This window comes from Rhinoraja longicauda, chromosome 12 (genome assembly GCF_053455715.1).
Source record: "Rhinoraja longicauda isolate Sanriku21f chromosome 12, sRhiLon1.1, whole genome shotgun sequence".
In the NCBI taxonomy this organism is placed as follows: Eukaryota; Metazoa; Chordata; class Chondrichthyes; order Rajiformes; family Arhynchobatidae; genus Rhinoraja; species Rhinoraja longicauda.
Genome location: NC_135964.1, coordinates 22,802,522 through 22,914,757, shown reverse-complemented (window position 1 = coordinate 22,914,757; position 112,236 = coordinate 22,802,522). Strand labels below are relative to the sequence as shown.

The window sequence follows — 112,236 nt, the reverse complement described above, 5'->3', positions numbered from 1 at the left end:
TAATAGACTTCAGATGTTGGAAATAGCATAAAAAGAGGAAACCATAAAGATATTTATGCAAGCAGAGGTAATGTCTAAAGAAGGGTCTCGACCCGAAACGTCACCCATTCCTTCTCTCCAGAGATGCTGTGTGTCTCGCTGAGTTACTCCAGCATTTTGTGTCCATCTTCGGTTTAAACCAGCATTTTATCTCTGTGTAGGAAGGAACTGAAGATGCTGGTTTTAACTGAAGATGGACACAAAATGCTGGAGTAACTCAGCGAGACACATATGTTTGTCCCGTATTTTTGTTGTGCGGCTTTCATCCAGAAAAAAATGGTACACGATAGCGCGACAATTTTAGGTCCACCCTACTCACCATTCCCCCGCCGACTGACTACATTGAATTTTGTTACTTTTTAAAAACAATTTACTTCATAAACTTTAAAAAATGTGCTCACCCCCCCCCCCCCCCCGGCAGGATCAGCGGGAGGACTGGTACCTGTCCTGGCATGCCCCGCGCCTGACCTTCCTCCCATGGTGCAGTGCGGAGGCAGAGGGTCCAACAAGATGGCCGTCGCCACCATTCGCCGCCGCTACCCGACGCTCAATCACAGTGCGCTAGACGCACGGGGCCGAGCTCAGTGGCTTTTCCCTGTCCCCCCTCGTTCGCCCACGGCCCTGGAGGACAATCCCTGCCTGGCAACGGGTTCACGGGTTCCCGGGCCCACAGGATCGTCAGTTGCGGGACAGTTGCCCGGCCTGCAGGAGAGGCCCGCAGGAGAAACAGATCCGAGGTCAGTGCCTTTTCCCTGTCCCCCCTTGCCCGCCCACGGCCCTGGGGGATGCTCCCCGGACCCGTTGGGCCCAACACCCTCCCCCACTCTCCCCTCCCTCTCCGCACACCCCCCCTTCTCCCCCTACTCACCCACTCCATCCTCCTCAACCCCCCTTATCTCCCCCTCCCCCAACTCACCCACTCGATCCCCCCCTCAAACACCTCTTCCCACTCCATCCCTCCTCAACCCCCTTTATCTCCTCCTCCCCTCACCCCCCCCCCCCTCCACCCTCAGCCACGCCCACAGGACCGTCCGCAGCAGAGATTTCCACCCAAAGGGAATAAATTCAATGACAATGTTAAAAAAATTCAGCAATACTGGTGTGCTGTTGTCCTCTTTGATTCATTGGACTGGCTATTGATGAGTCAAAATTAAATTATGGCAATCATTCTGACATTGAGCATTGGGTAAAATACGACATGACGATTTATTTCTCATATCTAAATGTGCCGATGATTCAGCTTTGCCCATTGTACAATAACACACAAGGTCACATTGACTACCATGTTCCTAATTAAATTAAGCAATCATAAAGGGAAGTGTTGGATGGATTAGTGTGTTGGGCTAACACCCTGAATTTGGCTTTCACGTGGGGACCAGTTACCCTTGTAATTGCAGCTCAGATCAGGTCAGTACATGGAGAAAGCCTCACACAGCAGTGGTGAGTTTGTCGAACAAGTCTGTTTATTCAGGCCCTGCACTGGGGATGCACTTCGCGTGCGGGTTCAAAGTTACTTCACTGACTTCCTGCAATTACGGGGTGGCACAGTGGTGCAGCAGTAGAGTTGCTGCCTTACAGCGCCAGAGGCCAGAGTTCGATCCTGACTACGGGTTCTGTCTGTGCGGAGTTTGTACGTTCTCCCCGTGACCGCATGGGTTTTGTCCGGATGCTCCGGTTTCCTCCCACACGCCAAAGATGTACAGATTTGTCGGTTAATTCGCTTCAGTAAAGATTGTAAATTGAACCTAGTGTCTAGGATGGTGCTAGTGTACGGGGATCGATCACAGAGTGCCACAGTTTCGGTGAGCCAAAGGACCTGTTTCCGTGCTGTATCTCTTAACTAAACTAAACTAAACTAAATTAATAGTATTTGTGTTGCAATGGTTAAATACAGATTTTACACATTCACAATTATTTAGTAACCCACTTAGTAACCCACTTTTTCTTGTAGAATTCCATGCTTGTCCATCTCCACAGAAGTTGCCTCTCTCTGCTTGACAGCTGACTCGTATTAGTCTGCCTAATAGCCATTTAGTTAGTTAGTTAAGTTAGTTTATTATCATGTGTACCGAGGTACAATGAAAAGCTTTGTTGTTCTGTGCTACCCAGTACATGATTACCATCAAGCCATCTACAGTGAACAGATACAGGATAAAGGGAAGATCGTATAGTGCAAGAAAAGTCCAGTATAATCTGATTAAAGATAGACTGAGGGTCTCCATTAAGGTAGATGGGCCGCTCTCTAGTTGGCGATAGGATGGTTCAGTTGCCTGAGAACAGCTGGGAAGGAACTGTCCCTGAATCTGTAGATGTGCATTTTCACACTTCTGTACCTCTTGCCTGATGGGAGAGGGAAGAAGAAGGAATGGCTGGGGTGAGACCCATTCTTGTTTGTGCTGGCGACTTGCAATATTGGTTGAAGATAAAACTCGGAGACTGGAGAAAGCCCACACGGTCACAGGGAGAACGTAAAAACTCCACATAGACAGCACCCGAGGTCTCTCATGCTGCGAGGCAGCAGATCGATGATCTACTCCACTGTGCCATCTCTGAAGATGCAGGTGGATTTCTGGAGCCTCTTGAGTGTCGAATGTTTGAAAGTGATAGGTCCTAGTCTTAGCCATGGAACTTGTGGAGTGTTACAGAACCCGTCTGGTCCACTGAAATCTATCACGATAGAAAACGTTAGTCCATTTTGGATGCAACCTACCCTGGGTGTTTCAAAGTGGTCAATCCTTTACCACCTCTACAATACGAGCAGCTGAAGATGGGCAATATCCTCTGAATAAAAACATCCTGAGAAAGTGGATCTCCTGAGATTTTTCTGAGTTCCGCTCTGTTACCTGCACCATAAATGCTCTTAAAAAACCCGAACACTTGAGAATATTTGAGAACATTGTGGGTGTGAATGAGTTTACACTGCCACAGTGTGGAGGGATAGTGACTTGCATCGGTATGCTCCACTCTAGTGATGCAATCTTAGCACAGCTAGAACACAAGCAGACATAAAACAGAAAATACTACAAACGCACAGTAAAACCAGGCAGTATCTGTGAAGAAAGATGCAGTTAATATTTACCTTTCATAAGAGGCAGGTTTAACTACTGAATGTTTTATGGAATAAAGATTCTCACACATTCGGATTAGTTGATTGTTCTATTTAGTTTAGAGATACAGCATGAAAACAGGCCCCTCGGCCCACTAAGTCCACACCGACCAAGCATCACCCTATCCTTACCCACCAGGGGAAATTTACAGAAGCCAATGAACCTACAAACCTGCACGTCTTTGAAATGTGGGAGGAAACCGGAGCACCTGGAGAAACCCCACGTGTTCACAGGGAGAACATACAGACTCCGTACAGACAGCACCCATATTCAGGATTAAACCCGGTGTCTCTGGCACTGTAAGGTAGCAGCTCTACCACTGTGTCACTGTGCTGCTACACCACTACACCAGAGAGCGATGAAACTCTTGTTCGCATGAAGCTCACTGACTAAACAGTATACGATGATGATAGATACAACAATAAATACACGTGCAAAACAGCACAATGGTGTACATTTTGTAGTGGAAATATTCAAACTTCCAAGCTCCTGTATCTTCTCCCAGAAGGCAGAAGTGACAAAGTGGAATGGCCAGGGTGGCAGGCTACCTTGACGATACTGAAAAAAGTGCTAGAGTAACTCACTAGGCAGTATTTCTGGTGAACATGGATAGCTGAAGTTTTGGGTCAGAACCTTTCTTCAGCCTCGTGCCTACCTTGACGGTACTCCCAGCCTTCCTGATGCAATGCATCGTAAAGATGGACTGGATGGAAGGAAGTGACGAGCCTGTGATGGACTGGGCTGCGTTCACCACTCTCTGCAGATTCAGGTCAAGAGCAGAACAGTTTCCGTACCAGATTGAGATACATCCCATTAGAAGTTCGAGAGAATCCTTGTGGACGTGACGAATCTTCTCAGAAATTGCAGAAAATTAATACACTGGTGTGCTTTCTCAATCACCGCCTCAGTGTGAAGGGATCAGATTAGATTGCTGGTGATATGGATGCCAAGGAACATGAAGCTGTCGACCATCTCTACAGTAGCTCTGTTGTTGAGAATATGCCTTTACTTCATGAAAGGATTATTGCAAGGCTCAATAGCGCTGGATTAATTTACAATTTTCACATTTTTTCTTTAGAATCTTCAAATATACAAGGATGCGAAGTTGCAGATTGCTACATATAGGTTAGTTTCTGATTTGACCCAAATGAGACAGAGTGGAGCAGTCGTAGAGTTGCTGCTTTGCAGTGTCAGAGACTCAGGTTCTATCCTGACTATGGGTGCTGTCTGTACAGAGTTTGTACGTTCTGTGACCGCGTGGATTTTCTCTGGGTACCCCATTTTATTCCGACACCCCAAAGATGCACAGGTTTGCAGGTTAATTGGTTTTGGTAAAATTGTAAATTGTCCTTAGTGTGTAGGATAGTGCCAGTGCACAGGGTGATCACTGGTCAGCGGAGACGTGTTGGGCAGAGGAGCCTGTTTGTGCTGTATCTCTAAAATCTCAAGGTACATTGAGACAGATGGGAAATAACTAACATTATCAAAATGAAGTGGAGCAGAAAAGCAGTTCACGATCTCAGCAGCACGGTGGTACAGCAGTAGAGTTGCTGCCTCACAGCACCAGAGACCCGAGTTTGATCCTGACCTTGGGTGCTGTCTGTGTGGAGTTTGCATGTTCTCCCTGTGACCGCATGGGTTTCCTCCGGGTGCTCCAGTTTCCTCCCACATCCCAAAGACATGCGGGTTTCTCGGGTGATTAGCCTCTGTAAAAAAAAGAGATTGCTCCTTTTGTGTAGGGAATGGATGCAAAAGTGGGTTAATATAGAATTAGAATGAACAGGTTGTATCGCTGGTTGGCGTGAACTCGGTAGGCTGAAGGGCCTGTTTCCGTGCTGTATCTCTAAACTAAATTAACCCCAACCAGGGATAGAATTGCTTAAAATAGAAATGCAGTTTACGCTGAGACCATAATCAGGGAAGGGGGTGTGGTCAGCGTTAATGGAATTGATGGTGCAGCCTCTAGAGGTCGTGGAATCACATTTGCGGCAGACAGATGTGATAGATCGCAGCAACCATTCATGTTGATAATTATAGAATTAGTTCATTCCGCCGCTCAATCATGGCTGATCTATCTTTCCCTCTCGACTCCATTCTCTTGCCTTCTCCTCATAACCCTTGACACCTGTACTAATCAAGAACCTGTCAATCTCCGCCTTAAAAATATCCATTGACTTGGCCTCCACAGCCATCTGTGGTGATGAATTCCACTGTTGATGCATCAATAATTTAGCTTTGCAATATGATCTCCCAGATCAGCTGCAATAATTTGAGAGTGGAGCAGTGCCTTACAAGATTTGACTGTTGAAGGATGAAGTGCTTGTTCTGCATTTGTTCTTTCTGCAACTGCAAATGGCTCACGCTACGTTGAACCTTGTTGCTGGCTGTAAGGAGAGCAACAGAATTATGATTCCCTGCGAAAGAAGACACAAAGTGTCCTAGGACTTCTTAGGACTTTATTTCTTGGATCCCAGGAGGATAAGGGGTGATCTGAAAGAGGTGCACAGGATCATGAGAATAGAGAGGGTAAATGCAAGAACCAGAGGACATGAGTTTAAGGTGTGGGGGTGGGGGGGGGGGGGGGGAAGTTCTTCAAGGTAGGCATACCTCGAGGAGATTTTGCAGTGGAGCAGTCAAAATGTACAAACATGGAACTGCAGATGCTAGTTTACAAAAGGGGGACACAAAGTTCTGGAGTAACACAGGCTGCATCTCTGGAGAACATGGATAGATGATGTTTTGGGTCAAGATCTTTCTTCAGACTTCTGGACATCATAGATATGTTACGTCTGGAGAAGATGGATAGGTAACAAAGAATCTGAAGAAAGGTCCCAACTCGAAATGTCATCTATCCATGTTCTCCAGACATGCTGCCTGACCTGCTGAGTCACTGCAGCACTTTGTGTCTTCTACAGTTGTGTTTTTTTTAACATTTGAGATCTCATTACAAACAATGTACTCAGTTAATTCGTATTTTTCAGGATGACAAGACTCTTCAAGACTCTTCAAGATTCAGGAATTAACCGCAGCTGAAATTTGAGTGCAAAAGGATCTGACTCATAGAAGCTGAAGAGTGAAGCAGGTGGAATTTTTTTAAGGTGAAGGGGAAAAGATTTAAACGGAATCTGAGGGGGGTAACTTTTTCACACTAAGGGTGGTGGGTGTATGGAATGAGCTGCTAGGGGAGGTAGTTGAGGCAGGGACTATCCCAACATTTAAGAAACAGTTAGAGAGGTACGTAGATAGGACAGGTTTGGAGGGATATGGGCCAAACGCAGGCAGTGGGACTAGTGTAGCTGGGACATGTTGGCCGATGTGGGCATGTTGTGTCAAAGGGCCTGTTTCCACACTGTAAAACTCTATGACTCCATGACTAGTGCATGTTACCATGGGCCTATGGTTTCTATTTTCTCAGTAACTTCTGCAGATGCACTATGGAAAGCAAACTATCGGGTTGCATCACAGTTTGGTTTGAGAACAGCTCTGCCCAAGACTGCAAGAATTCGCAGAGTTGTTGATGTAGCCCATGCCAGCACACAAAGCACCACTGACTCCATCTACACCACGCTGACTCAGGACAGCAGCCAACATTATCAAGGACCTTTCCATCCCAGACATTCTCTCTTCTCCCCGTTCCCATCAGGCAAAAGATACAGAAGATGGAAACCAGTCCCAGGAGAAAGCTTCTTCCCCTCTGTAGGTTGGTTCAAGAGCTTGATGATTGTAGGAAAATAGCTGTTCCTGAACCTGGTAGTGTAGGACTTCAGGCTTCTGTACCTCCTGTCAGATCCTAACAGTGAGAAGAGGGCATGGTCCGTCCGGATGGTGGAGATCCTTGGTGATATATGGGCTTCTGAACGGTCCGACCATAAGCTAGGATACTGACCCTATTTTCCAACCTACCACATTGCGGACATTGGACCTTTTCTCTGGACTGTTATGCTACATTGCTGAAGAAACTACATTCTGCACTCTGAAATTTGTCTCTGTTCTACCAGTCGTACTTGCGCATGGCTTGATTGTATTTATGTATAATATTATCTGATTTAATTGGATTGATCGCAAACAAAAGTTTTTCACTGTATCTTAGCAAACGTGACAATAATAAACCAATACCAATACCAAATTTAATGAAGTCAGCTCTCCTGCTATTTCCACATCATATGAAACTTGAATTTCCAGCCACTGTAGCATCATTGATTGAAGCTCGTTATTGACAGAGGGGGAGAGAGACATGGATGCTGCTGCAGGTATTAAGCATCTAATTTATTCTTACATAAATTACGTACTCAAAAATACCATATATTGTTATGGATCCATTTATTTAACATCATTGTCAAGCACCTGTGACATGGAGCAACTCTTGTAAACACATGAAATAATACTTGAAAAATAAATACAAACTTAAAAAAATCAATATATACAAATATCTTTTAGAATTCATCGTAATTCTTTACATTGCAGATATTTACAAGATTTTTTTGTAGTCTTTGAAATGGTATGTCTTTTCTGTATTTACAGGTGAGTTGGAACCTTAATCTTCATCCACATCTTAAGGTTGAAGTATTTCATAAATTAAGCAGTTGTCCAATAAAGATTTCAGTCACTTAAAATTATTTTATCAGAATACATAATGTAAATAATATGCAAAGATTTACAATCTTTTTTTCTCACAGTACTGATTCTGAGGATTTATTCAATCTTGTTTATATATTCCTAAAAAATATTTTACATCAGTTTTTGTTGTACAAGAGATAGAGTAGCATGTTGTCCACTTATCTGACTTGAGAAACCCATTTCAGTGAACACAGTCTAAAGATATCAGTATGTTCTACCCAAGAACATTTGATGACCTGTTAAAACATGAACTATTAGGATATGAGGTAGGTACCTGCATGCTGTTATTAATGCCCCATACCTGAGGAGGGATATGCTGGCATTGGAGAAGGTCCAGAAGAGGTTTACAAGAATAATTCCAGGGATGATTGGGTTAATGTATGAGGAGTGTTTGATAGATCTGGGCCTGTACTCCCTGGAGTTTAGAAGGATAAGGGGGGATCTCAATGAAATATACCGAATAATGAAAGGCCTAGATAGAGTTGATGTGGAAAGAATGTTTCTAGTAGTGGAAGAGTCTAGGACTAGAAGGTACAGACTCAGAATAAAAGGGCATACCTTTAGAAAGGAGGTAAGGAGGAATTCCTTTAGGCAGAAGGTGGTGAATCTGTGGAATTAATTGCTGCAGACATCGATGGAGACCAAGTCATTGGTTATTTTTAAAGCAGAGATTGATAGGTTCTTGATTAGTAAGGGTGTCAAAGGATGTGGGGAGAAGGCAAGAGAAGGGGGTTGAGAGGGAAAAATAGGTCAGCCATGATCGAATGGTAGAGCAGACTCGATGGGCCGAATGGCCTAATTCTGCTCCTAGGTCTAATGGTTTTACATTAGATGTTTTGCATTTGTATAAGTCATGGAGTCATATAGTCAAATAGCACAGAAACAGGTCCCTTGGGCAATCATGTCCATGATGACACTAAGAATTTATCCCATTTACCAGCGTTTAGTTTTCCATGAACTGGTGATTAGTTTTGGTTTAGATATATTATTGTCACATGTACGGTGAAAAGCTTTGTTTTGCATGCTATCCAAACAGACCTTATCTTGCCATTGGTCTTCCCAAAAGATCCTTATCTTTTGGGAAGGTAGTCTATGACTATCCTCCTCACTGCGAACTACAGAACCTAATAGAACAAATAGTGGTGTGCCTCAGGGTTCGGTGCTGGGCCCATTGCTGTTTGTCATCTACATCAATGATTTGGATGAGAACATACAGGATAAGATTAGCAAGTTTGCCGATGATACAAAAGTGAATGGTTTTGCAGAAAGTGAAGATGATTGTGAAAGATTGCAGCAGGATCTGGATCAATTGGCCAGGTGGGCAAAGGAATGGTTGATAGAATTTAATACAGAGAAGTGTGAGGTGTTGCATTTTGGAACGTCGAACAAGGGCAGGACCTACACAGTAAATGGTAGGCCTCTGGGTAGTGTTGTAGAGCAGAGGGATCTAGGAGCACAGGTGCATGGTTCCTTGAAGGTCGAGAAGCAGGTAGATAAGGCGGTCAAAAAGGCTTTTGGCCTTCATTAGTCAGAGTATTGAGTATAGAAGTTGGGAGGTCATGTTGCAGTTGTAAAAGACTTTGGTGAGACCGCATTTAGAATATTGTGTTCAGTTCTGGGCACCATGTTATAGGAGAGATATTGTCAAGTTTGAAAGGGTTCAGAAAAGATTTACGAGGATGTTGCCAGAACTAGAGGGTATGAGCTATAGGGAGAGGTTGAGTAGACTGGGTCTCTATTCCTTGGAGCGCAGGAGGATGAGGGGTGATCTTATAGAGGTGTACAAAATGCACAGAGTCTATTGCCCAGAGTAGGGGAATCGAGGACCAGAGGACAAAGTTTCAAGGTGAAGGGGAAAAGATTTAATAGGAATCCGAGGGGTAACTTTTTCCACACAAAGGGTGGTGGGTGTATGGAACAAGCTGCCAGAGGAGGTGGTTGAGGCTGGGACTATCCCAGCATTTAAGAAACAGACAGGTACATGGATAGGACAGGTTTGGAGGGATATGGACCAAGCACAGGCAAGTGGGACTAGTGTAGCTGGGACATTGTTGGCCGGTGTGGGCAAGTTGTGCCGAAGGGCCTGTTTCCACCCTGTATCACTATGACTCTATGAAGTGTAAGTGTTGAGTCTAGACATATTTGTCTCTCATAAATTCCCAGGAGTAAATATCACCAACTTATCTTCGACCACCCATATTGAAGCAACGACCAAGAAAATGCACCAGCACCTCTACTTCCTTAGAAGGCTTAAGTTAGGCATGTACCCAACAACTTTCACCAACTTCTACAGATGTGCCGTGGAAAGCATTTTATCGAGATGCATCACAGTTTGGTTAGGGAACAGCTCCATCCAAGACCGCAAGAAATTGCAGCAAATTGTGGACGGCCAGACCATCACACAAACCATCCCCCCTTCCATTGACTCCATTGATACCTCACTCTGCCTCGGCAAGGCCAGCAGCATAATCAAGGACGAGTCGCACCCTGGCCACTCCCTCTTCTCCCCTCTCCCAAAAGGTATAGAAGTGTGAAAATGCACACCTCCAGATCCAGGGACAGTTTCTTCCCAACTGTTATGGCAACTGAACCATCCTACCACAACTAGAGACAACTAGAGAACAGTCCTGTACTACATCTACCTCATTGAAGACCCTCAGACTATCCTTGATCGGACTTAACTGGCTTTTTCTTGCACTAAACGTTGTTCCCTTATCATGTATCTGTACACTGTGAATGGCTTGATTGTAATCATGAATTGTCCTTCCGCTGACTAATTAACATGCAACAAAAGCTTTTCACTGTACTTAGTACACGTGACAATAAACTAAACTAATTAAAAACATATGCAGGCACACCAAACAGTTTAGACATTAAATCTCAAAGTTAAATAGCACATTGAAGAAATGAATTTACTTTTGTAAAATAAAAGTCAGATAATTAATTTACATAATTACTAAAGCTGAGTAATTAATTTACATATTAATGTTTTACTTGAAAGCCCATTCTGAAGTTACAAATGCCCCCTTTATGTTATTTACACTTTGCTTGAATATTCTTAGAACAACATTGGCACGCAGCTCCAATAATTTAATGAGAACACTAAATCTTAGAAACAATGGTCCAGAAATGATTGTGAATAACACTACCAGCTAAAATAAAGGTTCCATTAGAGGCTTCCATTAAAGATAGCAGAAAGTCAGTTCTCGGGTAACATATCAGAGTCATAGAGTCATACAGCACGGAAACAGGCCTTTCGTCCATGCCGACCAAGATGCTCCATCTAAGCCAGTCCCATTTGCCCATGTTTGGCCCATATCCCACTAAACCTTTTCTACCCATGTTCCTGTCCAAGTGCCTTTTAAGTGCTGTTATAATAATAATAATATATTCCTTTATTCGTCCCACACCGGGGAAATATTATAATACCTCCCTCAACTACCTCTGGCAGCTCGTTCCACCAACACCCACTTAGTGAAAAAGTTCTACTGTTTTTGGACAATAAACTACATTGACTTTTTCTTTACTTGTGAAGACAGCACCTAGCGTACATATATTAAAAGTTTACTAAACATCATAGAGGCATAGAATTATGCAGCATATCATTTTAAAGAGAATGAGTTTTCCAAAAACCAAGAAATCTACATTTTATAAATTTATCACAAATACATAATGTATAGGTTAGCATTATCCGTTGTTGAGACAAATCTACTGAAGGTAATGCAAACTATTTACTCTTCAATTACTATTTTGTCAATGGCTCTAATTCTACTCTTTATAAGCACATTCAAGGAGTTTTAGAATGGGAGCTGTCTTCAGTGGATGGATGTGGCATTGTACATATGTTTGGGCTACAGGATAGCAATAGAATAGAAAGTTGGGCAAACAATAAGTTGCTGCCTTACAGAGCCAAAGATTCAGGTTCGACCCTGACTACAGGTGCTGTCTGTATGGGGTTTGCACGTTCTCCCCATGACCGCGTGAGTTTTCCCTGGGTTCTCTGGTTTCCTCCCACACTCCAAAGACATTCAGTTTTGTAGGGTTAATTGGCTTACTAATTTTAAAGGTTGTATCAAATGTGACCGAATGTACCAGATCTCTCCGCTTGCATCTGATTTCATGCTGGAAGCCTGGATTTAGAAACTTTACTTCCACAGCTCACTGAAATGTGCAGCAGTTCAAACATTTTCAAAGCACCCCGCCTCTCACGGGAACTACAAACTGATAATTTACGTCGGAGGCACATTTATTATTCATAGCCATTGCTATGTCCAAACAAAATGGATACGCGCAAATGAAAAGGCCATCCCTGTAATTTTGTTTGCATTCTGAAGCTACTTCTAACCCCGAGATCCACAGTTAGGGTCAAGGCCCTGTTCATGATCATTGGCATTGTTTGGCTCCAAGCCGATCTTCTCTGTGGATTCAGACTTGCAGCATTTGCATTTAACGTAAGTAAAACGAATACAGGCGAGTAATCCTTTGGAAATACTGTGGGTAAAAAGTTTTTTACAGGGGTGGCAGAACTGGTAAAATACAAGCATAAAAAATACGGCAATACAATAGCCTATTAACAACTGCATGACGAGCAGGGGGGCACAGATGTAACTGTACACGTCAGTCTTGTAAACGTACCATAGCAGAATAAGAACGGCATTTTCGATGAATCGAATCATATAGTACACAGCTTGTCTATACCAATTCTGTGACTTATTAATTAAATCAGAATCATTTAACTTGAGTTGGACAGCTGACCAACAGAACATATTAATGCCAGCGTAAAGGAATGTAAGGCAACATAACACAATTGTGGTACCTACTCTGGTAAATGTCTTTTCAATGTTCTCAGGGAAAGGAGATTTGCTGCTCCAGAATAATATCCATGGATAGAAGAAAAAGGCAAAGAAGTTCAAGAGAACCACGGGGAGGATCCAGATCTGCAGCACAGAGCTGAAAAGGACTAAAACGATGACTCTGGTGGCGATCTCAAAGCTCCTCCACAGGAAGATGCAAATGTATGCTGCTGGCTTCACATGCACTTCATACTCATCATACTTGATTTTGATGGCGAGGATATTGCACCGCAAGGCTCCGTACACAATGGTGAACAGTGATATGACCATTAATATTCCTAGAAATGAAACAGGACATGTGCTGTGTACATGCACACTAGAGGGTAGAACATAGAACGTAGAACAGTACAGCAGAGGAACGGGCCCTTCGGCCCACAATGTTTGTACTGAATACCATCCCAAGTTAGGCACAAAGTGCTGGAGTAACTCATTTGGACCAGGGGGCATCTCTGAAGGACATGGATAGGTGGCGTTTCGGGTCGAGACCTTTATTACGACTCAAGCCTCAAGAAGGGTCTTGACCCGAAGCGTCGCCTATCCAAGTTCACCAGACATGCAATCTGACCCGCTGAGTTACTCCCGCATTTTGTCTCTACCTTTGGTATAAACCACCTTCTGCAGTTCTTTCTTATTACATGATGGCAAGTTAAACTGATCCCCTCTGCTTATACGTGGTCGGCATCCCTCTAATCCCTGCACGTCCATGTGCCTATGTAAAAGCAGGAGTTAAACAAATCATGAATTTGCAAAGATCTTGAGAATCAGTTTTCATGTGGCCCATTGTCCAAATCAGATGGACCATTATGGCATGGTGACATAGGGGACAACCTGGTAGAGTTGCTGCCTTACAGCACCAGCGACCCGGGTTCGATCAATACTATGGGTACTGTCTGTACAGAGTTTGTACGTTCTCCCTGTGACTGTGCAGGTTTTCTCCAGGAGCTCCGGTTTCCTCCCACACTCCAAAGATGTGCAAATTTTGTAGGTTAATTGGCTTTGGAAAAAATTGTAAATTGTCCCTCGTGCGTTGGATAGTGCTGGTGTAGGGAGATTGCTGGTCGTTCTCCTGATTGCTGGTTGGAAGGGCCAGTTTCCATGATGCATCTCTAAACTAAACATAAAATTAAACAATGGTATTGAATGGTATTGTATCCTCTCTTGAACCTACCTTCCATGTGAGACAAAGATTTGCTTGCCCTTCCTCACAATGACATCTCCTCCTCACTAGCTAAACCAAATGCTAATAGGGTGACGGATTGAAAACCAGACATCATCGACCTGGGCATTAACTCTGTTCCCCTCTCCATAGACCCACTTGACCCACTGAGTATTTCCACCATTTTCTGATTCTGTTGCAGATGGGTGGGTTTTTAGTTTAGATTATTGTCACGTCTACTGAGGTGCAGTGAAAAGCTTTTTGTTGTGTGTTGTGTGTTGTGTGGAAAGACTGTACATGATTACGATTAAGCTGTCCACAATTTACAGGTACAGGATAAAGTGAATAACGTACACTGCAAGATCCAGTCCAGTAACATCCGATTAAAGATAGTCCAAGAGTCTCCAATGAGGTAGATGGTAGCTCAGGACCACTCTCTAGTTGTTGATAGGATGGTTCAGTTGCCTGATAACAGTGGGGAAGAAACTGTCCCTGAATCTGGGTGTGTTTTCACACTTCAGTACCTCTGGCCTGATGGGAGAGGAGAGAAGAGGGAGTGTCCGTGGTGAGACTCATCCTTGATTATGGTGGTGACCTTGCTGAGGCAGCGTGAAGTGTAGATGGAGTCAATGGAAGTTGGTTGGTGTGATGGTCTGGGCTGAGTAATTCATGCAACTTAGAACGTTTTATCATCCCTAACATTCTCCTGTTTCTGATGAAGTTGCAAACCTGAAAAATGCTCTTTTTGTTCCCTGCAGATGCTACCTTACCAGCTGAATATTTCCAGCATTTTCTGATTTAATTTCAGAATTTCAGCTTGTCAGTTTTTGGCGTGAGCACCAAGGTTACTGGTGCTGCATTCTTTATGGAGTTATTGAGTCGTAAAGCTGTCCATGCCAACCCTGGTGGGCTAGTCCCGTTTGCCTGCATTTAGCCCATAGCACTCAAAACCCTTCATATCCATTTATCACAAAGAAGAGTAAAAGTAACCAATAGCAAAATTGATGTTTAGAGTGTAGGGTTTAGAGATACAGCGCGGAAACAGACCCTTCAGCCCACCGGGTCCGCGCCAACCAGCGAACTGTGCACACTAACACATTAGCCTACAAACCTGTACATATTTGGAGTGTGGCAGATCCTGGAAAAAACGCAAGCAAGTCACGGGGAGAACATACAAACTCCATACAGCCAACACCCGTAGTCAGGATCGAACCCAGGTCTCTGGCACTGTAAGGCAGCAACTCTACCGCTGCGCCACCGAGCCACCCAAGAGATCTGGCAAGGAGATGGGTTTGTATCCCCAGGGAACTGGGGGGGTCCAAGGAAGTGATTTTTCCCAAAAAATATTTATCATGCATTAAAGTTACAATGCATAAACCTATTTGAAGCAATTTGAGTCTGGAACCTGTTCAGACTGGTCCTCTTGAAATAACTTTGATAAGGCCTCACACGCACATTGAGGGCTTGTTTATACACGGTAAAACTCGTATGAAGTCCAATATCCAGCAGTTATGTTTAGTTACGTGCCCAAAATAACCAGTTTGTCCATCTTTGTACACCTCACCTCGTATTCCAAAGATAGACACAAAAAGCTGGAGTAACTCAGCTCACAGGCAGCATCACTGGAGAGAAGGAATGGGTGACATTTTGGGTCGAGACGCTTACCTCATATTCCGTTTAGGGTAGCTTACAACCCACCAGTATGAACATTGAATTCTCCAATTTTGGTAACCTGTAACTAACCCCCCTAAAATGCCCGTCCCCCCACCCTTCTCCCCCACCCCCCCCCTTCTCCCTCCCCCTCCCGACCTTGTGCCCCACCTGGACCTACATCTATTTCTCCCTTTCCCCCTGCCCCCCTTTGCTACTTTCCTCCCTCTGGTTTCACAATCTGCAACCCTTCAATCCAGCTGACACCTTCTGCTCTTATCTCTCGCCTTTGTTCCAACCAGCAGCCTATCAACCCCCCCCTCACCTATTTTCACCTATTACCTGCAATGCTTTGTCCTGTCTCCCCCTCCCCCTCACCTCCCCGCCCCTTTCCAGTTTTCTTCTCCCCCTGAATCAGTCTGAAGAGGGTCCCGACCCCAAATGTCACCAATCCATGTTCGCCAGAGATGCTGCCTGACCCGCTGAGTTACTCAAGCACTTTGTGTCCTTTAAAGTAATCAATCCCTCAGCTGGTCCAAGCTATACCATGAATTTCAAAGGTTGTCAAAGGTTATGACAGGCGAATGGGGTTGAGAGAGAAAGACAGATCAGCCATGATTGAATGGCGGAGTAGACTCGATGGGCTGAATGGCCTCATTCTGCTGCTATGACTTATGCTTATGAAACCATACTTACCTCTCCCAGGAGTTACTACCTGCTGCTTTACGCTGACGTACAACTGAAGGGTAAGTTGAGGCGCGGAGCCTATGAAGGCCTGAATCACTGACGTCCGGTTAAAAGCAGCACGATGTGTGAACATTTTGCCTTCAGCCTGACCTACTTCTTTTTCAATTTCTTCAGAAGAGCCACTTTTTTTCAAGTGTTTCTTTCGGGTAATACTGACGTAGGATTCTTCAACTTTACCGACATTTAGGTAGATGCAAAATGCTTCAAGACATCTGAAAGTATTAAACAGAAAGTACATTAAAGCTTTGTTAAATTGGTTTCATGCCACAAACCTAGTCTGCTCTACTTAGCAGTAGGAATTCAGGAGGTACAACTGCTCACTGATTACTGTGATATCACGATATATACAAAATGCTGGAGTAACTCAGTGGGTCAGGCAGCATCTCTGGAGAAAAGGAATAGGTGATGTTTCGGGTCGAGACGTTTGTTCAGACTCGGGTCAAGACCCTTCTTCAGTCTCAACCCGAAAAGTCACCAATTGCTCTGGTTTACTGCAAATTCTATTCCCCAATTTGAACATGAAAAATAGATTCACAATATAATTAAGGTGAGATGGGCAAAGTCTAAATGATTTGAGTGGGATATTTTTTTACAATTGTTGGGTGCCTGGTACTGCCAGGGTTGATGGTGGAGGCAGTTATATTAGTGGCATTTGAATTTTTTTTTAGATAGGCAGATGGATAAGCAAAGACTGGAGGAATGTGGATTATGTGCAGGCAGAGATTAGTTTAAAGTGGCATCGTGTTCTGTACAGACATTGTCCTGTTCGATGCTCCATGCTTTTATTATGTAAAGCATAATAAATGGTTCAATGGCGTACATTGGGAATAATAAAATATTGGTTAGGATTAATGGCGATTTAACGTTCGGTCGAAATTAAACCAACGCTGAGCGTGATTCAAGGCAGGGGAGAAGGGAACTAACTGCACGTTTACATGCGTTTGTGTGATCTCAGAGCGGTGGCTGCGTACACACAGGCGATTGATTACGGGATAACACACCGCCCGCACAGGATGCTGCGAGAACACAGATATTTCACATTCACTGTCTAAAAACAAAATATTTTGCTTCACAGCGAATTTAACCCGTCCTTTACTGAAACGCTTTCAGTGATCTGTCAAAGGAATAATAATGCTTAAACGTTATAATAAACATCTTCTTAACCGGTGCAAGGTACTCTCTAGTAATATCGACTGGCTTTGATTATGTTTAGCGGTCAGTTGTTCAAATAGGACCAAGACATTGGTGCTCCAAGTCCCTGAAGCGTTATCCCTGCAACACGGGCGGCTCTCTCTAGGCAGAGGGAAGAATAGATTTCATTCCGATTTTTAGCGGTAATGTGAAAAATCAAGGGGAAAGTGGAATGCAACATGTTTCGGTGGGCTGGGACCGACTCATTGTGCAGAATTCGCCCCCTGCGTTGTGCAGAACCGCCCAACCCGCGGTTCACGGTCCATTGCTCTGGTTTCAATGGTGAGAATGAACAATATAAAATTATTTGTATGTGGGAGTTAAGTGCTGCTTTTTGTTGCTTTTTCAAAGTATTATTTGTGTATGATGATTTTCAATGCTATCTTTAAGCAAATTCAATAATCTAGTTGCGAACCTTTTCGTTCTAATCTCCCGAATAGTCTTTGAAATTCAAAGACATTTATTTAATGCTGGGGCGGAAACATCGTGCCCTCGCGATACACAGACACATCTTCACCCCGGACATCACATTCACAATCCACACATCCTATCTATCCTACCCGTGAAATAACTGGCACCTGTCCTGTTATCTGCTAAATTCCCATTCATCGCCCTCCCCAGCAAACATCTTTGTATGTGATATGTGCGTGTACTGGTATGTCAGTGGGTTAGTGATGCAACCTCGGGTTAACGGGCGGTAAGCATCAACCTCGAACCTTTACCCTTCCTCTACTGACATCCTTGGTTGAGGTGAAGCAACGAGGAACTGCAGATGCTGATTTACACAGAAAAGGACACACAGTGTTGGTGTGACTCTCGGCATTCTGACCAGAGAGAGCAATGGAGAGAGGGAGAGAGGGAGAGAAAGAAAGAGAGAGAAATGGAGAGGAAATTGAAAGAGAGCAATAGAGAGAGAGAGGGGGGGAGAGAGAAATAGAGAGAGAGGGAGGGAGAGAAATAGAGAGAGAGAGAGGGACAGAGGGGGGGGGGGGGGAGAAATAGAGATAGATAGATAGAGAGAGAGAGAGAGAGAGAGAGAGAGAGAGAGAGAGAGAGAGAGAGAGAAATAGAGAGAGAGAGAGAGAGAGGGGGGAGAGAAATAGAGATAGATAGATAGAGAGAGAGAGAGAGAGGGGGGGGGAATAGAGATAGAGAGAGGGAGAGAAATAGAGAGAGAGAGAAGGAGAGAGGGGGGGGGGGGGGGGAATACAGACAGACAGATGGGCCAGGCAGCATCTCTGGAGAACATGAGTAGGTTTCGTTTCGGGTCTGGACCCTTCTTCAGACTGTATCCTGGCTCCAAGTCCCTTGCCATCCACTGTCATTAACACTGAAGTCAGTGCTGCACCTGCACCATGTACCATGTACTTCACACATTGCACCTCTGCCCCAGGGACCAGGTCACCGCCACCACTGCCTGCACAGAGCTGCACAGAGCTGGTCTCCCTCCCTCCGGCTGGTGTGCAGAGAGAGAGAGCCCGGCCTTACCTGACGAAAGGTCCCAGCTGCAGGAGATGAAGGAGGAGCACCAGCGGCCTGTCCCTGCTCACGTCCCGGTGGACGAAGGTCAGCGTGAACTGGACCAGGACGGAGGGCACCAGGGCGAAGACCAGGGTGAGAACCAGCCAGATCCTGTCCCCGCCCGACCTGTAGGTGCTGCTCAGGTAGAGGGCGGCCACCATCTCAGCGGCGAAGAGAAACACCGACACGAAGATCCTCCTGGAGGTTTCATCCTCAACGCGGGCGGCCCCGAGAAAAAACACAGAGGGGTCTCAGCAACGTCTCAAGAGCCGCGGGAGAAACGGAATATCCCCATGGCCACCAATGCTCCTTGCAGCCGGTCTGCAGATAAAGATGCACATGCAGCGGTTCAGTGGTGTTCCAGCAGAGGGCGCAGCGGAGCCCTCCGGACAATGTGGTCCCCACTGCGTCTAAACGACGAGGATCCGATGCTTCAATGTAGTCCATTTATGGACTAGACAAGAATAAAGACCAGCGCCACAGGGAGAGGTTGGGCAAGCTGAGAGAGAGAGAGAGAGAGAGAGAGAGAGAGAGGCGAGAGAGAGGCAGAGAGAGAGAGAGAGAGAGAGAGAGAGGGAGGGAGAGAGAGAGAGAGGCGAGAGAGAGGCAGAGAGAGAGGGAGAGAGAGAGAGGGAGAGAGAGAGAAAGAGAGAGAGAGAGAGAGAGAGAGGGGAGGGAGAGAGAGAGAGAGAGAGGGAGGGAGAGAGAGAGAGAGAGAGAGGAGGGAGAGAGAGAGAGAGAGAGAGAGAGAGAGAGAGAGGGAGAGAGAGAGAGAGAGAGAGAGAGGGAGAGAGAGAGAGAGAGAGAGAGAGAGAGAGGGGGAGGGAGAGAGAGAGAGAGAGAGAGAGAGAGAGAGAGAGAGAGGGAGAGAGAGAGGAGAGAGAGAGAGAGAGAGAGAGAGAGAGAGAGAGAGAGAGAGAGAGAGAGAGAGAGATCTGATAGAGGTGTACAAGATGGAGAGGGGAAAAGATTGGAGTGAATGCACAAAGTCTTTTATCCAGGCTAGGGGAATCAAGAACCACAGGACATAGGTTTAATGGTCCAATGTTTCATTGTTGTCACGGATGCACAGCACAGTGAAATTATTTTGCACAACCCACAAATGTACAGTCGCCATATTCAAAGAAAAGTCCAAAGTCTGGTCCACATGCTGGAAATACAGCAAATAAAGCTAACCAGTAGTTATCAAATGCCACACATTGGTGATGAGATCTACAATGCACAGAATGGCACTGATTCAGAATGGCTGCTCTGACGCTGAAAGGAAGGAATGACTATTTGGCATCCCAGTGACAGTCAAATTCCACCCATTGTAATTGTCAGCTGATCTTTAAAGAGGGAGACAGTCCATTTGTAGGTGTTTCAAACTGTTTAAGTATTCTAGTTAATCATAGCTCCATCTTCAAGCAGAGGTTAGTCAATATCGTCGCTCTCAGTTGTGCCACTAACGTGATCAGACAATAACGAGCAGAATCACCTTGCAATGACGCACAGCATGGGTTTAAGGTGAGAAGGGCAAAGTTTAAAGGAGATGCACGGGGCAGTTTTGTTTACGTAGATGGTAGTGAGTGCCTGGACCAGGCTGCCTCTGTCAGTTGCCCTTAGAGTGTAGGGGGTTGTTGCGAAAGTGGGATAACATCGAACTATTGTGAATGATTGATCGATGGTTGGCTGAAGGTCCCGTTTCCATGCTGTATCTTTCAATCATCAATCAATCAATCAATCAATCAATCAGTCAATTAAAAAAATGCAGGTCATTCTTACATTCAATCATATTGCAACTACATCACACAACCAAGTCCTTTTATTTCTTTCTCCGTTTTAAGTCGAGCTTTTCTTAAAAACATCTATTTTATTACCTCAGCTACTTTTTTTGTAGTATATATTCCATATTCTAACCATTTTTTTACAATGAGTAAGTTTCTCTTAAATTTTAATAATCATCTTATATTTATGGCCTCATTCTGATTTCTCTCAAAATGGAAACATCTTCACAAATCCTTTCATAACTTTAATTACCATAGTCAGCATGGACTCATTGGCCAGAAGGACCTGTTTCCATGCTGCATCTTTCAGTTTAATTGAATTACCACAGTACTGTTTGCAAACAGGTATGAAGGCATGTTCTGGTGATGTCTTGCATCTACACAGCAACACCTGCACACACACTCTATAGACAGTATAGGTAGACACAAAATGTTGAAGAAGGGTCTCGACCTGAAATGTCACCCATTCCTTCTCTCCAGAGATGCTGCCTGTCCCGCTGAGTTACTCCAGCATTTTGTGTCTGTCTTTGGTTTAAATCAACATCTGTAGTTCCTTCCTGCAAGTGTTTCTCTCCTTCATTTAGTTTAGAGACAGCATGGAAACAGGCCCTTCGGCCCACCGTGTCTTCACGAACCATCGATCACCCAATCACATTAGTTCAAAGAGGTATCACACTAGTTCCAGCTGTACTGTTTGCAAGCAGGTATGAAGACATGTTCTGGTAATGTCTTGCATCTGCACAGCAACACCTGCACACACACTCTATTTGTTTCAGTTGTAAGTGTTTGAGTCAGGTCCTATTGGAAATAAATTCACTTTGCATTGGTAGAATGTCGCAACCTGAGGCTTGCTGTAACATATCTAATTTGAATGCAAGCAAATTGCTTGCATTCAAATTCAAATCAACCTGCTTAAAGAAGTTGATCACCACCCATACCTGGGAGTGGAACTCACATTTGGCCTAGCCTGGAACAGACACATGAACCAGATTGCCACTAAAGCAAACAGAACTTTGGGCCTTCTCAGGAGAAATTTACCCAGCTGTGACAAACCAACAAAGGAGGTAGCGTACAAAACACTTGTCCCACCCACTGTTGGAATATTGCCAGAGAATATGGGACCCTCACCAGAAAAATAACATTGACACCCTTGACAAGGTTCAGAGGCATGCAGCATGGTTTGTTTGTAACTACTACTCAAGATAGTCAAGCGTCTCTGATATGTTAAATCGCCTTGGCTGGGAGTCACTGGAGTCAAGACGTGCCAAAGCCCACTTATGTACAAAGAGACTCATGGCAGCATCCCCAGTAACATATCTCACTTCATTCAATCCAATACCCAGAAATTTACAAGACAGTCCTCAGGTCACTTCATTTATACTAGAATTAGAGCAAACAAAAATAGCTACCTACAGTCACTATATCCATGGACTATCCCAGAGTGGAACATCCTTCCCGACACCACCAGATGTGCACTAACCTTGTCACTCTTCAAGTCACAACTCGACAGCTTGGACATGGATCATCTTACCAAACTTGCCCACATAAAAATCTAAATAACCTTTTTGCAACCGGTACCCAGGCGAGTGAAACCTGCACGAGATAGCCCAGCTGTTGGCGGCTGTGCAGCAGAAAACAGAAATAGAAACAATATTCTGCACAGAATGTGCAGTTTCAACAATAACTGCAGAGACCTCTTGCAGTCACTCTAAACAGCAGCAGTGTTTTAGATTATTACTCACATATGGGGTTCAAAGGTGTCCAATGAAGTTTAAAGGTCTCCTGTGAATTCTCTCCCACTTCCCTCTGGAAGGCAACTCTGGACAGTCAAAGCAGCCGCAGCCAGACATAAAAGCAGCCTTTTCCCCTGAGTTGTAACATAGAAAATAGGTGGAGGAGGCCATTCGGCCCTTCGTGCCAGCACCGCCATTCGTTGTGATCATGGGTACTGATCCACAATCAGTAACCCGTGCCTGCCTTCTCCCCATATCCCTTGATTCCACTAGCCCCTAGAGCTCTATCTAACTCTCTCTTAAATCCATCCAGTGATTTGGCTTCCACTGCCCTCTGTGGCAGAGAATTCCACAAATTCACAACTCTCTGGGTGAAAATGTTCCTTCTCACCTCAGTTTTAAATGACCTCCCCTTTATTCTAAGACTGTGGCCCCTGGTTCTGGACTCCCCCAACATTGGGAACATTTTCCCTGTATCTCGCTTGTCCAGTCCTTTTATAATTTTATATGTCTCTATGAGATCCCCTCTCATCCTTCTAAACTCCAGTGAATACAAGCCTAGTCTTTTCAATCTTTCCTAATATGACAGTCCCGCCATCCCAGGGATCAATCTCGTGAACCTACGCTGCACTGCCTCAATTACAAGGATGTCCTTCCTCAAATTAGGAGACCAAAACTGTACACCATACTCCAGATGTGGTCTTACCAGGGCAAAATACAACAGCAGAAGAACCTCTTTACTCCTATACTGAAATCCTACTCAAGTATTTACCTACTCTAGTAGCTCTACTCAATAACCAAAAGTCTGTATTCTCTTTTTGCTCTGGTTTATTTCACTCCCACGTTTAAACAGTAATGTTGTATTCTTAATGTTTTAGTGTTTTATGCTTTATTCTTAATTGTTAACTGTATGTTTGTGTTGTTACTTGTGAGCGGAGCACCAAGGCACATTCCTTCATGTGCACATACTTGGCCAATAAACTAATGAATTAATTAATTCATTCATTTGTTTTTCGCTTGAATGCATCGTGCCACCCATTTCCATGCATTGTCTGTTAACTTAGACTCTTTACCCTTGCTGCTCTTGAGGTGGATGATTTTCCTGTGGCTTTGCCTTGACTTGTCATTGCTTTGTGAAATAAAATGGGAGGTTTGAACATACCTATGAAGAAGGGTCTCGACCCGAAACGTCACCCATTCCTTCTCTCCTGAGATGCTGCCTGACCTGCTGAGTTACTCCAGCATTTTGTGAACAAATACCTTCGATTTGTACCAGCATCTGCAGTTATTTTCTTACAATACCTATTACCATGAGATATTCATAGTATTCCCATCCAGCACACCCTGACTCTGCCATGTCCCTGAGATCTGATCTGTGGCATGCAAGGAATGCCAATTAATCTGGCTTTGGCAACTGAAATACCCTGCGGATTGTTTGGTCTCACTGTCACAGGGAGTGTGGGGCAGCACCCTCTGCTGTTGGAGGTGTGCAACTGCCATTCACCATTTTGTTCTCTCCCTTTTTATGTTTTCACATGGACAAAGAATCTGCTCTGCGCAGATTATTTCCACATTAAAGATACTGCAAATTTAGGATTTAGGGAACAGCACAAGAGCACAGCCCACACTGTCTGTGCCGAATAAGATTCCCAGACCGTTATTTATCTATGTGTAGGAAGGAACTGCAGATTCTGGTTTATACCGAAGATAGGCACATTCAGTCTGAAGAAGGGTTCCGACCCGAGACATCACCTATTTTTCTCCAGAGATGCTGCCTGATCTGCTGAATTTTGTGTCTATCTTCCATGACTTTTCTACCTGCACATAACCCAAATCCCTCCATTCCCAGCATATCCGTATGCCTATCTTAAAGTCACAAATGCACATGGTTCATTCACCAACCCCAGCAGCACGTGTTCCAGGCACTCACCACCCACTATGTAAAAAAACTCGCCCCGCACATCTTTAAACTTTGCCTCTCTCACCTTAAAGCTATGCCCTCTTGTATTTGATTTTTCCATCTTGGGAAAAAGATTCTGACTGTGTACCCGATCTATGTGTCTCATCATTATACATATCTCTATGAGGTCACCGTGCAACCTCTGGCGTTACAATGAAAACTATCGAAGTCTGTCCAACCTCTCCCTGTACATAATATCCCCTAATCCAGCCATCATTCCGGGAAATCTCCTATGCACCCTTTGCAAAGTCTCCACATCCTTTCTGTAATGGGGCAACCAGAACTGCACACAATACTCCAAATGATACCTAACCAAAGTCCTACAAAGCGGCATCATGACTTCCTACTCATACTCAATGCCCCGACCTATGAAAGCAAACATATCATAAGCATTTCTTGAAATGTGCATTGTAAATAATCAGGTGTCGACTGTTTTGCAATATTTCTCACTTTAAGAGCCATATTACTGTGGTGACACAACTACAGATGCTGGAATTTTGAGCAAAACATAAAGTGCTGGAGGAACTCAGTGGGTCAGGCAGCATCTGCGGAGGGAATGGATAGGCAATGTTTTGAGTCTGTATGCTTCTTCAGAGTTTACAGTAAGTACGATATGAAGATGGTGGGCATTGACACAAATAACTGAATTAGACATCCTTAGTCAGGGCTCTTAGAGGCTGACAGTTAAGGCAAGTTTTGGAAGAGACAAGAGAAGCAAAAATCTCAGCTGGTTGCGAAGGCTTACAAAAAACTAGAGGGAAGCAAACGTTGTACCTTCTCAGTCCACTGCTTTCATGGGTGAGCCATACCAGGAGCAACACATTCAACAGAAGACACGTTACAACATTTGGTCTCATGCTCTGAGAGCTATTCCTATTGTTCCGCCAATTTCCCCCTTGTTCTCTCTGCTACTGAAAGAGATACTTGGTTTCTCCCTTTACCCTATTCCTGGACATGAAACGTGAATTGTTTCTCTTTCCACAGATGCGGACTGACCTACTAAGACTCTCTTGCACCTTCTGCTTTTATTTCAGATTTCGAGTATCTGAAGTTTTGTGATTAGTTTTGCTTAAAAATAATACAAGAGAAGCTAATGAGATTTTTTTTAAAAGACACAAACAGCTGGAGTAACTCATCAGATCAAGCAGCATCTCTGGAGAACATGAATAGGTGACATTTCAGGTCAGGACCCTTCATCAGTCTGAAGGGCGGCACAATGGCATGGCTGGTAGAGTTACTGCCTCACCGCACCAGAGACCTGGGTTTCATCCTGACCTCGGGTGTTATCTGCATGGAGTTTGTATGTTCTCCCTTTGAATGCGTGGGTTTCCTACAGCTGCGTTGGTTTCCTTCCACATTCCAAAGACGTACAGGTTTGTAGGTGAATTGACCTCTGTAAATTGCCCTGAGCATGTAGGGAGTGGATGTGAAAGTTTGATAACATAAAATTTGTATGAACGGGTGATCAATGGTCAGCGTGGATTTGGTGGGCTGAAGGGTCTGTTTACCATGCTGTATCTTTCAATCAGTCAGTCATTTAGACAGTCACCTATTCACCGAGTAGAAATAAGGAACTGCAGATGCTGGTTTATACCAAAGATGGACACAAAGTGCTGGAGTAACTCAGTGGGTCAGGCATCATCTCTGGAGAAAAAGAATGTGTGACGTTTCAGGTTCGGGACCATTCTTTCGACTACTCTGGAGAAAAAGGATCGGTGACATTTCGGCTCGGGACCCATCTTCAGTCAGCTATTCATGTTCTCCAGAAATGCTGCTTGACCCACTGCTGCTTGACTCAGCACTTTGTGTCTTTTTCATAAACAAGTGTCTGCAGTTCCTTGTGTCTCAATAAGATCGAAGGCTGATTATCTATACTTCCAATGCTTTGAAAGAGTTGGCTATAGAGATTAGGAATGTTCTTGTTATCATATTTTAAAATTCTAAATGTTCTGGAATATAATCTGCAGCTAATGTGTTCCCACTATTTAAGAAAGAAAGGAGAGAAAAAAATGAGGACCCATTGGCCCATTAGCTAAACATGGGTGGTGATAATCTATATTAAAGGTAGTAATAATAGAATGCAGACAAAAGAAAAGGAGGAATGAGCATAGTCAGCATGGATTTATGAAAGGGAAATCACTTATCTGTTGGAATTCCATGAGATACAACCATAGAATAGATCATGTGCAACCAGTGTAGTGTAAATAGATTCTATAAAGGCCTTTGCATTAGATCCACACAAATGATTAGTCAACAAGATTAAAGCACATGGAAAACCACATGCCACAGATGGCTGTGGAGGCTAAGTCACCCGGTATTTTTAAGGCAGGGATTGACAGATTCTTGACTAGTAAGGGTGTCAGGGGTGATGGGGAGAAGGGGAGAAGGCAGGAGAATGGGGCTGAGGGAAAGATAGATCCGCCATGATTGAATGGCGTAGACCCGATGGGCCAAATGCTCTAATTCTGCTTCTATGACTTATGAACTTATGAAAAGGGGTTAAATACTGCATGGATTGATAACTAGCTAATGGACAAACTATAAAGAATGGAAATACATTAATTGTACTTGTACCTCACTGTAGTTGTGCAGATGAGGATAAATTTGACTCAACTCGACTCCGTAATACCACCAGGGGGCGCCGCACGATGGCTGCCTTGCCTACAGTCTGCCTGTCGTTTAACTTTTTTGTTATTTTGGTAAGTTTTAAAAGTTTGTGTAAATGTTCTCTGGTTTGTTTTATGTGGGGGGGTGGGGAGGGGGGAGGGGGAAACTTTTTTAAATCTCTTACCTTGCCGGAGATGCAAATGCTTTCCGGATCGTATCTCCGGTCGCTCTGCGGCCTAACATCGTGGAGCTGGAGGCCTTGCCTTGGACTGGCCTTGAGCCAGGGACTTACCATCAGAGCGTGCGATCCCTTGCCTGGGATCGACGCTCTAACTGCGGCTTGCGGACAACATCGAGTTGAGACCAGTCAGGAGCTCCAAGCTGCTCGAGGTTCGACAAGCCCTGACCCGGGGTAGATTTCCCCGAGCTGAGACCCCCCCCCCCCCCCATGCAGGACTTGATTACACCGACGAGGACGGCCCGCCACCGGCTACGGGAGTCAAGATTTTCCCGTCAAAGGAAGGTTAGAGGCCCCCGACCGCTGATCGGACAAAGAAGAGAAAGATTGAACTTTTTTTCGCCTTCCATCACAGTGAAGAATGTGGAGGAGTCACGGTGGTGGATGTTCATGTTAAAATGTATTTTGTGTGTCCTGTTGCTTTTTTATTGTTATGACTGTATGGCAAATGAAATTCCTCGTATGTTGCAAAACATACTTGGCTAATAAAGTATTATTGTGATAGTGATAGTGATTGTGATTGTGATAATACATGTGCACCTACTTTCCACGTAACATCAGCCGTTGAAATTTGGAGATGCTTGAAGGTCTATTGTTTTCACACACAGTCACTTAAGCGAGTTATTCTGTAAACTCAAAATGGATCCCAGCAGGTCGCAGACTGAGTGATAATCACAACATATGTCAAAATAGGACTCAAAGTACTAGAGTAACTCAGCAGGTCAGGCAGCATCTCTGGAGAACATTGATAGGTGACGTTTCAGGTCGACACTTCTCCAGACGACTCTGGAGAAAAAGGATGGGTGACGTTTCGGCTCGGGACTGTGTGTGTGTGTGTGTGTGTGTGTGTGTGTGTGTGTGTGTGTGTGTGGGGGGGGGGGGGGGGGGTGGAGAAAAAACGCTGGAAGAGGGTAGAGGCAGGCCAAAGCAAGGACAAAGGACAGGTAATAGGTAGACACAGGCAAGCAGGTGTTTTGATAGGGAGATGATTGTAAGAAAGACCAGCGATTAAAGCAGAAGGGTATGAGACAGGGTTGAAGATTTGTGAATCGTGAAGCTAGAGGAAGGAATGTAGCAGGAGGGCAGGAAGGTTGAAAGGGAGAAATAGGTGGGAGTCTAGGTGGGGCACAGAGGAGGGACGGGGAGGGGTGGAATAAAAAGGGGAGGGGAAGGTGTAAGGGGTTTCTGCGCCGAGCTTTCGCCCGACCTAATGTCCCCGTGCCTTGCTCTGGTCCCTCGACCAGGCCGCGCACACTGGTTCCCCGTGAGTGGTTCGACCCACTCACCCCCTACGGTTCTAGACACTGGACTTAGATGCAGGAGCGTTGATAGTGCAGAAAAATTCAACCAGACCAGATTTGAAGACCAGGGTTTAAACGGAAAAAGGCTTTTATTGAGCGCTTGGGACTATGGTACATGAATGCTTTTACACAGTTCTATAAGACATATACTGAATTACATGAATACTTTGACTCTGAATTATAAACGCACAGTTCTATGGGTTTTCTCCGAGATCTTCGGTTTCCTCCCACACTCCAAAGACGTACAGGTATGTAGGTTAATTGGCTGGGTAAAATGTAAAAATTGTCCCTAGTGGGTGTAGGATAGTGTTAATGTGCGGGGATCGCTGGGCGGCACGGACTTGGAGGGCCGAAAAGGCCTGTTTCCGGCTGTATATATATGATATGATATGATATGATAAGACACATACTGAATTACATGAATACTTTGACTCTGAATTATAAACGCACAGTTCTATAAGACATATACTCGACTGTAAGATGGGGAACGTACGACACATCGCAAAATTGGCCAACACATATTTACTTATACACCCACGTTAATTAAGCCACCCTCCCCTCTACACTAAAACTATGTCCAGGATGTGCAGGATCGGGGTACATGCTCACCATGGGGCTATTACTGGGGTTATTGGCTGTTCGTGCTGCTTCTCCGCTGTTTTCCGTGAGGGTCGTGCTTGTTCCGTGGGTTTCTTCCTTCCGTTCTTCTCGGTGAGTCTCCGTTCTCCGTGCCGTTCGTTGCGTTCTCTGACTTCTGCCGTGAGACTTCTTCTTCTTCCTTCTGACTGGCGTCCCCTCCTTGGGTAAGTTCTTCCTCTAACTTTCTTGCGTGCCTGACTTCTGACTTGCATGAGTTTAAAACCCAAAAGTCGTGGCCAGTTATACTAATCCTGACCCGTCCTATCTCCCGCCAGATCTCGGGATCTCTGTTTCAAAGATAGGTTTCGAGATTTCTCTTTGATCTGCGTTATGTCCGGGGGTGCCGGTGATGGCTAGACGGTCTGTTAATCTGTTTCTCGTTGGGAGGTGATGGATTTAACTGGTTTCCCATCACCTGCCAGGTAGGCTTCTATGGGCTATTGTGCCCCCTTAACGGGATTAACTGTGTAAGTCGGCTTGGGGCATTGTGAGTATGCTGATGTCAGCGCCCCAGTGTCTGGACTTCGACCTGGTTTCGGGGGTTTCTGCACGGCCAATACCCATCCATTGTTCTGGCCGTGGCTTTGCAGAAACCCTAGAGACTGGGCTGTGGGGCTTTTGCTTTTGTGGCTGGTCACGAGGTCCCGTGGCCATCTTGGGACCCACGGATTGTGACATCCCTTGTTAACAAACTGACCGCAGCCTTTCTCCGCTATCAGCCCCAGTCCCGTGTAAAATGTCCAAACTGCAGCTCTTTGGTTTTGTGTTGATTGCAGAATGAGGGAAAACTTCTCAAATCTTACAAAGGTGAAAGATTTGCTGGTTGTGAAATTTGCATTTTCAATCATTCGCATTTGGGAAAGGGCAAAGCATATTTTAGTTCAGAGACACAGCATGGAAACAGGACCCTCAGCCAACCCAATCCGTGACGACCAGCGATCACCCATACACTAGTTCGATCTTACACACTGGAGCAGTCGTTCTTAACCTGGGGGTCGTGACCCCCATGGGGGTCGTTTGGGGTTTTACCGGGGGTCATGAAGGGGTCATAAATGAAACAAATCCATTTAAATTCTATATAATTATATGATTAAATATTGGGAGTTGCATTACACAAGGAAAAGAGAAAAATGAAAATAAGTGTCCAGACTCACCTTCTCAACCTTATCGTATCGTGTTGATCGTATCGTTTCATTGATGCCTCTGAGAGACTCGTAGAGGGCACCATATATTTTGACTCTCGAGCGGTTAGCAGTGGCTTGAGGGTTGGCGCGGCGCCGAGCAAGGTTTTCATCATCAAAAGTCAATTCAGAAATTGACTTTACAACTAACGCTTCACCCACTGAGGATACAAGGACCCCCTCTCAGGAAGGATTTGCTGTAAGTGTTGAGTTTCTTATACCAAGATTTTGTGAGAATTCGTGTAGTTGTCATGATGCATTTTACAAATTTTCATACAGTCCCACCTACTTACTTTGTGTACAGTACTAATACGAATGGCATTAGCGTGCCCTCACATTCTCATCACCTTTTTCATGTCTTATCTTGCTTCACAGGTTGTGAACCATGTCTGCCAAGAAGCACACGTATAGTGAAGCATTTCTCAAGTTCGGCTTCACAAGCATTGTTCACAAATCCGTCGTCAAGCCGCAATGTGTTATCTGTCCCAAGGTTTCGAGCCACAAGAGCATGAAGCCCAGCAAACTGGTTTGAAGATCCATTTGGAGTCTTGTCACAGCGACCTGGCGGGGAAGAACGTGGACAATTTCAAATTTTAAAAAGCCGCACTCATGGGTTCCCGCATCGATTCGACGGGTCACTGCGCTCGTCAAAATGAAGCAGCGCTGGAGGCTTCATACTAGATTGCTTATCGAATCGCACAGACTAAGAAACCTCACACCATTGGTGAAGAGCTTATCAAGCCATGCCTTCTCGAAGCATTTGGGAAAGGGCAAAGCATATTTTAGTTCAGAGACACAGCATGGAAACAGGACCCTCAGCCAACCCAATCAGTGACGACCAGCGATCACCCATACACTAGTTCGATCTTACACACTGGAGCAGTGGTTCTTAATCTGGGGGTCGTGACCCCCATGGGGGTCATTTGGGGTTTTTCCAGGGGTCATGAAGGGGTCATAAATGAAACAAATCCATTTAAATTCTATATAATTATATGATTAAATATTGGGAGTTGCATTACACAAGGAAAAGAGAAAAATGAAAATAAGTGTCCATACTCACCTTCTCAACCTTATCGTATCGTATTGATTGTATCGTTTCATTGATGCCTCTGAGAGACTCGTAGAGGGCACCATATATTTTGACTCTCGGGCGGGTCACTGCGCTCGAAGCAGCGAAGAAGGTGCTGGGGGGACTACACAGTCAGACAAGTTCAGGCAGATTTCCCTTTTGAATGACACGGTCAAAAGTCGAATCTCGGATATGAGTAATGATATTCTGCTACAAGTAGTGATCGCTGTGAAGAGCAGTCCAGTGTATTCACTGCAACCGGACGAGTCAAAAGATGTCGCCTCATGTTCCCAACTGCTAGTCTATGTTCGTTACCTCGACGGAGAAGCCATGAAGGAGGAGTATCTGTTCTCGGAGGCATTGGCCACTACCACTCGGGGAGAAGATGTGTTCAGAATGCTGGAAGCCTTCCTCATCAAACATGAGATTGGCTGGGAATGACTTGTTGGGGTTGTGTACAGATGGGGCACCTTCCACGGTCGGATGCAGATCCGGCTTCAAAGCCTTTGTGAAGGATGTCGCTCCCCATGTCTCCCCATGTGACTAGAGATACTTTACAGAAGCCAATTAACCTGCACGTTTTTGGGAAGTGGCAGGAAACCGGAGCACCCAAAGAAAACCCACGCGGTCACAGGGAGAATGTGAAATTTCCACACAGACACCACCCGAAGTCAGGATCTATTCTGGTTCAAAATAGCAATGGTGATTACACCAAGATAAATATAAATAATTTGTGTTTTCATGGTGCATTTTATGACTTCTTATATATTTTTTATTATAAATCCGTATCATTAGCTGATGGACAAGAGATATTACAAATAAACAGCACCCTGTATGAACCCGCTGTCTAATCCTCTCAGGAAAAGCTTTTACTCGTAGACGTATGAATTCTCTGCAGCTGATTATTAGGAAAAAATGACACGTCATCTACAGAACTAATTAATAAAATTATTAATCTCAGGTGGGTACATATGAGGGATTGTTAATGCTTTCAATCCATATTTTAACCATCAGTTACCGAAATAGAAGCAGGAAATGTTATGAGTAATAGGATATTAACTGAGGACACAGAATGGTTGGGTTTCTAGTGGAATCAGATTACGTGCAAGCAGACTCCACGAGTATTACTGTATGGCAACTCAACCAAAATCCACACAAAAGATAGACACAAAGTGCTGGAGTAACTCAGCGGGTCAGGCAGCATCTCTGGAGAACATGGATAGGTGACGTTTTGGGTCGGGACCCTTCTTCAGACTGAGAGTCAGGGGAGAGGAAAACAATCAAGGACTGAGCCTCCAATTTTATTTTATTACAATTTTAGAATGAAATCTACATTAAATGGCTTGGCCCAGGAAACAATTATCACTGATTGAGGCTTTATCAAAATCAATACTATTCAATACTACTCGTTTGCTTTCCAACTAAGTTATTTTGCAAGAGTAGAAATCCTAAAGCAAACAACGATGATCCTGAGCAAAATTGTAAGAGATCTCCAGCTTGCAACTTAATAATGTTAAGTTACTTAAAATAGAAAAGATGCATAGAAAGTTAATAACGACCCCATCCGTTGTTGCAGATGGAGGAGAATAATTTATCATGTTCGGTACAGACATTGTGGACCGAGGGGCCTGTTCCTGTGCTGCAGTTCTTTGCTTCTCTGCAATTATAACTATCATTATCAGGCATTTCCTCATTAACATGAAGGACATAGGGTGGCAAAGTGGCTCAGTGGTAGTTGCCACTCCATCTGCTCCATCTGCAACAACGGATGGGGTCGTTATTAACCTTGATCAGCCTTGATGAAATGGCGGAATAGACTCAATGGGCCCGAATGGCCTAATTCTGCTCCTATGACTTATAACATGTAAACTCCTAAATAGCCACAGAAAGAGACCATTCGGCCCATTAATCCCATTCCACTCTTCCTAACCTGCAAAGCAGAAATTTTATTTTCTCACAGGTTCCCTTTATTCTCTCTGTGATTCTTTAGTCTACCCTGCCTACCCTAGATGTAACTTAGTTAGATGTGCAAGAAGATGCAACCTAGTTACTTCTAGGTTCTGAAGTAGGGTCCTGATCCAAAACGTTACCTATTCGCATGGTGGTGATTCTGTGGATTTCATTGTCACAGACAGCTGTGGAGGCCAAGCCAATAGATATTCTTAAGATTTACAGATTCTTGATTAGTAAGGGTGTCAAGGGTTATGGAGAGAAGGCAGGTGAATGGGTGTTCAGAGGGAAAGATAGATCAGCCATGGTTGAATGGCGGAGTAGACGATGGGCAGAATGGCCTAATTCTGCTCTATAACATGAGCTACCCATGTTTTCCAGAGATCCTGCCTGACCCGCTGAGTTACTCCAGCATTTTATGTCCTTTTGTGTAAATCGACATCTGCATCTGAAGAAGGGTCTTGACCGAAATGTCACATAATTCCTTTTCTCCAGTCTTTAGAAGGGTCTCCACCTGAAACTTTACCTATTCCTTTTCACCAGAGTCTGAAGGAGGGTCTCCACCCTAAATGACACCAATTCCTTTTCTGCAGAGATGCTACCTGACCCGCTGAGTTACTCCAGCATTTTGTGTCTATCTGCAGTTCCTTGTGTCTTGATGTCAGGTAGGTAGGTGACTAAGAATCATTTAACCTACTATCACGTCTTCGGGACTTGGGAGGAGACGGAGCACCTGGGGAAACCCATTGCAGTCACAGGGCGATGGTGTAAACTTCAAACAGACAGGACCCAGTGTCAGGGTCGAACCTGAGTTACTGAGGCTGGGAGGCATCATCTGCCGCATCACTGTTCACTACTTTGCAAAACAATGACAAGGCAGGGAAATAAATCCAATTCCAAAGTGCTTGCGGCCGACCTGACAGTGAAATGCGCCAAATGAAACGCAAGGGCTTCTTTTTCCAATTATACCTTGTAATGCAGATTTATTGTCAGTTTAATGTAAGGCGGCAGCAGGTAGGAATTTCATTGTCCCGGTTCATATGTCAAATAAAAACTCTTGACATATTCTTTTTATTCACAAAATGCTGGAGTAACTCAGCAGGTCAGGCAGAGAAGGAATGGGTGATGTTTCGGGTCGAGACCCTTCTTCAGACTGACATATTCTTGTTTATTTCTTGTTCGTTGTTTCTTTCCTTGCCTACCAGGGAGAAGGCAATTCTGGATTTGGTGTTGTCTAATGAACTGGATTTGATAAGGGAACTCAAGGTAAAGGAGCCATCAGGAGGTAGTGACCATAATGTGATGTTTTAATCTACAATTTGATGGGGGGCAGAGAAAATCGGAAGTGTCAGTATTACAGTTGAGCAAAGGGGACTATGGAGGCATGAGGGAGGAGCTGGCCAAAGTTGACTGGAAAGAGAAATTAGCAGGGATGACAGTGGAACAACAATGGCAGGTATTTCTGGGAATAATACAGAAGGTGCAGGATCAGTTCTATCCAAAGAGGAAGAAAGATTCTGAGGGGAGTAAGAGGTGACAGTGGCTGACAAGGGAAGTCAAGGACAGTATAAAAATAAAAGAGAAGAAGTATAACATAGCAAAGATGAGCAGGAAGCCAGAGGATTGGGAAACTTTTAAAGAGCAACAGAAGATAATTAAAAAGGCAATACGGGGAGAAAAAAAGAGGTACGAAGGTAAGCTGGCCAAGAATATAAAGGAGGACAGTAAAAGCTTCTTTAGGTATGTGAAGAGGAAAAAAATAGTTAAGACAAATGTGGGTCTCTTGAAGACAGAAACAGGTGAATTTATTATGGGGGACAAAGAAATGGCAGACGAGTTGAACAGGTATTTTGGATCTGTCATCACTAAGGAAGACACAAACAATCTCCCAGATGTTCTAGTGGCCAGAGGACCTAGGGTGACGCAGGAACTGAAAGAAATTAACATTAGGCAGGTATGGTGTTGGGTAGACTGATGGGACTGAAGGCTGATAAATCCCCAGGGCCTGATGGTCTGCATCCCAGGGTACTTAAGCAGGTGACTCTAGAAATTGTGGACGCATTGGTGATCATTTTCCAATGTTCTATAGACTCAGGATCAGTTCCTGTGGATTGAAAGGTAGCTAATTTTATCCCACTTTTTAAGAAAGGAGGGAGAGAGAAAACAGGGAATTATAGATCAGTTAGCCTGACATCAGTGGTGGGGAAGATGCTGGAGTCAATTATAAAAGATGAAATAGCGGGACATTTGGATAGCAGTAACAGGATCGGTCAGAGTTAGCATGGATTTACGAAGAGGAAATCATGCTTAACTAATCATCTGGAATGTTTTGAGGATGTAACTAGGAAAATGGACAAGGGAGAGCCAGTGGATGCAGTGTACCTGGACTTTCAGAAAGCCTTTGATAAGGTCCCACGTAGGAGATTAGTGGGCAAAATTAGAGCACATGGTATTGGGGGTCGGGTACTGACATGGATAGAAAATTGGTTGGCAGATAGGAAACAAAGAGTAGGGATTAACGGGTCCCTTTCAGAATGGCAGGCAGTGACTAGTGGGGTACCGCAAGGCTCGATGCTGGGACCGCAGCTATTTACAATCATAATCATAATTATAATCATACTTTATTAGCCAAGTATGTTTTGCAACATACGAGGAATTTGTCTTGCCATATAGTCATACCAATTAAAAGCCCAACGGGTCCACTTGGTCTAGTACCAATTAAAAGCAACAGAACACGCAAAATACATGTTAACATAAACATCCACCACAGTGACTCCTCCACATTCCTCACTGTGATGGAAGGCGAAAATAAAGTTCAATCTCTTCCCTTCTTTGTTCTCCCGCGGTCGGGGGCCTCGAACCTTCCGTTGTCGGGATGATCTTACTCCCGTAGCCGGCGGCATTTGGGCCCTCCGCATCGGGGCGATCAAGCTCCTGCATCGGGGGGGATTCTCAGCTCCCCCAATGCCGGGCGAATTGACCCCGGGTCAGGGCTGGTCGAAACCTCCTGCAGCTGGAGCTTCCCGACATCGGTCTCTACTAGAGACTGCGAGCTCCTCGATGGTAAAATCCACAGGCCGCGGTTAGAGTGTCGATCCCAGGCCAGGGATCGCACGCTCTGATGGTAAGTCCACGGCGCCACGGTGGGGCTCAAAGTCAGTCCCAAGCAAGGCTGCCAGCTCCATGGTGTTAGGCCGCAGAGCGACCGGAGATACGATCCAGAAAACAATCGCATCCCCAGCAAGGTAAGAGATTGAAAAAAGGTTTCCCCCGACCCCCTTCCCCACCCTCCATATAAAACAAACTAGGGGACATTAATACAAACTTTTAAAACACACTAAAAATAACAAAAAGGATGAAAAAACAGACAGACTGTGGGGGAAGCTGGCATCGCAGCTCCACCCGGTGGAATAGATATACATTAATGATTTAGATGGAGGGATTAAAAGTAATATTAGCAAATTTGCAGATGACACAAAGCTGGGTGGCAGTGTGAACTGTGAGGAGGATGCAATGAGGATGCAGGGTGACGTGGAAGGTTGGGTGAGTGGACAGATGTGGCAGATGCAGTTTAATGTGGATAAATGTGAGGTTATCCATTTTGGTGGCAAGAACAGGAAAGCAGATTATTATCTGAATGGTGTCAAGTTAGGAAAAGGGGAAGTACAACGAGATCTGGGTGTCCTAGTGCATCAGTCACTGAAAGGAAGCATGCAGGTACAGCAGGCAGTGAAGAAAGATAATGGCATGTTGGCCTTCATAACAAGAGGATTTGAGTATAGGAGCAAAGAGGTCCTTCTGCAGTTGTACAGGGCCTTGATGAGACCACACCTGGAGTATTGTGTGCAGTTTTGGTCTCCAAATTTGACAGCGGACATTCTTGCTATTGAGGGAGTGCAGCCTAGGTTCACGAGGTTAATTCCCGGGATGGCGGGACTATCATATGTTGAAAGAATGGAGCGACTGTGCTTTTATACACTGGAATTTAGAAGGATGAGAGGGGATCTTATTGAAACATATAAGATTATTAAGGGATTGGACACGCTAGAGGCAGGAAACATGTTCCCGATATTGGGGGAGTCCAGAACCAGAGGCCACAGTTTAAGAATAAGGGGTAGGCCATTTGGAACGGAGATGAGGAAAAACTTTTTCACCAAGAGAGTTGTGAATTTGTGGAATTCTCTGCCTCAGAAGGCATTGGAGGCCGATTCTCTGGATGCTTTCAAGAGAGGGTTAGATAGAGCTGTTAAAGATAGCGGAGTCAAGGGATATGGGGAGAAGGCAGGGACGGGGAACTGATTGTGGATGATCAGCCATGATCACAGTGAATGGCGGTGCTGGTTCGAAGGGCCGAATGGCCTACTCCTGCACCTATTGTCTATTATCTGCAAGTGTGAACATTAAACGTCCATTTCTATACAGTGTTCATACTTTGCGTTAATCAATACAATTCTCACATATCCCCCCACTTCTTTCACAATCGTTTACTTTGTTTATGCGTTTTATGTTTATTTTCTCGCTTGTGTGTAAAGACTTAGCCTCTCTAGGTTCTCACTCTTTGCCTCTTTCGGAGCAGTTTGTGTGGAATATCCCAGTGTTTTTGACAAGTTGTTGCGCACTCGAGCAGGCAATTTCGAGGACAGAAGGGTTTCTGCAGACTTGTCAATGACAACCCACAACTTAATCTGCAAAGAGCGATTTCCCCCCTCACCAAGCGTGCGTGAAAAGCTGTTTATGTTTAATTCTCCTCTCCAAAGGATTGGGAAGATCTGCAGAATTCAATCCGTTTGTCTCAATTCCTCCGTCGCCTGTTGGAATTTTCACCCTGTTCAATATCCCCATGTCACAAGCCAACACCCTCCCAATCATCATAGATTTTCCCAATTCTGAAAATATCAAAATTATTTGGAAAAAAATGGTCCAATTCCGGATTTAACCACGGGGGTTAGTGTTTTTATTGCATTCACTGTACGCAGCACATCGATTACATTTATTAATTTAGTACATGAATTAATTTAGTACACTGATTAATGTACTGAATGAATGTATAGACCAATGTAGATGTTAGCTTATTAAAAGAGAGACAATTTCTATTGCAACATGTTATTTGCATTATTTTCTGATAACATGGCAAGAATAGCTGATAGGATTCAAACAGAATGCTTACTCACGTAAACATAACAAAACTCTTCACAGTGAAGCAGAGTTTTGTTTTAAATGGGGAGAGGGGAAATTCAAAGCTGCATTTGTTGGTTCTACTCAAGTTCACAATATTTCCGTATCCTGATGTTTCCGGGGGAGTAGGAGCGAATGAGCGAGCTTTGCTGGTGATTCCTTTCCAGTTTCATTAGATTTCATTGTCCTTTTGGCACAGTATCTGGATGGTGATGAAGAGGATTAAAGCGAATTAAGGTCATTCCATTCCCCTCATTTTCTGAAATGCATTTTGCGTGCGATCATCTTGGGTCCTGGCGCTGGAGTCGCGTGGATTTAAATATGACATTATCTTCAAACGAACGTAGTAAGCCTGAATCCTAAAAAAAATTAAGGGCGATTCTTGCCAGGCAGCAGGGAGAGGTAATTCTGAAAGCTATTCAATTTATTTTGGCATTTCAAGAAGAATTTTCCTCCCCCGTCCGGACTAAAAGCAGACTCCAGAATTGAGGATCAGAAAGAGAGACGGTGAATTGTGTCTCATCTTCAGACGGGCGGATACTTTTCTCATGGATCTTGTAGGTGATCTGGTCACATTGACATGACGCCTTGAGGTACCTTGGTTGTGTGTGTTGGAGATAGTGTGCATTAAACGCCATGCTGCTGTTTTGGGAGCTGATATTTCTTACCCTGCTACCAGTTGCGATGGAAACTGGAAGTGCCAATCATGCCAAGAGACGGCACCAGCCCTCTGCAGCTCCAGAGGTCAAGCAGGGAAGGTAAGCCCCCCACTCCACCCCACTCGCTCTCTCTCTCACCCCCTCCATCCTTCCCCTGTGCCCCACCTGGACTCCCACCTATTTCTCCCCTCCCCTCCCTTTGCTACTTTCCTCCCTCTGGCTTCATAATCCATAACTTGGGCAGCACAGTGGCACAGCAGTGGAGCTGCTGCCTTCCAGTGCCAGAGACCTAGGTTCGATCCTGAGCTCAGGTGTTGTCTGTACAGAGTTTGTTTCTATGTTTCTATGTACGATCATCCTCTGACCACATGGGTTTCCTCCAGGTGCTCTGGTATCCTCCCACATTCTAAGGACATGCAGGTTTGTAGGTTAATTGGCTTCAGTAAATTGTTTCTAGTGTGTAGCATAGAACTAGTGTACGGGCGATCATTGGTCGGCGAGGACAGGGTGGGCCGAAGGGCCTGTTTCCACGCTCTACCTCTAAACTAAACTAAACTAAAATCCACAACTCTTCAAACCTCTCACACCTTCTGTTCTTATTGCTGGCCTTTATTCCATCAATCTGTCTTTCAACCCCCTCTCCCCACACCAATGTCGACCTATTACCTGCCACGCTCTGTCCTGCCTCCCTCCTTTGCCAGGTTCCTTCTCCCCCCCCCCCCCCATAATCACATGTCCATGTTCTTCAGAGATGCTGCCTGTCCTGCTGAGTTGCTCAAGCACTTAGTGTCCTTTTAAAACTTGTTTAAAGATTTGCATTTCCCAACCTGAAACGTCACCTGCCCCTTCCCTCCCCAGATGCTGCTTGACCTGCTGAGTACCTCCAGCTTGCTGTGTTATTCCCAGCCGAACGTGATCTGACCCAATATGACATGGATAGAAAATTGGTTGACAGACAGAAAGCAAAGAGTTGGGATAAATGGGTCCCTTTCGGAATGGCAGGCAGTGACCAGTGGGGTACCGCAAGATTCGGTGCTGGGACCCCAGCTATTTACGATATACATTAATGACTTAGATGAAGGGATTAAAAGTACCATTAGCAAATTTGCAGATGATACTAAGCTGGGGGGTAGTGTGAATTGTGAGGAAGATGCAATAAGGCTGCAGGGTGACTTGGACAGGTTGTGTGAGTGGGCGGATACATGGCAGATGCAGTTTAATGAAGATAAGTGTGAGGTTATTCACTTTAGAAGTAAGAATAGAAAGGCAGATTATTATCTGAATGGTGTCAAGTTAGGAAGAGGGGATGTTCAACGAGATCTGGGTGTCCTAGTGCATCAGTCACTGAAAGGAAGCATGCAGGTACAGCAGGCAGTGAAGAAGGCCAATGGAATGTTGGCCTTCATAACAAGAGGAGTTGAGTATAGGAGCAAAGAGGTCCTTCTACAGTTGTACCGGGCCCTGGTGAGACCGCACCTGGAGTACTGTGTGCAGTTTTGGTCTCCAAATTTGAGGAGGGATATTCTTGCTATTGAGGGCGTGCAGCGTAGGTTCACTAGGTTCATTCCCGGAATGGCGGGACTGTCGTATGTTGAAAGGCTGGAGCAATTAGGCTTGTATACACTGGAATTTAGAAGGATGAGGGGGGATCTTATTGAAACATATAAGATAATTAGGGGATTGGACACATTAGAGGCAGGAAACATGTTCCCAATGTTGGGGGAGTCCAGGACAAGGGGCCACAGTTTAAGAATAAGGGGTAGGCCATTTAGAACGGAGATGAGGAAGAACTTTTTCAGTCAGAGAGTGGTGAAGGTGTGGAATTCTCTGCCTCAGAAGGCAGTGGAGGCCAGTTCGTTGGATGCTTTCAAGAGAGAGCTGGATAGAGCTCTTAAGGATAGCGGAGTGAGGGGGTATGGGGAGAAGGCAGGAACGGGGTACTGATTGAGAGTGATCAGCCATGATCGCATTGAATGGCGGTGCTGGCTCGAAGGGCTGAATGGCCTACTCCTGCACCTATTGTCTATAATATGTTTGTCGTTAAATTTAATCCCAACTGAACAAGACTGAAACAAAGGAAAAATAAGTCTTCTCTTCTAAAGACCTTAGTCTGAAGAAGGATCCCGATGTGAAACTTTATCTGTCCTTTCCATACCCAGATGCTGCCTGACCTGCTGAGTTCCACCAGCACTTTGTGTTTTGCTCAGGATTCCAGCATCTGTAGTTCCCACCTCAGCTTTTTCATTACATTAAAGAGAATGACGTTCAGCATCAGCATTTGTACCAGCATCTGCAGTTATTTTCTTACACTCCATCATTGGATTCATCAGTTCAGTTTTGCCATTTTATTTCTTGTGGGGGTAGATTTTGGCTACTTTTTTTCACAGGCCATCTGTAGCTCTACGAGGACTGTTCTATGGTAAACTGCTCATCTAGAAACTCCTGTAGCGATTTCATGAAGATGAACTGACAGAATACTGGCTGAGGATAGGTTTTAGGTGGAGAATCGTTATTACCAAAACATAAGATGAGATAGCTTACAACCTCACGGTATGAACATTGAATTCTCCAATTTTTGTTAACTAACGGCACAGTGGTGGCATAGTGGCGCAGAGGTAAAGTTACTGCTTCACAGCGCCAGAGAGACCCAGGTTCGATCCTGACCTCGGGTGCAGTCTGTGTGGAGTTTGCACGTTCTCCCTGGGACCATGTGGGTTTCCTCCAGGTTCTCTGGTTTCCTCCCACATCTCAAAGACATGCGGGTTTGCAGGTTAATTGGCTTCTGAAAATTGGCTCTAGTGTGTGGGGAGTGGATGGGAAAGTGGGAGAACATAGAACTAGTGTAAATGTGTGATCGATGGTCGCCGTGGACACGGCAGGCTGAAGGACCTGTTTCCACACCGTATATCTCTAAAGCTAAATCTAACCTCCAACCCCCACTCCCCTTCCCTGTGGTGCCCTACCCGGAAGCTGAACCGCTTCCCACTCCCACTCTCCTTACCACCAATATTTCTTCCTTTGGGTTCACAATTCATAATCCTTCTATCCTTATCTCACACCTTTTGTCTTTTCATCTCTGGCCTTGGTCCTACCATCTGACTGGCAAAAAGCCCCCTCACCTGTATCCACCTATCACTCATCTCTCTTCCAGCTTTCTGCCCCGCTGACACAAAAAAAGTCACTTATCCATGTTCTCCAGAGATGCTGCCCAACCCGTTGAGTTACTTCGTCACTTTGTAAACTAGAATCTGCAGTTTCTTGTTTCTCCATAAAATGAGATTTCTCTTTTATTTTATTTACCATAACTGTTTTCATCATCATGGACAAATATTTCATACAATGGGTTTGGGGCATTGCTATCTCACTCTAATCTAAGCATGCCTATTATTAACTTTGAATCTTGTCCGTCCAGTTTTCATCCTGCTCACACCAGAAGAATACCCAGTCATTGTATCCGTTGGACTGAAGATAGACACAAAAAGCTGGAGTAACTCAGCAGGACAGGCAGCATCTCTGAAGAGAAGGAATGGGTGATGTTTCGGGTCGAGACCCTTCTTTAGTTCTTTGGACTGTAGTGCCTTATATCCTTGTCCACGTCATTGACCTTACTGCAACTTGCCTCGACGTAATTATATCCCACTATTCTTTCATGATACAACTCTCAGCTAAATCTTCCAAAAATATAGACGTTCTTCAAACTACTAGATGGACGAAATACGTACATTCTTGACAGCATGCCAAGCTTGACTTTCTTTGACACATTTGACAGAGCTTGACTTTCTTTCCAAGAAAATTAGGTGAGATGTAAAATGTGTTCTCAATTTACAGTCACCAAAGAGCAGTTTCATTCCAAATGCTCCTTGGTTATCCTTAATTTCAGACAAGTATCTATTAAAGACACAAGAAACTGCAGATGCTGGAATCTTGAGCAAAACACAAAGTGCTGGAGGAATGCAATGGGTCAGGCAGAATCTGTGGAGGGAATGGACAGGCGACCTTTCAGGGTCGGGAGCTTTTTGGGTCTGAAGAAGGATCCTGACCTGAAACATCGTCTGTCTCCATTCCCTCCACAGATGCTGCCTGACCCGCTGAGTTACTCCTGCACTGTTTGTTCGAGCATTAATTATATCAGGCTTCAATGAGTGAATCCATGGGCAGTTATCTGTACACCCTGGTACATTCTTCTCTTATTCCTATCGATTCCTCTAGCTCTCTAGTTTAGTCAGTGTCATTTCTTCATTGGCATTATCTAAATCTTCTGGGTCTATCTTGCCAGTATCAGTTGCTGACATCATTCACATACCCTGACAATTCTGACCTTCTCTTTACAAGTCCATTGGAAATTGTAACACCTTGTTATGATTTTAAAACCAGATTAATTTAATTAGATTTTACATTTACTGATATCCAATGCTTTTGAAAGTAATAAAAAGGAGCTGCAGATGCTGGTTTATATCAAAGATAGACACAGAATGCTGGACTAACTAACTGTGTGGGTCAGGCAGCATCACTGGAGAAAATAGAGAGGTGACGTTTCGGATTTCGGTTCTGAAGAAAGGTCTCAGCCCGAAATGTTGCCTATCCATTTTCTTCAGAGATTCATAAGTTCATATGTTCATAAGACATAGGAGCAGAATTAGGCCATTCAGCCCATCAGATGTTGCCTGACCTACTGAGTTACTCCAATATTTTGTGTCTAGCTTTTGAAAGTAAGTTGGTTTTGTGCTCTAAAATTAACGTTGTAAAATCTTGTTTTATTTGCCTTTAGTCGATCAGAGAGCAAAAGATCAGATTCAACCAAAGTTCATTTAACAAAATCTGAACAACTCCTTCGAATAGATGACCATGATTTTGCAATGAGGCCTGGATTTGGAGGTAGGTTTTCTGATAATCTTCCTATTCTGTTCTGCAGTTTATGACAGTGATTGTGGTTCTTTCCATTTTTTATTTTACTTGGGCTTTGTAAAACAGAACTACCAATTTGTCTTTTATATGGCTCATGGAATATCAGGAATGGGCAATTTAAATGGCAATTTTGCACAGTTCTGGGTCCCAGAATGGGAAATGAAAATAGCTGGATTTAGGAGCAATTGTTTACATTAAAAATGCAACTAACACAGTACATAATGCCATCGGCAAGGTGGTTTAAACAAAGAAAATCGTTTGGCACTCAAATCTACTTGACTCAAATGGCAGTCACAAAATGCTGGAGTAATTCAGTGGGTCAGGCAGCATCTCTGGAGAAAATGGAATGGATAGGTGACGTTTCAGGTTGGGGTCCTTCTTCATTCTGATTGTGGGGGGGGGGGGGGGGTGGAGAACTGGATACATGAAAACTCTCTTCTTTTCTTTATCTTTTCTTGCTTCTAGACTCAGTTCATTCCATATATCTACCACCATTCATGTGATAAAGTTGCCTCTCAGGTTCCCATTAAATCTTTCCCCTCTCACTTTAAACCTATGACCTCTGGCTCTTGATTCCCCTACTCTGGGTAAAAGACTGTGCATCTACCCTATCTATTCCCCCTACATACCTCTATAAGCTCACCCATCCACCCCCTGCACTCCAATGAATAATGTCCTATCTGCCCAACCTCTCCCAGTAGTTCAGGCCCTCAATTCCTGGTAATATCCTCGTAAATCTCAGCACTCTTTCCAGCTTGAGAGTGAAGAAGAATTCCAACCTGAAACGTCACCCATCCTTTTTCTCCAGAGATGCTGCCTGACACGCTGAGTTACTCCAGCACTTTGTACCTATCTTTAGTATAAACCAGCATCTGCAGTTCCTTCTTACACTGCAGGACAACAGTTGCTTTTGAAACATGAAGAACGAAAAAATTAAATAAAGTTAAAATTGGACACATTTGTCCTTATTTGCTTTTTTTTTTTAAGGACCGGCAGTAACAGTTGGTATAGATGTCCAGATTGAAAGCATTGACAGCATTTCTGAAGTTGATATGGTAAGCGAAGATTCAGTTATTTGCGATAACACAGCTCTGCATAATTGCATTTCTCGCTGCACAATGTACCTCACTGTTCTTTTGTAATTTATTTTTGATTTGATTTTAATGAGTTCATGTATTTTTTAAAGATATTGATAATGCTGTTTTCTTGCTTACTACTCCACCATCCCCAGTTAATGGCTTATGCATCAGCATTAATAACCTTTGTTTCTTACAGCCATCTTTATTGATTCACAATCCACATGGCCATATTTGGTTCTTATCCTTAGGACTTTACGATGACTTTATACCTAAGACATTACTGGAAAGATGGCAGACTTGCTTTTCCAAGTTCCAACAACAGAAGTATGACATTTGATGGAAGATTAGTCAAGAAAATTTGGGTTCCAGATGTATTTTTTGTTCACTCTAAAAGATCCTTCATACATGACACCACTATGGAGAATATCATGCTAAGGGTGTATCCAGATGGCCACATCCTCTACAGTCTAAGGTAACATATTGTTAATTTAAAATATGTTTGTATTTTTCAGGACAGATTTTTCATTTGATATTTAATACGTTTTCCTTCCATAAATACCTGAATATCGGTTTATTCTGTCATGTCAAGAGAACAGAAAATCTATGTTCTATTGCATCAAAGACACTCACAAGTTCATAAGTCATAGGAGCAAAATTAGGTCATTTGGCCCAATCAATCCGCCATTCAATCATGGCTGTCTATCTTTCCCTCTCAACCCCATTCTCCTGCCTACTCCCGCAAACCATTGTCACCCTTACCTGCCAATTTCTGCTTTAAAAATATTCGAAGACTTAGCCTTCACAGCCGTCTGTGGCAATGAATGAACAGATTCACCATCTTCTGACTAAAGATAATTCCTCCTCATCTCCTTTCTAAAGGTGCATCATTTTATTCTGAGGTTGTCCCCTCTGGTCCTAGACCCTCCCACTGGTGGAAACATCCTCTCCACATCCACTCTATCCAGGCCTTTCTTTATTCAGTAGGTTTCAATGGCATCCCCCCATATCCTTCTAAACTCCAGCGAGTAGAGGCCCAGAGCTGTCAAATACTCATCATACATTAACCCAATCATCCCTGGGATAATTCTCATAAACCTCCTCAGGACCCTTTCCGATGCCAGCACATCATTCCACAGATATGGGGCCTAACAGTAGAAGGCACAACTGGATAGATATTTGACAATGGATAGATATTTTAGGATTGATGAATCTTGAACTTTACAATCAAATAGCCACAAGCCTATTTTACAAATTGTTTCAGTGTTTATGAAATTAAAGCATTATTTATTATCATTGATATTTTCTGTAGGACAACTGTCACTGCTCTTTGTTCAATGGATTTTAGCAACTTTCCTCTTGATACTCAGAACTGCTCATTGGAACTTGAAAGTTGTAAGTATCTGTTATTTTGGCTGATTCTGACACGCTTTTTTTTATTTCTTCAACATATTGAAATAGAGGTTTGGGGTTCTAGTTTTATGTAGCCACCAATTTAAGACACAGGACAGGCATTTCCATGCATGACCCAAATTCTGCCACTCCCTAGACCAGGATGTGTTGTACAAAGGCCATGCACCAGCTGACAATGCAAATTATAATGAATCTCACAAAACCAGGACTTGAATAACCTTCACACAACTAGGGGATGACCTTCATGAAGATGGTGAATACTCCCAGTTTAATGATTTACTTGTACTGAATTAACCATATTCAACCTGCAAGATGGTAGGGATGCTTGAATTTTTTTCAACAATACAGGGACCGTACAAAATATCCCACATATAAAATTTGTGGGCCTAAGAAGGGTACATTATTGTACTTGGGTCTGGCATTCTCAAATATAACTATAATTCTATTTTTATTTTGGTTTTCCTTTTAAATGTGGTTGTAGGAAGGGTTTAAACTTTTTTAAACAAAATTTGTCACAGGGTATTTTATTTTACGTTAAGCAAAATGTTTTCTTTGTCTAATTATGTTTGTATTGGCAATGGTGTTTTATGATAGTGGTTTAAAAACAAGAACATAAATGCAGTCATAAACATCAGTCTGAGAAGGGTTCCGACCTGAAACGTCACCTATCCATTTTCTCCAGAGATGCTGCCTGACCCGCTGAGTTACTCCAGCATTTTGCCTCTATCTTATGTATAAACCAGCATCTGTAGTTCCTTTTTATTGCACAAACGCATTCTGGAATAGTCAGTTTTTGTCAGGTTCACTGATTGTTGGAGTTGCGAAGGCTGTATCTGGTCATAAATGACAAAATGTAATATCTATCCTGAACTCTTTTTATTAAGATCTAATGAATGCCCCTTATATTAGATTAGGAATTTGCTAATTATGTACAAATGGTAATCTGTCGAGTATTTTGCTTCCATATATTGTTACCTTGATTATTATTGCAGTGCGTTGAAGGAAGGAACAGAAGTATTGCCATTATAATTCCCAGTATAATTGTGGTTTGATCATAGCTGTACATTTTCTTCCCTGAAGATGCCTACAATGAAAAGGATCTTCTGCTTCGCTGGAAGAATGAAAATGAACCATTTAAAACAGATGAGCATATTTTACTTGCTCAGTTTTTCATACAAGAATTCCGTGCTTCAAGTGGACTTGCCTTTTACAGCAGTACTGGTGAGCTTCCGTCTTTATTACAAATTTACTATTCCTCCAGAGTCTGCATCACCACCATCATTACAGGGTGGTGTAGTGGCAGGGTGGTTCAGTGATAGCGGTAGAATTATTGCCTCACAGCGCCAGGTTATCAGTTACAATATAATATATTATCCCCACCTACTCCATCTAACTTTTTTTTCCTTTATGGTTCCACCTATTACCATCTAGTTTCTGTCTCATTCCCCCCTCTCACTTCTGTATACACTTCTCTCCACACTCTCAGAACTAATGTAGGGTTTTGATCTGAAGTGGTGACCATACATTTGCGTCTGGACACGCTGAGTTTTTCCAGTTGTTTATCTTTTGCTCCAGATTCCAGCATCAGCAGTCTTTTGTGTTTCCATTTTCTTTGGAATAATATAATGACATGTTCAATTCCAAGGGGGCAAATGTTGAGATATTTCCAATAGTGGAAATTAAAAAAACATTTGGACAGGTACGTGAATAGTTTAGGTTTAGAGGGATATGGGCCAAATGCAGGCAGGTGGGACTGGTGTAGATGAGGCATGTTGGTCAGCATGGGCAAGCAAATGTTTCCATGCTGTATGACTCTGTGACATGGGAGAATCGAAGGAGGGGAGATAATCACAAAATAAATAAATAAAAGTGGTAGGACTGGGTGGGGAATCACTGGAATTCACTGCTATGGAGAGTTGTAGATCACCAGAGGTATTTAAGGGGGAGGTAGATATTTTTTGGAGTGATCAGGAATTAACATAGATGGAGATTGAGGTTCCGGGACATCATCGATGATTCAACTCAATTGGATGAAAGAGCAGGCTTGAGTGTCCAGGAGGCCTATTTTGCACTTACTTTCTAGTGTCTTTGACATATAGCATGCTGTAAAATATGCTGTTCTAGGTTATATTTTCATTTATGTTGTAAACAAAGTTTGATTGAATTCATTGAAAGATACATTATGGAAACAGGCCCTTCAGCCCAATGAGTCCAAGCCAACCATTGATCACTAATTCACATGTTGTTATCCCATCTTCTCAACCACTCCCTGCACATTAGGGGAAATTTATAGAGGCCAATTAACCTACAAACCCGCACGTCTTTGGAATGTGGGGAGAAAGGGGAGCACCCGGAGGAAATCCTCACGGTCACAGGGAGAACGTGCAAACTCCACACAGACAGCAACCAAAGTCTGGATTGAACCTGGAACTCTCGCACTGTAAGGCAGAAACTCTATCAGCTATGCCACTGTGCTGCTCTTTCATGATATAATAAAGGCTTTTCACTATGATACGTGAATATAGGCTTTTGGAATCTTATTTGTCATTTCACTCAAGACAATGACATATTCAGCTATTATCCCCTTAATAATGCTCTGTGGCTAAAACAATCATTAACCTATTTACAAAACTGCTTACGAATGTCACAACTCTTTGTAATAATTTTTTCCTCCGCTTATTAAAACCTTGATTATGGTTTTCTTTCTGCAGTTATAAACAAAGAAAATCAACATAAAATTATCAGAGAGGGACCCAACGAACTGCAGATGCTGGAATTTTGAGTAAAACACAAAGTGGTGGAATAATAATGAGTCCAGTAGCATCTGTAGAGGGAATGGATAGATGACGTTTCAGGTCGGGACCTTACTTCAGACGACCCTTCTTCTGGAAAAGGGTCCTGACATGAAATGTTGCCTGTCCAGTCTCTCCACAGAAGCTGCCTGACTCGCTTTGTGTTTTGCTGAAGTAAAATTATTCAGATTTAACAATTTCTTTCTGAAAACTGTAACAACACATATAATCTTTTATAGAATTGTTCCAGAAAATTTTGCGGTATTACATTTTCTTATTAGCAATCAAACCTTTAAGCCTGGTTTCATAACTCATTTCTGGCTCAATATTAAAAAGGATTGTGTACGAGAAGCAAATTCTACCATAATTTCTTTGTAATTCTTTGTCTTCTCAGGTTGGTACAACAGATTGTTTATTAATTTCATCCTAAGGAGGCACATTTTCTTTTTTCTTTTACAAACCTACTTTCCAACCATGCTAATGGTCATGCTGTCTTGGGTTTCCTTCTGGATTGACAGAAGAGCAGTCCCAGCACGTGTTTCATTGGGTAATTTATTTTGTTTCCATTATTTTTCTTATGTTTATCAAGATAAAGGATATCAATGTGGCCAATGTCAGCAAGGTCAGAAACATCTCCTCTGCAAACAGATGGCAGCCATGAAAACAAAATTAACTGAAGAATATTAGGAAGAACAAATTAGCAATTCCTATTTTACTTCCTATTCCTGTTTATTACAAAAGTGAAAATATACAAAATCAGTTGGAGGTAAGGCTTAGGTAGAGATCCTGAAATATGCATAGGTTTGGTAATGGAATTAAATGAGAATAAAAAATTGAATGCTTGACCCAATGATTGTTATGAGAGGAATGGCCGTCAGTTCATGGGCAAAGGCAACTGTACAGGGGAAGAAGGAAGGAAGTAAGCTCTTTTATGGGGATAGGTTATATTGGAGTTGAATTTGGGATCAGCATTTCTTTTTACAGCTGAGACTTTAAAACCAAACAATGGAAAGGATGTGTGGGTGTTATTGAGATGGGAAGTTAAAGTGAAAGGGCCAAAGCCATAGTTCAAGATAGCAAATGGTATGATAATTTGAGGAAGGGACTGCATAACAAGTATCAGAGTATATCTCCAATCAAAGTCAGAGCTGGGAAAATGGGGAAAAAAAGAACATTCTTTAAAAAAAGATATAAAGGTCAGAAAAAGCAGGATCACTTTGAATGGAACTGAGAAACTGCAAGAGGCAAAAAATATTGGTAGCATTTGCAGTCGGTAAATCAGGAAATTAGAGGCACATGCAACAATAGTGGACTATAAGCAACATGTATAGGAAGGAACTGCAGATGCTGGTTTATACTGAAGCTAGACACAAAGTGCAGGAGTAACTCAGCAGGTCAGGCAGCATCTCTGGAGAAAAAGAATGGGTGATGTTTCAGATCGGATTTATTCTTCAGACTGAAAGTAGAGGGGGGAACTGGAGGTAGGAAAAAGGTTCCTTCTCTCCCCCATCCTCTATTTTCAGTCTGAAGAAGGGCTCTATCCTAAAACATCATCCAACCTTTTTCTCCAGAGAAGCTGCCTGACCCACTGAGTTACTCCAGCACTTTGTGTCTGTAAACGATATGTAGATTGGACAAACCAAATGAGCAGTAATAATGTGTGGTATGAACTCCTGGAATATAAAAGGAGAAATTATCCTATGGTGGAAATAGAGAAGCCAACATGGAGACAAGATAGTTTGGATCTGGTATTGTGTAATCATGCAGGGGGTTGATTTGATGATCTGGTAGTTCATAGTTCTTTCTGGAACACAATTATGGAGTTATATTGAAAAAATTGAAAGTGATCTTATCTTATTCATATCATAAGATATGATGGTAAACAAGCAATAACTTTCAAATAATTAATGCAAAAGCTAAAGTCCTCCCATTTAAGGCAAAAAGATCATGAAAAGTTGTCCAGCCATGAATCAAAGCTAAAGAAGCTTGTAGGTCAAGGTAAAATGTTGTTAAAGAAAGGATTAAGCCTGTGAACTGGGAACATTTCAGAATTCAACAAGGATGGACCAAGGCATTAACAAGGAAAGAGAAGGGGAGGTAAAGTGCGAAGCTAATCAAATAAGAAACATATAAATAAACTGCAAGAGCTTCCATTGATATGTTTAAAAAAGCAAAAGTTGATATGGGTCCCTCACAAACTCAAACAAGAGAAATTGTATTGGGGAATAAGGAAATGACAGAGAAATATTTAGTATCTTACTAGATCAAGTGGATCCGTTGGGCCCAAACCTCTCCTGCATTGATGCAGCACCCTCTCCTCTCCCCCTCCCACCCTCCCCCCCCCACTCCCCTCCCCTCCCCGGTCCCTCCATCCCCCCTCCCCTCCCCTCTTCCCCTTCCCCCACTCCCCTCCCCTCCCCGGTCCCTCCATCCCCCCTCCCCTCTTCCCCTTCCCACCCCCCCACTCCACTCCACCCCCCTCTACCCCCCATATCCTCCTTTCCTAGATAGATTTAAACTTTAAAATGTGAATAACTTAAAAAATATAACACCGATTTCAATGAAACTGCTTCCATTAGCACCAAAGGGATGATGGTGAGTAAGGTGGGCCTAAAATTATCGCGCTATAGTGTACCATTTTGGCTGTGGTTCAGGAACAAACAAACAAACAAATGAGAGTTTTAGTATATAGATTTCATGGAAAATGACACCCTAAACTTCCTGAAAGTTGTGGTAAACCTGGAGATCGAGAGTGAATGAGGAGCATTTGAAAACAAAACAGCATTGGGGAGGTTAATGGGCCTAAAGGGCAATAGTTTGCCTGGATGTGAAGAAAGTGGCGTTGGAGATAATAGATGCAATTGCTATCATCTTCCAAGTTTTTCCCTGAATTCCAGAATGGTTCATACAGATTAAAAAGAGCCACTTGTAATTGCACTATTTAGAGAGCGAGGGAAAGTAGGGAGGAATAGACTATTTAGCAAGACCGCAATAGGAGAAAAAAAATGATGGAATTACTATTTTTAAAAAGAGGTAACAGGGCACTTAGAGTTTAGATCTAAGTTCTTTTCATTATTGTCAGCTTGGTGCCATCAATCATCTTTGTATTTTCTTTTTCATTGTAAGGAATTACAATTATTCTAACAATGACGACAATTATAACTGGAGTGAACGCATCTATGCCTCGAGTATCCTATGTTAAAGCTGTGGATATCTACCTCTGGGTCAGCTTTCTCTTTGTTTTCCTCTCTATAATTGAATATGTGGCTGTAAATTATATAACCACTATTGAAGAAAGGATGAAAATGAAACAGAGAGAGAAGGTAAGATGATTAACTTGAATTTAAATATCGTGCATGCAAAAAAAAATTGTAGCTTCTTTAAGAGTTTATTTCACAAATTATTAATAGATCCTTTCCATTTCCTAATTAAAAGATTAAATAAGAACCTGAGGGGCAACATTTTCCACACAGAGAGTGGAACATATATAGAATAAGGTGTTAGATGAAGTAGTTAAGGCAGGTATAATAACAACATTCAGGGGATATTTGGACAGGTAAAAGGATAGGAAAGGTTTAGAGGAGTATGAGCTAAACCGGGGCAATGGGACTAGGATAGATGGGCATCTTGGTCATCATGGACGAGTTAGACTGAAGGGTCTGTTTTTGCACTGTCTGACTCTATAACTATGAATTTAAAAAAACATTTTGGAGTTATTAATCAGAAAAATATGCAATAGTCTGGAAGATCTACCTGTCTGGCATCAGCAAGGTCCAAGTGAGCCTGATTATTACAGTTTTATTATAACAACATCCAAGAAATTCAGCACTTTTGTACAATAGGGCTGTTGTGTGCATCATCTATATCAGTGGTTCCCAACCTTTCAAATATAGCGACCCATTTTAGAACAAGCAATCATGAAGCGACCCCAACCCTTAAAATATCTTATATATACATTCGGTTTTTGTACAACAAACTGCCATATATTGCGATTATTGAATTATAGATTATTTATTCATAAAAAATTCCAAAGCTCCTACAAACATTAATTAATTGCAAATCAATTCAAAATTGTTCGAACACACAAATTTCCACCGTTATGTAAAATATGTTTATGAACTGACTTTAATGAGACGGCTGGTATTGCAGTTTTTTAGCTAGCAATTCTATCCTGGGCTCCGTTGTCGATATGGCACACCTCAAGTCGTCTTCCAGATTTAATTTATTTCGGTATTTGTTTTTAAGGATGAGAAGTTGGGAGAATGCTGCTTCACATAAGTAAGTTGTTGGGAAGGGCAATAAATTCCTTATCGCGATTTCTGATATTACTGGGAATTTTTGGAAACTTTTTGCCCAAAATTCTTGTAGTTGCAATTCACCAAACCATGATTTAGCTTCAAAATTGTTTTTTAAGTCGATGAACTCTTCTTCTGCTGCTTCAGGGATATTAGATACATTGGCATTGAATGGGTTGATTGTAAGGGAGAAAGATTTGCAACATTCATCAGGAAAATAACTTCTTAATCGAACAGTAAGAATTTCCAAATGCTCTTGTATCAAGCTATATAAGTCATCGATGTTAATTTCATTTGCCGCTTCTTCAACAAATTGGACAAGTGTTGGGAACATGTATAATTTCTTATGGTTAATTTTGGTGATCCAGAGTTCCAATTTCATTTTGAAAGACGATATGTTTTCAGACAAAGATATTATCGTACTTTCCTTACCCTGTAATCCTGTATTAACACTATTAAATATCTCAAAAATGTCGACCAGGTATGCCAATTTGCACAACGTAAATTCATCCGTCAACAATGATTCATATTCGCTTGCATTTTGAGAATCGAGAAATATTTGAAGCTCTCCTCTTAATTCAAAAAATCTCTTCAACGCCTTTCCTTTCGAGAGCCATCTTACCTCTGTGTGAAACAATAGTGCTTCATGCGTTGATCCCAAATCCTCACATAAAACTTTGAAGAGCCGTGTTGCAAGTGGCCTTGATTTAACGACATTTACTGCTTTAATCACTCGGTTAAGCACTTCTTTCAATGGTTCAGGTAACGTCTTGGTAGCTAATACTTGTCGATGAATCATGCAGTGAGTCCCAATTACTTCTGGAGTCACTTTTTTAACCAACGATTGGAAGCCAGACTTACAGCCGAGCATTGCAGGTGCCCCGTCAGTACAAACTCCGCATAATTTCTTCCATTCAATTGAATGTTCATTAAAGAAATCATCAATTAAATCAAAAATATCAGCAGCAGTAGTTGAAGTTTGCAGAGGCTTACAACACAAGAATTCTTCTTTAATTTTTTCATTTTTATAATAACGAACATACACAAGAAGTTGTGCAAAGTTTGTCACATCAGTAGTTTCATCAAGCTGTATGCTGAACAGCCCAGTTGGAGTTTCTTTTAATTCTTGAATAATTTGGCATAAAATATCCTCGGACATATCTGTTATCCTTCGTTTTACCGTATTGTTTGACACGGATAGAAGCGATAATTTATTTACCGCTTCAGGACCGATCATGAGACGTACAATATCTTTGGTGCATGGAAAAATAAGATTCTCAGCTATTGTGTGTGGCTTTTTAGCACGTGCTATTCTTAATGCAACCGTGTATGAAGCTTCAATGGCGGCTACATTTTTGTTTTGAAATAATCCACTGCTATCAAGCCGGCGGCTTTTGACACCAACAACTTTTGCTTTAAAAAAGTCAATACTTTTATCTTTCAAATCAGGGTGCTTAGTTTCGAGATGTCTTTGAAGTTTAGCTGGTTTCATAGACTCATGAGCAAGAACTTCCAAACATACTACACACTGTGGTCTTTCCACACCTGCATTAACTATGTCAGTGAATCCCCATTTCAAGAAATCATCACTGTACTTTCTCTTTCTTACACTCATTTTTAAAGGGTTAAGAATCACTCGAACAAAACTAACTACGTGTCACTGCAAGCGCGCGTACAACACTAGGTAAGTGGGAGGAGCGACAGCGGTGGCGCGACCAAGACAAAACAGAAACCAAACATGTTCAATACTGGCTTGAGTGACAACACGTTGTGTTGAGTGACTTAGGGAACTGTTACATTTAGTTTCATAGTATGAATTTATATAACTATCTTAATATGCATTTCACCGTGTTTTATATAATATTCATATCAGCTCAAAATCATTTAACGACCCCATGGCATTGGTGTCGCGACCCCGTTTGGGGTCGCGACCCACAGGTTGGGAACCACTGATCTATATAGTGTACTGCATTCACTCAAGAAAGCCGAAGACAATTGACTGGGGAATACCACCATCTACAGGCACCTCTCCAAATTACTTGGAAATGCAATGCTGTTGCTTTATAATCGGTGGGTGTAAATCTTATTCAAGAGTATGTTCACCATAAAAACTGGAGTTGAAACTGAAGGCAGCTTATCACCAACTTTCTGAAGGTGATTAGGAATAGGTGTTAAATGCCGTGTTGGCATCAATGCCCTTAATCTATGAATAAAAAAATACTAGGTATTCTATGTACTAGAAAAAAAAAATGACCATGAACCAGACACATAGAAGTTTAGTTTTTTTTTAGTTTAGAGATACAGCAAGGAAACAGGCCTCAGGGCCATCGAGTCCGTGCTGACCAGCGATCACCCCGTACACTATAATAATAATAATAATAATAAACATTTATTTTATATAGCGCTTTTCCAAATGCTCAAAGACGCTTTACAAGAACAGTCAAGACATAAAAACAAACAAACGAACTGTCCTGACGGAGAAGCGGCAAACAAATAGCGCCAGCGTCCTCTCACGTCAGGACTATCCTATACCAGGGACAATTTACAATCTTTACTGAAGCCAATTAATCTACAAACCTGTACATCTTTGGAGTTTGTGAGGAAACCGGAGCACCCGGGGAAAACCCACACGGTTATGGGGACACGGTACAAACTCCATACAGCCAGCACCTGTAGTCAGGATCGAACCCGGGTATCTGACGCTGTAAGGCAGCAACTCTACCGCTACGCCACCGTGCCTCTCAAGGACAGAGACAGAGATGGTGAACATAAAGCTATAGGAATACAACAAGTAAAGCGCTGATAAGCAAAAGGGATTATATACATAAATACATAGAATGATAGTGTGTAAATAGGCCCTTTGGCCCAACTTGCCCACACCAGCCACCATGTCCAAGCTACACTTGTCCCACCTGCCTGCATTTGGTCCATATCCCTCCAAACCTGTCCTATCCATGTCCCCGTCTGTTTATTTTAACGTTGGGATAGTCCCAGCCTCAACTACCTCCTCTGGCAGCTTGTTCCATGCACCCACCACCCTTTGTGTGAAAAAGCTATCCCTCAGATTCCTATTAAATCTTTTCCCCTTCACCTTAAACCTATGTCCGCTGGTTCTCGATTCACCTGCTCTGGGCAAGAGACACATCTACTGAATGAGATGAGAAAATAAAATGCAGTAAAAAATAGTAAAAGAGAAAGAAAGAATTTAAGATACCATCATAGAAACATGGAGAGTGAAGTACAGACACACTGGGCAGAAAATGGAAGAATTCCAGATCCCAGGAATGATTAATGTATGAGGAGTGTTTGATGGCCCTGAGCTTGTACCTGCTGGAGTTTAGAAGCATGATCTCATTTATACTTACCGAATAATAAAAGGCCTAGATTGTGTGGATGTGGAGAGTAATAGGAGAATCTAGGAACAGAGAGCACAGCCTCAGAATAAAAGGATATACCTTTAGAATGGAGATGAGCAGGAATTTCTTTAGCCAGCGGATGGTGAATGTGGAATTCATTGCCACAGATGGCCGTGCAGGCTGTCATTGGGTATTTTTAAAGCAGACATTAATAAGTTCTTGATTAGTCAGGGTGTTAAAGGTTACGGGGAGAGGGCAGGAGAATGGGGTTGAGAGGTAAAATTAGATCAGCTATGATCGAATGGAAGAGCAGACTCAATGGGCCAAATGGCCTGATTCAGCTCCTACGTCTTATGGAATCACTGGGGCAAACAAAGAAACAACTGCAGAAAGAGGAAAAACATCATAAAAGGAGATAAAGGGTGAAAAGAAGATCTGCAGTCACATGTTGAAGCAAAGAATATGAACCAGTCAAATACTCACAGAGTTGAGAGGAAATATTAGTCTGGTGTTTATGTTGTTTCCATGACTGTGCTTCTCAGTTAATAGTGAAAACCATGAGCAGCACCACCAAGGAAATGCACTCCAATATAATTTCTGCTCTGTTCAAGAAACGAGCATTGATTTTCAGTCCATCCATTTGCCAAGCTGCAAACGCAGGGGACTAATTAGTCTGAATAGCAAAATCAGTTATTGTAGAGAAGCTTCCAAGGACAATATAAAGATAGTAACAAAGGAAATTGTTGTGTTTGATATTACTGGCAAATGGCAAACGACCGTATAAACATTTAAAAGAATGCTTCAAGACAAACAATTGTCTTAAAGGCTATAAAGATTTCTAACGCATCTGTGAGCCTTTCATATTGTGATGGGAGGCAAACTCTTTAAATAATGATGGGGCAATGTGGTACTTAATTGATGGCTGAAGCATCACAGATGCTTCTGCATTAGTTGGTAACTCATGGTTAGAGGTTGTATAGAACAGTTTCATATTATGCCACAAGATCATTATTTAAATGGCTTAAACCAGCACCACACAAGATGCCTGTCTGCAACACTGCAAGTACAAATACAGTGATACATTGAAGGATTGAATTCAAAACTTTGAGGAGAAAGCAGGTAATGATTCATGTAGGACAAGGGGGAATTACAGAAGCGATACAGAAACCTGTTGGTTTAGTTTAGTTTAGTTTAGAGATGCAGCGTAAAAACAGGCCCTTCGGCCCACCGAGTCCGCACCGACCAACGATCGCCCGTACACTCTTTCTATGTAATCCCGGTTTTGCATTCTACACACTAGAGGCAATGTAGAGGCCAATAAACCTACCAAACCGTATGTCTTTGGAATGTGGGAGAAAACCCATATTCTCCACATAGAGGAGTCATGCGGAGAATGTACAAACTCCGTACCGACTGCACCCGAAGTCAGGGTCGAACCTGGTTGTCTGGTGCTGTAAGGCAATAACTCTATCGCTGCACCACTGTTGCCACCATGAAAACCTGAACTTGCGGCAGTACCTCTTTGATGCCCCTCGGACTTTGCTGGATTTACCTTAGACTAAGCGTTATTCCCTTATCATGTATCTTTACACTGCAAATGGATTGATTGTAATCATGGATTGTTTTTCTGCTGACTGGTTAGCATGCAACAAAGAGTTTTTCACTGTACCTCAGCACACGTGACAATAAACTAAACTGAACCCTAGAACACACCTTGAGACGTGAAACCTATGTGAAAATCTTACAGAAAATAAACACCTGTCCTCAGCTTTGCCAACTGCCCCAACTGCTGTAGTTTATCAATGTTTCTGAAAATCCCTGATGTTCTTAAACATACTTTATTAAATAAACATATCAATTTAAAATGTTTAAAACAGTTTAACTAATTAAATTCATTAAAGCTAGCACAAATATTTTAAGTGAATGTAATTCACCTTATGTAACCTTTTTTTCGCTGCAGCCTAAAAATCACCATACAAATGAAGGTGCAAAAAGATGCAGCACCATGCCTAAGTCATTGTAAAATTAGACAGCAAATTTCCCAGAGCTAGTTTTGGTGCAACTCGACAAGTGATAGCCTTGAATTTGCTAGCATTTATTAGGATACATCAATTATAAAGTCTATATGTAATTGCCTGCATTTACCAATGTAATCCAGACCTTTTGGGTCCAATCAGTTTATTAATGTTTACAATCATTTGTCACCATTTAAACACTCTCTTGGTGATTTAATCAACAAAATACAGAAACATAGATTGTCCATCAGCTAAGCAGGATCAGTTCTTAAGAAATGTCATTATTTGACTGGTCAGAATTCTGTTGAATGGACTTATAACGTTAGTAGATTTTTTATTTCCTCTGTTATATGGAAAGGAGGAAAGAAGGTGATTTAAAATTAAACAAATGATTTGGTTTTATTAAAGTGAATTTATAGAGCTTAATATACATATAATATCAGCAACTGAACAGTCCTCTCATTAGCTAGACCTCCCATGTACCTTATTGGAGACCTTCGAACTATCTTTAATTGGGGTTTATCGGACTTCTGTGTCATATCTTACACTGAATGTTGTATCCTTTATCTGTGTACTGTGGACGGCTTGAGTGTATTCATGTACAGTCTTTTCTCTGAATAGCATGTGACAATAAACTAAACTAAATTAAAGTGTGGTAAACAGATGTACAAGTTTGAAAAGGATTACCCAGTTCAATTGGGTTGTCTTGGTTTGAGTGAGAATCACAGATGAATTATTATTTTTCAGTTTTCAGATTCCTTTAGGTTGAATCAGACGCAAATAATGGCTTTCGATGGTTGCTATCATGACAGTCAACTGGATCTGTCACACTACGGTGAAGCTCACGTAAATGTACCACATACTGAAGCTAGTGAACACCCAACCGGCCCAAATCCAGGTGGCCAACAGTTAAGAAGAAGGAAATCAGTTAAGGGTAACATCATTGAAATGATTATAACCAACAATCACGCTATTGACACTTACTCAAGAGTTTTATTTCCTTCAGCGTTTATTCTTTTTAATTTCATTTACTGGTGCTTATTTTCATAAACTTTAATCATTTCCAAACATTTATTTTTTCTGGAATGTATGCGGAGATCTCGAAGTGCGGTGCCCATTTTAAGGTGCTCCAACATTTCTTGATCATAGAATGTTATATTGAACTAATGCTACTTTACATCATACAGGAAACTATGCTTCAGTTTATATTAATTTCTGGCCCTTTCTGAGAAGATATTGTTATTTTTAGAAGGCTGCCATATTACAAACTTTTTTTATAAGCTTACATTCTTAAAAAGATCTGAAGGAGTAATAGAACTTAAATTTAAAAGACACTTCAAAGGGTACATGGATAGGAAAGGTTTGGAGGGATGTGACAAATGGGACTAGCATAGATGGAGCATCTTGGTCGACATGGTCTGAAGGACCCGATTCTGTGCCGTATGCCTCTATGAAAGTCAAGAGTGTTTAATTGTCATATGTGCCGACAACAGAACCATGAAATTCTTACTTTCTGCAGCACAACAAGATGACCAATCAATTTAACTCTTATTTTTTTTGGAATCTAATACAGTTGACTTTCTCAAGATACTAAAACTGGAAATAAAGAACATAGTGTCAGCTTGGACTATCTTCTGCATTGTATTGTGTATAATGTGAATGTTACACCAATGTTATACCAATTGTCATTGAAAGTCTCCTAAATTAAAGAAAAAGATAAGTTATCAAGCACAAGATACTTTATTGTATTTCTTACTAAAGGTTGGCAGCATATTCTTATAGTTTTTAGTTAAAAACTTGCATTTACAGAACATCCTCTGGATCGACCAAAGCACAATGAATTCATTTTGAAATATGTACCCTATTGTTAAGCAAAAAATGTGCAGAAAATTTTTATGTAGCAAAGACCAAAAATGTTGGATGAAAGGCTAATTAATCTGTTTCTGTTGTAATGGTTGAGGCCTGAGTGAAGTGAGTGAAATCTATAATTTATTTGAAAAGTGCCCAAATAGTTTTCATCCCTACTCAAAAAGGGAGGCAAATTGTTTATAAATTTATAACAGCAGAATAGCGCAGCTGGTAGAGCTGCTGCCTCACAGCTCCAGAGACCCGGGTTCGATCCTGACCTCGGGTGCTGTCTATGTGGAGTTTGCACTTTTTCTGTGACCATGTGAGTTTAGTCTGGGTGCTTTGGTTTCCACCACATCCCAAAAACGTGCGGGTTTGTAGGCTGACTGGCCTCTGTACATTGTCCTTAATATGTAGGGAAAGTGGGAGAACTAGTGTGAACGGGTGATCAATGGTCAGCGTGGACTCAGTGGGCTGAAGTACCTGTTTCTAAACTAACAAAGGAGAATCACCTGATCTTAACGAGTTAAAGTGAGGGGGCAGATATCCTAATCACAGAGAGATACAGCCTGGAAGCAAACGAATTAGCCAACAAAGTCTGTGGCATCAAAATTCCTATATTTAAGGAATTTATTTTGCAAGTATTATTTACAGCACTAAATTTGTTGCACTCGGATGGCAAACCGCTAAGTGGTTTTTAAAATATCACATCATGTTATTTTCGTTCAAAAACCCATTGAAATTAAATGTGCATCAGAAAGTTCCATCCAGTGTATATTTCTTTATTAACAAAGTAATAGAACCTTAATGGTTGTGCATAAGTAATAACAACAGCCAGTAGAACCACTGGTGTTCTCTGAAGGAGGACTTATTTCCTTTTTCTTGTCGCCAAAGAAGCAAATAGGTACAAAAAAAGGAACTGCAAATGCTGTTTTTCAAAAAAATGATGCAAAGTTGGGAGGCAGAGTGGGGCACAGGGCAGCTCGGTGGCACGGCAGCTACAGCGCCCGAGACCCCGGTTCGATCCTGACTATGGGTGCTGCCTGTACGGAGTTATTTCGTTTCTCCTTGTGATGCGTGGGTTTTCTCCGGGTGATCTGATTTCTTTCCACACTCCAAAGACGTATAGGTTTGTAAGTTAATTGGATTCTGTAAATTGTCCCTAGTGTATAGGGTGGTGCTGGTGTATGCAGGTGATTGCTGGCTGGCATAAATTGGTGGGCCAAAGGGCCTGTTTCCACGCTGTATCTTTAAAGTCTAAAGTGCTGGAGTGACTTAGCGGGTCAGGCAGCATCTCTGGAGAATGTGAATAGGTGACATTTTGGATTGGGACCCTTCTTCAGTCTCTATTTATCTCAAAGCAAATAGATGGAGCTTGGTAATTCATAATTTGTTTTTGTGTCCAAATGGTGCAGGGAACAATCTTGTATTCATCTCCAAGACCATGAATTCCTTTATATCAACTGGAAGGACTCCATTATATCACTCTGCACAATCCCAATCACCTGAACCCATTTGTCAGCAACAGACCCTTGTTACAACCTTTCCATTCCCTCAACAATTAATCTGAGTCAGCCATGGTGACTAAGTGTATTCAGTCCAGCCATATAGCTGATTTTATTCACTGATGCACATTGTTTGCATATGTTTAGAATAAACCCAATGCTCTCAATGGACCCATTCCAGCCTATTCTTCAAAATATATTTTACTCATTTAAAAAAAATAAAAAATATGTAATACAGCCTATTCAAGTTAACATGTTCAAGTGTTTTGCCCGTTACTTAACATTAACATGACATCCATCATCATTTATTTACAACTTAAAGTAATAGCAGAGTTCAACTAATTTGTGTGCAATGACAGGGCAACTATAAACATTGGTCTTTCCCAATAGAGCCCTTGAAACACACAGGTTCAGCATATCCCTTGGCAGAAAGTCCGGGACCTTTGAGTATGTCAGTTTGCAGCACTCATTCATGGACAACACCTTGCACTGAAACAAATTGAGTTTCAGATATACCAGAGGGTGTTTTTCACTTAATTGAAGGCTCCCAGCGGCAGTTGACATTTATTTCACCGTCTGTCACTGGGAACAGCTTCTATAGGACTATGTTAAGCAGCTATTCAGGATGAACCTTGAGAAGAGCCTCTGAATCTCTTTGAAGGCCTTCCTGGCAAGAACACATTCTCTATTGAGATGAGCATTGGTCTCACTTGCCCTACAGATGACAGGAGGGCAATGAGTGGTGCAGTCAATATGCCAACCACACTACCAACCCGTCTCTGCTGCATTCACCTATAATATTAAAGGTCCACAATGAGACCATAGAAAACAAGGGTCTCTTTCCGTATCTTGGAAGCTACTTCTCTATGATGATGAAATAGAGTAGAGCTTTCATTGCACTTACACAACCTGTGACCATCTGTGGAAAAGGGTTTATGAAGATCAAGACCATAAACTTAGCACAACGAATATTACCCACCAAGCAACAGAGATTTTGTACACTTCTATATGTTTCTAAATCATAGATTACCTGCAGCACACTCCTCAATGAACTGGAGAGATACAGCCCCTTAAGAAATAAGGAACTGCAGATGTTGGTTTACAAAAGTACTATGGGCACATCTCCTGTCTCACCAGAGGCCCCAAAATATTGACTGTCAAAGATGTTGAATACTTTACTGCCACAATCTGACCATCAAGTTGTGCATATGAAAGAATGCAATCTGAGTGTTCCCCAACCAAAATCATGGATGAACCCTAAGATCTATCCTCTAGTGAAGTCTGAGGTATTCAATATATAGAAACTAGGAACGTAACGGGTCAGGCAGTGTCTCTGGAGGACATGGATAAGTGACGTTTTGTGTTGGGACCCTTCTTCAGAACTGTAAGAAGGGCCCCAACCCAAAACATCACCTGCCCATGTCCTCCAGAGATGCTGCCTGATCTGCTGAGTTACTCCAGCACTTTGTGGGGTTTTTTGTACTACCATTCGAGTCTCTAGAAATACCTTCAACTCCACAGATATAATTGAATCAAGGTCAATGTGGTTTCCCAGTCAGCAGCTCCAGCATTTTGACTCCAATTACACTCAATGGGTTTTAACAGGTGGGCTGTAGGGACACTCTCTAGTCTCCCCAGGTCGGGTACTCTACATAATAATGGCAAGAGACTACCCAGTGGACAGAAACAATGCAAGGATGTTACTAATGGTTCTTTGAAAAAGTAAACCATGTGAATCCCTGGACCATAACTGCTCAATATGGATCAGTTCAATTTGGGATAGCATCAAGAACCACAGGTCCCTTCATTGGGAGCATACAGAAAGAGAGCATCAGCTTTGAAAACATCCATCCACCTGCCCTGTCAATGAAATGCTCAATGCTTCTGGAACCTACAGTTGAAAGCACCTAAAACCCCACAGCAGGGGAGATGAGTGCAGAAACAATGGCAGAAGCATTATCTAGATTAGATTGAATATAACTGAGAGCTAGCATCTCACCAAAATTAATTCCACAATTGTCTGTTTTTTTCTTCACATCCTCACAAAGCCTCTAATTTTTCAAGATTTTTGCGGTTTCTTTGCTCAGAATTTTCCATTTTCTCTGGCATCACCTAAATGTGGAACAGTAGAAGTAAACACAAGAATTAACATGTGACCCAGCTGTATTTATTTCAATAATAGTATTCACCAGTAAATGCATCAAAATGCCATTTTGTCCATGAGCAACTACCTCTTGGAGTTGGACTACAATTTATGTCTGTTCATGTACTTGCTCCAAGTTTTAATCCACTGCTGTTAAAGGGTCTCCTGAAGTAAAATGAGATTGAACAGTGAAGGTTGCTCAATGTTCATTGCCCCATGCTGTGCTTAAAGCAGCTGCTATCTCAGAGGGACCAGATTTGTAACCTTTCCCTTGCAATATCTGTAGGTATGGCAGATGGTAGCTCAGATGGTATGGGAAGATCCTCATGGAATCAACCATTCTCCAGAAAGCAAAATATTAAATTGATCCATGGGATAATGAATTGTTTGATTTTTTTTGTAGCTTTGCCAACAATTTTTCCATCCCTAATCCCCTAATGAACAAAGATTTCAGAAGGATCTGAGGTCAACCGAATGGTAGACAAGGTTAAGATTAGAATTCCTTGAGGCCATCTATGAACGTATTTTTTTCCACAAAAAAACTATAAATTCATGGTCACGGTTACTTATGTCGTGATTTAATGCACATTTGCTCGAATTCCTGACTGCCACAAACTGATCCAAACTCATATCTCCAGATGAATAACAAGAGCAAGTGACTACAGACCCTGGAAATCTGAAATAAAGGAAAATACATTAAATATGCTCAGCAAGTCTGGCAGCATATGTGGAGGGGGAGGAACAGTTTGTGTTTTATATTAATAACCTTTTATACGTCTCCATTAGCCCTGGCCTAATAACAACTGGAGTGTTGCGGGGATGTGAGATATACAGACTATTCAAGTTAACATGTTCAAGTGTTTTGCCCGTTACTTAACATTAGCATGACATCCATCATCATTTATTTACAACTTAAAGCTAATAGTAGAGTTCAACTAATTTGTGTGCAATTGGTCTTTCCCAATAGAGCCCTTGAAACACACAGGTTCAGCATATCCCTTGGCAGAAAGTCCAGGACCTTTGAGTATGTCAGTTTGCAGCACTCATTCATGGACAACACCTTGCACTGAAACAAATTGAGTTTCAGATATACCAGAGGGTGTTTTTCACTTAATTGAAGGCTCCCAGCGGCAGTTGACATTTATTTCACCGTCTGTCACTGGGAACAGCTTCTATAGGACTATGTTAAGCAGCTATTCAGGATGAACCTTGAGAAGAGCCTCTGAATCTCTTTGAAGGCCTTCCTGGCAAGAACACATTCTCTATTGAGATGAGCATTGGTCTTACTTGCCCTACAGATGACAGGAGGGCAATGAGTGGTGCAGTCAATATGCCAACCACACTGAAAGATTTAATGCAGAGGGCCTTGCTCATCATCAGTCAAATTTTTCTACCAACCCGTCTCTGCTGCATTCACCTATAATATTAAAGGTCCACAATGAGACCATAGAAAACAAGGGTCTCTTTCCGTATCTTGGAAGCTACTTCTCTATGATGATGAAATACAGTAGAGCTTTCTTTGCACTTACACAACCCGTGACCATCTGTGGAAAAGGGTTTATGAAGATCAAGACCATAAACTTAGCACAACGTCTATTACCCACCAAGCAACAGAGATTTTGTACACTTCTATATGTTTCTAAATCATAGATTACCTGCAGCACACTCCTCAATGAACTGGAGAGATACAGCCGTTTAAGAAATAAGGAACTGCAGATGTTGGTTTACAAAAGTACTATGAGCACATCTCCTGTCTCACCAGAGGCCCCAAAATATTGACTGTCAAAGATGTTGAATACTTTACTGCCACAATCTGACCATCAAGTTGTGCATATGAAAGAATGCAATCTGAGTGTTCCCCAACCAAAATCATGGATGAACCCTAAGATCTATCCTCTAGTGAAGTCTGAGGTATTCAATATATAGAAACTAGGAACGTAACGGGTCAGGCAGCGTCTCTGGAGGACATGGATAAGTGACGTTTTGTGTTGGGACCCTTCTTCAGAACTGTAAGAAGGGTCCCAACCCAAAACATCACCTGCCCATGTCCTCCAGAGATGCTGCCTGATCTGCTGAGTTACTCCAGCACTTTGTGGGGTTTTTTGTACTACCATTCGAGTCTCTAGAAATACCTTCAACTCCACAGATATAATTGAATCAAGGTCAATGTGGTTTCCCAGTCAGCAGCTCCAGCATTTTGACTCCAATTACACTCAATGGGTTTTAACGGGTGGGCTGTAGGGACACTCTCTAGTCTCCCCAGGTCGGGTACTCTACATAATAATGGCAAGAGACTACCCAGTGGACAGAAACAATGCAAGGATGTTACTAATGGTTCTTTGAAAAAGTAAACCATGTGAATCCCTGGACCATAACTGCTCAATATGGATCAGTTCAATTTGGGATAGCATCAAGAACCACAGGTCCCTTCATTGGGAGCATACAGAAAGAGAGCATCAGCTTTGAAAACATCCATCCACCTGCCCTGTCAATGAAATGCTCAATGCTTCTGGAACCTACAGTTGAAAGCACCTAAAACCCCACAGCAGGGGAGATGAGTGCAGAAACAATGGCAGAAGCATTATCTAGATTAGATTGAATATAACTGAGAGCTAGCATCTCACCAAAATTAATTCCACAATTGTCTGTGTTTTTTTTCTTCACGTCCTCACAAAGCCTCTAATTTTTCAAGATTTTTGCGAAGTTTCTTTGCTCAGAATTTTCAATTTTCTCTGGCATCACCTAAATGTGGAACAGTAGAAGTAAACACAAGAATTAACATGTGACCCAGCTGTATTTACTTCAATAATAGTACTCACCAGTAAATGCATCAGAATGCCATTTTGTCCATGAGCAACTACCTCTTGGAGTTGGACTACAATTTATGCCTGTTCATGTACTTGCTCCAAGTTTTAATCCACTGCTGTTAAAGGGTCTCCTGAAGTAAAATGAGATTGAACAGTGAAGGTTGCTCATTGTTCATTGCCCCATGCTGTGCTTAAAGCAGCTGCTATCTCAGAGGGACCAGATTTGCAACCTTTCCCTTGCAATATCTGTAGGTATGGCAGATGGTAGCTCAGATGGTATGGGAAGATCCTCATGGAATCAACCATTCTCCAGAAAGCAAAATATTAAATTGATCCATGGGATAATGAATTGTTTGATCTTTTTTTGTAGCTTTGCCAACAATTTTTCCATCCCTAATCCCCTAATGAACAAAGATTTCAGAAGGATCTGAGGTCAACCGAATGGTAGACAAGGTTAAGATTAGAATTCCTTGAGGCCATCTATGAACGTATTTTTTTCCACAAAAAAACTATAAATTCATGGTCACGGTTACTTATGTCGTGATTTAATGCACATTTGCTCGAATTCCTGACTGCCACAAACTGATCCAAACTCATATCTCCAGATGAATAACAAGAGCAAGTGACTACAGACCCTGGAAATCTGAAATAAAGGAAAATACATTAAATATGCTCAGCAAGTCTGGCAGCATATGTGGAGGGGGAGGAACAGTTTGTGTTTTATATTATGAACCTTTTATACGTCTCCATTAGCCCTGGCCTAATAACAACTGGAGTGATGCGGGGATGTGAGCTCAAACACTGCTTGTCTGTTGCTGGCCCCACGGACACTTTAGGCAGATGGACCCCAGTCAATTACTCAACGAGTCTTTCATAATTTCAGTCAGAAACAGGAGCGAGCCGAGGGGTAAAGTGTGTTAAATCATACTTTGGGTTATTTCCCATGGAGGTTGTGCTCGCTGCCGCCGGGAGCTGCGGTGTGAGAGGGCGGAACGGTCGGAGGGTTCCCGGGCGATGTCGGCCCGCAATGCCGGCGGCTCCGTGGCCTGGGCACAGCACGGGAGTAACGGCGGCGCGTCGGGAGCGAGCGCAGGACAGCGGTGAGGGGGGCAGGAGGGGGTGAAGGGGGAAGGGTGAGGGGGGCAGGAGAGCAGCGAGGGGGTGGAGGAGGGGGGGTGAAGGAGGGGGTGAGGGGGGCAGGTGGAGAGCGGTGAGGGGTGGAGGAGGGGGGGTGAAGGAGGGGGTGAGGGGGGCAGGTGGAGAGCGGTGAGGGGGGGAGGAGGGGGTGAGGGGGAGGAGAGCAGCGAGGGGGTGGAGGAGGGGGCAAGGGGGGCAGGAGGAGAGCGGTGAGGGGGTGAGGGGGGCAGGAGGAGGGGTGAGGGGGAGGAGAGCAGCGCGGGGGTGGTGGAGAGAGGGGCAGGAGGAGGGGGTGAGGGGGGCAGGAGGAGAGCGGTGAGGGGGGGAGGAGGAGGGGTGAGGGGGGAGGAGAGCAGCGAGGGGGTGGCGGAGGAGGGCAGGAGGAGGGGGTGAGGGGGCAGGAGGAGCAGTGAGGGGGTGGAGGAGGGGGCGAGGGGGTGGAGGAGGGATGAGGGGGCGGAGGAGGGGGTGAGGGGGGCAGGAGAGCAGTGAGGGGTGGAGGAGGGGGCGAGGGGGTGGAGGAGGGATGAGGGGGCGGAGGAGGGGGTGAGGGGGCGGAGGAGGGCGTGAGGGGCAGGAGAGCAGTGAGGGGGTGGAGGAGGGGGTGAGGGGGGCAGGAGGAGTGGGTGAGGGGGGCAGGAGGAGTGAGGGGAGGAGGAGAGCAGTGAGGGGGCAGGAGGAGGGGGTGAGGGAGACAGGAGGAGGGGGTGAGGGGGGCAGGAGAGCGGTGAGGGGGCGGAGGAGGGTGAGGGAGAGAGAGAGGGGGGATGAAGGGGGCGAAGGGCTGGGGTGGGGGGGAGGTGGTGATGAACAGGGTGAGGTTATGAAGGGGGCAGTGAGGGGACGGAGGGGGTGAAGGAGGCAGTGAGGGGATGAATGGGGGTGTGGGATGGGGAGTGAGTGAGTGAGGATGGTATCAGTAAGGTGAAGGAACCACAGGAAGAGAAAATCAGAAGGGGGTGATGGACTCGGGGAGGAGACGGTGTTGGGATTGAACAATCGGGAGGGTGGAGGTTCAGAAAATCAGAAAGGAGGGAGGGGAAATCGGTGATGGGAGGCAATGTGAGGGTATCTGAGAGGGTTGAAACATGGGGGTGTCAGAGGGTGGAAGTGTGGTGTGACAGGGTGGGGGGAGCACGGGTATCAGGGAGGGAAGGAGCATGCAGTGGCTGAGAGAATATGTGAGGGAGCATGGGGGTGTCAAGTAGTGGAGGGAGGAGGAAGAGGAGGGATGAGATGGAGCATATGTGTGTTATGGAGAAAGGGGGCCTGGTGGTGGCGTGAAGGAGGCAGTGAGTGTGGTGATATCGGGATGGGAGAGCGGGGTTGTTCTGTCGGTGAGGGGAGTGAGGGAGTGCTGGGAGGTCACGGTGGAATTGTGTGGGAATCAGGGAAAGGGGATATGAGTTGGAGGAGAGAGGTGGTAAGATTTTGAAGAGTTGATTGAAGGGGGAAGGTTGAGCAAAAGGTGGGAGGTCAATAAATGAAGTGAAGGGGAAAGAGGAGCAAAAAGATAAGGGCAGTGAAAAGGTACAACAAAGAATAAAAGCAAAGAATAACGAGAGACTGAGGAAGAGTCCTGACCCGAAATGTCACCTATCCATATTCTCCATTGATGCTGCCTGACCCGCTGAGTTACTGCCTCACTTTGTCTTCTTTTGTAAATCAGCATCTGAAGTTTCTATGAGACGTTTTAAAACGATTAAAGAACACGGGTCAGAGAATTGAAGCAGTGAACAAAAGATCATATAATTGAGCATGTGATGTGGTAATATAGAGAATGTGGGGAATTGAGGAGTGTGTGACACACAGTGGCTTAGTGCATCGCAGTGGATGAAGGAATTGGAAGCACGGTACCAGGGTATATGAGGAGAACAAAAGGCAGATTGTAAGTCGGGTGTTGTTCATACGATGGGGATAGTGTTTGTGTAAAACTGAAATCATTCAAAATTTGGATAAAAGTGTTGCAGTTGTTGAGGATACTACTTGGATGTTAAGAATCCAGTGGTATCTGGACTGGGAACATCCTATGCAGAAAGTGGATTTGAATGAACTGTAGGCATGGTCCTTGCATGTAACATTGAACTGGTGCCCAGACTGTAATAAGGTTTTAATGTCCCACTGTTGAGGTTATATTTTAGGCTTTCATAGATATGTTTATTCTATCTCGTAACTACAAAATACAATGTTGTTACTTGGCATCTAACTTCTTGCAAATGCAGAGAAGTATAAAAGTTTATAACATCCATGCTGACTCTTTCTCCTCTTATAACCTGCCACTTACTATCTCCTTCATAACCATCAACTCCATTTTACATTTTTTTGTAATTTGCCGATCACAGTGACATCACAGTGAAGGAGCATGTGTGTGGCCCGGACATTGAACTGATGGCTGTGGGTCTCCGCTTATGCTGTGTGCCCTGGGGATTCTCACACGATGTTGTGGTGGCTGTTTAAGTCTATATTTAATTTTTATGTGGTTATGTATCTTGTTGCTTTTTGTATCACTGTTGGCAAATCAAATTCCCTGTATGTTTACACACTTAACTAATACATTAATTACAATAAGGGTTAGTGGCCCATTAATCTACCAGTATGTCTGTAGACTGTGGTAGGAAATCAAGCACCTGGCAAAGACTCGTAAGATCAGGGGGCAAATGTGCAAACTCTACACAGGCAACATCAAGTTCAGAATCAAAGCTGGAGCTCTGAGACAGTACCATTATTTGTTGCTCCACTAGGATTTTTTTTACATCGGGCTTGAGCCTTGTAAATCAAGAACAACAAGAACTGATTGTTCTGCCAATGCATAAGAGAGAATACAGTAAAATTGACAAGCCTTTATCAATGATGTTGATGTGATATTTAAGGATCAGTTGCTTAATATTGAGGCATATCTGTTGATAGCCCAGTGAGAGTTGTTTCTAGACTTAAAAATACTTTTCTTATTGTACAACATCTTTCTAATCCACCAGAGGCCTCCACTGAGATGCTGAACTCTCCGTAGCAATGAATATCCCGTTGGAATCACCCAGTCCTTCTGTGAGCATATGAGCCTTTCCGCCCGCTGATTATTCACTGACATACCTGGACAGCTGATTGGTACAATGCATTTTAGTTAACATTTTACCATTCAATAGTTTCATCTTGTTGCCAGAAATGTAACAAAAAAATATATATTTTTCATATGAAGCCAAAAGCAACAACGATGCTTTGTGCTTTCTCCATTGCAGTGGGAGGGAACTTAATTGGTAAGAGATGGAGGAATCGTCTTAATCAACAGCTCATAGTGGTTGGTCAAAACAGTCCTGGTGAGCTCCTCCCAGAATATCTAACAGTGAAGTCCCCCCCCCCATTACCTGCCACTGGAATTCACTTCATCTATCCCAACTGCTGACATTCAGCTTGCAGTGAATGTACATAAACAGATCCAAATAGCCTTGAAAGAAAGTACCCTGAGGACACTGTTCATCAAAACTGGTGATTTCATCCTAGACCAACCTCAAGAGTGCTACCAATACTATCAACACATCTCCTGTCTCACCAAAGGTCCAGAAATCTTGACCATTAAAGATGTTGAACACGCCCCTGCTGCAATCTGACCATCGGCTTGTGCTCTAGTCCCTGTTTACAAGCAGAACCAGGTGTGCTAATTTGGTCCACGGAATTCATACAGTGCTGGTCTGAGGACACACATGACTGCTTTGAGTCAATGGACTGGTCCATATTCAAGGTTTCAGCATAGAGGACTGTGTATGAACGAAGTCAATCTGAGTATTCCCCAACCAAAATCATGGATGAACCTTAAGATCCATCCTCTTGTGAAGGCCAAATCTGAGGCATTCACTCCTATCATAGATTTAAGGCGAAAGGGGCAAAGTTTAAAGGAGATGTGTGCGGGACATGCTTTTTTACACAGAGGGTGGTGGGGGCCTGGAACGCGCTGCTAGGGGTGGTGGCTGAAGCAGATACGTTAGTCGCATTTAAAAGACTTGCATAGGCACATGGATATACTGACAGTGGAGGGATATGGATTTTGGGAAGACAGATAAGTGACGGCCTGGCATCAAGTTTGGCACAGACATTGTGGGCCGAAGGGCCTGTTCCTGTGCTGTACTATTCTATGTTCTATGTAAGAACTCATCTCAGCACTTTACTGGTGATTGACAACAAATCTACAGGGTGATAATTATCTGGCTTTGACTTAGCCTGCTATTTGTGAACAGGGCACACCTGGGGAAATTTTTACTATTCAACAATTTCATAGATTAATTGTTTTTATAATTCTGAAACAGATGAGCTGGAGGTGTTCAATGCTGGCATGTTATCTGTTCCTTGCCCTCGACTATTTAAGTTGAATTACCCAGCGATAATTGTATTGGCTGAAAATTGGTTTCTGTGATGGTGAGGATCACAGAAAGACGTTAACTTGAATCAAGAGGGTTTTATTGTCACATGTCCTGAAATGGAACAATGAAATTCTTACTCGCAGCAGCAGCACAACAAATATGTAAACATAGTACCTTGTAGAACTCGTAATAAGCAACTGGAAAGGAGAAGTAGGGACAGAACTAAGCCTGGCAAGTGATAGGTGGATAGAGGCGAGGGAGAGTGATTGACAGGCAGGTGGAGTAAGTGACAAAGGCTAGAGGTATATATATATATATATATAAAATTTAAAAAAACAATAATAGTGCAAAGTTAAAGATAATGCCCCCAAGTCTACAGTTTGACACCTATTTGGAGGTTGTAGTGTTTAGTAGCCTGATGGTTGTAGAGAAGAAGCTGTTCCTGAACCTGGACGTTACAGTTTTCAGGCTCCTATACATTTTTCCTCATGGCAGGAGTGATATGAGAGTGTGACCAGGATGGTGTGGGTCTCTGATGATGCTGGCTGCATTTGATGCTAGGACACAAAGAACCGTTGTTGCTTTGAGACAGCGACTCCTGTAGATCCTTTCGATGGTTCATTAAATTGGCTGAAGATGGCTGCAATTGATCCAGCCTCACCTTTAGCACTCAAATGGTGAGCTCTGTCATTGTTGACGAAGGGGATGATCTTAGGCCATCACCTCATCTTAGCTGCTTAATTGTCCACCATCATTGACTAGATATGGCAGTGCTACAGGGTATTGATTTGATCGTTAGGTTATGCATCATTTAGCACTGCTATTGTGTGCTCCCTCAGACTCCTTCCATCCATAAACCACCTCCTGGCTTTACATTTCATTCTTCCTCTTCTCTCCTTATATGACACCCTTTTGTCTCCTTTTCATGCCCAGCCTTTGTCACTTACTCCACCCGTCTGTCAATCACTCTCCCTCACTATCAGTCTGAAGAAGGGTCCCGACCCAAAACATTGTCTGTCTATTCCTTCAACAGATGCTTCTGTGTTCCTCTAGCATTTTGTTTGCTGAAGATTCCAACATATACAGTTTCTTGTGCCTCTGTTTTGTAGCTTCATCTGGTTGGAACTTCAAGTTTAACTACTCTTTGTGCTGTGACCACAATGCTCTTTATTTAGTCTGGTTGGTCCCATGGCCTGTTGCTAATGGGCTATGATGTGGTGGGATACTCTTTAGCTGTTGCTGACAGATCCTATTAATACTACACAACAAAATGGAGGGTGCCCATAGTGTGAAGAACAACTTTGTGTCCGGAAGGAGTCAATGATGATCACGCAAGCTAATGTTATCATGGGCACATGTGGCTGCAACATGTAGTGTGGGGACAAGGTCAAGTAACTTTTGTGTTGGTTGGCTTACAAGGATCTTCCAATGTCCATTGCTGTAATCACTGGATAGATATATTAATAAATAATTTATTGATAGCACTATCATTTTACACTTGTAGTATAATTTATAATTGTGGCTGTGGATTTTTATTTCAGCTAACATTTGAACAGTATGACAACGCAAAGTTTCAAAAACAGCAAGCAAGAATTTAACTTTGGACCATGGAAGCTCACTGCCAACAAAAGTCATATTATGAAATCGAAAGATATTGAAAAGTATGAAATTAGTACCTTTTTAAAGAATTGAATTGATTTTCTCTCGCATAGTATCTTAATGTCAGTGATACTGGATCACCACATTAAAGTATTGATTAATGTAATGCGTTATCATTTGTATTTTTTCAAGAAATCTATAAACTTGCCTACTATGATAAATGACTATCTTTTATTGCCTTTTCCATGCTAGCAAGTATGTGCAAACAATTGAATTTAACGGACTTGCCCTTTTATACAATATGCTGGCCTTTGTTAATTAGGTCATGAAAGTATCCACAGTTGGAATTGATTTGATAATTTAGCAGGTTTGATTAAGTTGCTTAAACTTAATATACCCTTTTGTCCATTTCTTGTAAATTTACCATTTCTGGCTCATTAAAGACACCGCAGATGAAAAATAATGGAATATGAGTAGGATCAAGTGTAAAATAACAACTAACACCATCATTTTGAATAAATCTTTTTGGCAGGTCATATAAAGAGAAGTAGATTGGTCCAAATTCATGGAATTTTACATTCTAATGTATTCTCATGCAAAACTATATCTCCCACATTGTGAATTTGCGAATATTGTTGAAGTTACACGAAAGCATTTACTGATACACTTTTTCATAATGATCAACCTACAGGTTAGCTGAGGAAATGAAGATGCATTCTCTTCCAGAGATGTTGTTTGGTGATAATGTTTTAAAGGTTCAACATGCTGGTGGATTTGGAATTGTATTTAATGCAACAGATGCCTTAAAGACAGTGGATAACGGGCATGGTACAGTTAAAGTAGCATGTGCGGATGCATGGCAGGAGAGCAGGTGAGGACATACCATAAGTGTTTCAACTCTGTCTTTTACTTCAGAAGGTAATGTTCATGATTTTTGCAGTGTGATGATGATTGTTCAGGCTTTGATTAACTGTAACTGGATTTTGTTTAGGGATACAACATGGTAACAGGCCTTTCGGCTCACTGTCCATGTCAAACATCAATCACCCATAAGATTTAGATTTAGAGATACAGTGCAGAAACAGGCCCTTCGGCCCACCGGATCCGCGCCGCCCAGCGATCCCCACACATTAACACTATCCTACACCCACTAGGGACAATTTTTACATTTGCCCAGCCAATTAACCTACAAACCTGTGCGTCTTTGAAGTGTGGGAGGAAACCGAAGATCTCGGCGAAAACCCACGCAGATCACGGGGAGAACATACAAACTCCGTACAGACAGCACCCGTAGTCTGGATCGAACCTGAGTCTCCGGCGCTGTATTCGCTGTAAGGCAGCAACTCTACCGCTGCGCCACAGTGCCGCAAAATGGTAAATTGACTGAGGCCAATTAAACTACAAACCTGCACGTCTTTGGAATGTGGAGGAAACCGGAGTACCCGGAGAAAACGCATGTGGTCACAGGGAGAACGTACAAACTCTGCGCAGACTGCACCCGTGGTTGGGATTGAACCTGGCTCTTTGGTGTTGTGAGGCAGCAGCTCCACTGCAACACCAGAAATTAGAACTGAAAATGCTAGTAAACCAGAAATTTACCTTTGGATTTTTGGAATATTTTTCAGCCACTGGAATTAGCACTACTTCAATAGTTGATTTAAACATTATAATCCTTTGTCCCGCCCCCCTGACATCAGTCTGAAGAAGGGTCTCGACCCGAAACGTCACCCATTCCTTCTCTCCTGAGATGTTGCGTAACCTGCTGAGTTACTCCAGCATTTTGTGAAATCACATTATAAATATTTTATTCTCAAAGAAATTATATCATGAACTTTATGATCATTGAAATTTTTAAAAGGGGTATATTTTAGGCTAGCATTTAAGTGTTTGCATTATTTTAACACTATATAAATATTTTAATCCTAGGGCCGATTCTGAACACTCAAAGGTTGTTAAACCTTATGATTGGACATTTACCACAAACTATAAAGGAACATTACTTGGTGATAATTTAAAGTTAAAGGTAAGTCGTCAACTTCAATCCCATTATTATGTTTAAGACTGTTCCCCTGTTAGAGGAGCACAATCATAAAATTAGCAATTTTTACCAGTGTCATTTAATGTGATGAAAGGTTAATATATCTATTCTGATGAAAGATTATTAACATGATACATTCATTCTGCTTCTCTTTCCACAGATCCTACCTAAAATACTAAGATTTACTAGCATTTTCAGTTCTAATTTCTACTTTAAGTTTTCTGATGATGACACAAAGAGCTGGAATAACTCAACGGGTCGGGCAATATTTCTGGAGAGCGTGGATAAGTGACGTTTCGAGTCTGGACCCTCTTAGTCTGAAGAAGGGTCCCTACCCAAAATGGTACCTATCCATATTCCCCAGAGATGCTGCCTGACCTGTTGAGTTACTCTAGCTTTTTGTGCATTTTTTTATAGACCAGCACCTGCAGTTCCTTGTTTCTTTAACTTTTCTGATGTACTTTTAACCGTATTCACAATGTAATTGGTGACTCGCAATGATTTCTGGTTAGCATTTTTTTAAATTGTCATTCATACCTTCATATTCCTTTGTGCTTGTCATCGCTAAACAAATTTTAAATGCTTATGTTCAGCAATTCAAGCCTCTTGAATTTAATCTCTATACCTTGGTGCCTGTGCTTTCAGCTTCCGTCCCCAAACACTGTTATTACCTCCCACCCCTTTCCTTCTGTAAGCCATTCCATCTTTCTGAACACCCTTTTGACCATTTGTCCTAATTTCTCCTTAAATGTTTAATGTCAATTTTTAAAAAACTTTTTGTGAAGCAACTTACAAAGTTTTGTAAATTAAAGATGCTACACGTATAACATGTTAAACAATCAAACATCATTCAGTAGAATGCAAGTGCTGGAGTAACTCAGCGGGTCAGGCAGCATCTCTGAAGGACATGGATAGGCGTTGTTTTGGGTTGGAATCCTTATTCAGACTGGGTCTGCCTGACCTGCTGAGTTTCTCCACAGCTCCTGCAGTTCCATGTGTCATCTTTCATTAGTTGGCTGAATGGAAAACGTACTTCTTTTTAAAGGTCACTCCCACAACTGAACGCATTGATCTGGAGAAATTGAAAACAAGAGAACAAATCATGTATTTTGAAGAAGTTTTGTTGTTTGAAGATGAACTTCATGATCATGGTGTTTCCATGTTGAGCGTAAAAGTGGTAAGATGTATTACATGACAGTTTCTTTGTTAACTATCCCTTGTGCAAGGAAGGCTGAAAATAAAATTCTTGTTCTTTTTGCCAAGAATACCAGAACTATACATCTACATTTTGGCAGCTCCACTGCAAAATCTCCTCAAGATATGCCCACTTTGAAATAATTCTCCTCCTCGCTCTGAGAGTTCTGTGAGACACTCTCTCATTGCTCCCCATCTGTGATTCCTGCTGCTCTCCAATCTGAAGAAGGGTCTTGACCCAAAATATCCATGTCATATATCCATGTTTTCCAGGGAAGCTGGCAGACTTGTTAACTCCAGCACTTTGGCTTTTTTAACCATATCTGTTTGTGGATTACTTAAAACACACTCCAAACAAATTTTGAGAGTACTATAATGATTTTTATGTTCCTTCATGGGTAGATATTATTTTATATCAGGTCCATAAACCATGTGGGATTTGGTGTTAACAAGCTTGAAGCTTTTTAATAATTTTAATTGTCCTTTGGCATGACTAAGTTTTTGCATTTTATTTATGATGCTAAGAATCCTTATGCTTTTCAACAGCATTGTCAACTTGTCTTGTGGGAAGTTTCTGTACATGGTGTTTCATCAATCAATAGTTAAGATGTCCTTATCCCATTGAAAATTATAGTTGCAGTGATTACTCCAATTAGAATTGCCCTTTTTTAAAGTCCTGTTTAAAGTAAGGACGGTTTTTAAAAGAAAATCAGGAGACTAGGTTGTTAACACAACTTATGCTGTAGTTTAAAAGTTGTTGAGGTTTACCTTGTGGTTGTTTACCTTATGGTTCAAGAGCACTGTTTCTTTTTCGTACAATTTGGAACTTCAATTCTTTCATCTCTCACCTGTTTTTCATCTCTGGCCTTTGTCCAACCATTTGCATTTCAACCTCCCCCTCTGCCCTGCCTTATCTGTGTTCACCTATCACTTGCCATGCTTTGTCCTTCCCCTCCTCTCTTCCAGCTTTCTGTCTCCCTCCCCGCCCCCCCTCCCCCGAAAATCAGTCTGAAGAAGGGTCCTGACACAAAACGTTACCTGTCCATGTTTTCCAGAGATTCTGCCTGATTGCTGAGTTTCTCCAGCACTTTGTATCTCTTTTTGTAAACCAGCATCTACAGTTCTTTGTTTCGACGACCTTCTCAGCTGAAAATTATTTTTTTGCTGAGGTGGATACCTTTTATTCACTTTGTTACAAAACAAAGTTTCTGTGGATTTTTCTTTGGTTACTCAAATATTTCACAACTCAAATGTAGAAAAGAAATTTGGAATTGCTTAATAGGGTATTGTGGGGGAAATTATGACCAATATTTAGAGATACAGTATGGAAGCAGATCCTTCAGTCCACCAAATCCATATCACCCTTTGATCACGCGTCAATACTTGTTCTATGATACCCCGGCCTACATATTAGGGGCTATTCTATGGAGGTCAATTCGCCTACAAACCCACATGTCTTTGGGATGTGGGATGAAAGTAGAGCACCCGGAAGAAACCTGGGCGGTTACAGGGAGAATGTGCAAACGCCACGCAGACAGCACCCGAGGTCAGGATCAAACCCAGGTCTCTTGCAGCGACTCTACCATCTGCGCCATTGTGCTGCCTACTGTGTAGTACAATTGATTGATTAATTAATCTTTCTCTTCCAGAGAGTTATGCCGTCTAGTTTCTTCGTTCTGTTGAGATTTTTCTTGAGAGTTGATGGTGTACTCATACGGACAAATGACACGAGAGTTTATCATGAGGTAAGAATGGATAAATAGCTTTGTTTCACCCGCATATTTCAGTAGTGTAATGGTATTATAATTAAGCATTTCACCAGTTCCCCATTAGCTACCTTAATATATTTAAACTGTAATTTTAAGGTTTTAAATGCAAACCTGTCATTCATTCTTAATTATTCTGTGATTTATAATAATAATAATAATAATGCATTTTATTTATATAGCGCTTTTCATATACTCAAAGACGCTTTACAGAGATTTTGAGAACAGGGAAATTAATAAATAGATAAATAAGTAAATAAATAAATGAACAGAGAAAGGAGACAGAAGGTGAGGTGACCTTCAGTGGTTGAAGGCAGTACTGAACAGGTGAGACTTCAGCGATGTTTTGAATGTGGTGAGTGTGGAGGAGTCTCTAACGGTTTGGGGTAGTGAGTTCCATAGGGTGGGAGCAGCGATGGAGAAAGCCCTGTCCCCCCAGGATCTGAGTTTGGTCCGGATGTGGGGGGATAGGAGATTGGCAGCGGCAGAGCGGAGGGTGCAGGTGGGAGTGTGCCTGTGGAGGAGGTCGGTCAGGTAGGATGGGGCCAGGTTATGGAGGGCTTTGTAGGTTTATGGACTGGTTATTAGGAGGAATTTAGATTCTGATCAGATGATCATCAATGTCCATATGCATGAATGTCCATAGAAGTACCATAACTTGTTTTGGTACACTTTTTCCTACTCTTCACAAAATCTTTGGCTATTTTCAGCTATGTATACAACAGTTTATATGTTGCCGATACATTAATTTTGTCTTGCCCTATGATCGCAGCAACTGCAACTAACTTTTCACCATGGAGGTGGGGATTAATGCATGAAAATAGCCTCATGCAAAAACAAAAAAATGCTGCATAAATGGATGTGCTGCCTCCAAAGCCCCTGATTCCACTTAGTTGGATGCAAAATCCACGGTATTTTGAAGAAGACCAGAGAAGTTATGCCAGTGTCTTAACTAGGTTTTGGTTTATTATTGTCACATGTACTGAGCTACAGCGAAAAGCTTTGTTTTGCATGCGAGCCAAATAAATCAGATATAATCAGTTCAAACTCAAGTACAATAGAAGGAGCAAAGGGGGAGATACAGAGTGCAGAATAGAGTTCTCAGCATTGTGGTGCACAAGTAGACAAAGTCCAATGTCTGCAATGGGGTAGAGGTGAATGGGAAGGTGAATATGGGAAGGACCATTCAGAAGCCTGATAACAGAGAAGCAGCTGTTCCTGAGATAACAGAGATAATAACATTATAACGGATTATTTGGTTATTATCACATTGGTGTTTGAGAGAACGAGAGTCATCCCAAACCTTTGAGAATGAAATCCCTGCTTGTTCATACTCCATACTCCATATAATAAGCATCCCCTTAAACCTCCCCACTTGTGCATAATAAAAAAACAATTTTCCAACTTACACCAAGGCTACAATTAGAAAAGGAAATAAAATATTTTATTTAAATATGGTTGACATTAAAACTATCTTCCTCAGTCACTTAATCAATTTGGGCTTAAATTTTGGATTACTTTCCGATCTGCTGTTTGGGTAAGATCAATCATTTGCAAGAGGTGCATGATATTTTTGGCGTTTTTATTGCTTAGCTTGAGGTCTCTAGTTTTAAGAGACCACTTTTTATTTACCTCTTCAGTGTTTTTAATCTTGTGTTCCATTTTCAAAATCATGAAATCATTGGTTAGAGTGCAATCAATGAAATGTGTGATGTCTTTTGCAAAAATTTGAAGGTTGAATAATGCAGGTTTGCTCAGTGTGGATAAATTAGAGTGGGATAAATAGGCTTCATCCTTTGTTATCTCAAGATTTGTTTATATTATTCTAAGAAAATATTAAGTTGTATTTTCCAGTTTTGAAAATGCTAGGATATTTCTAACTTATTGTTGAACTCCAAATACCGAATAAAGTATTTCAGATCCAGAAAACCTGGAAGAAAAGCAGAAAATTCAGATAACCCTATTATAACGGACCATGGTGAGGAGGGGGGAGAAATGGTGTCCTTTATTACTGAGTGTCCGCTATAGAGGACAAGGGATTTGCTCCAACCACCTAGCGGCCACCCTGTGAAACAACAAGTTGTTTTCAAATACAAAGTTATTTTTAACAGTTAAAAGTATATTTTTGATACTGCAAGCTAAAAATATTAAAGGCTGGTAGTTACATTGTTTAATAGAGTATCATTGTACGTGTCGATCGAAACAATTGCTTGTCAATTTTAATAACCTCCTGCAGTGCAATCAGCAAGCAGCCTGTGTTCTTAAAGGGACAGTGGTGTCAAATCACTGTGGGCATGCTCTGCAGACTCCATTGGTAGAGACTGTTGTGCAGACAATATAAAGAAAGAAAAATGTTTGAGGCAAATCACTTTTATAAGAAGTCATACTCATACCTCAGGTGTAATAGGAAAATAATACATTGATGAATGCATTACTTTAATCATCAGTGTCTTTTGATGTTTAAAAACAAACCAGACCCTCATTAATGGTTTATAGAGAGAAATGCAATAACACAATATACAATGTAAAAAGTAAATAGTTATGAAAACTCAAGATGTATTTTTTAAATAAATAATATTGATCATTTAACATATTTTCTTTTTCTTAGGCTGACAAAAACTACCTTCTTTCTGAGTACAGTTCACGGGAAAGTTATATATCGGCTCTTCAGGTAACTTTAAAAATACTTGGGATTTGTTCATGTTGTTAGGAGCAGAATTAGTCCATTCAGCCCATCAAGTCTACTCTGCCATCTGTAATGAATTGAGACATTTGGCAATACACCTTAAAAGCTGTTGTTAAGGGATTTTAATATGTGTTAGCACCCTGACTTTCAGTTGTAAACCTGTGAAGCTTACATTTGCACGTGAATTATGAAAACCTTTTGCTTGTTGTTAAAAGAAAGATGCAGCATTTACCTTTGATCAAAGATCACCTTAAAGTGCAGATATTAATCCGGAGACGAATGAGATCTTTATAGTTAAGAACTACTAAATATTCTGAAGAAGGGTCTCGACCCGAAACGTCACCCATTCCTTCTCTCCTGAGATGCTGCCTGACCTGCTGAGTTACTCCAGCATTTTGTGAATAAATACCTTCGATTTGTATCAGCATCTGCAGTTATTGCCTTATACTAAATATTTTATGGTCTTTTAAGCTTTCTACATCTTTTAGACCTCAAATCAATTGAGTTCCTATTAAAAATTGACCCTAAGATATGGTGTGCAACACCGGAATGCTTAACCCTTTTGTATGGAATTCAAATGTGCAATGTTTTTCCCTTAGCTGTATGAATCCAATTAGTCTGAATTGGATTAATGAATATATTATCGTGTTCAAATATTACCATCCCATTGAGTAGAAAGCTCTAGATGTAAACAATGAATTCATTTTTGTTTCAGAATGTTCCACAATATCTTTTCACTGATCCGAACGAGATCTCACAGTATTTACCTCTGAAGCAGCTGACCTGTGAGAAATTGGAATTCCCTGAGGACGTGAACAACAGCACTGTATTTGGAAACGTTCAGATCTGTGTTAATTCAGATGAGGCTAACAGAGAATCAAGACAAACGTGATATTCTACGATGGGAAGAAACGTTTTTAAATGATAGGCCAATGTAATACTGTTGATTATTTTAGTGACTGTCAATATATTGGGGAACTACTGCAGTAAATTTTGTCTTGTCACAAGCAGCAGCTACCATTTTAACAGCTGTAAAGGATAATTTATCAAAGGTAGAATTTATTAAATGGTTTGATTGACAATGCGGGCTTTTTACAGTAGAAGCTAAAGCACTGTAGGCAGTGCAGCTTTCAGTCAGATTTTTTTTGTAATATGCTGGCTTATTGGTGTTTCTATAGTGAAATGTTGAATCAATTTGAGCTCTGAAAAGGTGAATGGGATTTATAACTGGTCATTGTAATTAAGGATAAAATTAGTAATTATACAAAAGGTAAACTTAAACTGCACCATTCATAATGTTCTGCAATATGTATAAAGCTATGCCACGACATTTGTGTTGTTTTACATTCATGCTTTTCCCATTAATACAAGTAAATTACAACATTTGCCCACACAAATCAACATTACAGGCAGTCGTTTTGCTGTAAGTTACATTTGTGCGGTTTTGTGTTGATGACCAGTCATTATAAACCAATAATGGATATCTCTAAAACCGTGGAACAGTGTAAACTATGTAATTTAAATAAAGATCGATTTCTGAATTGTTCCATTCTTGATGTGACCTGAAGTTGTTTGACTTGCAACCGATTTTGCATTAACCACATTAATCTTTAAGGTAGTAAACTGAACTGTTGATTCCAACATTTCAATTGCACTAAATTGGCCAAGAGTAATATGACAGAAAAATAAGGGACATTTCCAGCATTAGGGAGGCCATTTAGCTCATTGTAAAAAAAAGACACTAAATGAATTCCATTTCCCAGCTCTTGATCCATTTTCTTGCAGGTTATACATTTTAAAGTACCCAAATAGTTTCTTCATAAAAATTGTTCATGGAAACAGACATAAATACATCAGAACCAGAAAATCTTAAGCAAGATTTGTTTAATTGTGTACATTTATGAAACTGGACTGAAGTGTAGGGTAGGTTTAATTGCATATCTTCAGTAGTGTCAATGGCTATTTTAGATCCTACAGTGAGTAGATTTGGAAGGGCATCCAGCTCTCTGCAGCATATTCTGTTTTTATTTTGGATTAAAATAAATTGATCAATTTTTAAAAAAAACTACACCCTCCCTCTGTTATGAGGAGAGATTGTATGGGCTGGATTTTTCTTAGAGCAGTGGTTGGATTGTGACTTTCATTACACTAATGGCTTTGTTTTTTCCCACTACATTATGGTTATTAATTTTTGATTTTTTGGGGGATAATATATTATCTGTGTATTGCATTTACAGGCTGCTGAACTGCTACAAGTAATAATTCCATTGTGGTGTTGTCGGTGGTACATATGACAAACACTTTTGACACTTAACCTGATGAAAGTACGCAAAATTATGAGGGGTATAAAGGTCTACATTGTATGAAACTTTCTCGTAGGAGAGGCATCTAAAACCGGATGGCATAGGGTTAGCATTGTACACACACAGCTGAAATAACTCAGCAGGTCAGGCAATATCTCTGGATGACAGAGAGGTGGTGTTTTGGGTTGGGACTCTTCAGACACCTTCAGCACAGACTTGGAGTGGGGATGGAGGTGAAAGAGAAGAGTCTGAAGGAGGGTCTCGACCCGAAACGTCACCCATTCCTTCTCTCCTGAGATGCTGCCTGACCTGCTGAGTTACTCCAGCATTTTGTGAATAAATACCTTCGATTTGTACCAGCATCTGCAGTTATTTTCTTATTCTCACCCAGGTGGTTGGAACTTGAAATGCACTGCCTGAGGACAGTGATGGGGGCACCTCCCATATCTGAGAAGTATCTGGATGAGGCCTTGAATAACCAAGTCACAGAAGGCTAGGAGCCAAGTACTGATTAATGGCAAAAGTATAGATGGCCGCAGTGGGCTGAAGTTGGGCATGTTTCTGCCCTCTCTCCCTTTATGATTATATTACTATTATTAATGTAAGTATTACCATAGCAAAACAACAAACAGAAGGCAAGTCACGCAATGCTTTAAAGGGCATCTATCCCTTTATCATTCACAGTGTCAAATGTTGGGACGATTGTGGATGACCAAACTAACTCAGAGGAAAAGGACTTAAGTGCTGGAGTAACTCAGCGGGTCAGGCAGCATCTTTGAAGAAAGGATGATTGACGTTTTGGGCCTCACAGAACTTCTGTGGCCAGAGAACTTCTTCAAAGTGAGCAGACCTGGAGATTTGACAGTAACTGCAGATGCTGGTTTACAAAAAAAAAGGCACAAAATGCTGGAGTAACTCAGCGGGTTGGGCAACATCTCTGGAGAACATGGATATGTGACTCTCCGGGCCTGGACCCTTCGTCAGACCTGATGGAGGTGGACATTACCAGGCGCGTAGAAGCAAAGAACCAGGTGCTGGTTTATGCCAAACATAGACATAAAGTGCTGGAGTAATTTAGCGGGTCAGGCGGCATTTACATCTCTGGACAAAAGGGATGGGTGACTTTTGGGATCGGGACTCTTTTTCAGACCTCCGAGGGGAGCAAAGGTTCACGTAACTCAGCGCCAGAAGCGGAACGTTTCTCCAGCGGCGGGAGGAGCCGGTCGGAAGTTGCAGAGAGTGGCGCCGGGTCTGGTCACCGTGTGGAAGGCGGAGGGTGAGGAGAAGGGGGGGGGAAAGGGGAGGGGGGGGAAAGGGGGGGGGAGGAGAGGAGAGGGGAGGGAGGAAAGGGGAGGGGTAGAGGGGAGGGGTAGAGGGGAGGGGGGAAAGGGGAGGGGGGAGAGGGGAGAGGGGAGGGGGGGGGGGGGGGGGGTAGAAGCGGCCGTGCAGATGAGGTGTGGGGTCCCGGGGGCAGATCGTGCGGGCGGGAGCGATGCCGGGCGGAGCTTCGTGGCTGCAGTTGCTGGGCACCCCAGTCCCTGACCCTGACCCGCACCCTCCGTCTCCTGCCCTCCCTGATCCATTACCTGGCTTTTAAAACTCTCTCCCATCACATCTCGCTAGTCCACCACCGCCTCAGTTCATCTTTTTTTTAAACATTTAAGTTCAGTTCTACTGCACTATCCCTATAGATACCAACCTACCTATGGGACGTTACACTGGACGCAATGGATGTCCCACCTGCAGGCCGACCACCTCCAATGGTTCAGTGCTAACCTAAACAGACAACAGACTGCAGATGCTGGTATCTTGAGCAAAACCCAACGTGCTGGAGGAATTCAACGGATCAGGCAGCATCTGTGGAGGGAATGCTTTTCTGTTTGAAAAGCAAAGAAATAAAACTGGGTGTTGGAAATCTGAAATTGAAAAACACAAAATACTAGAAATGCTCAGCACAGCAGGGAGCATATGTGGAGGTAGAGGCACAGTCAATGTTTCAGATAAATGACCTTTCACAATTCGAGTGCAGCACAGTGGCACAGCTGTTGGAGCCGCTGCCTCACCGTGCGAGAGACCCTCAGGTGCTGTCTGTGGAGTTTATCGAGGTTTTCGCTTGAGATTTCTCCGGGTCCTCTGGTTTGCTCCCACATCCGAAAGATATGTGGGTTTGTAGGTTAATTGGCCTCATAAGATCATAAGTGATGGGAGCAGAATTAGGTCATTCAGCCCATCAAGTCTACTCCGCCATTCAATCATGGCTGATCCATCTCTTCCCCCTAACCCCATTCTCCTGCCTTCTCCCCATAACCCCTGGCACCCATACTAATCAAGAATCTATCTATCTCTACCTTAAAAATATCCATTGACGGCCTCCACAGCCTTCTTTGGCAAAGAATTCCACAGATTCACCACCCTCTCACTAAAGAAATTCCTTCTCATCACCTTCTGTAAATTCCCCCTAACATGTAGGGAGTGGGTAACAAAGTGGGATAACATCGAACTAGTGTGAAAAGATGATCGATGGTCAGTGTGGACTCAGTGGGCCGAAAGGTCTGTTACCATGCTGAATCTTTCAATCAAACAACAAAGGATCGTCAACCTGAAACATCAACTCTGATTTATCTTGTCACACATTTCCTGATCTGTTGAGTAATTCCAGCATTTTCTGAGTCCTATTCATTTCCTGGCCAGCTGCCCTTGCTTGCTTCATTCTCAGTTCACAGGGTAGGCTAGCTTTTTGGTATGGTAGAAGGTTAGGATTTGTGGCCTTTGATGGTGCATCAACTGGAATGTTGTAGTTAACCAAGACTGTATGTAGTCATTTTCCTACCAAACGAGTGACATGAAGTTTGTGTGCTGTCCACGTTTAAATCAGTTGACACAAGTTATTCATGCATTGTGATTGCTGTGCATATTTGATGTACATCTAATTTACGCATTATAACTATTGAAATGAACAGTCATGTTATTCCATATCACTATCCAGTTGGTCTTCTCTGTGTATGCCCCTTTTTCTGATTCTATTAGGGCCAGCACTATGGGGCAGAAGTTGAGTTGCTGCTTCACAGCGTCAGAGACACGGGTTAGATTCTGACTACGGGTGCTGTTTGTACGGAGATTGTACATTCTCCCTGTGACCACATGGGTTTTCTTCGGGTGCTCCGACTTCCTCCCACACTCCAAAGATGTGCAGGTTTGAAGGTCAATTGGCTTCTGTGGATTTAGATTTTCTTTAGATTTTTAGATTTAGAGATACAGCGCGGAAACAGGCCCTTCGGCCCACCGGGTCCGCGCCGCCCAGCGATCCCCGCACATTAACACTATCCTACACACACTAGGGACAATTTTTACAGTTGCCCAGCCAATTAACCTACATACCTGTACGTCTTTGGAGTGTGGGAGGAAACCGAAGATCTTGGAGAAAACCCACGCAGGTCACGGGGAGAACGTACAAACTCCGTACAAACGGCGCCCGTAGTCAGGATCGAACCTGAGTCTCCGGCGCTGCATTCGCTGTAAGGCAGCAACTCTACCGCTGCGCCACCGTGCTGCCTTCCGTGTAAATTCCCTCTAACATGTAGGGATAACATAGAACTTGTGTTTGGGTGATCGTTGGTCAGAGTGAACTCGATGGGCCGAAGGGCCTACTTTCACGCTGCATCTGTAAAGTTAACTAAACAAACTAAACTAATTCATGAGTCTGCTTATCTTATTTTTTTAATGAGTGGCAGATCGGCACTCAAAGCACAAATATGTCTACCTTTAGAACAGATTGATTAGCACCCATTACTTTCCTTTTTGCTGCTTTTAATTAAATTAATTAGTATTTAGAGCTAAGAATAGAAAAATAATCAGCGTTTTCACAAAATGAGTGCTTTCATCTTAAAATGATCGCTCACGTTATTTTTCTTTTCCAAGCAGAAATGTTGAAGAAGGCTTGCAGAAAACCGAAAAAACACGATCCTGACGTTTGTAAAAGAGTCAAATTAGATTTGGATGTTACCAGCACGGTTCTCAACTTCCAAAGCCCTGACAGTTTATTTGAAAGTCTGATCTCTCCAATTAGCTATGAAGAGTTCTTCAGGGAGTATTGGGAACAGAAACCATTGTTAATTCAAAGGAATGATCCTTCAGTAACTGTTTACTACCAATCATTATTTAAGTTTGACGATTTAAAGAAAATCTGCAGCTATGATGTGTTCTACAGCCGAGATATTAATATCTGTCGCTATATAAATGGTAAAAAAAAGGTTTTGAATAAAGATGGAAAGGTTAACTATGGTCAATTAAAGAAAGACTTTGAACAGAAGAAAGCCACAATACAATTTCACCAGCCACAGAGATTTAAGGTACTGTTTGAATGATATATGTTTGCTGCAATTTGTCATGACTTGCTCTTATTTGTTGCAATAAACATATTCTGTTTTTTTAAGGATGAATTGTGGAGGATTCAGGAGATGTTGGAATGTTTCTTTGGCTCATTAGTTGGGTCCAATGTTTACATCACACCACCAGATTCTCAGGGTCTCCCACCTCATTATGACGATGTTGAGGTATGACTCTCTTCTCAAGATTTTGAATAAATAAATCATATTTAGTTTGAAGAATTATCGGATTGTGTATTCTTCTGAATAGAAATAATTAGGATATTTGAGTTCTAATTTCTCTAAAAACTTTTAAAAAATATTGAACAAGGCTCGGTTGCAACAGCTGATTTCATGGTCAGCTGATTTTATTTTCTTACATAGATAATCATTCTGATGAGTATGTTGCTTTCTACATGTGTGTGTGCATGTGCATGCATGTGGAGACATTCACAGTACATATTTCATGTTTTTTTTCTTTCCAGTATTTGTAGTGCATGCAGTTAAAAAAAAAAAAAAATCATGTGTGAGCTGAGAAAGATAAAGTGCAAGAGTTTTTATACTCCCTTTAAAATGTTGGCATTAAAGCGAGGTGGTCAAAGTAATATAGAAATCTTGCTAATTACATTTATTTTGCAATTTTGTGTGCGGGCAGGTCTTTATTCTGCAGCTGGAAGGAGAGAAACACTGGCGGCTCTACAAACCCACCAACCCTTTAGCTCGTGAATACAGCACAGAAGCTGAAGACCGGATTGGAAGTCCAACCCATGAATTTATTTTGAAGGTAAAGGATCAATGGTATCAGTATGTACTCAATTTGATTTGACAATTTTATCTTTGTTGTGGTTTTCCCCATCTTTGATTTGACAAATGGCAATGGACTCAAAGGGCTTTTGGAGCAGTAGACAAATGCGGCCAGCACTTGGTAGTAACTTCTTTTAGAATAGTAGATACGAGCATTTGAGAACAGGGTACATATCAGTATTCAGCCTATTCCGCTCGTAATGGTGATAGTATTTAATTCCTCTCCAGCATTAGCCAGTTTTAATGTTAATATTAATGGTAGGCAAGACAAAATGTAGAATCAAGGAACTGCGGATGCTGGTTAATACACAAAAATAATGCACAAAGGTGCTGGAGTAACTCGGGTCAGGCAACATCTCTGAAGAACATGGGAAATCTGAAACATTACCTATCCATATTCTCCAGAGATGCTGTCTGACCTGCTGAGTTACTCCAGCACTTTATGTCCTTAATGGCAGGCTACTTCGTTTGTGTAACAGGCGGACAAGGGAAATGACGCATTGATGTTCTCAAAGCCTCCTTGAAAAAAGTACAGCATCCCTGTAATCTCCAGGGAATTCTTGGCCTATGACTGCTCAAGATGGAAAAGGAGCATTCCAAATGCCATTGTGAACCTGGAGTCCCTCTGGGAACAAGCAGATATGTGTAAACTAGACCAAGTGGACCCGTTGGGCCCAAACCTCTCCTGCATTGGTGCAGCACCCTCTCCTCTCCCCCCCTCCCCTCTCTCTGTCCCCCCCTTCTCCTCCCCCTCCTCTCCCCCCTCTCTCCCCCTCCTCCCCTCTCCTCCCCCCCCTCCACCCCTTCCCTTCCTCCCCCTCCCTCCCTAGGAGATAGATTTAAATTTTAAACGTGATTAACTTTAAATATATAACCGATTTCATTGAAACTTCTTCCATTAGCACCAAAGGTGAGTAAGGTGGGCCTAAAATTGTTGTGTTATCGTGTACCATTTTGGCTTTGGTTCAGGAATAAACAAACAAACAAACGAGAGTTTTAGTATATAGATGGCAGAACCTTCCAAAGTACCCACCTGCCTATTGGTGCTCCACCTATGGCAGTGCCTTCAGATCCCAAATTGGCTTCATCACCACTCCTGGAACCCAAACAAATTGAGCAGAAGCAAGTTATCTTCCATCCTGAGGAACTACCTCAGAAGAAAAAATATTGAATTAATTTTTGCCCATTGTGAGATGTGAACTTATGACATAAGCATTGCTGCTTAAGTACCATAGCCAATACTTATTCAGTCTGAAGAAAGGTCTTGACCCGAAACATCACCCATTCTTTCTCTCCAGAGATGCTGCCTGTCCCGCTGTTATTCCAGCCAATTTGTGTCCATCTTCGATTTAAACCAGCATCTGCAGTTCTTTTCTACATTAATTCATATGCTTTGTCCTTGTATGCCACCAGAGAATTTATTGAAAACTTATAATTAATTACCTATATTGTTGCTGCTTAAATATAGTTTCTTGTCTTTAACTTCAGTTTCTTGAGAAATTTACAGGGCTATATAAAGTTAGGAGAAATACCTTTTTTTTCCACAATGTTTAGTTTATATTCGAGATACAGCATGGAAATGGGCCTTTCAGCACACCGAGTTCACGCAAAGCAACAATCACCAGTTCACACTAGTTCTATGTTATCCTTCTTTCTCATCCATTCCCTGCACAATAGGGGCAATTTATCAAGGCCAATTAAGCTAGAAATCGTCTTTGGGATACACCTCACGGTTACAGAGTGAATATTCAAACTCCTCACAGAAAGTAACCGAGGTCAGGGTGGAACCCAGGTCTCTAGCGCTGTCAAGCGGTAGCTCTACCAGCTGCACCACTGAGCTGCCCTCTTGTGTACAATTATGAATAACATGGCAGTCTGAAAGATCTTTTACTAATTATTCAAGCACATTTTTTTAAAGTCAGGGATGAGGAAGATGGTTTTATAATATAACATTCAAGAACCAGCCATGACACTTTGGAACTTATGAAGTGGTTATGGACTTGGCCACATTTTGCATTGTCCTATACTTGTGATGGAACTAACAACTAGTTTTAATGACAACTCGGGATGTTTTACTAAATTATAAATACGACATAAATAAATATGGTTATAACAGCTATAATGGATGTGTAAAGAAAATAGAATGTAAACAAGAAATTAGAAGCAAGCAATACTGCATTGACAAAATATGGAAAATTTTCATTATAATTCACAGCATGTTTAAAATGGGATCTTAATATAAATGTCTTTTTGCTTCCTTTCCTCCTAGCCAGGAGATTTGTTATATTTTCCCAGAGGAACGATCCACCAAGCAGATACCCCAGCTGGAGGTTCATATTCTACCCACATTACGATAAGTACCTACCAGAACAAGTAAGAACATTTGCTTTGGGCTTAATATTTGAATAAAAAGTTCAATTTTTTATCTCTTTTTAAAAATTATTATTTGCAGCATGATTTGAAAATATGTGTTCTTATTGCAGTACCTGGGGAGATTATTTACTAGATGTGATTCCTTGGCTGGTGTATGATTCGATGAAAGAAGATATTGAACTCTCTAGAGGCCTACCTAGGCAATATCTGCTGGTAATAATCTTTAATTACTTCTCTTTTTACAGATATGTGCCTGCAGATTAAGAACATTGACATTAAAATAATTACTTGCCTTCTATCATTTTTTATATTCTGCAATTCATATTTGAAAAACTTTTTTTTACTAATGGTGCTTTTCAGACTATTGATTAACCAGGAAAATGTCTCTGCCTTAAAGTCTTGTTTAGACACAAAATTAGCACAAAGACATATTTTCTTTCTGTGTCCTAGTCTTTGTTGGCCTGAAGCTGGAGTGAATTTTTGGTACGTGTCAAATGCCAAAGGGCATTGATGGTCACTTCCTTCAGTTGATAAATTTAGGAAATCAGATGGTTCTCCTGTAAACCCAGCTGCCAGGTTGGAGCTTATGGGTGGGAGATGACCCCCCAGAGGGAAGTGCTTGAACCTCTAAAATTTCAGCAGATGTCCTCTTGCTTTTGCGGATCCAGATAGATCCATTATTAGGGTTTCAAAGCTGCTGTTTAGGCAGATGAAGAGCTAGTAAAATTATGTGGATAATGCACAGTGCAAACTTTCACCCTTTGTACGAGTTTTGTATTTGGAATTCCACAACCAGCAAAACACCTCAAATCCATAAACATAAAGTCACTTTGACGTTAGATCAGCAACCTCATCATGTTCAGTCCATGTTGTGAGGTGAAGTTTGACAGGACTAAAATCCATTTTCTATGTTGTAAAATAGGTTTACCTGTTTTGTTGAAATGTTCAGGCCATATATTTGTAATCGTGCACGCTTTAACATGGAAGTTTAGTCTTGTGTTTGCCATCTCTGTGCATCTCCGTGTAGTAGTGTTCCCCACAGTGATGTTTATAAATCAGTGATGTGATCAAAATAACAGGGATCTACAAATTAACTTCACTGTAAAAATAATCCCCATGAGAAGGTTAATCCTTATTGTATGAGGTATTAGTGATTAATATGCAACAAGTTCTTTGGCTCTTAAAATAATATATCAATGGATTGTTATTCCTTTGGACAAATATTTCAGAATTCTAATAGTTTTTCAGAGATTTCACTTTTTTATATTTCAATTTTTGGCTTAGCTCCATATCTTCTGATCATTATTCTCATTCTTAAATACTTAAAAACATTAGAAATAAAGAAAATAGGCGCAGGAGTAGGCCATTTGGCCCGTCGTGCCAACACCGCCATTCAATATGATCATGGCTGATCAACCAGAATCAGTATCCCGTTCCTGCTTTCTCCCCATATCCCTTGATTCCATTAGCCCTAAGAGCTATATCTAACTCTCTCTTGAATACATCCAGTGAATTGGCCTTCACTGCCTTCTGTGGCAGAGAATTGAGAATTTGGTTAACAATTGTGATGTCTTGCCCACTGATGTTTGTCTGCAACGTAGCACCTGGAGAAAACCCATGCAATAACTGGGAGAGTGTGCAAATTCCTTACAGTCAAAACCCGTAGTTAGGATCGAACCTAGGTCTCTGGCACTGTACAGCTGCAACTCTACTGTTGTGCCACTGTGCTGTCCAAAAGCATTTTTGTTCCATCAAAAAAGCTTTTTCTCTTCTAAAATAATTGTTCTGTGAAGTAGCAGGCATTTTTAAGGATATAAGGAACCATGTGAATTTAAGTTCCTTTCCTCCTTTGTGTTTTATAGCAGTTGAATTCATCAGCTGATCCAGTAAAGAAACTGAGTGGATTTCTACGAGGGCTGGCAGATCAGATTGAGAATGGAAAAGAAACCAGATCATCGGAAATGAGAAAAGATTTCATTTTAAACAGGTTACCTCCACATGCGAACAGCAGTTTAGCACCAGGTGATGCTGAGCTTGAACACGTGAATGGCTTTCAATCTGTGATTTATTTAAGATGCTCTTAAATACTTGAGAACAAACAAAAACTAAAAATCTATTATTTTTTTGCTCGTGTTCCAAATGTATCCGAGATTTAAAAAATATTACAGCAATAAATGTCCTCAATAATGCACATTGCACCTTTACAAAATTTATGATACTCCAATGAGATAGATAGTAGCTCAGGACAGCTCCTGACAAACTGACTGAGATCTGGCTGACACATTGTACTGCCTGGGATGACGTACAGCTTCCAGGATGTATGGTGTCACAGTCAGCATGTTCTTTTGATGATACCTACATGTTCAGCTATCTATAACCTTTTCCGTTCGATCTCTAGATTCAGGTGGTGAAAACGTCACACAAACATCAAACATGTGTCACTTGTCTTTGGAAAGTCTGCCATCTTGGAGCAACTATAGGAGCAGAATTAGGCCTATTGGCCCATCAAGTCTACTCTATCATGGCTGATCTTTCTTTCCCTCTCAATGACATTCTCCTGCCTTCTCCCCATAACCCCTGACACTCTTACTAATCAAGAATCTCAGAATCTCCACCTTAAAAATATCCATTGACAATGGATTTAAGCCCTCCATAGCCTTCTGTAGAAATGAATTCCACAGATTCACCACCCTTTGACTAAAGAAATTCCTCCTCATCTCCTTTGTGAAGGTACGTCCTTTTATTTAGAGTCTATAGCCTATGGTTCTAGACTCTCCCACATCCACTGTATCCAGGCCTTTCACTATTCTGTAAGTTTCATTGAGGTCCCTCCTCATCCTTCTAAACCCGCTGCTGATGCCTGAAATGATCCAGTGGCCAAGCAATGCAGGGTGATGATGATTTGTACCTTCTGACATAAGTGCATGACTTTAGTTCAGTTTAGAGATATAGTGAGGAAACAGGCCTTTTGGCCCACCGAGTCCACGCTGATCAGTGATCACCTGTGCACTAGTTCTATCCTACACACTCGGGGCAATTTACAGAAGCCAATTAACCTACTAACCCGCACGTCTTTGCAATGTGGGAGTTAACCGGCGCACCCGGAGAAAACCAAAGCTGTTGTAGGGAGAACATACAGAAGATTAACAGAGGGATATGTTGTTTTAACCCCGAATGACAAAGTTTCCACCCAGATCTTGCCTACCCTAGAGCAGCTTTTGTTCTCAATGGATTAAATTCAACTATGTTGTCTTGTCCTAGAATAACAAAGTAGAAGTTGTACAATCAGGTAATCTTAAAGTTTATAAGGAAGTTTGTTAAATTACATTTTTGTGGCAAAACAAAATTAGTAGTGTCAAAGTATTTCATTTCATTATTATCTTTACATTGTGGTGGTTTTTGATGGTGCCATTTGTTTGCTGGTTGGATATCCTGTGTGTCCAGTTACTTATGGCAACCTTTTTTTCCCTCCTCCAGCTGGAAAACTGCCCAAACTTGATGATCAAATCAGATTACGGTTTAAAGGTCATACCATGATTTTGCTTGAAAATGATCAAGAAAGGACAGTGAGTATGAAAAGGGACACCAAGTGATTAACTCATCGGGCCAAGCAGCATCCCTGGAGAACATGGATATGTGACTTTTTGGGTCTAAGGGTCCTGACCTGAAATGTCACCTATTCATGTTCTCCAGGGATGCTGCCTGGCCTGCTGAATTACACCAGCACTTTGTGATACATTTTGTTAAGACCACAGTTTGGCATTGGTTTCATAATGAGATGATTAAGTGGTGTAGGAACTGCAGATGTTGGAATCTTGCATCGAACACAAAGTGCTGGAGTATCTCAGCTGGTCAGGCAACATCAGTGGAAGACATGGATAGGTGACGTTTTGGGTTGGGACTTTAGTGTGATTGATTAGTGATCTGATAGAAATGTTCATAATTGGATTGGACAGAATGGTGTGTTTCGAGAGATTGATTTGTCCACAAGAAGACCTTAAATGTTCGATTTTAGATGAATTATAAGATACTTAAGACAAATATTAGAAGACAATTTTTACACAAGGAACTTTGGAGTTGAAATACTTATGTTAGTAATGATTGTACAGATCAAGAAATCATGTGTAAACAACTTGGATGATAGGAAAAAAAATAGGGGAAAAGAAAGGCACTTGGAGTTGACTGCTTATGATCTAGAGGATAAAAACGAATAAGGACTGATTGGATAATTTGTATTTTATATGTAATTCTTGTTGCTGTAATGATTTTTTTCAGGATGAATCTCGAGAAATGATGGTGTATGTTTATCATTCTCTGAAAAATAACCGAGAAAACCACATGATGGGTGCCGAAGACAATGACGAAGAAGGATGTTTTCAGGTTAGAATGTTTTTTGGCTTTTCTGATCTTTCTGTTACTGTGATAAGCTTTTCTTGAAATGCCACACATCTCACAATGGTAGGTGGAAAGTGCATCATGACACAGAGATAATGCAATACTGGAGGTTTGGAAACTTGGGGACAAGAGGAAGGTGTTTAGCCTCTTCAGCTTGTTTGGTCATTCAGTGATATCATGGCTGATGTGGGTAAGTTCCACCAGTCTTTGCCCCGTAACATTCAAAAGCTGTAATTAAATTAATCTGGTGAACTTCAGGGGTCATCGATTTCAATGAAACTTCTTCCATTAGCTCCAAATGGACAACGGTGAGTAAGGTGGGCCTAAAATTGTCACGTTATCGTGTACTACTTTGGCTGTAGTTCAGGAACAAACAAACAAGAGTTTTAGTATATAGATAGATTTTTCTATCTGCAGTTCCAGGTATCTCCAAACCTGCAGGTCTTTGGAACGTGGGAAGAAACAGGAGCACCCGGATAAAACCCACAGTCACAGGGAGAATGTGCAAACTCCGTACTGACAGGACCCATAGTCAGGATTGACCCCGGGTCTCTGGCGCTGCAAGGCAGCAACTCTACCGCTGTGCCACTGTGCCGCCCACTGTGTCTTAAGTTATTTAATTTTGTCATTTTCTTTCCTTCCATACAGGCGCATGGCTTGAAATTTCCTTGTTCTCACTTGGAGGCACTGAAACAACTTTGGATTGGCGACAGTGTTTTTGTGCGAGATCTCAAGGTAGACTCAAATCAAGCAAAAGAAAACCTTGCATTGTGTTTGTGGACAGAAAATTTAATTGAAGCTCAATGAACTATCTTTTGAGTTGGCTCATTGTAGTTTGAGTGCCTTTTAACTGATATTAAAAACATAGAATTTAAATATTTATTTTTTGGAGTATTCATCAACCTGCAAAGATCCCAAGATTACATGCCACATCTCGGAAATAAATTGTCACATGTAAGTGGGCGGCACGGTAGCGCAGCGGTAGAGTTGCTGCTTTACAGCGAATGCAGCGCCGGAGACTCAGGTTCGATCCTGGCTACGGGTGCTGCACTGTAAGGAGTTTGTACGTTCTCCCCGTGACCTGCGTGGGTTTTCTCCGAGATCTTCGGTTTCCTCCCACACTCCAAAGACGTACAGGTATGTAGGTTAATTGGCTGGGTAAATGTAAAAATTGTCCCTAGTGGGTGTAGGATAGTGTTAATGTATGGGGATCACTGGGCGGCACGGACTTGGTGGGCCGAAAAGGCTTGTTTCCGGCTGTATATATATGATGATGATGATGATGATGATGATGCATTTATATCTGTTTTCGCTGATGTGCATTTTCACTGCCACTGTAATAACATAATTCCAAATATATTAGGTTAAATGGGTCCCAACTTAAAATGCCATCTTACCATGTTCTCCAGAGATGCTGCCTGACCTGCTGAGTTACTCCAGCTCTTGGTCTTTTTTGATAAACCAACATCTGCAGTTCCTTGTGTCTCCAGGTTAGATTAGTTTATTTTAATATACACTGGGATTTCATATGTACTTTTTTTCCTTTGGGTATGTGCGTACATGCATGTACCCTGTACCTCGACTTTATACTGATCCCTATTGTTTAGTTTTAGTGTAAAACATGAATGTATGGATTAATAGTGTAGTGCAAAGCAAGCAATCGTTTAGTTGGAAGTTCACTGTAAGAAAATTCATACTATTGATAAGGATTATAACTGAAAAGCCTGTTCACCACCCATTTTGGATGTCTTGAAAGAAAGAAGGCTGAAGGGACTGTGTGTTGGTTAGGGAATAGGAGAGCTTTGGGACCTGGGGGATCAGTACAATCATTATAGGGCATGGAGATAGCAGTCGGCTGCTGAGGTTCAGCGTGGGTGGACAGGACCAGGCCAGATGATAAGGTGCAACGGGAGATGGGGGGGAGATTGGTCCCGGGACAGGCGGTAAACGAATGACTGGTAAGTATTTCTCTTCCAGGTTATATGGATGCATTGTTGATGTAATAGCTACAGCAGCAGATAGATTCAGATTGAGGTTAGATATCCAACTACATAGTTTATCCATGCAATGGGACATAATATTTAAGCATCGTGACCAGTTTTAACAATAATGAATAGTTAATTCTGAGAAAATTAGTCTTAAAGCAAATCAAATATTTCCAGGTAATAGATGAACATTTTAATCCAGTAGTTCAAGAGATCTACATTTATTATTCTTTAGCTAAGGTTTAAATATTGAATTACATAGTCACTGAGTCAGCTTTGCAGTGCTTTTTCCTGGAGCCAGGTGTATATACATGTGGCAGATTTGAATTAAGTTCAAGTAGTGTTCTTCTCTGCTCATTCTAAGTACAAGGAAACTACAGGTTAACTTTCTGGAGAATTACTTAGTTTTAAGATATTCATCTGGTAATTGTTTTTCTTCTGATAAAGAATATTATTACAAATAAAAATACAATTTTTACTTATTTACAATAATTTAAAAATCAGTACAGAAATTTTAATCCAGTGTAAGCTTTATCATTTAATAAAATGATTGTATAAAAATATTAGCGATCTTATAAAACATAAAAGGTTAAAGATCAGAGTTTATCCATGTAATAGGATTGTTAGGGAATTCCCTAACCATTTAGAACGGAGATGAGGAAGAACTTTTTCAGTCAGAGAGTGGTGAAGGTGTGGAATTCTCTGCCTCAGAAGGCAGTGGAGGCCAGTTCGTTGGATGCTTTCAAGAGAGAGCTGGATAGAGCTCTTAAGGATAGCGGAGTGAGGGGGTATGGGGAGAAGGCAGGAACGGGGTACTGATTGAGAGTGATCAGCCATGATCGCATTGAATGGCGGTGCTGGCTCGAAGGGCTGAATGGCCTACTCCTGCACCTATTGTCTATTGTCTATTGTTATACGGATATTTTTAAATGTGCTTGTGTTGTGTTAGGACCATGTAAATTCCAGGTGGATTTGGAAGCTAATAGTAGATGTCAACGTACTGAGATTCCAAATTATACTTGAATTGGGGAAGCATATGTGTCCCTTAATAAAGTTGCATTGTGGCACATGGTAGTATCTTCTGCAACACTCATTGACTGAAACTAGAACTGCTAGTTGATGTCTTAGTGGAGAATAAGCAAGTAAAGGAGATGTGCGGGGGCAAGTTTTTTTTTTTTTACATCGAGTAGTGGAGGCCCGGAACTCAGGGTTGGTGGTGGAGCAGCAGAACTGATAGGTGTGTTTGAGGCTTTTAGATGGGCACATGGGTATGCATGAATTGGAGAGGTATGGATCACATGCACACAGAGATTAGTTTAACTTTGGCATTGGGTTTGGGAGGAATATTGTGGGCTGAAGGGCCTGTTCCTGTGCTGTACAGTTCCAAAAAAACACTATTGTTTTCTCTCCAATCCAGTATCTTGGCCAGATATTTGCCACTAGAACGGTGCTGCTCAGTTATAAGTATTTGGATTGAAATCTATGGAGTTAACTTGCCTGAAAGTCATTAAGGTTTTAGGTTACTTTTCATGGCAATGATTATAGTTTTGATTGCTCAATCCAAAAAAAGTTTCATTTTCTATGTGTCTTTAGTATTTGTCTTCATCCCAGCTCTTCAATGCTCCAAAACTGTGTTTGTTGTTGTTCTTCTGCCAACTTTAAAATGATGTTATTCTTGTCATATAAATGACCGCCTGAAAAACAGTAAGAAAGAAATGTTTGTAGATGTTAAAAGTATATTGTTATGCAGTGAATGACAATTTAGCTTATCGGCAAGAGTTTTTATGTAGTGGTTGCTTTTTTAGCTACCCTAGTAGAGGAGCCATCTTTTGTAACCTGTTCTGTGATTATAACGAATTACCTCTAGGCACTGAATTAACATACTGTGTTTAATCTTGCAAAACCAAGTCACGGATTGGTCGGAGAGAGCTCTGTTCATGTGCCTTCATGCATCAGCAGAATTGGTGGCACAGCGCCAGAGACCTGGTTTTGATCCTGATTATCGGTGCTGTTTCTATGGAGTTTGTACATTCTCCCTGTGACTGTGCGTCTGCTCCGGTTTCCTCCCACACTAAAGATGTACAGGTGTGTAGGTTAGTTGGCTTTGGTAAAAATTGTAAATTGTTCTAGCGTGTAGGATAGTGCTAGTTTACGGGGATCACTGGTCGGTGCGGACTCACTGTATCTCTAAAAAGCCAACAACTCAGTAAGTTATATAATAGTGCAGAAACAGGCCCTTCATCTCATCGTTCCCCCCACCCCAACCATCAAGCCCTCATCTAGCCTCATTCTATTTGTATTTTATTCTCCTCACATTCCCGTCCAATTTCTTCAGAATCTACCACTCATTGATGATAAGGGCAATTTAATGGCCAATTAACATGCAAATATTTGGAATGTGGGAAGAAGGGGTCTTGACCTGAAACGTCTCTCTAGAGATGCTGCCTGTCATAGAAACATAGAAAATAGGTGCAGGAGGAGGCCATTCGGCCCTTTGAGCCAGCACCACCATTCATTGTGATCATGGCTGATCGTGCACAATCAATAACCCATGCCTGCCTTCTCCCCATATCCCTTGATTCCACTAGCCCCTAGAGCTCTATCTAACACTCTCTTAAATCCATCCAGTGATTTGGCTTCCACTGCCCTCTGTGGCAGAGAATTCCACAAATTCGCAACTCTCAGGGTGAAAAAGTTCCTTCTCACCTCAGTTTTAAATGGGCTCCCCTTTATTCTAAGACTGTGGCCCCTGGTTCTGGACTCACCCAACATTGGGAACATTTTTCCTGCATCTAGCTTGTCCAGTCCTTTTATAATTTTATATGTTTCTATAAGATCCCCTCTCATCCTTCTAAACCCAGTGAATACAAGCCTAGTCTTTTCAATCTTTTCTCATATGACAGTCCCGCCATCCCAGGGATCAATCTCGTAAACCTACGCCGCACTGCCTCATTTACAAGGATGTCCTTCCTCAAATTAGGAGACCAAAACTGTACACAATACTCCAGATGTGGTCTTACCAGGGCCCCATACAACTGCAGAAGAACCTCTTTACTCCTGCACTGAAATCCTCTCGTTATGAAGGCCAACATGCCGTTAGCTTTCTGCCCTGCTGAGTTACTCCAGCATTTTGTGTCTATTTTCAGCATGTCTTTGGGATGGGGGGAAGATGTGGGTAAGATGAAGAGGAGCAGTGGAAAGCCATGTGGTCACAGGATGAAAGGTCCCATAGACAGTACCTAAGATAAGGGGTGAACCAGCAGTACTATCTGCTGTGTCAATATGCCACCCAATATTAAAGTACAAGATATCAAAAAAATGCAGAAATTATGATTTAGCCAAGAAACGCAAAATTATGTAAAGGGCGTTATGTTTGAGCAACCCAATGATATTTTTTGAGAATTTATATATCAGATGAGGGGGGACCATTGGATTTGGTGCTGGTTTTTCAGAAGGCTTCAAGGTCCCAAATAGAAGGCTGGTGAGTACATGGAATTGGGAATAATATCTTGGGGGCAGATTGAGAGTTGCGTACAGATTGGAAACAAAGAGGAAGATTAAATGCATCCTTCTTGGGTTGGCATGTACTGAGTGACAAGTACGATAGCGAACAAGCACAATTTATATCCATACTTTGGCCAAGGAAATCAAAGACAACATTTTTTTAAATTTGCTGATAACAAGAAACTAGGTGTTGAGAATGTGTAGAGGCTTCATGGGGATATGGACAAGCAGAGCAAGTGAGTGACAGGGAAGGTGGAACACTGAATTTGCACTGATCATAGTTTATTTTAGAGATACAGCGTGGAAACAAGCCAAGCAGCAATCACCCATTCACACTAGTTCTATCCCACGCAGTAGGGACAATTTACAGAGGCCAATTAACCCGCATCTTTGGAATGTGGGAGGAAATCGGAGCACCTGGGAAAAACCCACGGGGTCCCAGGGAGAATATACAAACCCTACAGACCGCACCCAGGATCAAACCGATTTATTCACAAAATGCTGGAGTAACTCAGCAGGTCAGGCAGCATCTCGGGAGAGAAGGAATGGGTGACGTTTCGGGTCGAGACCCTTCTTCAGACTGATGTCAGGGGGGCGGGACAAAGGAAGGATATAGGTGGAGCCAGGAAGATAGAGGGAGATCTGGGAAGGAGGAGGGGAAGGGAGGGACAGAGGAACTATCTAAAGTTGGAGAAGTCGATGTTCATACCACTGGGCTGCAAACTGCCCAGGCGAAATATGAGGTGCTGTTCCTCCAATTTCCGGTGGGCCTCACTATGGCACTGGAGGAGGCCCATGACAGAAAGGTCAGACTGGAAATGGGAGGGGGAGTTGAAGTGCTCGGCCACCGGGAGATCAGTTTGGTTAATGCGGACCGAGCGCAGGTGTTCAGCGAAGCGATCGCCGAGCCTGCGCTTGGTGTCGCCGATGTAAATAAGTCGACATCTAGAGCAGCGGATGCAATAGATGAGGTTGGAGGAGGTGCAGGTGAACCTTTGTCTCACCTGGAAAGACTGTTTGGGTCCTTGGATGGAGTTGAGGGGGGAGGTAAAGGGACAGGTGTTGCATCTCGTGTGGTTGCAGGGGAAAGTGCCCGGGGTTGGGGTAGTTTGGGTAGGAAGGGACGAGTGGACCAGGGAGTTACGGAGGGAACGGTCTCTGCGGAATGCAGAGGGGAGGGATGGGAAGATATGGCCAGTGGTGGGGTCCCGTTGTAGGTGACGGAAATGTTGGTGGATGATATGTTGGATCCGCTGGCTGGTGGGGTGGAAGGTGAGAACGAGGGGGATTCTGTCCTTGTTGCAAGTGGGGGGAGAGGGAGCAAGAGCGGAGCTGCGGGATGTAGAAGAGACCCTAGTGAGAGCCTCATCTATAATGGAGGAGGGGAAGCCCCGTTTCCTGGAGAACGAGGACATCTCGGAAGCCCTAGTGTGAAACACCTCATCCCGGGCGCAGATGCGGCGTAGACGGAGGAATTGGGAGTAGGGGATAGACTTTTTGCTGGGGACCGGGTGGGAAGAAGTGTACTCCAGATAGCTGTGCGAGTCAGTGGGTTTATAGTAAATGTCCGTCACTAGTCTGTCTCCTGTGATGGAGATGGTGAGGTCCAGAAACGGGAGGGAGATGTCAGAGATAGTCCAGGTATATTTAAGAGCAGGATGGAAATTGGAGGTGAAGTGTATGAAGTCAGTGAGTTCTGCATTGGTGCAAGAGGTAGCACCAATGCAGTCGTCGATGTAGCGGAGGTAGAGTTCGGGGATGGGGCCAGTGTACGTCTGGAACAGGGATTGTTCGACGTACCCGACAAAGAGGCAGGCGTAGCTAGGGCCCATGCGAGTGCCCATAGCTACGCCTCTGGTTTGGAGGAAGTGGGAAGAGTCAAAGGAGAAGTTGTTGAGGGTAAGAACCAGCTCTGCTAGGCGGAGGAGAGTGTTGGTCGATGGGGATTGGCTGGTTCTACGGTCGAGGAAGAAACGGAGGGCTTCGAGACCATCCTTGTGGGGGATGGAAGTGTAGAGTGACTGGACATCCATGGTGAAGATGAGGGAGTGGGGGCCTGGGAACCGGAAGTTATCGAGGAAGTTATCGAGGATCAAACCCGGGTCTCTACCCCTGAAAGCAACAACTCCACCACTGTCCCACCCATATAGCCTACATTTGTTTATAATCAAGATTGAATCAGAATTGTGATGGATAGAATATTAATTGGCATCCATGTGCATTAGTTGGAGTTGGAAATGTTCGCTGAGAAAGAGATGTTTTTACGAAATTGAGTTCTGATAAATACATCATCAAAAACAGGGCAGCAAATAGACACTAATAAAGGTAAATGAGGTAATAGCCTCTTCAAGATTGTGTTATAATGAAAGGCAAAAAAGCTGCAGATACTGAAAATCTGAAATAAAAATAGAAAATATTCCCAGCAGATAAGGCAGCTGTGGTATCAAAAAAGTTCAAGTTTCAGGTCTCCGATCTTATTTCAGCACTGAGAAAGTTAGAAATAGGAGTTTGTAGTATTTAAATGAAAATTAACCCTTTTTTAGATAAAAAATGGAGTGCCCCATTTCTTTATCTAAAGCAATGTGTTACCTTTAATGTCAAGTCGAAGGTTCACATCTAGAAAACAAGTAATGGTTCCATTGCTGTTGATTTTCCATCTCTGATGATCACGTCCATGTTCTGTCCAAACATTTACTTTTGTTCCAGCTTTTCCATGACCACCGATGACGTCAATGCAAGCGGAGTTAGCCTGCAGGTCATAATTTAGATCAGATTAACTTTATTAGCTGTTGAGTGTAAAACTAGTCCAGTTATTTTGGAAACTATGTTTAATTAGGGCGGCACGGTAGTGCAGCAGTAGAGTCTCTGCCTTACAGCACCAGAGACCTGGGTTTGATCCCGACTATGGTGCTTGTCTGTACAGAGATTGTACGTTCTCCCACACTCCAAAGATGTCCATGTTTATAGGTTAATTGGCTTGGTAAAAATGATTAATTGTACCTAGTGTATAGGATAGTGTTAATGTGTAAACCAGTATCTGCAGTTCAAAATGTGTAGGAAGGACTGAAGATGCTGGTTTAAACCGAAGATAGACACAAAATGCTGGAGTAACTCAGCGGGACAGGCAGCATCTCTGGAGAGAAGGAATGGGTGATGTTTTGGGTCGAGACCCTTCTTCATCTGATGTGCCTTGTTTCTGGACTTCGTAATTACAAGGATTGTATAATCTCTTTTAATGTACGCTTTCATGCATTTATAGAGATTCAAAACTATCTGGCATTCCTTAGCCAGCGCACTTAATTCACCCAAATATCTGGAATCCTTCATCTTCTTCAGTTTAGTTCTGTGACTACATGGTGAATTAACGATGTACCATTATTATTTAATGGCTGGATTCGATCAATGGTTTCCCAGATGTGCTCTGGTGTTGAACAGAGCTTTAGTTCAAACCAACAGGCAGTCATTGAGGGCAGGAACATGTTATAATACTCATTCAGCATTTCATACAGAAACCAGATTTAATTATTAACTTATCCTGGTTTATAATAATATTGGTCAAATAGTCATATAAATAACTTCCATAATCAACAGAACTATGATTTAGTGCAACCCTATCGTTTTAGGAACGCAGATACAGTTCTCTTCCTCGTTAAGTATCCAGTAACATGTCAGCATGCTGGTGTAACTGGAGCAGTTGTAGAATAACGGGTACATTACCTTGGATTTAATAACTCCATTGCAATAAAACCACACCTGTGTAGTTTTACCGTTGTAAGGACAGACGGATAACTTGCACTCCTTCGGGTCCTCTGAGTCTCCACAAACCGTCACAAATGTTCTTGTTGCCTTGTTTTTAATTCTGAAGTACGCTGTAGGCTATAAGAACACAAATAGCATAAGTTAAGAATTCAGTTTGACATTTAACTGTATCAAAGAATCAATGATACCTATAAATACATTCCTTTACTAGTCCTTGGACTATATCAAGAAACCCTTTCAAAATACTTATTCTAAAGCATCCATTACATCTCTCCATTTGTTGGATGCTTTTTGTTGAAATACCACTTCCTCCTTCTCCTCAATGGTGTCTTCGCCATAGTAATTCTTCATTTCCCACCCCTTCTCTGAAATGAAAACTTCTTTGACCCCCTTCCTGACCTCAAACACAAATGAGTGCAGATTTACATATTTCTTTCCCCAAATGAAAAGGCTGTGGTTGAATCATAGGTTTTTAGGTTTTAGAAGAGTTAAAACAGCAAGTAAGCATTTCATTGTTCTCCTTCGGGACATATTTCAATAAAACAGTTTTAAGAAAGTTTGAGTGTTGGCCACAACAGCTGTTTTTTTCTATCTACGAGGGGATGGTGTTAGAGGCGGCCAGAATGTAGGAAAGTCAAGGTTGACCAGTTACACTCATTATGTCCCAGTCAGCTTAAGTCAGCTTTCTGTGCCTTCGATGTTATCTCAACAGTAACAAGATGGCTCATGCTGTTACTATCAAGTGCTGAATTTTAAGTAAGATGTAGTGCTGATGAGGGTGCATGATCTACAATGTCAAGTGTTGATAGAAACTGTTCTCTTAGGCAGAAGAAGTGAATTGGCCTCCACTGCCTTCTGTGGCAGAGAATTCCAGAGATTCACAACTCTGGGTGAAAAGGTTTTTCCCCATCTCAGTCCTAAATGGCCTACCCCTTATTCTTAAACTGTGACCTCTGGTTCTGGACTCCAGCAACATCAGGAACATTTTTCCTGCATCTAGCCTGTCCAATCCCGTAATAATTTTATGTTTCTATCAGATCCCCTCTCATCCTTCTAAATTCCAGTGAATACAAGCCCAGTCGACCAATTCTTTCTTCATATGTCAGTCACGCCATCCCTGGAGTTAACCTGGTGAACCTATACTGCACTCCCTCAATAGCAAGAATGTCCTTCCTCAAATTAGGAGATTGAAATTGCACACAATACTCCAGGTGTGGTCTCACCAGGGCCCTGTACAACTGCAGTAGGACCTCCTTGCTCCTAAACTCAAATCCTCTCGCAATGACCAACATGCCATTAGCTTTCTTCACTGCCTGCAGTACCTACATGCTTACTTTCAGTGACTGATGTACAAGGACACCCAAGTCTCATTGCACCTCCTCTTCTCCTAATCTGACACCATTCAGATAATAATCTGCCTTCCTGTTCTTGCCACCAAAATGGATAACCTCACATTTATCCACATTTTACTGCATCGGCCATGTATCTGCCCACTCACCCAACCTATGCAAGTCACCCTGCAGCCTCATAGCATCCTCCTCGCAGCTCACTCTGCCCCCCAGCTTTTATCATCCGCAAACTTGGAGATGTCACATTTAATTCCCTCGTCTAAATCGTTAATATATATTGTAAATAACTGGGGCATCCCACTAGTCACTGCCTGCCATTCTGAAAAGGTCCCATTAATTCCTACTCTTTGCTTCCTGTCTGCCAACCAGTTCTCTATCCATGTCAATACCCTACCCCCAATACCATGTGCTCTAATTTTGCACACTAATCTCTTGTGTGGGACCTTGTCAAAGGCTTTTTGAAATTCCAGATACACTGCATCCACTGGCTTTCCCTTTTCCATTCTACTTGTTACATCCTCAAAAAATTCCAGAAGATTAGTCGAGCATAATTTTCCCTTCATAAATCCATGCTGACTTTGACCGATCCTGTCACAGCTTTCCAAATGCGCTACTATTACATTTGTAATAATCGACTCAAGCATCTCCCCCACTACCGATGTAAGGCTAACTGGTCTACAATTCCCCGTTTTCTCTCTCCTTTCTTAAAAAGTGGGGTTACATTCGCTACCCCAGTCCACTGGAACTGATCCAGAGTCGAGAGAACATTGGAAAATGATCACCAATGCATCCACGATTTCTAGGCCCTCCTCCTTGAGTACTCTGGGATGCAGACCATCAGTCCCTGTGGATTTATCTGCCTTCAGTCCCAACAGTTTACCTAACACCATTTCCTGACAATGTGGATTCCCTTCATATCCCCCCTTCCACTAGATCCTCGGTCCCCTAGTATTTCTGGGAGATTGTTTGTGTCTTCCATGGTGAAGACAGAACCAAAGTACTCGTTTAACTGGTCTGCCATTTCCTTGTTTCCCCATTATAAATTCAACTGTTTCCGACTGTAAGGGACCCACATTTGTCTTCACGTTCAATTTGATTTTAAATGTTCTGCATTTTGGGAGGGGAGAGTAAATAATTTGCAAAATTCAATCAAATTGTTAATTGTTGTATCTTAAATTCTATTAATATGGAAGAGGGAGAGAGAAAACGGGGAATTGTAGACCAGTTAGCCATACATCGGTAGTGGGGAAGATGCTTGAGTCGATGTAGTTAGTTCCCTAGTGCTTTTGACCTTGTGTTGGTTTTGAAGTTTCAGCAATTATTTATATTTAAGACAGTAGTTCGTTTGTACAGTTTCCTAAGAGGAAAGAGTGAAGGAAATGTAAAGCAGTCTAAAGTTCACTGCCGCACCTCCAAATTTGATACAATGCCAAAAATGGAAATTACATTCCTAGCCATCCTTGATATTTAACACACCCATCTGAACTTTCAGGAAGATAATTAAAAAATTACTTACCATTCACCGAGTTTTTAAAAAGTTTTACCAATTATATGTGAGATACTTCCCTCTGACTTACTTACACCAGCAAAATTAATGTCAACAAAGTTAACATTGTCCCCTTGCCCGCTCGCTCTATGTTTACCTTGCGTAGCAATTCAATGAAAAATGCCCTCTGGCCATGAATGAAATGCTACCTGCCAAAGAAATACCCTAACAGCCATTTGAAGCCCTGTCCGAGGATTGCTGATCGTTGAGCCAATTCAAATGTTTTGACAGCCACTTACAATCTTATTCGAAAACTGGAATTCATTGCCACATATGGCGATGGAGGCCGTCAATGGATATTTTTAAGGCGGAGATCGACAAATTCTTGATTAGTATGGGTGTCAGGGCTTATGGAGGGAAGGCAGGAGAACGTTGTTGAGAGGGAAAGATAGATCAACCATAATTGAAAGGCAGAGTAGACTCGATGGGCCAAATGGCCTCATTCTGTTCCTATAAGTTACAAACTTATGAAAATCTAATCATGCTATTTATAAAAGGTAAGTTACAAAAGCTTGGCTTCTTACCTGTTTTAAAGGATGGAGTGATCCAATTGTTATCCATCCACTGAATTTATTCCAGTTTGTTATTTCAGTTCTTTGCAAAACCAGTTGCTTTCCTCTAAAGTTGGCATGTTCATAGACTGTCCATCTAATTAAGTGCAGACAATATATATTAAAGTACGATAAGATTGGAAGCGGGAACTTTGAGGTATATGTGCTCTTATGAAGTTAGACATCCACACATAATAATAATTTCTTTTCACATGCTACTGCATGAAGAGGTAGTGAGTGGCAGAGGTGAGGCGATGGGGAACTGAGGAGGGGTGGGGTAAAGGGACATGTGGGGGGGAAGATAAGAGGTGGAAAGGGACGAGATGTATATTGATTGAATTGAAAGATACCGCATGGAAACAGGCCCTTCGGCCCATGCCGACCATCGCTCACTCATTCATACTAGTTCTATGTTATCCCACTCTCAGGTCCGCACGGGTGCAATTTAGAGGTCAATTAACCCACAAACCTGCATATCTTTTGGATGTGGAAAGAAACTGGAGGTTACTCATGCTGTCACAGGGAGAACGTGCAAACTACACACACAACCCTAGATCAGGATCACACCCAGATCTCTGGTGCTATGAGGCAGCAGCTCAACCAGCTGTGCCACTGTGCGACCTTTAATATTGGTGGGATAGTTAGATCTCTGTGCCTTGAGATGAAAAATTGGGTGGGAGGTCCTAGATCTGGCATCAGTTCAGAAGCATCAGAAAATCTCGGAGAGAGTAGACATCGGCTGGAAGGTCTGAGGTATAGAGTTTATTAGCCCATTGTTATATGGCCCCTGATGTAGTCCAACAGATTCTGATTAGAAAGTAGAAGTTAATTTGTAATCACATTAATTCTCCAATAATTACATTTAATTACTGGCATCATTCTTTCAACTTTCTCTAAACTAACTCGACTTTATTCTATCAATGCTCCTCCATCTCAAGCTTTAAAGATTCAGTGGACTAAAACTCTTTGCAATTGGATTAAACTTTGAAGGAGCACAAAACAGCTGATCTGGAGTGCAGAACATTCGACATTTTACCCTGGATGGTGTTCCACTGAGTCTTGGACTCAGATTGGTGACATTGCCGTTGCATAGAAACAGAAAATGTACATTGCTTCAAGACTATCGTAATGATCCCAGGGAATACACCAGATGAAGGGGTGAATTTCTGGAGATTCTGCAAAATTATACATCACACAGAACTTCAGTGAGTAGTCTTTTTACCTATTACACCACAGGTGGTCATTCAATCCCCAGAGTCTATGCTGGTTCTAAAATACAGCATTCTCAACAATCTCATACCCTCCATTATTTGCATGCAACACATTCTCTCATCTGTGCATCAATTCCCCTTTGCTTCTTTTGTCATCCGCACGAGGAGTGTTTTACATTAGCCAATTAAAATACCAGAACGTGGGAGGGAAACCAGAGCCCTTGAACAGCACCAGAAGTCAGGATCAAAACAAAGTTGGTGGAGCTGTGAGGAATCTGCACCTACCTGCAGTAACGAAATGTTCCTGGTTGCTAGAATTAATTCATGTTCTGCATACTACAAAAATGTAACACCGAAGCTAGGCACAAAATGCTGGAGTAACTCAGCGGGTCAGGCAGTATCTCTGGAGAAGGTTCCGACCTGAAATGTCACCTACTCCTTTTCCCCAGAGATGCTGCCTGACCCTCTGTTACTCCAGCATTTTGTGTCTATCTTTGGTGTAAACCAGCATCTGCAGTTCCTTCTACACAAAAATATAACAGTTTGACTCTATTCATGGGATATTTGTTGTGTTAGGCTTCCATGAATTTACCCTAATACCATTACAACTTACAAATCATTCTTCTTATCTGTGAAGATGTCAACTCAACCAGAATCAACTACTTTCTCTGGACTTAGAAATTAATAAATCTTCTAACAATCTGAATTGCATTCAGTATTTGACTACTCACGTTCCACTGTTCACCTTCACTGAGTTTGGATATTGATAATATCCCATCTTCTTCAAGCAGCTGGCACCTTCTGTAAGAATCAGTTCTTGACCTTCAAATGAATCAAGGCTAAATAAGGCAATAGAAGGTGTAGAAAAATCCTGAAACAAATAATTATACAGGATGAAAAGAAATGTTAGCACAAAAACCCTGTTTTACTATGATACTAAATGCAAATTGTAATTACATCTAATATGATTATGCATTAATACAGCGCCCCAACATTTTGGTATTATTAAATTTGTAACATTTAAGTTTGAAACTTTACATTAGATCATATTATTTTAATTGTTTATTTTTTATCTAAGTGCAGTCATAATACCTTGGAACATTTTAACTGCAATAAAGGCATTATAGAAATATATGTGTGCGTTCTCTGTCAATGAAAAACAAACAGTGGAAACGAGTCTTCATTTATGTGCCAGCAACTTTCAACTAGTCGTCTTCAAAGTAATGGAAGTCATCAACAGTCTTATCACATAGAACAATGCCTCTCCATTCTGCGCCGACCTGCTATCACCCGTGCACTAATTTATGCACACTAAATTATCTGTACAAAATCATGAGAGGAATAGATCAGGTAGAATCTCTTGCCCAGCGTAGGGGAATCGAGAACCATGCGAGGGAGGGAAAAGATTTAATAGCAACCTGAAGGGTAACTTTTTTTACACAAAGGGTGGTGGGAGTATGGAATGAGCTGCGCAGAAGGTAGCTGAGGCAGACTATTGCAACGTTTAGGAAACATTTAGACAGGTAAATTAATAGGATAGGTTTAGAGAGATATGGACCAAACTCAGGCAGGTGGGACTAGTGTACATAGGACATGTCGGTCGGTGTGGGCAAGTTGGGCCGAACGGCCTGTTTCCATGCTCTATGACTCAAAACTAGGGACCATTTTACAATTCACCAAAGCCAATTAATCTACAAATCCGCATGTCTTTGGAGTGTGGAAGGAAACCGGAACACCCGGAGAAAACCCATGTAGTCACAGGGAGAAAGTACAAACTCCGTACAGACAGCACCCGTAGTCGGGATCGAACCCGGATCTCTGGTGCTGTATGCCAGCAACTCTACTGCTGCACCACTGTGCCACCCCATACCCGAGGATAGAAGGGACATTGAAAGAGATTACGGTGGCACAGCGGTAGAGTAAAACTGTAAATTGTCCCTTGTGTGTAGGACAGTGCTAGTGTGCGGGGATTGTTGCTCTGTGCAGGGATCGCTGGTCGGCGTGGACTC

At 42.3% G+C, this 112,236-nt stretch overlaps 5 protein-coding genes and 1 long non-coding RNA gene across 15 annotated transcripts; 3 read left to right on the top strand and 3 right to left on the bottom strand.

Annotated features, from left to right (window-relative positions):
* Window positions 1-7,448: 7,448 nt before the first annotated feature.
* LOC144598771 (endoplasmic reticulum membrane adapter protein XK-like) lies at window positions 7,449-19,299 on the bottom strand. The gene is given in 4 exon segments (XM_078409169.1): window positions 7,449-12,894; window positions 16,119-16,381; window positions 18,849-19,074; window positions 19,077-19,299. Coding segments are annotated over 4 exon segments (1,296 nt in total). The 5' UTR covers window positions 19,093-19,299; the 3' UTR covers window positions 7,449-12,103.
* Window positions 19,300-36,832: 17,533 nt separating this feature from the next.
* On the top strand, window positions 36,833-60,732 carry LOC144598766 (gamma-aminobutyric acid receptor subunit rho-3-like). 2 transcript variants are annotated; one of them, XM_078409160.1, is made up of 9 exons: window positions 36,833-36,868; window positions 43,928-44,034; window positions 45,052-45,119; window positions 45,392-45,615; window positions 46,453-46,535; window positions 47,634-47,774; window positions 49,740-49,892; window positions 52,472-52,668; window positions 59,759-60,732. In XM_078409160.1, exons 2-9 carry the CDS (start codon window positions 44,016-44,018, stop codon window positions 60,059-60,061), a joined length of 1,188 nt encoding a protein of 395 aa, XP_078265286.1. In that variant the 5' UTR covers window positions 36,833-36,868; window positions 43,928-44,015; the 3' UTR covers window positions 60,062-60,732. The 2 variants fall into 2 exon arrangements, with proteins under 2 accessions (XP_078265286.1, XP_078265285.1); XM_078409159.1 differs by lacking the exon at window positions 36,833-36,868 and adding an exon at window positions 38,689-39,258.
* LOC144598626 (zinc finger BED domain-containing protein 5-like) lies at window positions 53,471-55,255 on the bottom strand. Its single transcript, XM_078408838.1, has one exon. It carries the CDS (start codon window positions 55,253-55,255, stop codon window positions 53,471-53,473), a length of 1,785 nt encoding a protein of 594 aa, XP_078264964.1.
* Window positions 60,733-63,786: 3,054 nt separating the features above from the next.
* LOC144598769 (uncharacterized) lies at window positions 63,787-68,395 on the bottom strand. 2 transcript variants are annotated; one of them, XR_013547897.1, is made up of 3 exons: window positions 68,243-68,395; window positions 67,132-67,249; window positions 63,787-64,476 (listed from the first exon to the last, which is right to left on the bottom strand). It is a non-coding gene; the product is annotated as an uncharacterized LOC144598769 (long non-coding RNA). The 2 variants fall into 2 exon arrangements; XR_013547896.1 differs by lacking the exon at window positions 68,243-68,395 and adding an exon at window positions 67,327-67,419.
* On the top strand, window positions 68,080-83,622 carry tiprl (TIP41, TOR signaling pathway regulator-like (S. cerevisiae)). Of its 5 annotated transcripts, none has more exons than XM_078409162.1 (8): window positions 68,080-68,221; window positions 74,342-74,461; window positions 75,091-75,270; window positions 76,326-76,422; window positions 77,483-77,614; window positions 79,281-79,376; window positions 82,006-82,068; window positions 82,799-83,622. In XM_078409162.1, exons 2-8 carry the CDS (start codon window positions 74,358-74,360, stop codon window positions 82,973-82,975), a joined length of 849 nt encoding a protein of 282 aa, XP_078265288.1. In that variant the 5' UTR covers window positions 68,080-68,221; window positions 74,342-74,357; the 3' UTR covers window positions 82,976-83,622. The 5 variants fall into 5 exon arrangements, with proteins under 5 accessions (XP_078265288.1, XP_078265292.1, XP_078265287.1 ...); XM_078409161.1 differs by lacking the exon at window positions 68,080-68,221 and adding an exon at window positions 68,278-68,414; XM_078409163.1 differs by lacking the exon at window positions 68,080-68,221 and adding an exon at window positions 69,860-70,339.
* Window positions 83,623-85,613: 1,991 nt separating this feature from the next.
* On the top strand, window positions 85,614-98,695 carry riox2 (ribosomal oxygenase 2). Of its 4 annotated transcripts, none has more exons than XM_078408687.1 (10): window positions 85,614-85,662; window positions 88,308-88,735; window positions 88,820-88,939; window positions 89,406-89,534; window positions 91,824-91,927; window positions 92,038-92,140; window positions 93,790-93,949; window positions 95,405-95,493; window positions 96,203-96,307; window positions 96,971-98,695. In XM_078408687.1, exons 2-10 carry the CDS (start codon window positions 88,310-88,312, stop codon window positions 97,127-97,129), a joined length of 1,395 nt encoding a protein of 464 aa, XP_078264813.1. In that variant the 5' UTR covers window positions 85,614-85,662; window positions 88,308-88,309; the 3' UTR covers window positions 97,130-98,695. The 4 variants fall into 4 exon arrangements, with proteins under 4 accessions (XP_078264813.1, XP_078264816.1, XP_078264815.1 ...); XM_078408690.1 differs by lacking the exon at window positions 85,614-85,662 and adding an exon at window positions 85,907-86,467; XM_078408689.1 differs by lacking the exon at window positions 85,614-85,662 and adding an exon at window positions 86,485-87,030.
* Window positions 98,696-112,236: the final 13,541 nt, after the last annotated feature.

What these genes read in the sequence shown, in the direction of transcription:
- LOC144598626 (XM_078408838.1), bottom strand. Translation starts at nt 55,255, where the DNA reads ATGAGTGTAAGAAAGAGAAAGTACAGTGATGATTTCTTGAAATGGGGA.
- riox2 (XM_078408687.1), top strand. Translation starts at nt 88,310, where the DNA reads ATGTTGAAGAAGGCTTGCAGAAAACCGAAAAAACACGATCCTGACGTT. An exon ending in CCCATGAATTTATTTTGAAG is followed by an intron (nt 89,535 to 91,823) that starts GTAAAGGATCAA and finishes CTTTCCTCCTAG; the next exon opens with CCAGGAGATTTGTTATATTT. An exon ending in ACGAAGAAGGATGTTTTCAG is followed by an intron (nt 96,308 to 96,970) that starts GTTAGAATGTTT and finishes CCTTCCATACAG; the next exon opens with GCGCATGGCTTGAAATTTCC.
- tiprl (XM_078409162.1), top strand. Translation starts at nt 74,358, where the DNA reads ATGACAACGCAAAGTTTCAAAAACAGCAAGCAAGAATTTAACTTTGGA. An exon ending in GATGCATGGCAGGAGAGCAG is followed by an intron (nt 75,271 to 76,325) that starts GTGAGGACATAC and finishes TTTTAATCCTAG; the next exon opens with GGCCGATTCTGAACACTCAA. An exon ending in ACACGAGAGTTTATCATGAG is followed by an intron (nt 79,377 to 82,005) that starts GTAAGAATGGAT and finishes TCTTTTTCTTAG; the next exon opens with GCTGACAAAAACTACCTTCT.
- LOC144598766 (XM_078409159.1), top strand. Translation starts at nt 39,137, where the DNA reads ATGCTGCTGTTTTGGGAGCTGATATTTCTTACCCTGCTACCAGTTGCG. An exon ending in CCAGAGGTCAAGCAGGGAAG is followed by an intron (nt 39,259 to 43,927) that starts GTAAGCCCCCCA and finishes ATTTGCCTTTAG; the next exon opens with TCGATCAGAGAGCAAAAGAT. An exon ending in AATGAGGCCTGGATTTGGAG is followed by an intron (nt 44,035 to 45,051) that starts GTAGGTTTTCTG and finishes TTTTTTTTTAAG; the next exon opens with GACCGGCAGTAACAGTTGGT.